The 144,179-nt window shown below is 40.1% G+C and overlaps 3 protein-coding genes and 1 long non-coding RNA gene across 4 annotated transcripts; 3 read left to right on the top strand and 1 right to left on the bottom strand.

The window, feature by feature from the left end:
* The first annotated feature begins 35,733 nt into the window (after positions 1 to 35,733).
* Positions 35,734 to 72,376, top strand: COP13 (Proteasome component (PCI) domain protein). Its single transcript, XM_077371650.1, has 11 exons — positions 35,734 to 35,990; positions 39,467 to 39,582; positions 39,736 to 39,982; positions 45,738 to 45,795; positions 45,878 to 45,967; positions 67,020 to 67,082; positions 67,188 to 67,277; positions 69,116 to 69,274; positions 69,344 to 69,465; positions 71,819 to 71,891; positions 71,974 to 72,376. Exons 1-11 carry the CDS (start codon positions 35,797 to 35,799, stop codon positions 72,040 to 72,042), a joined length of 1,281 nt encoding a protein of 426 aa, XP_077227765.1. The 5' UTR covers positions 35,734 to 35,796; the 3' UTR covers positions 72,043 to 72,376.
* Positions 72,377 to 74,090: 1,714 nt separating this feature from the next.
* Positions 74,091 to 112,674, bottom strand: LOC143860931 (Transducin/WD40 repeat-like superfamily protein). The gene is made up of 13 exons (XM_077371792.1): positions 112,498 to 112,674; positions 109,687 to 109,799; positions 109,500 to 109,612; positions 106,081 to 106,110; positions 105,848 to 105,990; positions 101,272 to 101,451; positions 100,671 to 100,734; positions 100,447 to 100,554; positions 100,074 to 100,227; positions 91,258 to 91,347; positions 79,775 to 79,830; positions 75,791 to 75,848; positions 74,091 to 74,778 (listed from the first exon to the last, which is right to left on the bottom strand). Exons 2-13 carry the CDS (start codon positions 109,766 to 109,768, stop codon positions 74,423 to 74,425), a joined length of 1,434 nt encoding a protein of 477 aa, XP_077227907.1. The 5' UTR covers positions 109,769 to 109,799; positions 112,498 to 112,674; the 3' UTR covers positions 74,091 to 74,422.
* Positions 112,675 to 123,867: 11,193 nt separating this feature from the next.
* LOC143861570 (uncharacterized) lies at positions 123,868 to 124,389 on the top strand. Its single transcript, XM_077372471.1, has one exon. It carries the CDS (start codon positions 123,868 to 123,870, stop codon positions 124,387 to 124,389), a length of 522 nt encoding a protein of 173 aa, XP_077228586.1.
* A 12,347-nt stretch (positions 124,390 to 136,736) lies between these two features.
* LOC143860149 (uncharacterized) lies at positions 136,737 to 137,390 on the top strand. Its single transcript, XR_013239612.1, has 3 exons — positions 136,737 to 136,925; positions 137,034 to 137,152; positions 137,261 to 137,390. It is a non-coding gene; the product is annotated as an uncharacterized LOC143860149 (long non-coding RNA).
* Positions 137,391 to 144,179: the final 6,789 nt, after the last annotated feature.

Genomic DNA, 144,179 nt, shown 5'->3' with positions numbered 1-144,179 from the left:
CGTTGGAAAACGGCAAAGACCACACAATCATGACAGGTGTCGCCCTCTCACCGTCGAGGCCTCATCATCACAAGTTATAGAAGGAAATATCCGGCCAAGCCACGCGCGCCGACGGAGCAGGGGGGCGGCCCAATCCTGCAAAGGAAGGTTTTCTCTCCATAATGATGAAAAGGCCCGCGCACCTCCCTTTAAAAGGGGGAGAAAGGAAGAAGAAAAGGGATCCACGTTTTGGAAAAGACTTCCCCCCAACAACAGAGGAGACTAGGAACTCAATCCTACTCTCCCTGCTAGTCCCCTCCGACCCACCCATTCACACACCCAGAAAAGAACCCGCGTTTTTGTCCTCGTAACCTTGATCAAACCTCTTCCTCTTCTCGCTGTCCTTTATATTGATTGGTTGAAGGATCTGACTTGGGTGTCGAAGTGGTCGTCCGGGACCCACCCCGGACCCCCTGACCCCCTGACCCCCTTTGTTTGTGATTGCAGACCCCGCGGAGGCCCTCTACCGACCGCGCGATCGCAGACCCGGATTCAGACGCCATCATATTGGCGCCATCCGTGGGACTCGTCGAGTACTGAATGCCTTATAGCAATGAGAAACTACACCCAACAGCAAGAAATAGGGGTGATGACCAGGAGCCAGGCTCAACGCGCACAAACCAACACCTCAAGCTCCCGGGAGCCCAACTCACCGCTCTCGGGCCGACACCAGCCCTCCTCCAGCGCACCGCAGATGGTCCCCACCATGGAGATGTTCAACGAACTCCGCCGAGAACTACTCCAACGATTGCCTCCACCGGACCCCCCGGCCCCGGGGAGGCCCCTGACAACGCAGGACCAGACGGAAGCCTATGACGAAGGCGACGAGGAACAGCCCGGGGAGCGTCATCCCCGGCGAAAGCGAGCACCGACTCACCGAACGTTGTCCCCATCGGCGAATAGCCCTTTGCCCCCCACCGCTATGGGACACCAGCGAGACAGTGGGAAGCAGGCTATGCTAAGTCGCGCTCCCCCTGTCCGGGCTGGTCGTTTCCAGGAACCGCCCCCGGCTCTGGCGAAAGACGTAGCAATCTCAGCGCAACCAGCCAGCATGGATCCGATAGCCGACCTACAAAGGCAAATCCGAGAGGTAAAACTGGAAATGAAAAAGCCCTACGCCCATGGCATCCTTGATGAATGGGAGAGGGAAACGGCATCTCCATTCACCTCGGAGGTCTTAAAAACCCCAGCAGAAGCAGGGATAGACCTCTCCCGTTTCGGTCTGTATGATGGAAGCACAGACCCCCTCGAGTTCCTCCAAACTTTCAAAAGGGTAATGACGCTCTGGGGCGCGTCGGACGGATTCATGTGCAGAGCCTTTGCCTCCCTGTTGAGAAAGACCGCTAACGACTGGTACATGAGATTGGAGCCCGACTCCATCGCATCCTTCCACGAATTCGGAAGGAAGTTCAGCGAAAGGTTCGCCAACAACTGCCTCCGTCATGATCCAGTGGATGCCCTCTTAGCCCTCCGACAGGGAAGAAACGAGACCCTAAGAGACTTCATGTTAAAATTCAACGCTGAATTGGCCCAACTTTCTAACATGGACGTCCAAATAGCGGTCGCAACACTAAAGGATGCCACCACCGATTCGAATCTCAAGCTGCATCTCACCCTCAAGCCACCACGGGACCTGCAGGAACTTGAATTCAAGGCTGACAAGTTCGTGCGAGCAGAAGAAGCCTGCGCCCGAGAGCAGAACCAGCCTGGCTCCGATGAAAGAAAAAACAACGACGGCCGAAGGATCATGAGGCCAAGGGCCGAGGAGAAACAGGCGAGCCGGAACCCCATCCCCGTCTTCGAAAGACTGGGAAGCGCCCCACTAAAGGTTCCCCTCTCGCATGTCCTACTAGCTATCAGAGATCAGGGTCTCCTGACCCCCCCAAGAGAATGGCCACGGACCCAAAGAAGCGGTCCGCCAAAAAGTTCTGCGAATTCCACAGGGACCACGGCCACGAAACTGACCATTGCTTCCACCTCCGTCTCCAGCTGGAAAAGCGGACCGAAGAAGGGCACCTGAATCAATATCTCAGGAGCCCTGGCAAAAATTCGCGCGAGGTCCAGCATCCACCCGATGAGCCCAGAGGCAGGCGTCAGTCACCCAATTGGCGCCGGTCCAGCGGCCGCCGCCGGTCCAGCAGCCGCCACCGATCCACAAGCCGACACCAATCCCCGAGCAGGCATCACTCCCGAAGTAGACGTTGATCCCGCAGCAGACACGACGCATGCCGCCACCAGCGCCCCCGGAAAGAAGAGCCCCCCGAACAACCGCAGGCCCGCGAACAGCCGCCTACCATCATAGGAAAAATCAATATCATCACAGCACTGCCGGCAGCGGGAGGGCCGACAACAGCTGGTCGGCGGGCATATGCAGAGCGGGTGTTCTCCATGGAAATGCCTTCCAAAAAGGCCCGAACAGATCCACCCCGTGAAGACCAGATCATCACTTTCTCTAACGAAGACCTCGACGGGCTACAAGTCCCGCACGACGACGCACTGGTTGTCAGGCTAGTCGTCGCCAACTTCGACATAGGAAAGATTCTGGTTGACACAGGAAGCTCCGTCAACGTATTACACATCGGAACCTTCGAAGAAATGAAACTTGGCAAAGAGAGGCTAGGACCCGCAGAGTATTCCATCTACGGATTCTCCGGGGCGTCGGTACGGGTCAATGGCAAAATCGACTTACCCATAACCTTTGGGACCTACCCCCTCCAAAAGACCATCCTGACCACCTTAATGGTTGTGGATATACCTTTCACTTACAGCGCCATCATTGGGCGCCCCGCTCTAAGAGATTTGGGGGCAGTAGTCTCCACCCCCCACCTCAAGATGAAATTCCCCACTCCAACCGGAGTAGGGGAGGTCCGGGGGCAGCAGATGATAGCACGCCAGTGCTACACAGCGAGCCTAAGAGGAACCAACGCCCCGGCCGAAAACTTCACGATCGGTAGTGAAGACCCCCGCCAACGGGCCCGCACAATCAGAGGAGAGCCCGCTGAGGAGCTAGACTCCATCCCCATAGCCCAAGATCAGCCGGAGAGACAAGTCCGGATCAGTTCCCTGCTGAGAGGCCCCCTGCGAGACCAGATGATCGACTTCCTCAGAACCAACAAAGACATGTTCGCATGGTCCGCTAAGGACATGCCCGGGATACCCAAGGAGTTGGCCGTTCACAAGTTAAACATGAACCCAGCCCTTAAACCCGTCCGGCAGAAAAAGAGGAACTTCGCGGTAGAACGTCAAACTCACATATAGGCCGAAGTGGAGAAGCTACTACAAGCCGGGTTCATCAGAGAAATCCGGTACCCCGAGTGGCTGTCTAACGTCGTCATGGTCAAGAAAGCTAGTGGAGGCTGGCGGGCCTGTATAGACTTCACAGACCTAAATCGGGCCTGCCCAAAGGACCCCTACCCCCTCCCGCGCATAGACCAACTCATCGACGCCACATCCGGGCACGAACTCCTCACCTTCTTGGATGCTTTCTCGGGCTACAATCAGGTCAAAATGCACGAACCAGACGTCCCGAAAACAGCGTTCATTACCGACCAGGGCGTCTACTGTTACACCGTCATGCCCTTCGAGTTAAAAAACGTAGGCGCTACCTACCAGCGGCTCGTAAACAAGCTCTTCCGGGCACAAATCGGAAGAAACGTGGAGGTATATGTCGATGACATGCTGGTGAAAAGCTTGGAAGCCTCCAAGCACATTTCCGACCTTCAAGAAACCTTTGACACACTGCGACGGGCCCGGATGAAACTGAACCCCGCGAAATGCGCCTTCGGGGTGACTTCTGGGAAGTTCTTAGGATTCATGGTTAGCCAGAGAGGCATCGAGGCCAACCCCGAAAAAATCCAGGCCATCCTGGACATGGAGCCCCCGCAAACAGCCGTAGAGGTACAGAGGCTCGCAGGGCGAATCACCGCCCTCGGTCGTTTCATGCCCAAATCGGCGGAGAAGTGTCAGCCGTTCTTCAAGCAGCTAAAAAACATACGGGAATTCGAATGGACCCCGGCCTGCCAAGAAGCCTTCGATGCCTTGAAGCAATACCTTCAGACATCACCCGTACTCGCCAAACCCGAGCCGGGGGAAGAACTATTTTTGTATCTGGCCATCAGCCCCACGGCAGTGAGTGCGGTATTGGCCAAGCAAAGCGACAAGAAGGAACACCCGGTGCACTACGTGAGCAAGACTCTCCACGGTGCGGAGGTCCGGTACCTAAACATAGAGAAATTCGCCCTCACAGTCGTCAGCGCCGCCCGGAAGCTCCGCCCTACTTCCAGGCCCACCCCATTGTGCTCCTGACTGACCAACCCCTGAGGAAAATTCTCCAAAAACCAGAGACCTCGGGCAGGATGGTAAGTTGGGCCGTCGAGTTGGGAGAGTTCGACATACAGGTCCGACCAAGGCCGGCTATTAAATCCCAAGCCCTCGCTGACTTTATAGTGGAATCTATGGCCCCGGCAGCGGAACCAGCAACAATGGAAAATGGCGAGGGCCCCACCGAACAGACGGCTCGCGAAGACATGGCGCCAGACTCAGCTGAACAGAGCGACGAGATTCACTGGACCCTGCACGTTGACGGCTCAGCAGGCAAAACAGGGCACGGGGCGGGAGTGGTCCTCCACGGTCCAGAAGGATTCACGCTGGAATACGCCCTCCGGCTAGATTTCAAAGCCTCCAACAACGAGGTTGAATATGAAGCCTTACTAGCAGGGCTAAGTCTAGCCACGGAGCTCGGTGCGGGAAAGTTAAAAGTCTATAGCGACTCCCAGCTCGTCGTCAACCAAGTGAACGGAATATATGAAGCCAAGGGCCCCGGGATGAAGCGATACCTCCTGAAGGTAAAAGAAAAGCTACAAAGAATGAGGGAAGTCAAGATCCCCCAGGTACCGCGAGACATGAACAACCGAGTAGATGCATTGTCAAAAATGGCCTCGGAAGAAACCCATGACTTCGGCACCGTGCTCACAGAGATACTGCCCCACCCCAGCATCGACGAGGTGCAAGTTTTGGAAATTCCACCAGGACCGAACTGGATGGACCCCATCATGCGATACCTGAAAGACGGGATACCTGAGCCGCCCACTACGTGGTCCACGGGCCCAGGCTCTACAAACGGTCATACACATGGCCGTATCTCCGATGCCTGGTGTCCTCCGAATCGGAGTACGCGCTACGTGAAGTACATGAAGGAATCTGCGGAGACCACGGAGGCGGCAGGACTCTAGCTCAGAAAATTGTGAGGCACGGCTACTTCTGGCCTACGATCCTCAGGGACGCCAAGGAGTTCGTCAAGAAATGCAGCCCGTGCTAAAGGTACGCAACCACCCCCCGTTAACCGGCCACACCATACACCGCGATGGCAGGGCCCCTACCTTTCGCCATGTGGGGCATGGATCTGCTCGGACCATTCCCAAAAGCCTCCGGGGGGGCATACAATGTTGTACGTCGCCATTAACTACTTCACCAAATGGATCGAAGTTAAAGCCGTGGCAAAGCCCAATTCGAAAGCAACGGAGAAGTTCTTTTATCACAACGTGGTCTGCCGTTTCGGCATTCCAAAGACACTTGTAACGGACAACGGTCCCCAGTTCGCAAGTGCTGAATTCGGCAGATTCTGCGATAACCTAAGCATCGAACACCGTTTCGCCTCCGTAGCACACCCACAGGCCAACGGGTAGGTGGAGGTAACTAACAGGATCTTGCTTCAGAGCCTCAAGAAGCGATTAGGAGAAGCTGGGAAAAACTGGGTAGAGGCGCTCCCTAGCATCCTCTGGGCCTATCGAACGATGCCTTTTAGTTTAACTTTCGGGGCAGAAGCAGTCATCCCGTTGGAAATCGGCCTCTCCAGCTTCCGCACAGAGAATTATGACGAACAGAGAAATTCTGAACTCCTCCGGAACACTCTCGATCTCATGCTCGAGAAAATAGAGCAGGCCCTCCTCCGAACCGCCTCCTATCAGCAAAGGGTGGCACGGTACTACAACGCCCGAGTAAAGAAGCGCTCGGTAAAGCCCGGAGACCTGGTACTACGACGGGCGGAGGTATCCAACCCCCGCAACACCGGAAAACTCGCGCCAAAATGGGAAGGACCCTACAGGGTCATTCGAGCACTCCGCCCCGGGGCCTATCAGCTAGAACGCCTCGACGGGACCCCAGTCCCTCGAAGTTGGAACATGGATAACCTCCGACAATTTTACCAGTAAAAAGGTAGGGTAAAGTTCGTGTCTTTCTTTTTAAAATATGACGTATGTTTTGTTTGCTCTCCTTCTATCATTTCCAGAAACAAAGACATGTATTCCCTGCGGCAAATCAATGAAATGGCATTTCTATCTGGGCCATATGTATATCTCTACTTTCCGGCCCACGATAAATAAAGGACCGGAAAAAGACAGGGAGTGAGACAGAGGTAGCATCTGGGCTGATCCCCCTGAACATACCCTAACACGCTCTCCATGAAAAAAAGACCTCCCCTTAAAGGGCAGGCGAGACCCATTAACCCCGAACTGATCACTCGAGGGGAAGATAGTCCTTCCACAAACAAGACGTCCCACGGGGTGCACTAGAAGTACTCTCGCCAACCAAGATTACAACTTAATGGCCCAAAGAGAAGTACCGAAAGCTCAAAGAGCCCACGACGCATCGTATAAAATAGAAAAAAAATATACATGCATAGTTCAAATGTTATTACAAACATAGCGCAGAACCACAAAAAAAAGGGGGGGAAAAGATAAAATCCAAAGGGCATCCGGGCATCACCGAGCCCCCTCAAAGGTCTCCGTGACTGCAAGAACCTCCAAGGCAACCACCTGATCCCCGACCGGCTCCGGTGTTTCCACTGGTGCCGACAAAAGACCCCCTGGGACGATTTCCTCGGCCTCATGCATCAACTTTTCGAGAGGGAAGGAAGGATCGACCTCGCGAACACGCCGCTGGCATTCAGCAAAGGCATCTATCTCAATATCCACGCTGAACGCGGTCGCGGCCTTGAGAAACTCCTCGGAGTCGCGCCATTCGTCCCGCTCCTTCGCCAGTTCCCTAGCATGCGTTTGTCGAGCCACCGCCAATTTATCCTCCACGCGGCTTCTCCCTTCTATGGTTGTCCAGAGGTCTGCCCGAAGTCGAGCAACAGTATCATCAAACGCCACTTTTTCTGCCCGGGCCTTGTCCGAGTCCTCACTCAGCTTCCGGACTCGCTCCTCAAAAGCACTTACCTCAGACTCGTCCTCAAGCAGGTACTGCACCATCTTCCTGGTATAACTTTGACACTGCAAAAAGCAACCCATCAGAAAATTTCCAACTTGCGACCTCAAAAACAACAAGCAGGGAAAAGCACAAGCAGAAAAACCGGCCACCCGGTACTTACGCAAGATGTCGACTGAAAGTACTAAGCCCCCATGGCCCTACGATCGAAGCCCTCTAACTCAGCCTCGTCGCCAGGAAGGGCAGTTGTCACTCCTAGCTCCACCCCAACCCGGGGATTCGCGAGAACGCTATCCTCGGCGCCAATCTTCCAGTCAGGATTAAACAGCTCTCCCCGCGCCTGGAAGCACTGCGAAGGAAGCTCCACCCGCTCCAGAAGAAGCTTGGTCATAACTGCTGTAACGCCCCGGTTTTTCTTGAAAATACAAACTCGGTGCGTATAAAAATATGACATCATCTTTCTCAAAAACTTTCATTATTCTCAAACACTTTCATTATTCCCAAGATCTTAAATACATTTAGAGGATTTACAGAAATTAGGTCTAACTTATTACATTGTAATTCAAAACATAGTTGATACACACTTAAAACATAAATGTCCGTTAGAACAGTTCTGCATTCAACTCTAGCATTCCTCATCTTCCATCTATACTTCACCTGGGGTTTGGAATCATAAAACAAGGGAAAGAAGGGGGTGAGCTCAAATAGCCCAGTAGGGTATAAACAACAAGTGATGTAGAATTGTCAAGCTCATAAGAACATGATATTTTGCAGATATGACATCTCATATGGAAAGAAAGAATAAGCACAACAGGCTTTCCAAACGTATAGAGAAAACTTTTAGAACTTGATATCAAGATATATAGACTTCATTAAGCATAGATGCTTTCATTCATAGCCATATCTCGGCTCATTCATAGCCATACCTCGGCTCATAATCCTCTAGATTTACACTCTCTAGAGTCGTCATTACCCACGTGCACATGGAGGACTATAACGCGTCCATCCGTCATCATATCATAACTCAGTCCATATTCAGAATTAGGGTATCACAAGATAAACCCTAAACATAAACATATCTCATTGAAACAAGTTTCGGGGAAGAAAAACCTTTATATCAGCAAAAGAGAATCAATAGATAGGCAACCCTTACCTCAAAAACATGAAAGGAACACTCCTTACTTCAAATATAGCAAAAGAGAATCAATAGATAGGCAATCCTTACATAAAAGAGAATCAATGGATAAGAAACCCTTGAAACCCTTACTTCAGCAAAAGAGAATCAATAGATAGGCAATCCTTACCTCAAAAACATAATCAAAGATAGGGGACCCTTACTTAAAAGAGAATCAATGATAGAAAACCCTTACGACCCTTACCAATAGTTTTCCGGTCACAGGTTTGTTTGAGCTTACACCTTGGAGTGAATAACCTGTAAATATTCTAATTTGTATCAAAGTCATGTTTTAAGATCATGTGGAACCCACATGCACTATTCATGTGGACCCCTCATGTTACTATTCATGTGGACCCCACATGTTACTATTTATGTGGACCCCATATTTTACATTCATGTGGACCCCACATGTAAATTCATGTGGACCCCACATGTTACTATTCATGTGGACCCCACATGTTACTATGCTCAGCAGGTTTACCATTCTTTGATTTCGTTTATTTCTTGGCTACTATGCTTAGCAGTTCGCCTATGCTTAGCAGTTTGCCTTTCTGTTATGAAAGTTTACTTACGGTTACTATGCTTGCATTTCACCGTTCAAATAAGAGGGTAAAACTTGCATAATCTATAGCGAGTTATCGCCTCTTATGCATGTTTTATCCTGATTTACATAGATGGATATTTACATAGGTGGTAGAACCAACCATTTACTTTACGGTTACTATGCTAGCATTTCACCGTTCAAATAAGAGGGTAAAACTTGCATAATCTATAGCGAGTTATCGCCTCTTATGCATGTTTTATCCTGATTTACATAGATGGATATTTACATAGGTGGTAGAACCAACCATTTACTTTACTTTACGGTTACTATGCTTGCATTTCACCGTTCAAATAAGACTTGCATATAAAAGAAATACTTTAACTATTGAAAGATTTACCTTCTCCTCTCTCAGATTTCCTTTTCCTTCTCTCTCAGATTTCCTTTTCCTTCTTCTCTCTGATTTCCTTTTCCTTCTTCTCTCTCAGATTTCCTTTTCCTTCTCCTCTCTCAGATTTCTTTTTTTTTTCCTTCTCCTCGTCTGCGAGCCTCTATTTATAGCCTTAACCTGAATTATTATATTATTATTTTATTTATTATTTTATTTGCATGAACAGTAACTTGAATTATTATATTATTAGTTTATTTGCTTGAATAGTAACTTGAATTATTGTGTGGGACCTACTTGTTGTGGGACCTACTGTTGGTAGGACCCGCTTGTGTGGGGCCCGCTGATGTGGGACCCGCTTGTGTGGGGCCCGCTGATGTGGGACCCGCTTATGTGGGACCCGCTTGTGAATAGTACTCGGTGGGTCCTACTGTGAATAGTAGTTTTACATAGTACATCTCAATAGTAAACTTGCATAGTATTTCTGCATAGTGACTGTTGTGAATAGTAATTACGCATAGTGACTATTGGTAAGTTTTAATATATGTAAATATCTAAGCCTTTTTAGTTGACATCTGGGGCGGTGGCTTAGTGGTAGGAAGCCGTTCAATCCTAGCTCAGGATTGGGTTCGAATCGCGTATGCCCCATTATGCCAGATGTCCTCATGCCCGATTAACTCGGGGAAAAATGAGTAATGGCCGATGATTACCCACCTATGAGGCCATTTTTTTTATATTTGTATGTAACATATATATATATATCTATATATATATTTTACCGGTTCTTACAACTGCCCCCTCCATCTGACTTGGCACTCCCTCCGTAAAGACAAGAGGACGCGCCGCACAACCAGCATCCCCCTGTCCAGCGCCAGAAGGGACAACCCTCTTGGCAGAAGGCTCCAACTCCCGGCGAGGAGACATGACCGCCCCCTTTTCTCCAATCAATCGACCAGAGGAGCTAGATGGCGCGGATGCAGGAAGCCTAGCCTGCGACCGGCCCAACCTGGCCGCGGCCATAAAATCGGAGGGGATCTTCCTACGGCTAACCAGACCCTTCGTGCTGCCGCGACCCCCTTCCCCATGCCAACATCACCGGAGGAAGACATACCTGCCGCCAAAAACAAGAGAACAACAACCACTCAAAAAAAAGAAAAAAAAGAAGAAGACTATACGCTCAAGGCGTCTATGGGCAAACCCAGGAAAGAAGGCTCACCGCGACAGCTGGCGGAACTCTCCCCCGTTCCCTCGCCCGTACGGCAGGCACTCCTCTCCATAGCTCCAAGCAAACAGAGCCTCTTCAGGCCCCTCTCCCACCTAAACTCAGAAACATCGATGGCCTCCCCAGAGGCGAGCTTCTCCAACTCAAACCTGATATAATCGGACTCGTCAGGAAGGGACTTCCTTCGCCACTCAACGGAGCGCCTCCAAGAACGAGGAAAGCCCCAACCAGCGTCCGACGGTGGAGTGATGAACACATACTCCTCCTTCCACTTCTTAATGGAAGAGGGCAAGTTCACCGCAATTTTCACCTGAGGACGCTGGGTCAGATACAACCAGCTGTCCTCCCCCTTATCCAACGGGCTAAGGGCAACACAACCCCGGAGCAGAGCGAGGGTAGGCTGAATCTGGAGAAGACCCGCCTTGGCCACAAAGGCCAAAAGAGTGCGCCAACTATTAGGCGACAGTTGGGAGGGGGCCACCCGGTAAAACTCGAGGGCCTCCACTATGATACCTAAGAGCGGAAACCTAATCCCCGCCCGGAAAGCCTCCACGTAGAAAGATACCTCCTCCATGGTACCCTCACACACCCCCTCCGCAAAGGATGGAACCCTAATCCCATAATCATCGGGAATGTGAAACTTCCTCCTAATCTTCTCCGCCGCCCCTTCTCCCAAAGTGTTCCTAAAGCACGTCACCCGACCGGAACGAATAACGGCACCAGACCGAATGTCCCTAATCTCCGCCTCACGAGCAGAAGAAACTCGAGCAGGAGATTCCGAAGGAGCGGCCCCCACCGATGATCCAGAAGCCCCGAAGCTATCTTTCAACTCTGTAGGCTGTTGTACATCTCGAGAGTCTCCGCCCCCTCCCTCTACGAACAATCGCCTGTGGACCCCGATCCGAGAGAGAGGTGGGGGACGAGCCCCCAGCGGCCTCTTGGATCATCCACGTGTGAAGGAGAGCTCTACCAAGGAACTCTCGAAACGGTTACCACCCTCATAGCATAGCACGAGTGGCGATATAAAAGAGATACCTTTCGATTCGGGAACAAGTCCGGATTCGAAACTTACCTAAACAAACTCAGAGTCGCCATCCACGGTATACGGCCATGGATCCTTTAAACAAAAAATATGCTCTGTATACCATGGATAACCATAAATATATATGGGTTCGTGCCTGATTACGAATGGAGAAGGTCTGAGAGCACCCCCAATTCGTCCGAGTGCAAGCACTTGGTCTCTTATGCCATTTATTATTAAATTTAAAGAGTTTAGGGAAAAAATCATATGAAATAGGAACAATTCTCATGAATCGTCTACCTAAGCATGCATTTCCTGAGGATAAAGAAATAAACATACACAAAATGAAATGAAAAAAAAAATGTGTCACCTAAGCAAAGCTAGGTTATAAGTGACATGCCTAATGGGGGTCTAAGTTCTGGTGGACATACACATGCAAGCTACAGCTAAAGGTATAGTATCAGTACAAGAAAGTAAGAAAACACATCAAAACATAAAACATAAATCAATCCTATATATGACAGGACAAAACAAATCCTAACTCTAATGCGACTTGACTCGGACCAAGATGGCCGTCCATCCCAGCTGCTCTACGTATCCCGGCCTCGGGAAGAATCGGAGTCAACGTAGTTCGATTGACCTATTCTAAACTACGATGCCTAACCATCTAGAACCGCTATCCTAGACTCGATCCACTAGACTCGACTGATTTTTAAAGCTTTTTACACAATTGTTTAAATTCATGTGAATTGTAATTTTTAGGACTCTCTATATGCCCTAACTAATGCAAGTTGATTAACATTAAGCTAATGCAGGTGGGCCCTATAATATCCTATGTGTAACTAGGCCGTGCGTGCATCTTAAGGAAAATAATAGGATGACTGTATGCTTCCTAGTCTAGCCATCGGTTCGACTAAATGTCTAACCGATCGACTCGAGGCCTCCTGACTCTAGGGACACTCACACGACAGGACACACCATATCAATACAAATCAAGACAAACCCCTAACTCTAAAACACATCAAACAGCTAGGACAGACTCCTAACTCTAAAGGAAGATCTTTTGAAAAAGGTTTTGAAGAACCTTTGTATTTTTGGAAGATTTGATATGTTTATTTTTAAAGGTTTGGCTGGACTTGGGATGTGGATCCCAAGCTGCACTACGTACCTCGTGAGAGAGGATCAAGCCAACGTAGTTCGAAACAAACTCTCATGACTATCACTAAAAGCAAACACTCCAAATGATTTAATAGTTTTTTAATGTTTTTCAAATGTTTTTTTATATTTTTAAAGTTTTCAAATGTTTTTGAGTTTCAAATTTCTACTGTTTTTGGATTTTAAAATATTCCAATGCTTTTGGATCTTTAGATATTTTCACTCTTAAAGGAAACACGCAAGTACACTCACAAACTAGGGCAAAGCCCTAAAGCTAAAGGGGAAACCCCGAACAAGCAACTAGCGTTTCAAAGAGACAAACCACAACACGTAAAGAAGTGTCCCAAGAACAGAGAAAACGAATCTAAGATCTCAAACGAGCAAAGCTCTAATAAGACTGAATTAGTCTCTAATCAAAATGAATGATAACAACTCTAAAGGAGAAACTCCTAACTAAAACACTAAAGGAAGGGTGCAAATGAGTCAATGACTCTCTAATAACGCTGCCAAAATGCAAGGGTAAATAAATCAAAGGCTCTTTCTAAAAGAAAGGAGGGGCTCTAACATGAGGCTAGATAAGCCTCCTAAAGAGGAGACTCTCTAAATGAGGCAAGGCTTGCCTCCTATACACAAAGGTGGGCTTCAAGTATCCCTATCATCGTCCTTGCAATGAATAAGGCTAAGGCAACTAACAGACAAAGTTGGTCTCTGACAAGTAGGGGGTACCAGTTGAGATATAACCTTAAAAAGATTCTATACATGAGGCAGGGCACGGCCCCTATGGGAAAACTCTCTATTAAAGTAGACTCCCTAAGGAATGTGCTCTAAACGACAAGACCTGCCTCCTAAAGAGAACTGCCTACTAAGGCAAAGGAGGTCTCCTAATGAGGGCTCTACCATCTAACGGTTGCGTCTAAAAGACTAAGCAAGTCAACTATACAAAGGAGGGGTACGCTACTTGGACTGAGCAAGTCCCCTAAGGATGATGGGCTTGGGCTAATGCCTTCATTGCCTTTAAATGATTTTCAATATTTTTTTCATAAGAATAAGGTTTATAAAAAAAAATAAAAAATAAATAAGGATTATATTTTTTCATCATATTAACGAGTCAATTCAATAATCATAAACACTACCCAACAATCCATAACAATCAAAATCTTCTGTTGCTAACTATCAAAGACATTTGTATTGAAGTGATCACCTTAACTTTATACTATGATGTTTTCAAGATATGACTATGCTAATGACAAAGAAAAATATCAATTGCAGGTCAATCTCTACACAAAGTGAAGTCCATTTAAAACTATGATCTTTTATTCAAAACTTTTAAAAATACATATATACATATATATTTATTTAGAATATTTAGAACATTGCTCATTTTGAATTTTATATCAAAATTTCAGAAGCAAACCAAGAAAATCTTTTGAATTTGCCAACCAAAATAACATTGGAAGAGTAGTAAATCTAGAGTAAAGTCATTTGCAAATCCTCAAGTGAAATAGTAACCAGTGTGGAAGTCATGAACCTGTTAAATCCTAGCTTAACTACCCAGAAAAAGTCATGAACCTGTTCAAAAGATTTCAGCCTGTTATCTACTTGTATCTTGGCAAAGGTTCTAACACAGGCTCTCTTGTCAGTTATATATAATTGCTCTTGCGTAGAAAAAAAAAAACTTGAGTACTGCATTACTACTGCATGTGTGTTCCCGGAATATAAATAATCAAGAAGTCAAAAGTAAACATGAAGTGATAGCCCCCAATGCCAGTGCCAAATGCACTAGTCATTAAGCTGAATTCAACTTTTGCAGCTGAGCCTTTGCCAAATCAACTTGTCCTGACCATTGCAAATGACAGAATGAGCAAAAAATAGAGAGACAAAAATGATTTTTCCATGATGGTTGGTATAAGCATTTGAAGAATGAGGACGATAAACCATAAACAAATGTTATCAAAACATGCCCAATTATTTCAATTTTACTGGTTGAGTTTTGATGAATAGATGAACCTGTGACATAAACAATTTCATCAGGATTTAACCCTATTTCTCATACTATAAAATACATTTTCATGCTCTGTTTAATAGGAGGAAACGACCACAATGTCTATCTTCATGTATAAACATGTCCAATGTCTGTTAACACATAAACCTATATTAACGAAAATCTCCTCATATCAACTCATTGCTTAAACAAAGAAATTAAAAGAAAAATAATTCAAGCAAGACAAGCAGGGTTTATGATCACTAGCAATAAACATTCTTTCAGCTTAATACGCGACCTATTTTGTCTTATACAAACATCATAAATTTCACCCAAAACAATATTAGAAACTGCTCTCAAATTGTAATATCTCTTCCCAACAATTTTCATGGTCTAAATAACTAATGAGGAAAAATCGACCAACCTACACAGTAGCATGATTAAAAAAATGAGGAAAATAATTATTGGGTTACAAAATGAAATAATAATTGTCAATAAGACACACATCAAGAATTCAATAAGTAAGCCAAATTAATCACTTGAATGAAGATGCACAATAACATATATGACCTGAAATTTAACATAAGAATGGACAACAATAAGAGTTTCAGGGAAGTTGGGACCTTTTGGTACATGATGAGATATAAAAAAAAATGATGGGGTTTATTATGAGATGGGAGAGCTGCTAATATCAAAAATGAAAATGGGCTGCCAATATATAAAAAAAACAGGGGCTGCCATATTAAAAGTAATGAGAACTGTGATTTGAAAATAAATGAAGTAGCTGCGACAATTGAAATTGATTTTTACCAAAAAAAAAATATGATTAATTACCAAGTCATTCTGAGCAAATTTTTATACTATAAGTATCAAGTCACTATGAAGCCTTTTGATTCTTTTACTTTAAGTTCAATTTCATTAGCATTAAATGAGTACACAAGTAATGGCTTCGACATTAAAAAAAACAAGATTTGCCGGATTTTACTAGCCCTTTCTCAAATAAAATAGCACACAATACTCAGATGTTTTGAATCAGAAATAAATTCTGTAATAATAGCAACAATAGATATTATACATGTCACCTTGAAGTAGCTTCCAATTAAAAATAAAATCCAAGGGTATTAATTTCATTTAAATGACTTTAACACAATGAAGGCTGCTATTATGGATTAGATTTTAATGCGAAACAGGGGCTGAATCTGTGGACAGATTTGTGGGGCAGATTCATGAGTGAAAACTGGGACAGATTTATGCACAGAAAATGAGCAGAATTTATGGGCTAAAATTGGGCAGAAAACTGGGTAGCAATGGGGTTAAATCTGTGCGGAAATTGTGTGGACACGGTGGGTTGAAATGTACAGAAATTGTGTGTGCACAGTGGGCTGAAATGTGGACAGATTTTGTGTAAAAACTGTGCTCAAATGTGGACAGATTCCGTGTAAAAAATGTGCTGAAATTATCAAGGTAATTCAACTATGAGAAGTAAATGGAGACGGCATAGATTGACCAATTGTATAATCATTTACTTTCATCAATGCCAAACCTAAAAACTTATACAAACATCTCTTTAGACAATAATATTTTAACATGTCTTCTACCATGTCTTTTTTTTTTTACTTGGCCTTATAGTAGCAGCCAGTGTTAATATTTGAAAACTCAAAATTCAAAGCTGAACATTTCAATGTTAATCTTAAATAATTCTAAATTAGATTCAAGCTATCCACATTAAATAGAAATGACACTCTGCTTCTCTTATTTCTAAACTCTAATCCATTAGAACATGTAGCTTGACCTCAACTTACCAGAGATTGAGTTTCAGAGGAACCTAAACAGGGAATTAGTGGTAGCATGCCAACATAAACATTGCTAAAAATTTCTTCTCTTGCTTGCTTTTAGTAACACATCAGAAATTTTGGGTCTAAATAATTACCCATAACTATGAGAGTCACATCAAATACATTTAAGCAAAACTTAAGCAATTCTATCCTTACCAGTTAACACCCAAAATACTAGAATCTATGACACAAAAATGCTGTCATATAATTTTAAAACAAAAATCATGAATATCAGCACTAATTAGTTTTGTTTAGCCACTCAAAAAGTAGGAGATAACCACATCAAAACATTCTACTTTTGATGAAATTGTAAATTCTAATGATTTAAAGAAATACAGCTATTATTCCCTAAATATTATAAAATCATAGACTTAAATAATAACTCACATAGCAGGGTTCCATATCATTATAAGCTAATATTCTTTTCAATTTCCAAACAGTTAGATCAAAATATTTCCATGTAATTTTCATGTAAGCAAACAGATCTTGAAACAGAAATATCAAAATACCTAATGAAAAAAGCAGCTTGAGCTCTTGATTTTGATCAAAATCTTAAAGACGCTGGTCTAATCTCCTTTGAGATTCTCTTGCAAATGTCTGAGCTTCGAGATATTGACGCAGAACTCTTTCAATAAAGGAACATATGCTCAAATTCTAATCTGAATTGATACTTACTCATTAATTTTCAGTCAAACCTACAGATCTCATAAACAAAACTCCAAATCTGAAGATCTAAGGCTAGAATCAACTATTTAAAAGTAAAGATCTAGAATAGAAAGATCATATCTGAATTTTGAAGCTCAAAGTTAGGGTTTCCACAAAATAGATCTTGAGGTTAAGTTTCTAGCAGAGTGAAATAAAAGAAAACAAGGCAAAAATGATATGAACAAGGACACTAAACTTTATTGCCGGATTCCGTCTGGTAACTTTTGGAAAAGATAACCGGAGAAAGAGGAGAGGCTAGAGATTTGAGGATTTAAAAGATTAAAAATCTAAAAATGGAAAAATCAAAAAAGGAAAAAAAAATCTATGACCAGAGGTTAGTCGGATTTCAGCCAGCATAATACCAGAGAATGACCGGAGACAAAAGGAAAATGATCGGAAAAAAGCGAGATCTAGTTTTTTCTAAGATCTACAATAAGAAACGATGTGGAGATCGATTCTAAGCACACATAAAAGATAGAATGGCCGGAGTAAGAAAGATCCAATCGGAGAAAAGAAAAAATAGGCTAGAGAAAAGAAAGAGATGAAGATGTTAGGGTTTTTGCAAAGAAAAGGAAGAACAACGAGAAATAAGGAAGAGAATAAGAAGAGTACAATGTTCAGAGCTTGATCGGAGCTCCCGCGAATTTGCCGATGAGGACGATCGGAAAAAATGAAGGATTTGGGGACGAGATCTACTTTCTCTGTCTAATATTCTCGCTCTCTCTCTCTCTCTAAAAGGGAAAACGAAATTCTCTTTTCTTTTCTTTTTAAAAAAAATACTAATGCCATATTTATAGAGAAACAAAAAGACACTGATATGGACACTACTAAAATGATGGGCGCACAAATTTGATGGGCGCGCGAATCAAGCGCGGCCCAGACGGGATTATGCACCCCCTGTTATATGAAAATGATATTTTTATCTCCTTTTTACCCATGGACAGCCCCTACCTTGATTAATTCAACCCCCCTCTTTCAAGTTTACACTACGGTCCTTTCCCGACTCGTTCGCTAGGCAAACATGCTCGGATTTCGACGAAATTTTGAGGGGACCTCGGTGAGACTCTAATCTAGCTTAGTGTGAAGTTTGGGACCCTACCTAGTTGATTTGATTGGGTTTCACACAAACATGAGAAGTTTAGGGTACGGTCAAAATGGGGTGTCTACACCGCCTCCTTTTTCTTGGCGGAGCCCTCTCCACTACTTCCACCGACCCAAAAGAGGGACTCTGAGAAACGGTTGCGATAGACATCGTAAAACTATCAAATGTCGGATGGAATAAAAAGCGCAGAACTCACCAGGGCAGACGAACGAAGAAAAACCAGAAGAAGGTCGGTGAAGAGCACTACGTAGAAAAATCGCCGCGGAAGAAAGCCCGTTTCACCCGAGGAAGACGAGGAAATAAGACAAAGAATGAAATCCCCAAAAAGGCTTTAAAAAGGGCTAGGGTTTCGACACGCGTCGATTGATCTCCCTTCCTTTCTAATCCGATGGGACGCGCACACGTGGCGCCGATTGGGAAATTCAAAGGAACCGCCAAAAGTCGAAGCGCCATACTAAAAAGACGTCGCTACCCCTACCGCTAAGTAACTTCCCCAGCAAGCCATCCCTAAACCCTCCCCACGTACGATGGCAAAAGGCTCGGGACCCATCATAAGGGCCCGGCATACAAATCCACAAGATAGAAAATGGCACGTACGATGGCAAAAGGCTCGGGACCCATCACAAGGGTCCGGCGTACAAATCTAGAAGATGGAAAATACCACGTACAACGGCAAAAGACTCGGGACCCATCACAAGGGCCCGGTATACGAATCCACAAGCAATACTGCGTACAGTCAAGAAAGGCTCGGGACCCATCACAAGGGCAAGGCGTACAAATCCACAAGATGGAAAATACCACGTACGACGGCAAAAGATTCGGACCCCGTCACAAGGGGCCGGTATACGAATCCACAAGATGGAAAATACCGCGTACAATCAAGAAAGGCTCAGGGCACGTCAAAAGGGTCCAACGCACAATACCACCAGACGAAAAAATACCAAGCACAGCAAAAAGGGCTCGGGTCACGCGGTAAAGCAAACATGCGAAGGGAAAGCAAACATAAGATACAAGTCATAAAAAGCTGAAAAGAGCCATCCATAACTATTTCCTTCTGGTCCATGGGCCTACAAAAAGAAGGGGAGATTGAAAACAAAAAGGCACGCAGGCCCGGGCCCCCAACAACAAAAAAAAAAGAGAGAGGGGGAGGGGAAAAAGCCTCCTCCGAAATCCTGCTCATCCCGCCGCCTCCTGCTCAGAGCGACTGGCGGCTGAAGGAGTTTTCCGCATCGAAAAGCTCCTTATGACTCTGCTCTCCTCCGAAGAGCTCCCCCAACGCCGATTCTCAGCAAAGCGAGTCTAGTCATTTAACCACCGCACCCGATTCCTCAACAAATCATTCTCCGTACGCAAGGCCGCAATCTCCCGATCCATGACGATCATCCGGCTACAAACCTCCATTTCCCTACGATGGACATAAGAGAAGAAGGAGCGGTGGCGATGAACAAAAGCTTCATGGGACTCCCTCTCGTAAAGGGGAGGAAGATGAGAGCGCGGGTAAAGCCCTTGAGGCGGGTTCCTCTCAGGAATCGTTTGCCAAGGCCCCAACCCGTCACGGTTGATCTCGGGGCTACTGGGAGGACTCCCCTCGATAGCAACTCTCCCCTCGCCACTTATAGAGAGACCCTGGAAAGACGACGACATCTCCGACGAGCCTGAAGAAAGGCCAAAAGAAAGCAAAGAAGGGGAAAGGAACGGAAGGGTAATCTGCATACAAAGCAGAAGAACTCGCTCCTTATAAACCCTATGGGAGACCCTTGGGTAGGAAATCGAAGCAACTCGCCTACGCGTGCCCGTCGCCCATTGGATGGCCAACCGGCACCGCATAATGACACCGCAGTTCCTCGGGAAGGAGCCGCTGGACGAGACGGCACGTCCTCTCGTACCCCAAGGCTCCCATAAATGCTTTCGTCATGATATTCCTTAAACCAGGTAAACAAGCCTGCTCCCTTGGACCAGTCAAGGGACCAAAGGTAGTATTATGATAGGACATAAAAAACGGCGCTGCTCTCAGCTTTCGCCACGTGTCACCCATACGCCCATACAGTCAAACCTTCGTAAAGAGAGCCGATGGGAAACGGCAAGACCGTATGAATTCGACACCTGTCACTTCCTCGCCGCCCAAACCTCACCATCGCAAACCACTTCCGACTCCTCCCCACCAAAGGAGAGGGAGGGGCCCGGAGGCAGGAAACCAAGCAGAGGGGCCCGACCTCAGTCCCACCAAAGAAAAATGCGTGCCTAGGCCCAGGGCCCCGGCGCGAGGCCATGGCACACAAACACAACTGGCGAAGGAAATTAAAAGCGCCGGGAAAAGGCTCGAAATCCCTCGCAGGTTCTGACAGAACGTCACAGGTCCTCACAACCAAGATAATTTATATCAAACAGATGGAAAAAGCAACACAAAGAGACACGGCACAAGTTCATAAAGATTGCCCATTCACATCATCCTGGCCCACAGGCCTACAAAAAAGAAAGGGAAATAAAGAACGGAGCAAAGGGCACACAGGCCCCAAAATCCCTTAGGAAAAGGGAAGAAAAAAAAGGGGGCACGCAGAAAAACAGGAAAGGCGAGAGACTAATCGGAAGAAGACTCATCTCCCGAAGGGTCCTCCTCCTCTTCCCAGGAGCTCTCCAGCAGGGGATCCACCTCATATTCAAACAGCTGCTTGTTGAGGAAGCGAACCTTTTTCTGCAAAGCCTCGTTCTCCCGCTTCAAGTCCTCGATTTTCTTACCCATCTTCAAGACACGGCCACACAGTTCCGTTCCCTGGTGATAGACTCGGGAGAAAAAGGACCACTCCCTGGCGACACGGGACCGAGACGACTTGTCTTCCCTAGGCAAGGAGGAAAGGCGAAGGGGGGGGGGAAGCCCGAAGAAGGGGCCGAGGGGGGCCGAGTCCCTCCTAGCCTTCTTCCAACTAGCCGCGGGGTCCTCCTCCTGATCAGAAGACAAGTCGGGGTCGCTCGACGATTCCTGGGGAAGGCAGGCCTTGCCCCTGACTCGCGAAGGAGAAGCAGACATTTTGTTGAAGAAAGCACGAAAGAACGCCTACTGCAAAAAAGGGGGGGGGGGGATGGAGAGCCACAACAAAGCGCCAGGGTAATTTCCCTTTTTAAACTCAAGAAAGGAATCCTGGTGCCTCGAAACAAGGCAACCCAGCTAACGACGCCACCGCTTCCAGGGGACGGCCGCCAGATAAAACGGCACGTCTCCTCGTACTCCGGGGCCCCCGTAAATGCCCTCATCATGACGTCGCTCGAACGAAATCTTACTCCCTTGGCCCATCCAAATGGACCAAAGGAGTAAGGGGGAGTTATGATGGGACACAAATACGGCGTCGCTCTCAGATATCGCCACGTGTCATCCAAGCACAAGTAGAGCCTAACCATCATGAAGAAAGGCGTTGGAAAACGGCAAAGACCACATAATCATGACACGTATCGCCCTCTCACCGTCGAGACCTCATCATCACAAGTTATGGAAGGAAATATCCGGCCAAGCCACGTGCGCCGGCCCAATCCTGCAAAGGAAGCTTTTCTCTCCATAATGATGAAAAGGCCCGCGCACCTCCCTTTAAAAGGGGGGAAAGGAAGAAGAAAAGGGATCCACGTTTTGGAAAAGACTTCCCCCATTCTCAGCTCCTCAAAACAACCGGAAAAAGAGGCGAGGCAACAACAGAGGAGACTAGGAACTCAATCCTACTCTCCCTGCTAGTCCCCTCCGACCCACCCATTCACACACCCAGAAAAGAACCCCGTTTTTGTCCTGGTAACCCTGATCAAACCTCGTCCTCTTCTCGTTGTCCTTTATATTGATTGGTCGAAGGATCTGACTTGGGTGTCGAAGTGGTCGTCCGGGACCCACCCCGGACCCCCTGACCCCCTTTGTTTGTGATTGCAGACCCCGCGGAGGCCCTCTACCGACCGCGCGATCGCAGACCCGAATTCAGACGCCATCAACACATATGGCCTCATCCCTTTAGTTATCTCGGTTCAGCGGTACGACCCTCTTTGATGCCAGTAAATATCGAAGCGTCGTTGGAGCTCTTCAATACCTCTCTCTCTCTCTCTCTCACTCGTCCAAACATCTCTTTCTCTGTGAATAAAGTATGCCAATTTCTTCACCCTCCTACCACTGACCATTGGGATGCAATCAAGAGTATTCTACAGTACCTCAAGTATACTATTCATATGGGGCTCCTTCTCCGACGATCTTGTTCCTTAGCTCTTAAAGCATTCTTGGATGCCGACTGGGCAGGATATCCAGATGATCGCAAGTCCACTGACGGCTATTGTGTATACCTTAGTTTTAGCATTATTTCTTGGAGTTCCCGCAAGCAACAAATGGTCGCCTGCTCTAGCTTAAAAGTAGATAATACAACTCTTGCAAATACCGCAGTCGAAATATCTCGGCTACAATCACTTTTTCATGAGCTCGGTGTCTCTTTACCTCGTCCTCCCATCGTATGGTGTGACAACATTGTCGCTACATATCTCTCCACCAATCCGGTCTTCCATGCTCAAACCAAACATGTTGAGATTGGTTTTCATTTTATATGCGATAAAGTTTGCAAGCAGGAGCTTGATGTCTGCTTTATGAGTTGATGTCGTGGATGCCGTGAAAGACCGTGGGAGGCAGTGGAGGTCGTAGGAGGCCCGTGGGTTGCCAGATATAGTAATGGGGTTGCTGGATCTAAAAGGACCGTTAGATCTGGAAGGTCGTTGAGATCGTGGAGATCGTGGGAGGTCCGTGGGTTGGCGGATCTGGAAATCGTAAATATTGTGGGAGGCTGTGGGTTACCGGATATAGCAATGGGGTCACCGGATCTAGTTATAGGAGGTCGTGGGTTTCTAATTCAAGATCGTTGAAGGTGGCTTGAGGTCAGGGGTTTGTGGCCAGCGCTAATGGAGATCGCCGGATTCGGTAGCATACGATAGAATAAACAGCTATCGTACACGGTTAGGGGTGCACGATAGCTCTGGGTCTTCGGGCGGGATTTTTGAAAATCGAAATTGCTGGCTGGAATGAGGTGGAGAAATCTGTGTGGCATGGCAGCGCATATCATGACTTGGTGGGGCCCTCAAATTTGGCATTTTTTGTTGGATTCGATATAATTTAGGCTATTGGGTGATGTAATGGGGAATGGGGATGGATAGCATATAATGGATATGTAAGCTAATCATATTGTATGTAGGGGGAGGTACTATTGTAGCCATTTAGGGGACAACTTGTCCCTTATTTGTCACTTTTTGGAATAATAAATGTTAATTTTAAAAAAAATGTCCGCTCTACAAGCTCTTATCACTTGCGGGAGCATGTTAAGGGAGAAATTGAAGTCAATTAAAATCAGAAAATGATTGACGCCAATCTGTCCCATATTTCTTGCTAAATTGGTGTATAGACAAAATCACTTTCTAGTATGGGACTCCTCCATACTTAGCACAATCCTTGTCTAGTTTGAACTTTCTAATATGGGATATCTCAATATTAGCTAAGATTCCTTTGTACACATTTCATTTTATATATATATATATATATATATAGAGAGAGAGAGAGAGAGAGGAAAACGGTTCCTACACATGTGTAGAGAGTTCTCTACACACTAGCTTAAAATACAGTGGAGGCCCACATTGTTTGGGTGATTCAAGCCATCCATTTTAAAGGCCCTCACATAGATAGGGTGTCTACAAAAAATTAGATCCATAGGATTATCCCAACCCTACGATTTGTGGAGGTAAAATGGATGTCTTTAAACCTTCACAAATTAGTCCATTTTTTGCCTCCACAGTTCGAATGGTTAGGATGATCCTATGGATCTGATTTTTTGTGGACACCCTATCTATGTGAGGGCCTTAAAAATGAACGGTTTGGATCACCCAAATAATGTGGCCCCCACTGTATTTTAAGCTAGCGTGTAGATAACTTATCTATATATATATATATATATATATATATATATATATATATATATATATAATTACTCTCCTCATGCAATAATGGGTAAGAGAAAGTTTCATTTAGCTACCCTCCTGTCCAAGAAAAATCATGTCGTCTCTCCTTCAATGGATTCACCATTACCGTCTTAGGTTTCCTAAACCTAAGTCCCCCCCCCCCACCCAAGAAACTGTTAGAGATTTTCAAATAGTATTGAAAATTAAAAGGATTTTCACAAGTTATACTTAAATTAGAAAAACAATTTTAAGACAGGGTCGGTCGACTGGGGGGGTTCCCGGGTGATCGTGGATTGGTTACTAAAAACATAAATATTTCCAGCAAAGTGTGGGCGGGCAACTGTAAGAACCGGTAAAATATATATATAGATATATATATATATATATATATGTTACATACAAATATAAAAAAAAAAAATGGCCTCATAGGTGGGTAATCATCGGCCATTACTCATTTTTTCCCGAGTTAATCGGGCATGAGGACATCTGGCATAATGGGGCATACGCGATTCGAACCCAATCCTGAGCTAGGATTGAACGGCTTCCTACCACTAAGCCACCGCCCCAGATGTCAACTAAAAAGGCTTAGATATTTACATATATTAAAACTTACCAATAGTCACTATGCGTAATTACTATTCACAACAGTCACTATGCAGAAATACTATGCAAGTTTACTATTGAGATGTACTATGTAAAACTACTATTCACAGTAGGACCCACCGAGTACTATTCACAAGCGGGTCCCACATCAGCGGGCCCCACACAAGCGGGTCCCACATCAGCGGGCCCCACACAAGCGGGTCCTACCAACAGTAGGTCCCACAACAAGTAGGTCCCACAAAATAATTCAAGTTACTATTCAAGCAAATAAACTAATAATATAATAATTCAAGTTACTGTTCATGCAAATAAAATAATAAATAAAATAATAATATAATAATTCAGGTTAAGGCTATAAATAGAGGCTCGCAGACGAGGAGAAGGAAAAAAAAAGAAATCTGAGAGAGGAGAAGGAAAAGGAAATCTGAGAGAGAAGAAGGAAAAGGAAATCAGAGAGAAGAAGGAAAAGGAAATCTGAGAGAGGAGAAGGAAAAGGAAATCTGAGAGAGGAGAAGGTAAATCTTTCAATAGTTAAAGTATTTCTTTTATATGCAAGTCTTATTTGAACGGTGAAATGCAAGCATAGTAACCGTAAAGTAAAGTAAATGGTTGGTTCTACCACCTATGTAAATATCCATCTATGTAAATCAGGATAAAACATGCATAAGAGGCGATAACTCGCTATAGATTATGCAAGTTTTACCCTCTTATTTGAACGGTGAAATGCTAGCATAGTAACCGTAAAGTAAAGTAAATGGTTGGTTCTACCACCTACGTAAATATCCATCTATGTAAATCAGGATAAAACATGCATAAGAGGCGATAACTCGCTATAGATTATGCAAGTTTTACCCTCTTATTTGAACGGTGAAATGCAAGCATAGTAACCGTAAGTAAACTTTCAGCACAGAAAGGCAAACTGTTAAGCATAGGCGAACTACTAAGCATAGTAGCCAAGAAATAAACGAAATCAAAGAATGGTAAACCTGCTGAGCATAGTAACATGTGGGGTCCACATGAATAGTAACATGTGGGGTCCACATGAATGTAAAATGTGGGGTCCACATGAATAGTAACATGAGGGGTCCACATGAATAGTGCATGTGGGGTCCACATGATCTTAAAACATGACTTTGATACAAATTAGAATATTTACAGGTTATTCACTCCAAGGTGTAAGCTCAAACAAACCTGTGACCGGAAAACTATTGGTAAGGGTCGTAAGGGTTTTCTATCATTGATTCTCTTTTAAGTAAGGGTCCCCTATCTTTGATTATGTTTTTGAGGTAAGGATTGCCTATCTATTGATTCTCTTTTGCTGAAGTAAGGGTTTCAAGGGTTTCTTATCCATTGATTCTCTTTTATGTAAGGATTGCCTATCTATTGATTCTCTTTTGCTATATTTGAAGTAAGGAGTGTTCCTTTCATGTTTTTGAGGTAAGGGTTGCCTATCTATTGATTCTCTTTTGCTGATATAAAGGTTTTTCTTCCCCGAAACTTGTTTCCCCGAAACTTGTTTCAATGAGATATGTTTATGTTTAGGGTTTATCTTGTGATACCCTAATTCTGAATATGGACTGAGTTATGATATGATGACGGATGGACGCGTTATAGTCCTCCATGTGCACGTGGGTAATGACGACTCTAGAGAGTGTAAATCTAGAGGATTATGAGCCGAGGTATGGCTATGAATGAGCCGAGATATGGCTATGAATGAAAGCATCTATGCTTAATGAAGTCTATATATCTTGATATCAAGTTCTAAAAGTTTTCTCTATACGTTTGGAAAGCCTGTTGTGCTTATTCTTTCTTTCCATATGAGATGTCATATCTGCAAAATATCATGTTCTTATGAGCTTGACAATTCTACATCACTTGTTGTTTATACCCTACTGGGCTATTTGAGCTCACCCCCTTCTTTTCCTTGTTTTATGGTTCCAAAACCCAGGTGAAGTATAGATGGAAGATGAGGAATGCTAGAGTTGAATGCAGAACTGTTCTAAAGAACAATTATGTTTTAAATGTGTATCAACTATGTCTTGAATTACGATGTAATAAGTTAGACCTAATTTCTGTAAATCCTCTAAACGTATTTGAGATCTTGGGAATAATGAAAGTGTTTGAGAATAATGAAAGTTTTTGAGAAAGATGATGTCATATTATTCTACGCACCGAGTTGGTATTTTCAAGAAAAACCGGGGCGTTACATTTGGTATCAAAGCGAAGTTTAGTCGATTTTGGAAATTAGGATTCAAAAAGATAGGATTTGATTTTACCCTATCTAAATGTTATGTTAAAAGATGTTAAGTATACCAATAGTCGTTGGTTAATATAGAACTTGTGCTAGTTATGATTTCTGTGATCTAAATGCTTTTAAGATGAGTTATAATTTAGATTACTAATGTGATCCTATGATATGAAGATGGCGGAAAATCAGGAACAGAATTTTGCAATTGAGGCTGAGGCAAGGAGGGGACGTGGCAGGCCACGCAGAGAAAGGCAAGCAAGAAACGAACAACCTACAGCCAACGCTAGAAATAACAACGCAGGAAATGATGCCATTGCCACTGCATTGGCACAGCTAGCCCAAGCAATGACAAACATGAACCAACAACGAGCCCCACCTGCTCCACTTCAAAACGAAGGAGCTATACTGGAACAGTTTATCAGGCAACATCCTGCTGCCTTCTTGGGAACTACAGATCCCTTAGAAGCTGAAAGATGGATTCACTCCATCGAAAAGATCTTTTCGGTGATTGCCTGCACCAGCCAACAACGTGTAAGATTGGCGACGTATAGATTGGACGGTGACGCGGATCAGTGGTGGAATTTATTCCGAAATACAAAAACTGAAGAAGAAATGAACGCAATGTGTTGGAATGAATTCAAAAGCATCTTCCTCGAAAAGTACTTCCCACAACCACTGAAAGCTCAGCTAGTAAGAGAATTTATCTCCTTAAAGCAAGAAGAGGGAGAGACAGTCTCTCAATATGAAGCAAAATTCACAAGACTGGCTCGATATGCAACCCACCTAGTGACGGACGTTCAAAGTAAGGTGGACAAATTCCAATACGGATTAAAGCCTAGTGTCAGGCGAGCATTAGCAGCTTTAGATTTTCAAAGCTACGAAGCCGTGGTGAGATGTGCTTTGAAAGTGGAAATTGAACATTTGGACTTTCAGCAGTCCAAAAACAAGTTGACAGGCGTAAAGAGAACGAATGAAAGCCAACCAGGAGGATCTGGAACAAAGAGACCGAATGTCAAGGAAGCAGGAAACCAGCAACATTGCTCCAAATGTGGAAAGAGACATAGAGGTGTTTGTTACGCGGGGACACAAAAATGCTTCCAATGCGGAATGGAAGGACATGTGGCAAAGGACTGCAAGATGGTCCCAAAACGGGAACAAAATCCAACTTTGACTCGGAACAGTCAGCCAACCCTCAAGCAGACTCTGAATGCTCACCCAGACATCAAGTGTTTCAATTGTAACGAAATGGGACACTATTCAAATCAATGCACCAAGCCCAGAGCAGTAGAAGGAGGTCGACATCAACAGCCAAGGGGACAGGCCCGTACTTTTGCTATCACAACTGCTGAAGTGGAGGCAACGAATGATGTGGTAACAGGTACTTTGTCTGTAAATTCGAAGAATGCACATATCTTATTTGATTCTGGCTCTACGCATTCTTTCGTTTCACCAAAGTTTGCCAAGTATTTAAGCATACCGCTTCAGAAGTTAGATCTTGAACTTTCTGTTAAAACACCTGGTGGAAATTCTCTAGTTACATCAGGAGTTTATCGAGCATGCTCTGTTGATATTTGTGGTAGACACTTATCAGTAGATCTTATCTCCTTACCTATTTTAGAATTCGATGTTATATTAGGAATGGATTGGTTGACTTTAAACCATGCCAACATAGACTGTTACCGGAAAGAAGTCAGGTTTACTATGCCTGATCAACCCCAACTTGTATATAAAAGCCTTGACATAAACAAAATTCCAGCACTAATATCATCGTTGCAGGCAAGACGATTATTAAAACAGGGTTGTGAAGGATATCTCGCTCAAGTTCAAGTTGTGGACACGAGTGAAAAGAAGATGAAATTGGAAGACGTGCCTATTATACAAAAGTACGTGGATGTATTCCCTGACGATCTACCAGGAACCCCACCGAATCGAGAACTGGAGTTCTCTATCGAGCTAGTACCGGGAGCAAATCCAATATCCAAAAGACCGTATCGAATGGCGCCGATAGAACTGGAGGAACTAAAGAAGCAACTGCAAGAACTATTAGACAAAGGATTCATCCGGCCCAGTGTATCACCCTGGGGAGCTCCCGTCCTGTTCGTAAAGAAGAAGGATGGATCAATGAGGTTGTGCATTGATTATCGAGAATTGAACAATGTCACAATAAAGAACAAGTACCCGTTGCCCAGAATCGACGACTTGTTCGACCAACTTCAAGGTGCCATGTACTTTTCCAAGATCGATCTCAGATCTGGTTACCACCAACTGAAAGTAAGGAAAGAAGACGTTCCAAAGACAGCGTTCCGCACACGCTACGGACATTATGAGTTCATTGTCATGCCATTCGGACTAACGAATGCCCCAGCTGTATTCATGGATCTAATGAACAGAGTATTTCACGAGTATCTTGATAAGTTTGTCGTGGTATTTATCGACGACATTCTTGTCTATTCTAAGAGTCGCGAAGAACATGCGGAACATCTGAAGATTGTTTTACAAACACTTCGACAGAAGAAGCTGTATGCCAAATTCAGTAAATGTGACTTCTGGTTGCAGCAAGTGGCGTTCTTGGGTCACATAGTCACCCGAGAAGGAATTTCTGTGGATCCAGCGAAGACTAAAGCCGTTGAAGAATGGCAAAGACCCACGACAGCAACAGAAATTCGGAGTTTCTTGGGACTTGCCGGCTATTATCGAAGGTTCGTGGAAAACTTCGCTCGATTAGCAAATCCCTTAACGAAATTAACTCGGAAAGGCGCGAAGATTATCTGGACCAAAGAATGTGAGGAAAGCTTCGAAACATTAAAGAAGAGACTCGTCAGCGCACCTGTGCTAGCATTACCAACACCAACCGGAGGATTTGTAATCTACAGTGACGCATCAAAGGAAGGGCTCGGCTGCGTATTAATGCAAAATGATAAAGTTATAGCTTATGCATCACGCCAACTAAAATACCACGAGCAAAACTACCCCACGCATGATATAGAATTGGCGGCAGTAATCTTTGCACTGAAGATCTGGCGACATTATCTCTACGGGGAAAAGTGTGAAATTTATACTGATCACAAGAGTCTTAAATACATATTTTCCCAGAAGGAGCTGAATATGAGACAAAGAAGGTGGCTAGAGTTACTCAAGGATTATGACTGCACCATTCATTATCATCCTGGAAAGGCGAATGTAGTGGCAGATGCATTAAGTAGAAAAACTTCCGGAACCTTGGCAAGAATGCTAACCACTCAAAAGCATTTACTCCAAGATCTGAGAAAACTTGATATGGAAATAGTAGAACCGCGAACTAAGGGCTACATAGCACAGATGGTTGCTCAACCATCACTATTGGAGAAAATCAAGGCCACTCAAGTCAACGATCCTGAATTACAAGGAAAGATCGAAGCAGTTCGGAAAGGCAAACTTTCCGAATTCAATGTTGATAAAGATGACATCTTAAGATTCAATACAAGACTATGTGTGCCCTCCGATCCAGAATTAAGAAGGAAGTTGCTAACTGAGGCACATAGTTCGGCATTCTCCATACACCCAGGGAGTACGAAGATGTATAGAGATCTTCGAACCCATTATTGGTGGAATAATATGAAGAGAGAGATTGCTGAGTTCGTGTCTACATGCTTGGTTTGCCAACAAGTTAAAGCAGAACGACAGCTACCAAAGGGAGCCTTACAACCACTTGAGGTGCCTATATGGAAGTGGGATATGATAGCAATGGATTTCGTTACAGGACTACCGAGGACTACGAAAGGAAATGACGCAATATGGGTCATCATTGATCGATTAACGAAGGTCGCTCATTTTATCCCAATACGAGAAACTTTTTCCTTAGATCAATTGGCGAAGCTCTACATCAAAGAAGTAGTCAGATTACACGGCATACCAGCATCCATTGTGTCCGATCGTGACCCGCGCTTCACATCTAATTTTTGGAAGAGTATACAAAAGCATTGGGGGACAAAGTTGAACTTCAGCACTGCCTTTCATCCTCAAACAGATGGTCAATCCGAACGGACAATTCAGACACTGGAGGATATGCTTAGAGCTTGCATAATAGACTTCCAAGGTAATTGGGACCAACACTTACCATTGGTTGAATTTTCTTATAATAACAGTTATCACTCTAGTATAGAGAGTGCACCCTATGAAGCTCTCTATGGTAAGAGGTGTAGAACACCGACGTGTTGGGATGAGGTCGGAGAAAGAAAACTTCTAGGCCCAGAGTTAGTACAAGAAACTACTGACAAAGTACGTATGATCCAACAACATATGAGGACGGCTCAAAGCAGACAGAAGAGCTACGCCGATCATCGACGTCGAGACCTGGAGTTTGCAGTGGGTGACCGTGTATTCTTAAAAGTATCACCTTGGAAGGGTGTGATAAGGTTCGGAAAGAAAGGGAAGCTCAGTCCCAGATATATTGGACCATACGAAATACTTGAACGAATTGGACCAGTAGCATACCGTGTAGCTTTACCACCAGCCTTGTCACATGTTCACAATGTGTTTCACGTCTCACTTTTAAGGAAATACTTGGCGGACCCATCACATGTACTACAAACAGAACCAATGCAGTTGGAACAAAATTTGTCTTATGAAGAACAACCAGTACAACTCCTTGATCGAAAGGAACAAATTCTTCGGACAAAAAGAATATCACTGGTGAAGATTCTGTGGAGGAGCCAAGCCACCGAGGAAGCAACATGGGAACCGGAGGAGGAGATGAAACAAAAGTATCCTCATCTATTTACTTCTTAAGGTACGTCAAATTTCGAGGACGAAATTTTTTTTTAAGGGAGGTAGAATGTAAGAACCGGTAAAATATATATATAGATATACATATATATATGTTACATACAAATATAAAAAAAAAAAATGGCCTCATAGGTGGGTAATCATCGGCCATTACTCATTTTTCCCCGAGTTAATCGGGCATGAGGACATCTGGCATAATGGGGCATACGCGATTCGAACCCAATCCTGAGCTAGGATTGAACGGCTTCCTACCACTAAGCCACCGCCCCAGATGTCAACTAAAAAGGCTTAGATATTTACATATATTAAAACTTACCAATAGTCACTATGCGTAATTACTATTCACAACAGTCACTATGTAGAAATACTATGCAAGTTTACTATTGAGATGTACTATGTAAAACTACTATTCACAGTAGGACCCACCGAGTACTATTCACAAGCGGGTCCCACATCAGCGGGCCCCACACAAGCGGGTCCTACCAACAGTAGGTCCCACAACAAGTAGGTCCCACAAAATAATTCAAGTTACTATTCAAGCAAATAAACTAATAATATAATAATTCAAGTTACTGTTCATGCAAATAAAATAATAAATAAAATAATAATATAATAATTCAGGTTAAGGCTATAAATAGAGGCTCGCAGACGAGGAGAAGGAAAAAAAAAAGAAATCTGAGAGAGGAGAAGGAAAAGAAAATCTGAGAGAGAAGAAGGAAAAGGAAATCAGAGAGAAGAAGGAAAAGGAAATCTGAGAGAGGAGAAGGAAAAGGAAATCTGAGAGAGGAGAAGGTAAATCTTTCAATAGTTAAAGTATTTCTTTTATATGCAAGTCTTATTTGAACGGTGAAATGCAAGCATAGTAACCGTAAAGTAAAGTAAATGGTTGGTTCTACCACCTATGTAAATATCCATCTATGTAAATCAGGATAAAACATGCATAAGAGGCGATAACTCGCTATAGATTATGCAAGTTTTACCCTCTTATTTGAACGGTGAAATGCTAGCATAGTAACCGTAAAGTAAAGTAAATGGTTGGTTCTACCACCTACGTAAATATCCATCTATGTAAATCAGGATAAAACATGCATAAGAGGCGATAACTCGCTATAGATTATGCAAGTTTTACCCTCTTATTTGAACGGTGAAATGCAAGCATAGTAACCGTAAGTAAACTTTCAGCACAGAAAGGCAAACTGTTAAGCATAGGCGAACTGCTAAGCATAGTAGCCAAGAAATAAACGAAATCAAAGAATGGTAAACCTGCTGAGCATAGTAACATGTGGGGTCCACATGAATAGTAACATGTGGGGTCCACATGAATATAAAATGTGGGGTCCACATGAATAGTAACATGTGGGGTCCACATGAATAGTAACATGAGGGGTCCACATGAATAGTGCATGTGGGGTCCACATGATCTTAAAACATGACTTTGATACAAATTAGAATATTTACAGGTTATTCACTCCAAGGTGTAAGCTCAAACAAACCTGTGACCGGAAAACTATTGGTAAGGGTCGTAAGGGTTTTCTATCATTGATTCTCTTTTAAGTAAGGGTCCCCTATCTTTGATTATGTTTTTGAGGTAAGGATTGCCTATCTATTGATTCTCTTTTGCTGAAGTAAGGGTTTCAAGGGTTTCTTATCCATTGATTCTCTTTTATGTAAGGATTGCCTATCTATTGATTCTCTTTTGCTATATTTGAAGTAAGGAGTGTTCCTTTCATGTTTTTGAGGTAAGGGTTGCCTATCTATTGATTCTCTTTTGCTGATATAAAGGTTTTTCTTCCCCGAAACTTGTTTCCCCGAAACTTGTTTCAATGAGATATGTTTATGTTTAGGGTTTATCTTGTGATACCCTAATTCTGAATATGGACTGAGTTATGATATGATGACGGATGGACGCGTTATAGTCCTCCATGTGCACGTGGGTAATGACGACTCTAGAGAGTGTAAATCTAGAGGATTATGAGCCGAGGTATGGCTATGAATGAGCCGAGATATGGCTATGAATGAAAGCATCTATGCTTAATGAAGTCTATATATCTTGATATCAAGTTCTAAAAGTTTTCTCTATACGTTTGGAAAGCCTGTTGTGCTTATTCTTTCTTTCCATATGAGATGTCATATCTGCAAAATATCATGTTCTTATGAGCTTGACAATTCTACATCACTTGTTGTTTATACCCTACTGGGCTATTTGAGCTCACCCCCTTCTTTTCCTTGTTTTATGGTTCCAAAACCCAGGTGAAGTATAGATGGAAGATGAGGAATGCTAGAGTTGAATGCAGAACTGTTCTAAAGAACAATTATGTTTTAAATGTGTATCAACTATGTCTTGAATTACGATGTAATAAGTTAGACCTAATTTCTGTAAATCCTCTAAACGTATTTGAGATCTTGGGAATAATGAAAGTGTTTGAGAATAATGAAAGTTTTTGAGAAAGATGATGTCATATTATTCTACGCACCGAGTTGGTATTTTCAAGAAAAACCGGGGCGTTACAGCAACCGCGGGTATCCCGGTCGACTGCGGCTGATAAAAAATCTATCCGTTGGGAGAAAATAAACATGGCTTTTCACTTCCGGTTTTCAACCTTTTGTCATGTCTTTTGCTTCCCAACAGTTACTGATGATTTTCGAACTCAAGGGACAACTTGTGGATGATCCAAAATACTTAAATCGCAAAGAGTTGCGATCGAATGGACATTATTCAAACCAATCCATGAGATGTTTTGAAGGGATGTTTTCCTTAATGAATAGACATCTAATGCTCTATAAAAAGAGCACTGTCTTTTAACAGTTAGTTATTGTCGTCCTTTCTCTTATGGAACTCCCCTACTTTCTTGTTTGTTCTCTTGTTTTTAAAGATTGAGATTTATACAAAATAGTGCACTAAATACTGTTTTACTGCAGAAACAGTTTTAGTGAATTTCTCTAAGGCTTGTAATTCTTAAAAGGCGTTTTGGGTTTAATTCCGCTTGTGCAAAGTGTCGTCAAACATTTGTAGGACATTCCTACAAGGCTTCATTGTATCTTGGAGGCAATTCGCGGATCCTTGTTGCACACTACTGGTGGGGGCGAATATTGTTTTAAGGAAAGCGATTACGCGCCTTGAAGCATAACTACTTAAGATATTAGATCTTCATCAGCCACAAATTCCACCAACAGAAACAATAAGATAAAGCCTGGGGCTTCACATGGTTCGTTCCAGTTCGGTTTTACGAGGTTTTTTGAACTTGACCAATCCCATCGGTCTGGAGAAAACCAAACCGTAACCGAACCGATTGGGGGGGGGGGGGGGGGGGGCTATAACCGAACCGATTTTGACTGGTTCGGCTTGGTCCGGTTCACGGTTTATCCCTTAAATGAGGCTTTTATGTTGCATTTATATCTAGGGTTGATACCCTCAGGGTGACTACAATGACAGAATTACCCCTAGACTACCCAAAATAGCAAAAATGCCCGCTAATAAGAAGACAAAAGAAACGAGGTGCAATTTTGAGTCGGGGGGAGGGGGCGAAAAATGGGCGTCTACTGTGGGTGGCCAAAATGGGGTGTCTACAGATTTCCATTGGTTCGGTTTATCGGTTTGGCATGTTTTTTATGCAGCCCTAATAAAGCCCCGCATAAAAAATAAAAAAAACCTACTTCGCAAACATTCAAAATTTTGGAAACAATAGTTAGTGCCATGAATACCCTAAACCAGAGGTGGTCTTTTGTAAAAACAAAGAAATTATAATAAAAACAAGGAGAATGCGGGTAAATAAAGCACATACCACGTTTCTTCGCTCGCCTTTTTCCTGTCTGGTCACCCCCGCTCGGTCTCTCTCTCTCTCTCTCTCTCTCTCATGTCTTCCATGGAATCGATCGAACCGTTGATCGCTCTCATCCAAGGGCTGTCAGGCAGTCTAGAAGAAATCAATCAGCTTCAGAGCCATTTGAACCAGGTAGATGAATCTCTCCAAACTGAGGGGACTCGATTATCTCCTTTTCTTGATCAGCTCGACCTTTCGAAGCATTCTCTAGGCTATCTCCATCTCTTGTAAGCTTCTACCTTCTTTATGGGGTTTAGGGTTTGGGGTTTTGATCCATTATTATTGCTGTGAACTATCTGCCCTTTTTGTTTTTGATTCTGGGTTGTTCTTCTCTGCTTGATTTCGCTGGTTTGTGTTTTTAGGTCATCTGGGTAGTGGGTTTTGGTTACTTCATATTATTTTCTATGTTTGACATGTTTTCAGTTTTGGTTAGTTTTGTATTGCTGATTTTTCATTTCCATGAATAAAATTTATGACCCTTTCCTTTTCTTTTTCTTTTTACTGGGTTATCATGAAATGGAGGAGGCAAACATTTGATTAGAATCTATGTTAGTGATAAGTAGTATTTGGTTGCCAACTTCGCAGAGTAGTGGGAGGGGGTGTCATTACCAATATAGAAAGAGAAGAGAGAGAGAGGGAAGAGAGAGAAAGGGAGAAAGAGAAAAAGCATCATTCTCCAAGCCAAATGCCACCTTTCCTTAGAGATTTGGCTTGGAAGGTATGCGGAGGGGACATGGATGCCACGTCACCAGACATGCAATAATTACGTATGGAACTTGTCTGGTAGTCTCCAGTGATTTCGATGCTACACTGGCAACCAAACAAGGGATTGTGGTGACGTGGCACACAATGCAAAGCAAAACCCCTAAACTATCCTGGCTTTTGTGCATCCAAACACACCCTAAGGGGCCATTTGGATACGTTGATTTTAGAATCCATGCTTTAAGTTTGAAAACAGTGTAAAAGAGGGTTCATGATCAAGTTGCTGTATGCTGTCCTAACAGAGTTTCTTGGATTTTAAGTGAGAAATTCAGGTTTTAAAAATCTCTCATGTATCCTGAGATTTCTAAAACCTGGAAATATGGATCTGCTGCTCTCTTGCTGACGGAAAGAAGGGGGAGAAGTAAAAAACGACGGCTGGTCCGCTTCTTCTCGTCACTTAGCTACAACTTTGAAGAAATCCCGGATTCTAAAATCCACGTATCCAAACGGCCCCTAAGTGTTTCATTATTAAATAATTGATATCTTTTTGGTCGAGGGAATGCGCCTTGAGCTGTGCATGATTTGATGCAATTGATGACTTTAGCGGTGTTGGATAGTCTGGCTGGTTATCTTCATATTTCATATGCTTAGGTATTCTCAATCCCAACATTTTTTTACAGTGCCTTCAAAGGTTGCTTTTTAGCTAAACCTAGTTACAATTGGGATTCTCTATTTTAATAAATGGGGATATCTTTTTTTCACAACATCTAACGAGCATATGATTGTCAAATGTTTTTTGGAGTCGCACACAAAATTTAATTATTTTTTGTTCTACAAACGACGACTTGTGGTTTACTTATCAACAAAAAAAACAGCACGCCAAGTTCTGTTCTAGATCAATGACCATATTACCTGGTTCATTCATTACTTGGAAATATCAAATATACTTAACTTAATACTCTCTCCTATATATTTTCATTTGAGGTGCCATGGGAAGGAGGAAGGGTAGCCTGAAATCTCTATTTAACTGGTACTTATGCTCAATAATGAGATTCAAAAGTATGCTAGTTGGTGGATTATACCTAATTGATATGGAAGTGAAAGTTGTATGGAGTCGAAGCATGACATTTCTTTCATAATGTTATACTTCTTAAAAGTCCGTGGGCCAGGGTGAAAGCTGCAACCGTTTTCAATTTTCTTTTATTTACTAGGATTCAATTTTCTTTTAAAACAGAATGGTTCCTAGGTGAAAATGATTTGAATTAATGGAGCTATTTAGAATTGAATTTATTCACTGTTTTTTATAAGAACTGGAATTTGTAGTGTCCAATTTTAAATATTTAGTTGTTTTACTGTTTTCTTTATTCATTCGTTGTTATAAAATATTGGTAACAAGTTAAATATATTCTTAAGATACAGATAATTTTTTTTAATGGCAACCAAGAATTTTATTAAAAACGAACCCGAGACAAGATGATCACAATACATGGGTAAAAAACACAAGGAATGATACAATAAAATAAAATAAAAAAAAACGTTTCCACCAAAGGGAGGCCAGAAGCTTTCAAGCCAATAGATGGTCAAAGTGGAAGGAAATAAAAAAGCTCTTGCCCCTCCTTGAGTACCCCTTCCCTGGCCAGCCAATTGGCTTCGTCATTAGCAGACCTCCTGACGCGTTGAAAGACTATGTTAGAATCTCTCACTCGGTCCTGAATCTCATCAAAGAACAGAGCAAATCTATATCCACCACTACTTGGGCCAAGCCAGCGTATTACGTTCAATGAGTCTCCTTCCACCACTACTTGGGCCAAGGCTTCTATATCCAGTAGTTTGATACCTTGATGATCTGCTCGCACCTTCGCCTCACTGGAATCGGAGACCCCTATGGGCCTCGAGAAAGCCCACCTTACCTACCCCGCCTCATCCTTGAGCACACCTCCGATCCCAGCTGGGCCGGGGTTTCCCATGCTAGACCCATCGAAGTCGAGCTTTAATAGGCCTGGGGCTGGAGGCTTCCATACCTGTTTGATTGGATCCCTCTGCTCCAAGCTGAAACACATATCTCTCCATCCATTCCATAGGTCGAAGGCGGACTCAAACCTGAAGCATAGGATGGTTTTCACCCATGAGATAGTAAGGGCGATCACTTTCAAGTATAGGAACGAGGAGCTCTTGACACATCCTTTAAAAACTCTGGCATTTATCTCTTTCCAGAGAACCCACATTATTGCTAGCAAAGATATATTCAATAGTATCTTTCCTTTCTTCTTTCAGAGTGCCAACTGCCAGCCTTCTAAGAGATCGATAATCTTTTCTGGGAACACCCAGTGACCCAGGATATAGAACCTTCCCAACAGTTTGGTCCGCACCTCCCTTGACAGTTTGCAATGTATAAACATATGGTTGACTATTTCCCCTGCCTCAGTACAAAGAGCGCAGTGGTCAATAATCAACATATGACGACTCCGCAAAAGATCCAACATCTCGTCCTACTATGCAAGGCTGTCCAGCCAAAGGCACAAACCCTGGAAGGAGCCTGGATAGTCCACAGACTACTACTCTAGAGGTCACATGGCTAGCACCAACTGATGATAGAATGATTTGACAGCGAACTCCCTTGAAGAATTCCAGATCCAAACCCTTTTATCTTCGCTTGACCTCTTGATGTTACACCCTTCTAACCTTTCCGAGAACCTCGCAGAACCTTGCCACTGAAGGAAGTTCTCTATCGAAGAAGGCCCTACAGAAATTTGGCAATCACAACACCTCCCCCTCTCATCTCAAAATAGTTTTTAACTAGAGCCTCTTTATTCATCTCTATCTTAAGTTACAGAAGAAGTGTACTTCATTTCTTAATGGGGGAGCCCATTTCTAGGTTCCCAGTACTCTCTCTCTCTCTCCAAATGCTATTCCTGGGTCATAGCTACAGTTTTTGTGATATCTATATTTTTTACCCTCTTGGATGCAGCTGACTGGTTCTTGTAATTTTTTGTCTGGACAGGGAGGCATGCACATCTGGTCCGATCTCGAAAGAGCAAGCTAATGAAATCATTCTGTTGATTGCCAAATTTATCAATAGTTGCTCAGAAGAACAGATACGTTTGGCACCTGAGAAATGTACTTAATTATATTTCTTGGTGAATGATCTTTAACTTGTATTTTACCCAACAAAATTGACATGGGTGGTTCCTATTCACATTTTTATGTTTTTTTTTCCAGTTTTTTCAGCTTTCTTTAATTTGTGATGTTAGCCTTTGTGTGTATTTGCAGTTGTATCTGTTTGTAAGAGGTTGAAGGACCAAGTTATGCTGTTTCAAGTGCCAATACAGGGGGTTGCTCCTTTGCGGACAGCTGTTCGGAAGCTTCAATCTTCCTCTCAGCAGTTGACTGCTCTGCACTCGGATTTTCTTCTTCTTTGTTTGCTGGCTAAGTGTTACAAAGCTGGTCTAAGCATTTTGGAGGAGGATATATTTGATGTTGATCAGCCGAAGGAGTTTTTCCTTTACTGTTATTATGGGTGAGTGTTGTAGTGATAATTTTTGAAACCATGGACTTCTTTTGCTTTTTCTTTTTTAATCATTTGAGCCATAATGTCTATAGACTACGGCAAAGATAGTCTTGTTTTCTAATTTTGGAGTATGCAAATATGAATTTGAGTGTGCTTTGGAAATCATACTCTTCTTACTTGGCTATTAGTGTTTAACAACTGCAATGGCCCTATAGTTGGTGTGAACTATACTAGCAGTTTTTTGTATGTTTTGACATGCCATTAATTGTTTGGAATGTCACCTTAATGTGTAAAGAACTCTATGGTTTTTACCAATTTAACTTTTAAAGGGTGATTTGAGGATACTGTTTAGTTCCATAGATACTAGAAACATATCAAGTCCAATCCCTTTTTTTAATGATGAACTGAAATTAGGATCTGTCTATGTTGTTATATAGAAAAGGATACTTTATTTTCCAAAAAAATTGTCTTGTCTGACTCTGACACATGGAATGGGATTCGGTATGGCACTAAAACAAGCGTCCATGTATAAGTTGCATGGCCATGATAGTTTGTCGTGGATATATCCGTTTAGAATTTTATCCAGAAAAAAACTGACACTGCTATATATGGATGCCAAATTGTGCAGCATTTTCAACCTGGCCAATCACGTGTGGAATAAAATTCTCTCTATACCATTAGATGAACTAAGAGTGGTCATGTCTCTTGTTAGATAGAAGATATATTTTGGAGTGCTTTAGATCCAGTGGATTGTTAATATTAGTGCTTTCAATGTTACTAGGGTAGGCACAAGTACGATTGGACATGGTGTCCACACTTGTGATGCAGGACTAAGGACTAAAGGGAATACGAAGATTTGATTTGTGATGTAATGGTATCTACTTAAATCAAATCGATATAGAGTTTCGAGGACAAGTATCCAACCCTTGATATAGTCGAAATCAAGAACCAAAATAATGAAGGATTTAGAAAGAATTAAAGAAAAGAAGAGAATAAGATATGTATAGATATATAGATATAAATATAAATACCTTTGATAGAGAAAGAGAAGGATATAATCAATCACCAAGGCATCACACCAAGGTCTACCTAGGGCATCACACCAGTAGGGTTCTCGAGGCATCACACCAAGACGTAGGGGATTTCACATCAAAGGTTGCACAAGCATAGGAGATCTCTTTCATTTATAACATGAGTTGATGGCCCTGAGGCCTACAATATATATATATATATATATATATATATATATATATATATATATATATATATATATATATATATATATATATGAGGAAAGTGAAGCTACACCGCCGGTGTCGCTAACTTAGCTACACCGCCGGTGTCGCTAACTTAGCTACATCGCCGGCTTAAAATACAATGGGCCCACATTGTTTTGGTGATCCAAAGAATTCATTTGATTGGCCCTCACATAGATAGGGTGTCCACCAAAAATCAGCTCCATAGGATCATCCCAACCCTACGATTTGTTGGGGCAAAAATGAACGTGTAAAAACCTTCACAAATTTGTCAATTTTTGCCTCCACAGTTTGAAGGGTTGGGATGATCCTATGGAGCTGATTTTTGGTGGACACCCTATCTATGTGAGGGCCAATCAAATGAATGGTTTGGATCACCAAAACAATGTGGGCCCATTGTATTTTAAGCCGGCGGTGTAGCTTCACTTTCCTCATATATATATATATATATATGAGTTAAGTGAAGCTACACAAACGTGTAGCTAACTTAGCTACACCAACGGCTTAAAATACAGTGGGCCCACATTGTTTGGGTGATCCAAACCATTCATTTGATAGGCCCTCACATTGATAGGGTGTGCCCAAAAAATCAGCTCCATAGGATCATCCCCACCCTTCAAACTGTGGAGGCAAAAATGGACAGATTTGTGAAGGTTTTTACACGTCCATTTTTGCCTCCACAAATCGTAGGGTTGGGATGATCCTATAGAGCTGATTTTTTGGGCACACCCTATCTATATGAGGGCCCATCAAATGAATGATTTGCATCACCCAAACAATGTGGGGCCCACTGTATTTTAAGCCGTTGGTGTAGCAAAGTTAGCTACACGTATGTGTAGCTACACTTTTCTCTCTCTCTCTCTCTCTCTCTCTATATATATATATATATATATATATATATATATATATATATATATATATATATATGAGGAAAGTGAAGCTACACACTCGTGTAGCTAACTTAGCTACACCGCCGGCTTAAAATACAGTGGGCCCACATTGTTTGGGTGATCCAAACCATTCATTTGATAGGCCCTCACATTGATAGGGTGTGCCTAAAAAATCAGCTCCATAGGATCATCCTAACCCTTCAAACTGTGGAGGCAAAAATGGACAGATTTGTGAAGGTTTTTACACGTCCATTTTTGCCTCCACAAATCGTAGGGTTGGGATGATCCTATGGAGCTGAATTTTTGGGCACACCCTATCTATGTGAGGACCCATCAAATGAATGGCTTGCATCATGCAAACAATGTGGGGCCCACTGTATTTTAAGCCGGCGGTGTAGCTAAGTTAGCTACACGAGTGTGTAGCTACACTTTTCTCTCTCTCTCTCTCTCTCTCTCTCTATATATATATATATATATATATATATAGAGAGAGAGAGAGAGAGAGAGAGAGAGAGTGTGTTTCTGAGCTAGAGCTCATATAAGCTTATATGAGCTAGAGCTCACAAACATAGGGGGGGCCACATTGTTTGGATGATCCAAAGCATTCATTTGATAGGCCCTCATATAGATAGGGTGTGCCCAAAAAATAAGCTTCATAGGATTATCCTAACCCTTCCATTTGTGGAGGTTAAAAATGGGCAGATTTATGGATGTTTATACCCGTCCATTTAACCTCCACAAATGGAAGGGCTAGGATGATCCTATGAAGCTGAATTTTTGGGCACACCCTATCTATATGAGGGCCTATCAAATGAATGCTTTGGATCATCCAAACAATGTGGGCCTCCCTATGTTTGTGAGCTCTAGCTCATATAAGCTTATATGACCTCTAGCTCACAAACACTTTTCCATATATATATATATATATATGGACTTCACTTTCATGAATTCTAGAGACTTCCTACAACTTAAAACTCAAACATGTGGTTCCGCTTGCCTAAAACCCTAACTTCTTGAAGGTTCCCACTTAAAAACCCATGAAGATAAAAACTCTTTCCTAAATTCTATGAAAACAAAGGTCTCCCACTAAAACAAGTTGCAGGTATGATGGGCCCCATCTTTATTACAAGCATCACTTAAGCGACTTAAATAAAAAAGAACCTAAAGTGACTTAATACCCCTCTTGACTTAAGTGACGCTATTATAACTCTATTCTCATTCGAAGTCCCAACTAGACCCTATATCATCTTCGAAATTACAAACAAAAGCTTGATTTTTTAATTTTTTTTTGGAAAAGAAACAAAAGCTTGAATTGGCTCTTTTGTTTTGTTGCATTTTGGAATTGACTCCTTTATTTTGTTGCATTTTGGAATTGACTATTTTCTTCCATTGCATCATGGAATTGACTAGTTTTCCCTTTCTTGTTCTTTCGACTGTATGCCTTGATTTGATCCCTCTCATCTCCCCTTGGATTGAAAGAACTCAACCATGTCGAATAAATAGAGTGATAGTGATCATAGAGATCTATATTTATCCATTGGAATTCTTCAGCGGTGATCGACGTCCAATCTGACAAGGGCCGGCCTTTCCAAAGAACAAGATATTTTTGGTAGCCTCTGCTTCTAGTAGACGCCGATCTGATCATTGAGCACATCTTCAATGTATTTGTTGATTCTCAAAATGAGTGGTAGGCAAAGAGCTTATTCGTCACTTACAGTAGCTCTGTATCGGTTCCATGTTAGCGGGTTTAGCCCTCTGCATTAAAAACATGACTAATACTCATGGAGGTAGTTCTAAGACATGCATTAACACTAATTTTTTTGCATAATCTTGTTAGGACCTGCACTTCTTGAGTGTAATTTCTTGAAAGTGTCTTTAGGAAACTGTTTTTTTTGGCTTCATGTGAGCCATCACCATATCTTCGCCATGGAATTTAGCAAATTTGAGGTGTAAGTCAACTCTTCCCTTGTAAGATCCATTGCTCAAAGCTATTTTTCTTCTAAATTCATCATGTAACTCTTTTTTATACTTGGAAAATCCTTCCGCTTCCGTGCCAGGTCTAGCTTCAGGTGGTACAAAGAACCACCTTGAACGGACTTCTGCCAGTATAACGGTTGATGAAACTATTGTATGCAAACTTAGCCATAGATAATACCTTTTTTTTTTTGATGGGTAACCATAAATAATACCTGATCCAACATCTAAGTAGACTTCGCAGACTATTATTCACCACTTTAGTTTTCTATCAGTCTGTTGGTGGGATACACTAGAGTATTGTAATTTAATGCCCAAAATTTTTCTTTAGTGTTTTCCAAAAGTAGTTCATGAACTGCACATCACAATCAGAAAATATCATTTTGGGGAGTCTTTGAAGACGTACCACCTCTTTGAATAACTATTTGGCAATGTAAACCACATTCAATGTTTTGCTACAGGGAAAGAAATGAGTCATCTTGGAAAATATCTTTACTACTATCCCATATTGTGCCTTCTTCCTATTCCACCACCTGCCTGTAACTTATTGTCTTGTACCTTTCACCCTAACATTAACCTTATTTTCTACGAGTCTTTGTCTCCCTCCTACAAAGCTTAGTAGCTTACTTATCCTCCATTGCTTCAATTTTGGTGCCTACCGAAATTTTAAATTCCTTAGCTCGTCCACAATGTAAAGAAGCAATAATTGAAGAGATGCTAGTGACACGAATCAAATCTAGTCTCTAATTGAGTTACTAAAAGGAAAACACGTGGTTGGATTTAAATGAGTGTACATTGTTAAACAAACACTAGAGGGTAGATCGATACAAGGTCCGCTTGGTATCAAAAGCATTCTCTCAAATTTTTGGGATTAATTGTCACGAGACCCATTCAATAGTTGCAAAACTCAACTCTGTCATAGTTCTTCTGTCATTGGCCGTCGATAGAGACGGCCCCCTTCATCAACTCAACATAAAAAATGATTGCGTTAATGTTGATCTTCAGGAAGAAGTTTACATGGATATTCCACCTGAGCCTAAGGTGGAGAGAGGCAAGGTGTGTAGGCTGAAGAAAGCAATTTATGAGCTGCGATGGTCACCTCGTGCATGTTTTGAGAAGTTCAACTAAGCTATGTTACACATAGGGTTCGAGACAAGTTGTGTAGATGAGTGGACCACTCTTATTTTATAACGACACTCCTCTTTCTTATACACCTTCCTAGTTATCTGTTAAAGGCTTTTGAAAAATCCCCAAAAAGATATCAACAACCAACCATGGAAATTTAAATAAATAAAGGATTGTCATTATCAAAAGAGGGGAGTACGGATATTATCTACCATAAATACTTGTATAGATAGAGACTTATATTTCTCTTTTGGTTTTGGTGATATTTTCTTCACCCCTTACATAGGGAAAAGATCAAATCTCACCTTGCTTACTAATGTCAGTTGAGGTGAAAACTAAAGAGGTTCAGTAGGATGAGGGTAAAAGATTACGTATGTGTATATTGAAAGAGAGCTTTGTTGTTTCTTCATAATTTTGCCTATGAATGTCTTCCTACATCCTAGTACCTTGGGCTTGGTTTGCTTGAGTACCCTGAGAAGAACGATGCTGACATTATTTTTCTATTTAATATAATAACAGGGGAATGATAAATATTGGACAGAAGCGTTACCGCAAAGCCTTGGAGTATCTGCACAACGTATGTAAAGAACATACAATTCTGTCGTCATCTTGTTGGATCATCTAATGATGATAATGGATGTAACTTTATTTTTTTACAGGCAATTACTGCACCAATGGCAGTTTTAAATGCTATAGCTATTGAAGCCTTCAAAAAATACATTTTGGTTTCCCTTATTTATAATGGGCAGGTTTGCTTGATTCTTCTCTCACGTCCTTCTACTTTGTTGATAAGTTTCAACTTTGATTAATGTTGTCATGTGTTTCTTGTTAAATTTTGGTTCATTTTATCATGAGGCAAGAAAACCAAACATGAATTTTGAAGGCATGCAGCTTATGTATTCTATCATGCATATATGTTTCAAATGAAGCATACAGTTTGGTTCATGTCTAATAGTGTTAACTTGTATCTTCCATCATATCTGGCAATGTTATAGAAAATAAAATTGAAGTATATAAGATTTTAATGGCCGCATCAAATCAAATTGTATCGGTGGGTTTTCAATTGTAAGTTTCTTATTAAATTTCAATTTTTTCTTAGAAATTTAAAATATAAATCCTTGTAAGTATGAAAAATAGGCCAAGTCAACTATGTCCTAACATTTTAAATCAAATGTAGACAATCTGTAACTTTCCATTGGATATCTATGTACTAGTCGACCTTACGGAGCATAAAAACTATTTGACACATAGTTTTTTTTTTTTTTTGAATGGTTATTAGACACAGAGCTTTAAAAAGAAAACTATTAGACACAGTAAATAAGTTGGTCTTGTATTATATTATACTTGCAATTTCACCTATATTCTATCCATAAGATACAAGGAAAATCACCAAAACCTACTTACTTTATACCATAATTGCCATTGTGAAGAATACCCCATTCACAACAAATGTGTCTTCTTTTAGAACTTTTTCTTGCCATCGTTAGAAGTTTAAGGCAGATTATTTGGCAAATTATGAAGTCATTTGCAGCAACGTTGTTTGTTGCCATTTAATGCTTGATATTTAATCTTTTTTGTAGTTTTCCTTATATTTTATGGCTTATGTCTTTTTTGGCCATTTTCTTTGTTCTGTATCTTTCTTCTTTCCTTCGTTGCCGTTTCGCTTTTGTTTTATGAATTTCCATTTTTTGAAAAATTGATACATTATCCATCATTTTAGATAATAAAAAAATTGAGTCAAGTATAGACGTCATTTACTAGCTAAAGTAGCTCAATTTAAAAAACAAAAGCATTAAGAACTTGATTGGTGGAGAGATTTGTGTGGGATGAGGAGGGTTCCCTTTTGAAGCTATTTGATGAGTGTGACAAGATCGAAATTTGGGAGGAATTCCCAATTCTTCTTTGCTGAGATTGAGGCAGTGGGGAGATTGATTGGAGCAGAATCATAGGTGATGGGGAGATTGGAATGGTTATGTTGTTTGGGGGTGTTGGCTACCAGGTGTCACTGGGTAAGAGTTGCTCCCACTTGATCTTATTTGAAGGATGTCTAAGACAAGCTTGGAGTTATAGAGCTTCTTAAAACATTGTAGAGAAGCCTAGAGAAGTAGTGACACTTAGAAGCCTTTAAGAGTCATGTATATTCTTCTGTATAATAAACTTGTAGAGATTCTATACATAGTTCATAGTTGTAGAATTGTATGGAAGAATGGAGAAGATATTAGAGTGTGTCAGATGTGCTAGAGATTTCTTAACTCCATTAGATTGGTAGCACATGAGACAATGTTTTACCTCATATGTACAGTCCAAAGACCTCTAAATAGGGGAGATTGCCACATTTGGAGATCGTCCTCAAGAGCTTGTAAGAATTTCATTCCATATAATATAAGCTTACTTTCTATTCATCTCTTAAGTGCTTCTTCCTCAGTGTGTGTGGGTTCAAGTTTCCTTGGGGGTGTTGTTGCACCTAGCCAAGCTTAATTGGGGAAGGTTGGCTCCGGGCGACGTTCGAATGTCACTCAATTACGAGGCTAGAGTTATGGAAACGTATGACGTAGGGTTTGAATTTGTTCGATCATTATTTTTTCTTTTTTTTTCTTGTTTCTTGTGACATTCTATTTTATCTTTATAAAATTTTGTAGGCTAAAGACTATTCAAAAAAAAAAAAATTTTTGTAGTCCAAAGGGGCAAGAGTACTTGAAATGATACCTAGCTGACAAACTGCCAAATGGAGTGGTTTTTGGCAGATGTTTTTGAAAGCAAGGAGCTTACTTTTGATTGGGTTGGGCAATTTATTTCCATATTAGGTTTGCACATATTTTGTGTTCCATTATTTGGTTCATCAAATAATTCACATGCCCTTTTGTCAAATGTTGATATCTTTGTCCAAGTATATATTTCTTTAGTTGATCTGGGAATTGTTTCCAGAGTAGATTCCTACATTACTTGGCGTGCTCTTCAAATTTGAATGCAAAATAGCATGAGAAACTTTTAATTAGGTTTGGCATTTCTTTTGTTTGGCTTGTAGCAGACCATCTTGGTCCTTTTCTTTTCTCCAAATAAAATTACTTCCATTAAAAAAAGAGCATGAGAACCTATGTTTTCCCAGCAATAAAGAAAGTGTAATGCCAAGAATAAGCATCCCTAGATTGCAGTAAACCCAGCCACTTTATTTGGGAGATTTATGCATTTACTGGTAATGTAGAGTGAGAGTATATCTAAGATATGTACCAGGGATGTTTTCTGGGCTAAATTCTTGTTGGTGGCTTAGGGCTACCTAGTTTTTATAGCAGATGTTCATATTTTTAATATGGGCCCCATAAACCTGAAATTTATTATGATTATTTAATCAAAGTAGCGACCAAAAATACATGCAAATAGGTTAAATTTAAAGGTCTGTCCTTGGCGTGTTGGATCTATTCAATCTTCAGTATTCTGGCAAGGAAAATGGGAAGGCTAGTTCTGGTTCTCCCTGCTACAAGTTCACTGAAAAGGTTGGACTCAACCTGACTTTATCTGGAAATTTTTGCTCTCTGTCCACGAGATTGTAATGCGATGATATCATATAAGCGTAGTGATTTTCAGGTAATCCTTTTGGTGATGAGACCCAATCTGCGTAACTCTCGTAACCCAACACCCTTAGTTACTTCGGTCCTTAGTCAGACAATTCCTCAAGCCCATGTTCTTTGAATGCAAAACCTGGGAAAGTAACATTCCAACCTTCTAATTGCCAAAGTGCGGTGGTTGACAAACGATAAAAGGATGCTGAGAAATTTGGAAATCGGTCGAGATCGGCCAATGGAGAAAATGAGCCTAAACATGGTATAACAGATTCTTGTTCATGATATGTCGATTGGTATCCATGGCGTAGCTCTGAAGCATGGTTTTAAATTTCTATTTCGGTTGGCACGAAGACAAAAACATTTCTGTTTCTATTAAAAATTTCGGTAGAAATCTTGTAAAACCACGGAAACGTATGGAAACATATGCAAATGATGAAATTTGAAGATGAAACTTTGGGAAGTGCTAGAACAAGCACAAATACATACTTAGACACCATCACATAAGCAAGAAAGCCATCCATAATGGCTTAATCACATTGAATACCAAGCGACATGTGTTGCCATACATGTCTGGAACAGTAAAGAAGTACAATGTAATGAAGTATAAGAAAGTACAATGACCAGTCTCTACCCTCCAAGGACCTCAACTCTATATTAATACTACATAGAGTTACGAAGTATTATTGGTCCCGTGACGATCTGACATCCCATGCATAAGGTACAATTACTTTGCTGTGCGGTTCAATGATGCCCCCTACCAACTATCATTCTCTACATTAATGAAGTGAAATGCAAAGTGAAGTGGCTTACAAAAAAAAAACATTTCTTCTTTCCATGCTTAGTCAGACACTTATTATTTGTATGTTGCATAGGTTTTGAAATTTGAAATTCCCGTGACTCTTCACATTGAAATGAAAAGTGGGCCCACCTTCGATTCAACTAGGATGGGCCAACAATGCATGTTGACAAAGATAAAAAATCTTAAATCTTTTTTTACCTTTGCAATTGGTATTAGCATCACTATTTGCACTAATTACATCCGAATGGATATTTATCTATAAATGCAACAAATCAAGTGTTGAAAAGCAGGATCTTGGTAAAAACTTGAAATGTTCCAAACGAAAAAACAAGGCCATAGTAAAAATAATCAAAGAAACACATTCTAAGAAAAAAATTCCAAACTTTTGTAGGATTTTCCAACATGGGGTTTTCTAGAAAAAATTCCATGGAATAGCAGAAAAACGTGTTTCTTTGATTGAGTTTTTATATGATGAAAGGCCTTAGAGTCCATTATTTTTCAAAAAATATCGTACGGCCCACTCTATAGGATGATCTAAACCGTCCATGAGATGGGCCACAACCTAAATAGGTTGTGCTCCAAAAATTATTTTTACATAGGTTGATCCTACCGCTCCGATCTATAGAGGGACTGCACATTAGAGGGTCGATCCTAACCCTCTATAGATCGGATGGTTAGGATCAGCCTATGGAAATGATTTTTTGGGCACAACCTATTTAGGTTGTGGCCCATCTCATGGACGGTTTGGATCATCCTATGGTGTGGGCCGTACGATACTTTTTTAAAAATAATGGACTATAAGGCCTTTCATCATATAAAAACTCGATTGATTTGCATTGTTTTTTTATTTACAATAGATTAGGGCAGATTTTTTTGGTTTTGAGAAAAAAATAGTTTTACACGCTATAAATCATAACATCTTTTCATTGTTTTGATGTTTCGACTATTTCTATCGATTTTCAGAATTTTGATGAAAATAATGAAGTGGAACGAAACCATTGAGATTTCGTTTTGGTGGGGATGCAAACAAAAACATTTTGGTCGTCTTGTGTCGGTTTCGTTGGAATTTAAAACTATGCTCTAAAGGCGATGGTTCTTTTGGTGGTTTCCGATCCAACTATTGATCAGGCAGCTCTCCAATGACCAGATTGTCAGGGTACATGAGCTTTTTTGCAAAAACAGAAAGCTTAAGATTCAGCATATTTGCTAACTTTTGGCGGGGAACTACTTAACATGGTAAGAAACATCAATGGATGGCTTGAGACAACCCTTGCAAGCCAATGATGAAGGTGGCCTTAATACGAAGTCTTTGAAGGACTTTTGTAGTGCTTTCAGAATCAAGAGCGTTCATAATCTGCACCAGAAATTGAACTTATGGTGTGCATTCATTAAATCCAGATACCTAAAGGCTGAGAGATTCTACTTGATAGTTAGCAAAGCATGTGACTCGAAACAATGTAGAGATATGTTGCAAATGAAGGAGTGGATTAATAACAAGAAATGGATTATTGGGAATGGAAAATTTTCATTTTGGACTGATAAATGGTTTGGTAACAGGCCTCTAATCGACCATCTTTCTAATGTTTATGGTCTAGAATTGAAGCTTTGTGTGAAAGACTTTGTCAATGAGGATGGTGTGGGATCTTTCTGCAGTGAAAAATAATCTTCCCGGTGAGGTTATAAATAACATCAAAGTTTTATCTTTAAAAGTATTCACTAATGTGGATAAGCTGGTTTGGATACCTACTTGGGTCAATTTTCTACTTCCTCTACTTGGAGTTTTGTGAAGAGCAAGATGCCACTGAAAATTTTGCCTATTTGGAAGGACTTCCTTTTGAAAGTTAGTTGCTTCCTTTTGAGAGTCTTTGAAAGAGCGATTCCTGTGGATAGCAGAATTAAGGATATGTTTACCCCTTCTTCTAAATGTAATTGTCGTGAAGAGGCCAAGGAAGCAGACCTTGATCACTTGTTTGTTGAGAGTGATTTGGCTAGAGCTTTATCGAGCTACTTTGCTTCTAAATTAGATGTGCCATTGTTGCATAACCAATCCATCATTTCTAAGCTTCTGCAATGGTTTGACTTCTCTTAGAGGAGAAAAGATTCGGCTTTTGGATTTTCATTTAAAGTTATTCCATCCTTCATCACTTGGGAGATTTGGAAGGGAGATGTAAGCGATGTATGGAAGGTATTTCCAAGCCTCGTAATATCATCACTAAGGCTCTTTTTTATGGAGCAAGCCATGTCTTTTATTCCATCTTGTGATTGTTCAGTATGGGAGTGTGGGGCACTTGGTGCCATTGGGCATTTCTCCTAAGAAGGCTATGAGGCCTAGAATCATAAAATTTACTTGGTTGAAACCTGGAAGTTTGGAACTAAAGTTGAACATGGATGGTGCTTTTAAAGATAATCCCGTTATATCTAGTGATGGAGATATCTTTAGAGATCACATGGGTTAGCTTATTTTTATGAGGTTGGTACCAACTTGCAGGTTGAAATGAGAGGCATCTTAGATGGTCTTGGATATTGTAAGGCCTTGGGTTTTGCTGAGGTTTTGATCGAAGCTTCTAGCAAGGTTTTGATAGATATGATTAATTCCAGTAAGGACCCTCCTTGGTTTATTTCTTATTATTGGCGGGACCTTACGGACCTTATCTTAGACATTAAACCTTGATTTTCACATCAGTATAGACAAGGTAATCAAGTAGCAGATTCCCTCGCCAATCTTGCTTGTGACATGATGTGCAATACATTTTTTGAAAGTGGAAGGGCTTCCCTAGATCTGCAAGGGGAGCTTTGAGATGTGATTTATTGGGTATTCCTAGTATACATTTTATTTGTTTATTTATTTTGTTTCTTGTTTTGAAGGCTAGGCGACATGTCCCCTCGTATTATTTTCTTATTATTAATAAAATTTAAGGTGCCGCCTAGGTTTCTAGATAAATTCCGCATTTAAAAAAAAAAACTCTAGTTGGGTTTAAAAATTAAATCTACATATTCCAGATGGCAGGTCTAAGGGGCAACATCTTATTATTAATAAAATTTAAGATGTTGCCCATGTTCCTAGATAAATTGCGGGTTAAAAAAAAAAAAAAAATAGTCAGAAAACAAGCCAACAGTCTGGAATCTTATAAAAAAAAGAAAGAAATAGTCTAAGTCGGGTTTTAAAATTAAATCTATGTGACATTAAAAAATAAATAAATAAAATCTATGTATTGCATGTGGTTGATCAAAGGGGCACCCCCCCCCAACACACACACACACACACACACACACACAACACACACAGACAGAAATAAAAAATAATAATAATACAAAACTTCAACTAAAGGGTATCTGCAACCATTTGGCCCACATTCTGCCGCCCACCTCCCAGAACTTGCCTACTAGGCCGGGCAAGTCCATTTTGTTCATCACATATTGATTTTGTCCCGTCATCGTACGATATTGGGCTTAAAGTTTCTCACAACGGTTCCATTGGGGCAACAAAAAGCTAAGTAATACTCTATATCTTCGAGGGGACACCTCAATTATGAACTGGGCCTACTTTATCTAATGGACAGCAGCCCAAATCCATAAGCGGGTCGTTTCATACCAGCTACTTCATGAATCTTGGTGCTTCAATGTATCTGGTTCTAAACTTGCCCTTCCTTCGGTTGACTACAACAGAGAAACTTTAAAGTCTCCAAGCGGATAGGAAATATCTTCATTTCAAGCGCTTACCCTATGGGAAGGTATTTTGTTGAAAATCCCATCATATCATTCATTTCTGAAACCCATTTACTCTCTCTCTCTCTCTCTCTCTCTCTCTCTCTCTCGGGGAGGAGGGGGGTTGGTACTGTCTCTCCTCTCTCCCACTTGAGATTAGGCTTGGGGTTGGTGCAGATTCTCTTACCAACCTGGGGAAAATGATAGCATAGGAAAGGGTATGATCACAACATCAATTAAGATATATGTAACAAAGACAAGGCTCTTCAGCTTCAGCTTACTCGAGACAAAGGCACGAGGTGTAACGACCCGATTTCCGTCACCGGGTCACTACGACCTAGAACCTGTTAAGCCACTCAATTTTTTTTTCTTTTTTAAAGCATGAACATTAAATAGCCATAGCTCTTATTCCAATATCAAGAACGTCTCCTTACAATAACTTTAATTTTAAAAAAATTACTCAACTAAATAAAGTCTCAAACTAGCCAATCTAAAATAAATTCGAAGTGTCGACGAAGGGTATCGTCTTCCTTATTTATTTGCTCCCATCATCCTACGTTCCTAGACATCTTCGTGCGCAAACGCACCCGTGTTAACATCCTCTAATCCTGGGGAGAAAAACTGGGTTAATAGCAGATCGATAGAATGGATGGCTTCTGATAGGTAGTGGAGTGTGATAGTCCCGGAGTCAAGTGATTGAACATAACAGTGCAATTATTTTCCTTATGTTTAAGTTTTAAAAAATACGTACAGGTACTACGTTGAGGCCCTATCTTATGTGAAACCCATGCACATAGACGTACCATTGCTGTCTTATCTTTGGACACGAAAGATACATACCTGGAGAAGACTCTTGCTGTCCTGTTTTTTGGGCGGGCAGCAAGAAGACACATAAAGGACACTATTGCTGCCCTGTTCTGGGGTGTAAAACTTATGCACAGAAAAGCCTACTGCTGCCCTGTTTGAGGGCATGAACTCACACACAGAAACACATCACTGCTGCCCTGTTTGAGGGCATAAAACTCACACACAGAAAAACATCATTGCTGCCCTGTTTGAGGGCATAAAATACGCACACAAAAACACATCACTGCTGCCCTGTTTTGAGGGCATAAAACTTGCACACAAACATAGAACACTGATGTGCCGTTTTTAGTATATAAAATACGCATATGAATGACGTAGAACCTGTCAAGTTTTAACACACGAAAATATGCATATATCTTACTCTAAATCTTTCCAATTTTGATACATAGAAACGCACATAACGGTCTTTAAATCTGTCCAATTTTAATATGTAATAAAAATGCATATAACTGACCTTAAATCTGTCTAGTTTTGATACGTAAAAACACCTATCAACCGTACACAAATCTTGTCCGTTTTGAGACCAAGGAAACACATGTCAACAAGGTACAAATCTGGACCGTTTTGGGACTTATAAAGCATACATTAACAGGGTATAAGTCTGGTCTGTTTTGGGATCTATAAAACATACATTACGAAGGTGTAAATCTGGTCCGTTTTTTGATCTATAAAACATACATTAACAATGCATAAATCTGGTCCGTTTCGGGACCTAGAAAACAAACCAAAACAGTGTTAAACCTGGTCCGTTTTGGGACCGAGAACAACATACAAAATAGCGCTTAATTTAATCCATTTTGGGACCAAGAAGAACACACAAAAGCAGTGTTAAATCTGGTCCGATTTGGGACCAAGGAAAACTATTCATTACATCGTTAAATTTGGTCCGTTTTGGGACCAAGAAAAACACATAAAAACAATGCTAAATCTGGTTTGTTTTGGGACCAAGAAAACACTATAAGACAAGGAAGGTAATAAGGGTACTTACTTGTTTGATGATGACAAAAGTTAGAGAATTTCAAGCCTCCCTTCCTTTAGCGTTCCACTCCTCCCCCCCCCTCTTTCTTTTCTCTTCCCTCACTCAATATCTCTCTCCCACGTTTTGCAATGAGGGAGAGAGAGACCTTTTTTTTTTTTTTCTCCTTCTCCCTCCCCCCCCCCCTTTTTTTTTTGTGTATGAATGATTTCCTAAAGGGAAAGGCCAAGCATATATAATTCGCTTAGGATTTTGATGTTTGACTTTCTTTAATTAAGGGATCTTAATGGTTAAGGAATAAACACTTTATGGAGGGTTGCCTTTTAGGTTTCCGTCCAAGAATCTGGTTGTTCGAAAATTAAATATTCTCTCCTAAATTAAAACTTGATTTATGTAATTGTTTTAACCAAACTTTCCATGAGGTTTTTCCCTCCTCTAATTCAAATTTTGTAAGTCAAATCTCTTGCCTAGTTAAAAGATATGCAAGCTAATTTTTCCTTAAATAAAAAATCAACCAATCTAAGAAATTTGCAAAATCTAATTCAAATCTCGTGAGTTGGCAAATTTTCCCACATGAGGAAAATTTGTCCCTCCCATGGGGGAATTGAATATTTTTCATGGAAAGAGGGTTTCATGGAAAATCTCTTGGTACATGTATTACTTTTAAATTTTAAGGAATTGAATGAAAGTAAAAAAGAAGAAGTTCTAAATCACAAATCCCGTATTTGACCCATACCTTAATGGTAAATTGGTCATAACTTCATCAAATCGCATCCAAATTGGGTGATCTTGGGCCCGTTGGATAGATATTCGAATATCCCATCTAACTGGGCATAACCCACATCGAACGAATAAGTTTTGACGTCCTAAAATTTAGCTATAATTAAAATGACGAAAATAATAATAAAATAATAAGATCAAGGAAAAAGTGACTAATTCTTACGATCGAGGGTTGATCAACGATGGATCGATGATCTCCACCCTCGAAAATATGATCTAATGATCCTATGGCCTAGATCTAAAGTTTTATGAACGAAAATTAAAGGCGGTCTTTACATTCTACCCCCCTTAAATGAATTTCGTCCCCGAAATTCTCTCTTCCATATCCTAGATAACGCAGTAAACTAACATCCATAATGAAATTAAAATAATAATGTATACCTACCTCTCAGTTACTACCGATGTCATAATCATCTTCCTCGTACATATCTAGTACGTTGCCAAACACAGATAACCTTCGACGCTTACTTGTAACTTCCTCTTCCGAGTATAGCGGCATTTGATTGCCGATCGAATCCGAGGATATATTGATGATTTCTTGTTCTTGATATGCAGATTCCTCCTCGGGATCTTCTTCCGGATCCTCTTCCGGTTCTTCCTCTTCTGATTCTTCTTCTTATGGTTCCTCCTCGGAATCGGATGAAATTTCTGTGGTTTCCGAATTGCTAATTTCTATGACCTCTCTCCTTGCGATCTCCCTTTGTTCTTGCTCTCTTTGTCTATCCCAAAGTCTTGGTTTGAGCATGCATATCCTCGTGGTCAACTTTGTACGTGCCATCCTAAATTTCACATTATGAATAACAGTTATAAGGGTTAGTAATGAAAAATCCAAAAATTGTTTTCTTATGATAATGCATCACCAAAGCATTAAGGTACACTTGAATCAGTAATCACATCAATAGTAATCACATCAATACGTATTTTCATCATTGACAGCATTTGTCTTCAGATCAAGAAACTTCGACATTACACATAAGAAAATACTCACAGATATCTATTTACTTACTCTTGAATTGAGTTTTTCAACTTTCAAGAGTAACAATTTGCTAATATTTTCCACATTATTCCCTTTCTATTTAGCTGATTTCTCCTTCATTACTCGCTGCTAAAATCATCTCTCAACTTCAATATTTATCTAAAGCCCCTAAACATACTAATCTCTGTTAACACTCACAGTTGAGGGAAATTTTTTTAAATCTTATCAAGACAACTCCTCCAAACATCTCCGACTTGACGCTTTAATATACCCAAGTCGGATCCATCCTTTTCCTATTATCACACCCCTTCTCCAAGCGCGGAATTCATTAGTGAGGCGATCCTAATAGGAAAATATAGTCTAACTTCCTTCTAAACGAAACTTCGAACAGTAGGAACGAAATACTCTCTATTAATTAAATCTAATGGCACTAATCTCCCTTTCCAAGATCAAGGCCAATCACTGCAATGTCAATGCTATACATAGTTTTAGATTGTAACAAGGATAAAATTTCAAGGAAAGGTATTAGTTGAATCCTGACCGTCTGCCGCCCCATCATGTACCTCGGTATTGTCGTTGACTAGAGCAAAGAAACGCCTCTCAGCTCCCAGCGGCGCATTCTTATCTTGGGCAGAGGGCGGTATTGATTTCCCTTCCCTTGGTTTTGCTGATTTGATTGAACTTGTTGCTGCTGCGGCGGAGGACGACGACGCTGAACATAGGGTGGCGCCTTAGGGCAATCCCTCCTCCTGTGATTAGGGTCTTCACAGTTGAAACACACCGCCATGGTTCTCCAACACTGTCCAACATGAATCTTCCCCCAGTGAGGGCACAAGGTCTTGGATTGTGAACCACTATCTGTTCTCGGCTTCTTGGGGGGGGGGGGGGGGTCCCTAATTCCTGCTAGCAATTGACTGGGATTTAGTTGCTTGTACTGATTTCTCGCAGTCCTCCGCTACTTCTGCCTTCTCACATGCCTCTGCCAAGGTTCAAGAACCAAGGTTAACAATACTCGCCTTAATGAAAGGGCGAAGACCGTTAACAAATTTCCGAACCCGATATGCCTCAGTAGCTGCATATCCAGGTGCAAAACGTGAAAGCTCCCTGAACGTGGCTCCATACTGAGCCACAAACAATGCCCCCTGCTTTAGATTTGCAAATTGTCCTGCCAACTGATCTTTGATACGCTCAGGAAAGAACTGCTCATTGAAGCGGGCTTTGAAGGGAGGTAGAATGTAAAGACAACCTTTAATTTTCGTTCATCAAACTTTAGATCTAGGCCATAGGATCATTAGATCATATTTTCGAGGATGGAGATCATCGACCCATCGTTGATCAACCCTCGATCGTAAGAATTAGTCACTTTTTCCTTGATCTTATTATTTTATTATTATTTTCGTCATTTTAATTATAGCTAAATTTTGGGGTGTCAAAACTTATCCGTTCGATGTGGGTTATGTCCCATTAGATGGGATATTCGAATGCCTATCCAACGGGCCCAAGATCACACAATTTGGATTCGATTTGATGAAGTTATAACCAATTTACCATTAAGGTATGGGTCAAATACGGGATTTGTTATTTAAAACTCTTTTTTATTTATTTTCATTCAGTTCCTTAAAATTTAAAAGTAATACATGTACCAAGAGATTTTCCATGAAACCCTCTTTCCATGAAAAATATTCATTTCCCCCATGGGAGGGAAAAATATTTATGGTTCGAAATTTTCGGTTGGCCCTAAAAGTGTGACACATCATATGTCTCATATTAGTTATCTAATCCTAATTAACGACTCAACTCACAAGCACCAAGTCTTACGTAGACCTGGGCTCTGATACCACAACTGTAACGACCCGATTTCCGTCACCGGGTCGCTACGAGCATGAACCTGTTAAACCACTCAATTTTTTTTTTAAAGCATGAAACATTAAATAGCTATAGCTCTTATTGCAATATCAATAATGTCTCCTTACAATAACTTTAACTTAAAACAAATTACTCAACTAAATAAAGTCTCAAACTAGCCAATCTAAAATAAATTCAAAGTGTCGACGAAGGGTATCGTCTTCCTTATTTATTTGCTCCCATCATCCTACGCTCATAGACATCTTCGTGCGCAAACGCACGTTAACATCCTCTAATCCTGGGGAGAAAAACTGGGTTAATAGCAGATTGATAGAAACTAAGCAAGTATAAAAGTTCAATTCAAACAGCAGATCAAGATCCATATAATGTAAATAGAACAGTTGAATTTCTGTAATAATGATTTACAAAAAATTTCTACAATAGAATAGAGAAACCATTTTAAAATAACAAAATGTACTTACAACTAAAATGAGAAGAGTCAACTACAATAAGAGTGAGTATAAATCCATTACATTCTTATCATTACAATTTCTTTTTAACCGAGGGCACTCCAGCTCCCAACTAGCCTGTTGCCTTTGCCGACACGGCCGATTCCGCGTGGACTTATTACGGTAGATCATATCGCCTAGGGACTCGTGGTCTCCATAGGATCCCGGCATCAACGAGGGGTTAGGCGGTTCTCCCAAGTTGTTTATTCTTAATTCCGGGGATAACTCAATGGTTTCCCATCACCGTTCCCTATTTATTCCTCTTTGATTAGTTTTTCCACACTATTATAAGCCTTTCAATTATTTCCACGTAATAAAAGAAACAGACAATTTCAAAAATATCCGTTAACAAAATTTGAATTTCATTCCAAATATATGATATAGGAACTATAATTCATTTAACATGAGCAGTTTAAAAAGTAAGACTAAATTTAGAATACTTCACCATCTCCATTGCAAAAATTGAAAATCCATACATGCAGAGTTAGCTATTACCTGCCTTAACTTACGAATGGGGAAGAATGGACGGCTTCTGATAGGTAGTGGAGTGTGATAGTCCTGGAGTCAAGTGATAGAACATAACATTGTCAATTTTTTTCCTTATGTTTAAGTTTTCAAAAATATGTACAGGTACTACGCTGAGGCCCTATCTTAGGTGAAACCCATGCACATAGACACGCCATTGCTTTCTTATCTTTGGACAGGAAGGATATATACCCGGAGAAGACTCTCGCTGCCCTGTTTTTTGGACGGCCAGCAAGAAGACACATGAAGGACACTATTGCTGCCCTGTTCTGGGGCGAAAACTTATGCACAGAAAAGCCTACTACTGCCCTGTTTGAGGGCATGAACTCACACACAGAAACACGACTGCTGCCCTGTTTGAGGGCATAAAACTCACACACAGAAAAACATAATTGCTGCCCTGTTTGAGGGCATAAAACATGCACACAAAAACACATGACTGCTGCCCTGTTTTGAGGGCATAAACTTGCACACAAACATAGAACACTGCTGTCCCGTTTTTAGAATATAAAATACGCATATGAATGACGTAGAACCTGTCCAGTTTTAACACACGAAAACATGCATATATCTGACTCTAAATCTTTCCAGTTTTGATACATAGAAACACACATATAACGGTCTTTAAATCTGTCCAATTTTAATATATAATAAAAATGCATATAACTGATCTTAAATCTGTCTAGTTTTGATACGTAAAATCACCTATCAACCGTACACAAATCTGGTCCGTTTTGGGACCAAGGAAACATGTCAACAGGGTACAAATCTGGTCCGTTTTGAGACCAAGGAAACACATGTCAACAGGATACAAATCTGGACCGTTTTGGGACCTATAGAACATACATTAACAGGGTATAAATCTGGTCCTTTTTGGACTTATAAAACATATATTAACAATGCATAAATCTAGTCCGTTTTGGGAGCTAGAAAACAAACCAAAACAGTGTTACACTTCGCCCGTTTTGGAACCGACAACAACACACAAAATAACGCTTAATTTGACCTATTTTGGGACCAAGAAGAACACACAAAAGCAGTGTTAAATCTGGTCCGATTTGGGACCAAAGAAAACTATTCATTACATCGTTAAATCTGGTCTGTTTTGGGACCAAGAAAACACTTTAAGACAAGGAAAGTAATAAGGGTACTTACTTGTTTGATGATGACAAAAGTTAGAGAATTTCAAGCCTCTCTTTAGCCTTCCACTCCTTTCCTTCTCTCTTTCTTTTCTCTTCCCTCACTCAATATCTCTCTCCCATGTTTTGCAATGAGGGAGAGGGAGACTTTTTTTTTTCCCTCCTTCCCCCTTTTTTTGTGTGTATGAATGATTTCCTAAAGGGAAAGTCCAAGCATATATAATTCTCTTAGGATTTTCATGTTTGACTTTCTTTAATTAAGGGATCTTAATGGTTAAGGAATAAACACTTTATGGGAGTTTGCCTTTTAGGTTTCCCTCCAAGAATTTGGTTGTTCAAAAATTAAATATTCTTTCCTAAATTAAAACTTGATTTATGTACTTGCAATAACCAAACTTTCCATTAGGTTTTTCCCTCTAATTCAAATTTTGTAAGTCAAATCTCTTGCCTAGTTAAAAGATATGCGAGCTAATTTTTCCTTAAATAAAAAGTCAACCAATCTAAGAAATTTGCAAAATCTAATTCAAATCTCGTGAGTTGGCAAATTTTCCCACATGAGGAAAATTTGTCCCTCCCATGGGGGAAATGAATATTTTTCATGGAAAGAGGGTTTCATGGAAAATCTCTTGGTACATGTATTACTTTTAAATTTTAAGGAATTGAATGAAAGTAAAAAAAAAAGAGTTTTAAATCACAAATCCTGTATTTGACCCATACCTTAATGGTAAATTGGTCATAACTTCATCAAATCGCATCCAAATTGGGTGATCTTGGGCCCGTTGGATAGGTATTTGAATATCCCATCTAACGGGGCATTACCCACATCGAACGGATAAGGTTGTGACGCCCCAAAATTTAGCTATAATTAAAATGATGAAAATAATAAGATCAAGGAAAAAGTGACTAATTCTTACGATCGAGGGTTGAGCAACAATGGATCGATGATCTTCACCCTCGAAAATATGATCTAATGATCCTATGGCCTAGATCTAAAGTTTTATGAACGAAAATTAAAGGCTGTCTATACACGAGGTCCTGCTCAAAATTTAGGTATGGTTGCCCATTGTTAAGAATATAACCCAATAGAAAATTAAGGGAAAGCATCTATAGCTGACATTACCTAGTCAATCATGTTTGACCTAAAGTTGGACAATCTTCTGCGGGATAGTCTTTTGTCTACCCCGGAATTTTCTCGGAAGATCAACAATGTATATCTAAACTATATGATAAAGAAATAACATCCCTCAATTCTGAGTTTGTTAAAGAATGGGCAAACAACCTAAGGATTGTTATTCCAAAAATGTCCCAGCAAACAATCTATTATTAAAGCTACCAAGAAATGTTTCAGACCTCTAAAAAGGGGCAAAAGAGAGTTTATCAACCTATCTTCTTCAATTGATTATGAGTCTAGTTTTAAGTCCAAGACCACAGTTTTAAATCTCGGCCGAAATATTTCGGTTTCGGTTTGAACCGAAACCGAAAGTACATTGGATCGGAATTTTACATGATTTCCCCGAGCTGAAATCTGAAATTTCATTTTTGGCCCTTATTTACAAAATTTCTACTGAAATTTAAAGGTTTCCACCAAAATTTTATGCATTTTAGTGGATTTTTTTTTTAAAAAGCCTAATTTTTTTTTGTAAAAATTTTAAATGATTTTGGCCTAAATTTCCATCGAAACCGATATATTTCAGTTTCGGTGGTGTCCGAAACCGACATTTAAAACCTTTCTAACACCACCCCCATTGAAGACTCTTGGGACTTTAGGTTTATCCTGCAAATTTTTTTCTAGAACATCAAGCATATAATGCCGATATAGAAAATCCAGTGTTAGGAGGCTCAGTAAGTAATAGGATGCAAGAGAATATAAGGAAGGAGGATTGGCAGTGCTTGCGGTGTCGCTACCAAAATTTTGGATGGCGGTGCAGTTGTAGAAGATGCCCGCAACCCAATTTGCTGCTCTCCTCATCCCGCACACCTTGTGGAAAGGAAAGGAAGCTGTTGGGGCAACCTAATCATGATCGAGACATTAGATCTGGTGCATGGTTCTGTTCTCCCTGTCAATATGTAAACTTTAAATGGCGGAATGATTGTCGATGGTGTCATAGGACCAGAATTCCCTCAAAATGGGTTTCTCGCGCTACGTCTAAAGAGGAATCCCTTGGTGGTGAGGTTGACCTATGGTCGGATTCGGGTAAAATCTCTCTTCACAATATTCCAGGGCTTCCACTTTTATCTATCTCGGGTAGGGAAGTGGATGTGCGAATGGATTCTCTTAGAGCTTGCTTGATAGGAAAAAAGCTAAACCAGCACGAGACCCTGCAGGAACTCTGGAAATGGGCTCAGGAATTCTGGGAAATCCCAACATTACATTGTTCTTCTGTGTTGGCGTAGAATGAAGTCATTTTTATGTTTGAATCAGAATCTCAAGCTTTATAAGTCCTCGCTAAAGGCTCTGTGGCCTTGGACAATCATTTGCTCTCCATCTTCCCTTGGACAGGGGATTTTACTCAAGGAGTGGAAGTTCTCTGGATTCACTTCCATGGCATTCCCCTGCACACCTGAGCTGTCTCTACGGTGGAGGCACTAGGGGGTCTCTTTGGCAAGGTAGTAGAAACCAAGATGGAAGGAAATCACCGGCATTGTATGAGTTTTGTCTCAGCTAAAATTCTAGCCCCTCGTTGGATCTACCCTAACTCTAGTGTTACTCGTAGAATTATAGACCAAACCTATACTATTGGGGATGAACTTGCGAAATAAATTTTTTCTTCGCCGGCGGAATGCCTTTCGGCGGGTCAGAACTCTACGCCCGGCGAGCCGTTGGATCCTGTATGGGATTCAAATTTCAAATTTAATAATTCAATCATTCCAGGTAGGTCGTCCAAGAGTATGCCATTAATCAGCTCTGACAAAGATGTGATGGGACCTAAAGATAGATTTGCAGACGCTTCTAAATTGCTGGTGGGCCCCAAGAACTTTAAATCTAAATCCCCTAGACAAAATACTGCTTCGTTGGCTGTACCTATTAATGACAATTCGTTTAGTCTTCGCTCTAGAGTCAGGAAACCTCGTGCTCCTGCCTTCAACCCTCTCATGGGGTTAAGATCCCAGGAAAGTCTCCTTATGAGTTTGTTTGGGAAATCCTTGGTCTTAAAGGCTGGAGCTAGAAGGCTAAACAGTAGTCTGTTGAAATTCTAAAAAATTCTCAAATCTGACAGGTTTGGTCCTCTCTAGCTATTTTGTAGGGGAGAATCCTGAGGTGAAGATGGATTATAACAATGATGGATTGCATGGTCTAGGGGGGTGTTTTCAGTTCTGGACGCTATTCTAGCTTGGGGCCATTCTAAGCGGGTTGAGGTCTAGTCACTGAGTTGGTTAGTGTTTTTTCTGCCTAGTCTCTTAGAATTGAAGGTAGTAAGGGTAAGGGTCTCACTGATAAAAAAAGAAAAAAGAAAAAGGGTAGGGATCTCTTTTGGGAAGGTGCAAAAAACTCTAAGATGGGACAGGTTGTTTAAAGCAAACTTTAAATTGTCTCTGCACTAGGCTTTTGGGATGGGACATCTTCGGGGACTCTTTCAGGCCTATTCATAAGGCAGTGGTATCTTATCTTATGAATTGACTGGATTTTGCAATGATTTATGTGTATCCATCATACTCTTGTAAGAAAAGATGGAAGATCAGGGTCCCGGGCAGCAGGAATCATCGTCATGCCAGGGGGGCGTAAGAGAACTATTCTTGGAACTCATGGTGCTGGAAAATATCCTTCATAAGATAAGAAGGATGTCCTATGATGAAAGATTAGCCTCCATTAACGGATTTCTAGAGAAAAGCAGAAATCGGAAGAGAACATGGGATTTCTCGAAGGAGATGGCTATTTCCTACATGGAGGATGAGATTGAAGCTCGAGGAAACCCGGGGTTTCTGGACAGGAATCCGGAAATGGCGACTTTACCGATTTCCTTTCTACAAAGTCTTCTTGATGAACTGGTAAATGCTCCTCTTAGTTGTTATATCTAAGAGGTTGCTTCTGTTGTGATCATCGTCTGATAGTCTTTGGATTAGACATTAGGCTGGGGATCAACTCGAGGAGGGAGCTAGAAAGGCCTCTAAAGGAATTGGGATTCCTTCGATAATCACGTATTTGTATCCCCGAATTTTACTAGTTTCAGGTGGAGGAAAGTGAGGGATGTAGGTTGAATTAATAATACTGCAAGGCTTTTGGCTTGAAATGGTCGGGGAAATTTCCTATTTTTTTGAGGTGTAAAGCTACACTGGTCTGACTCAGGGTATGCCCAGGTCAGTCCTTCTGATACTATGTAATGTTAAGAGGGACCTCTGGTCTCCTTTGTAATTATTACAGTATCAATAAAATATGTCATCTTTCAAAAAAAAAAAAAAAAAAAAAAAATCCAGTGTTGAGGATCTCGTTAGATTTGTCAATCCTGAAATAATGCTGTTGATGGAAACAAAATTGAGTCTGTCGTCCTAATAATTATTCATTTGGTTTGGGATAAAGCAAAGGCAATTATTATTCCATCCAAAGGCATGTCAGGGGCATCTGGGTTCTTTGGGATCCTCAATCTCTATCTTTTAGTCAGATATTTCATGGTTGATTCTCTATATCTGCACTGTTGACCATTAATTCTTTCTTTTGGCTTATGTCAGCTGTACACACCCCTTGTATTGATATCGAGACAAAATCTCCATCTAGAGACATTATGGAGATTTCTCTGTCAAATCCTTCTATGCTAGTAATTTGGGTTCCACACTGGTCCAAAATTCCCAAATGTATGGAACTCCCAAGCCTCACCAAGAGTCATTGCCTTTTTTTGGTGTGTTCTTCATAGTAAAATTCTTACTTGAGACCAAATTGTCACTAGTCGAATTTGTGAGGTTTGAGACTGTATATTGTGGTTTCTCACTTTAGACTCCATCTAATCTATTTATTCACTGCCTAGAGTGGTTCAAATTTGGACCTTTTTCTTCGGACTGTTTAATAGTGATGTGCCGAGCTTATCGTCAGTTGATTTTTTATGGAGCTGGTGGTGCAAGGCGAAAAAATCATAAAGATCACATTTTTATAAGAAAGGCAAAAATTTGGGTTGATTAATTAATTGGATATTGTAGACATTTCCGAGCGTGCAATTAAAAACCCTTTTTTTGACAACATTTATTTTCAAGATTTATTTAATGCTAGGGATCGTCGTAAGTGTTAATTATTGCCCCTGATGTGTGTTTCTTATATTTAGATTCCTTATGGTGTTGCTTGGCTTACACTTATGATGGCAGTAGGAAGGTTTCACGAACTGAAAATGGTAAAATCCCCGCTGCCAGCATTGCCTTTTCTCTGAGTTTAATGGTCAGATCACTCTTATTCAGGTCCAAGTGGCGAGAGTGATGCAACAGAGGCCGAAGTTAAATAGGGTGTGGAACAGGATTAAACCTTTATCTCTTTTAGACCCCTCGGAAATCTGGGTTGAGGGCGATTTGCTTAACATAATCAGATAGCTCAAGGAAGAGCCTTCCTTAGAGATTTGTATGTTTATTCGGTATGGAGTCTATCTTTACTCGTATCCACCTGAAGGAAATTTACGAGTTGACAGTGTAGCAATTTTTTACATTTCTTGTATGAAGTTGTTCTTGTGTCATGAGATGCCGAGCTTCTAGCTGTCCGCGGCCGATCCCCTGCTCTTTTCGTTCTTTTTTTTCTTGGATCCTGTTGTATCTTTCCTTAGTTTAATATAATACATTTTTGGAAAAAATGAATTTTAGGTCACACGACTTTCAGAAAACTTCAGTTCGCTGGCCCCCCTCCTCTCCTCCTCCCCTAAATGCTGTATTTTTTCATCCTTGTCTCGTGTCAAAATGGTTGTACTGCCAACTATCAACTTTTGGAATTCTGGAGATAGTCCTTTGCAGGTGTATCTAATTCCTGTGCGTATTATTTTCTTTTTCTCGATCATAGATTGGTTGAGTAATTGTTCTTATATTGGTTTAACTTTGCAGAGTCAGCTAATGCATTGTCAGCTAGTGCCGTTACTTTTTCCCAAGTTTTAGACAAAAATTTTTGAGCTTTCTTGTGGAAAAATTAGATTTTTTAGCTAGAACTTTCTCTTGTAGGTACCTCCTTTCCCGAAGTATACTTCTTCAATAGCTCAGAGGACTCTTAAAAACCATGTTCAGGTAACTTTGGAAACCAAAGTACTATTTTTTTATGCTAAAATAACATTTGTTTGTAAAATGAAGTTTGGGTTGAATGTTATCTTAAAATATTTTTACCATGTGCAGCCTTACTTGGACTTGTCAGTTTGCTATGCCACTGGAAAAATTTCAGAGCTAGAAGCTTGTATTGAGCTAAACATGGAGAAATTCAGAAGTGTGAGCTCTCTATCATACTCTTTCCCATTGCACATAATTAGAGCTTCTCTGTCTTGATTAAAAAGATGATATAATCCTGTTAAAGTTCACAGGTTGGATTTTGTATACCTTTGTTATTTGTGAAAGCATTATGGTTGTACCTTCAGTTCTTTTTATTTATTTTTCGAATATCTACAGGATTTGGGCTGTATATTGACCCCAACACGAGTATGTGTGGTGGATGAGGCCAGGCTTCTCACAATTAGATAATAAACCATACCAACTATTTAGCACCAAAATGACATCCGTACTTGGAGCTTAGACCTATGTGAACAACCAACTGCATTTGACAAATTCGCTATAAAAGGAGCCAAAAGGCACAATTTTACTAATGGATGTATCAGGGCTTGTGAAGTTGACGTTCCATGGAAGGGAATAGTAAATGGGTACGAAAAGGGGTACAAAATTAGGTTTTATGAGCGTTGGATAAAGGTTGTTACATAACAATCATCATGAGAATATCACTAATAGTAATAAGTAATAAATAAATAAATTTACACATCTACATGAGCTACATAAAATAAAAGCTGCTGAATAATACTATGGACAATGTTGTAAACTGTAATTAGTGTAACATATAGTATGATGTTTATTTATTTATTTTGAATGGTAGCAGTTTCATTCAGAAGGGAAAGGAAGACCGAGATGGTCAACCGAAAAGTATATAGAGAATACCAAGCTAAAAACAAACAAGATACAAAAAAGAGAAAATAAAGATCAAGGAGGAAGGAAATCAAACATCTCCAGCCCCTGTTTCCCCACACCATCCCTGGCCAATCTGTCTGCCACATTGTTCCCTGAACTGGTTCCCTATATGTTTCATTCCATTTCAATGAAAGCTCACTTTGGTCAATTGTTGAAGTCTATTAACCTTTGACTGTGAACAGATGTTCTAATTGATTCTACAACTTGTCATTCTCATGAAACAAACTTTTCTATATTTTCGATTCAACGCTATATCACATCTCCTGCGATGCCATTCCACAAATATTATTCTCGGGAATTTCTCAGCAAGGGAAAATATCGGGATATATATATATATATATATATATATATATATATATATGAGAAAACGGTTCCTACACATGTGTAGAGAGTTCTCTACACACTAGCTTAAAATACAGTGGGGGCCCACATTGTTTGGGTGATCCAAGCCATCCATTTTAAAGGCCCTCACATAGATAGGGTGTCTACAAAAAATCAGATCCATAGGATCATCCCAACCCTACGATTTGTGGAGGTAAAATGGATGTCTTTAAACCTTCACAAATTAGTCCATTTTTTGCCTCCACAGTTCGAATGGTTAGGATGATCCTATGGATCTGATTTTTTGTGGACACCCTATCTATGTGAGGGCCTTAAAAATGAATGGTTTGGATCACCCAAATAATGTGGCCCCCACTTTATTTTAAGCTAGTGTGTAGATAACTTATCTACACATATGTGTAGGAACCGTTTTCTCTCTCTCTCTCTCTCTCTCTCTCTCTCTCTCTCTCTCTCTCTCTCTTTATATATATATATATATATATATATATAGGGTTTATAGCAGGGAAAAAAGGTAAAAATAAAATTATTTAATAAATATATAAAATTTATGAAAAATATAAAATATCGGGGTAATTTCATGATATTATCGTGATATTTTATGATAAAATGAAAATATCACTATAAAATCTTGGGTTTATTTCGGGATTTTGTCGTTTTATCAAGATGTCGCGATAAAAATGTGATATTTTGAAAATATCGTAGATATTTGTGACATAGCTGTGATTTTTTATATGATCCATGTTTTGTTTCAGGACAACAATCTTGGATTAGTGAAGCAAGTTTCATCATCTCTATATAAGCGAAACATCCAGAGGTTGACACAAAGATACTTGACTCTGTCACTCCAAGATATAGCCAACACTGTGCAGCTGGAGAATGCTAAGCAAGCAGAGATCCATGTTCTTCAAATGGTTGTTAACTCTTCAAACATTAATATTCTGCTAGTTATTTTTTCTGAAACTTTTTCTTTTATGATTTAGATTCATGATGGTGACATATTTGCATCAATCAACCAAAAGGATGGAATGGTCAGTTTTCATGAGGATCCCGAGCAATACAAAAGCTGTGAGATGATTGAGCGTATGGACTCATCAATTCAGAGGTATGCAGAATGTTTCTCAGTAGATATCTTTTACTAACTAATGTATCACTCATACTGTGGGAAAAATGTTATGTTGTATTTATTTAGAGATTTGCTGACCTTATAGTTCTATTCTTTTACATCCCCTTTAAACTGAGATTGTGGACAATCATCTTATTGAAACTTTTTTCTGGTCAATGGAAATCATATTGGTGATAAAATGCCTGCTGCTGAAAAAATAGTGTTCAACGAGCAATATCTGCACTTCTTATCATTTAATTTAATCTTCTATATTTGGGTGCTCTTCCATTTTGTCTATAGTACGGAGATTGCTTTGAATATGACTTGGGCAAACGTATCCATTTACATTATGTCCAAGTTGATGATGGGTGAGTAAGTTTTTCCTTTCTCTTTTATGAATTCTTTTTTGTAGCAGAGTGAGAGAAAAATACATTTATTTTCCAAAGGTTTTTTTTTTCTCTTCCAGTAATAAAGGGACATGCGCACTCCATATGCCTATATTTATAATAATGAGTTGTGGATGCATAAGAATCAATAGTATTTTAGGTATTTCTATAGTACTCGATCCGTATAAATAGACAAGTCCCTCACATGCATATAGGTTTTCTCTCAAAGAATAAGAGGGATTTCCTTTCTTCCCGTCATGAATGGAGAGAAGAGAGCAATGATCGGCAACAGGTTGTTTTCATCATGTTGCCGGAAGGTCCCATCATGATCTTAATCGGAGCCCTTGGCACCATAGTTTTATAACTCCCCCGCTTCTGCGTTGACTCCCTTTTACCTTGGCCACATTTCACGTTGCGCCGCATCTGCGTTCCGCATTATGCCCTACAAAGTCAACAAAGATTCCTTTCACTCTCCCAAATTACGACCGCATCAATTTAGTACTCAGCCGCGTCAACCGAGTACTCGACCGTGTTGTGCTGAGTCGACTAGGATTTTCTTCAGCCGCGTTCTGCACCACATCCGCATTTTTAAACACTGCTTGGCGCAACCTTTTCCAGCATATGTCGACTTTAAGGGGCCGTGGGTGGTCGTAGCAAACGATCGATCGCTCAGACATGGAGTCTTTGGTCTAATCGGTAGGGATTGGAACTTGGAAGGAGATTAGATCTTTCAGGTCTCATGATAGCTCAACTGAGAAGGTTGAAGATGAAAGATGGATCACGATTTTGAAGTGAGAAGAGAGATATAGGATCACATTAGCTAGGGCAGAGGGTAAGTTGTGCAACTGTATGTACTCACGATGCCATTTCCGTAACTTCAGATCCAAGAGTTAGATGAAAATGTGTAGAAAGTGGCCGTAGGAGAGTGATCAAGGAGCTCTCCGATGGTTTTTTATTCTCCTCCCCCAGATTTTCTTAGGATGGTTTGAGTGATTCGCACGAGATGTCCTCTCCATTGATTGGTAAAAGACAAAAGGAGTCCTGTTTGCTGGGCCTTCCTTGGTGGTGTTGCCCAAAACAAGTGGTGGAAGAGAACAAATCTTTTCTAAGCTGGTGCTGTGTGGGATATGTCGGTGACTGATAGTCACCGATATATGTTCTGGAATTGTGGGTGGCAAGCGAATGGAAGCTTAAGGGCCATGTGTAGGTTTGCCCTGTTGGGACTTAAAGATCATCTTCTCCCGTTGGTGGTTGATGTGGAATCTGCGGTGAAAGAGAAAGGGAATGATTTGGTGGTCATTTTCAAAAAGTGATGAAGTGGAACCCCGCCCTTCCCTTTACTCTAAAATGGAGCTGGATGTCTGTTAGAGGAGTTTCCCTTCTGGCTTGGGACTCTGACACATTCGAGGTTATGACAATCTCTTTGGAGAAGTGCTGAAGTTTTATATCATTCTTGTAGGTTTAGTTCTGAGATCTACCTTTTGGATTTTGATATCTTGTTTTGGCCCGGAGGCTTGGTCGAGAGAGATCAAAGTGATTTTTCTGGGAGGATGAGTGGTCAAGGGTCAAGCTTTGTTTCGAAGGTCAGGGACAATTACATGGCTGTCCCTTGTTGGTCCTGTAGAATTTGCATATTGATCTTTGAGGCTTTTAATATTTTGCTTACTGATCATTCTCAAAGTGAGGTGTATGTTTCGGTTTTCAAAATTTTTTGGTGCTGTTCTTTGGAAAATCTTTCATGCACAGCTGCTGGTTTGTTTTCCTTGGAGGTGTAATGCTGTCTAATAATCACTTCCATTTATGAAACAGCGATACCTGATATGTGAGCGAAATTTATAATTTCATAATCATAACCCAACAATGATTTGACATTGGATCTCTTATAATATCATTCCCCAAATTTATATATTATACAACTGTCTATACCCTATACAATAACCAGCTCGTCCCTTTGGGATCTATTCTAGGATAATGGCCTTGACAAAGAAACTTCGAACAATTGATGAACAGATTTCTTGTGACCCATCATACCTGACAAAGGTGAGTCTCATATATTTCATGATTCTATTCTCCATCTTTTACTGTAAGCTGGATTGAATTTGAAACCCATTATGCTATTCAGGCTGGGAGAGAACGCCCAAGATTTGAATTCGATGATTTTGATTCAGTTCCTCAGAGATTCAACATGTGAAACATGGTAGTTGTATATACAATCAAGGTACCTTCTATATTTTGATTCAGTTTATAGTGAATCCATATGCAGTGATCATCAAATTTCAAAGTGGGGGACTTTGATGCCTCTTTTTCTGTTTGCCGCTGCTGTCAGCTGGAGTTTTGTTATCCCGGCAGCCATCCTAATACTATCATTGATTTGTCCATGGAATTATCTTGAATTGTCTTGGCACGAGTTAGATGTTATCTTACACAATGAAATTGAGACTCTTTAGAAGGCCAGCCACCTTTTAATTGTAGTCTTAAAACATATCAGTTTAATGCAATGCTATTGCTAACTGCGTTTAAATGTTTGATTTATTGCCATTATCAGTTGTTCGGTGGGAATGCCCATACCATTAGTTCAGGAATATCAGTCCTTTATCTATACTTTTCCGATTGAATGCCATTGCTATTGAGAACTTGTAACAGCCTCAAACAGTAGAGTAGAGAAGTGAAATCAAAGGAAGGATTGCAATTTATTAACAGGAGAGCAGTATGTCTTATATATTGGATTTGCTAGGCAAGTTTGCTCAAAGCCATTTCACTGCTAACTTTTGCAGGAGAGAACAGCCACACAGGCGCACTTTTTAGCTGATTTTGTCTGATTCATTTAATTTGTCTAAGGTGACTTCTCATACAAAAGTGAGTCGCGAGAAGGCTTTCTGTGAAATTGCCTAGAAAATCCCGTATATTTAGCAGTTTTTGTTTTATTCATTTAACTCATCTAAGGTGGCTTTTCTGCCAGGAGCAACTAGGCATTTAGCAAAACCGATTTCTCCCGTTTTTTAGGAGGTGCAAAATCGGTTCGAGTGTATTAAATGAAGCCAAATTTTATGGATGGTGGTTAAGCATATGCTGTAGGGAATTTAACTCACCCCTAAAAGCTAGCTTTTAAGGTGAGGGTGCCCATTCCCTTATAACCCATCACCATCCATTTCATTTATCCAATGTCGGACTATTTGCTTTTGCATGGAACCCCAAACGTCTCCCGTCCATGCGGAAGCAACATGGATAATTTTGCCGAACCGGGGTTACCAGGACGCAAACCGTGGTTACCTGTTTCTGATACCATTTGTAGGGATGTAACTGGGTAGAACACGCCCCTAAAAGATAGCCTTTAGGTGGAGGGTGCTCATTCCCTTATAACCCATCTCCATCCACTTCATTTATCCGGTGTGGGACTATTTGCTTTTCCGTGCGACTAGCCCTTGATATTTTATTAAACAGCAACCTCTTAACAAGTGAGCTGCTGCTGGATCAAATATCAAGGGCGTGAAGTCCAGGGCACCATATAAAATCTCTTAAATGAATTACATAAGTAGCATTTCTCTCCTGAAAGATAGGGGATGTAAAATCTGTTTTTGTTGGGGGAGGAACTAACAATTCTAAAAAATCCATTTTGTTTCCAAGTGGAGAATGCTTCATTAGGATGCCAACTAATTGTAGTACAATGGGGTGTGCCAACTAGGGTTTGATTACGGGTGCAACTTGGGTCAGGATGCCAACTAATTGTAGTACAATGGGGTGTGCCAACTAGGGTTTGATTACGGGTGCAACTTGGGTCGGGAAAAGTCAACCCGATTTAATTTTGGATTGGGTTAGGGCCTTGGCAACCCGACCCGAACCCAGCCTCCGTCCTCTAATTTTTTCATGATTTTCTTAGGATTATGTTTTTTTCTTGTATTTTACTGTTTGGCCCTAGATGAATCCGACTCAGCCCGAACCCGGCCCAACCCAATTTGGAGGCGGGTTTGGTTAGGGTTGACCATCCTCAACCCGAGGCTCGGGTTGGGTCAAATTAGGGTTGAGGGAATGCTATCTCGGGTTGGGTTAGGGTTGGCCTCAACCCTACGCAACCTGACCCGAGTTGCTCCCTTAGGTTTGATGGGTACCATCCTTGATTGATCCAAAATCATCCACTTGATAAGTCTTGCTTTGGATCTCTTTATGTCCCAAAATTTAATGCCAATCAACTAATACTAATATCTATGATGTGCATTTTCGGCCCGCCAAAAACTCCACATATGCCCAACATCAGTTCACATTCAACAGCAAACAATACACATAATTTAATGTCACTATCCCAAAATAATACAGCATCCAATAAAAAGTAACAACCTGTTTCACATCACAACCCAGCTAAAGGGTATATGTTAAATGGTCATTTAATGACCACGGATCTAAAAAAAAATAACTCTCCCTTGGGAATAAATATGCAGAAAACCCCTGATGGGAGATGCAACTATTCCCGTTAGATCACATTCACCAATCCGTCCGTTGCCATGAGATCGCATTGTTAGTCGCTTGTCCGATTCTTTGTCACCTACCTACTGAAAGGCAAGAAGTACTCTGTTGTATCATGGCGTGTCATCATTTTCATCATCTTGAATCCTCTTCTTGCTCAGTTTTGACTTGATTCTTATGATTTTCTTGTGCTCTTTGGATGCCTTTCTTCTTTTTAATGGCAGTGGCTCATCATCATCATCATTGTTGTCGTCAACTTCAGTATGGTCTACTACTTGGGCCTCTCTTGGTTGATCATTGTCGTCAACTTGAATCCTCTTCTTGCTCTTTTTGGATTTGGTCTTTTTGCTACGCTCTTGTTCTTTAGATGGCTTCCTTCTTTCCAAAAGCAGTGGTTCGTCATCATCTTCATCTGCGGTATGGTTTACTTTGGCCTCACTTGGTGGATCAGCTTTACAGCCAGCGATCTCTGTGGAGAAAGATATCGATAATATCCAAATAATTAACATCCAGATAAAATTCTATTACCTATAAATGATTCTCTTTACTTTGAAACTACAATGGTGAGATTCGCTGAGAGGCATTGTGTAAGACCATTAAAAAAAAAAGTGACATATGAGTGTAAGACCATTCGCTGAGAGGCATTGTGTAAAGACTTGCCATAAGTTCAGTGCACAAGACCATTCAAAAAAAAAGTAGTAGTTTAGTGCACAAGAAACAGATGGCAAACACAGTGCTTAGCCATGGTTTTTTGGGGCTCAGAACCCAAGTCGGGTTTGAAAGTTTAATAAACAGAGAGCAATAAAATCGGAGGCAGAAGATCTAGAGAAAGGTGGGAAGTCAATACAACTGTAGTCTGGCTCCCAGAAAACAAGATAGATGAAGCTATGGATGCCGAGTCCAAACGGAAAATAGACATTAAAAAAAAAATGTCCAAATGGGAATAGCCTTCACTTCAAAAAAGAATGGGAGGAGGTTTTAAATACCCAGTGCAATTTTTTTTTATTGGTTAAGTTGGTTTTAAACCTTTATCCTATAAAAAATGCAACATTGAGCACCTCCCAACTGAGTTGACTCAACTGCGAGACAATCTTGCAAATTTGGGTTTGCTTGTATAAACCTTGCGACTTAAAATTAAATGCACGAGCTGTAATCTTCTATTTATTGGGTCTGTTCTTGCAGTATTATGATTGTCAATAAATTTTCTTTCACTTGACAAAAGATAAGCGGAAAAATACACATGAGATGACCACCATAAGGATCAATAAGCTTTGCAATCAATTTTAAGCCACTGTTATGATGTTACCTACTATTTTATACTAAGTTTTAAGTTTACAGTGAAATGACAAGCAATCAGGATTCCCCTAGCAAGTACAGCTAGTACGGAATTTCATATGCATAGCATTGGACTCATTCGGATACCTGATCTAAACCCTTAAAAAGTTACCAAATATGCAACATAAGCACACCAGAAAACTGACCTCCATCCATGAAATTTGAGTCAAACACAACATTTGTTAGATGCTGCTTCAGGAAAACCTGTTCCAAACAGTATATTGAGTTTAAAATTAGAAAAATGAAACCAATATAACCAACTAGAAATAGAACAAGAAACGTATTGAACATATTTTATCAATGTTCAGCCCCAAAGATAAAGTGTCTATGGCTAATGCATAAGTATGTTTTCGACTGGTTTGAAGCCAGCTATAGTAACATGAAAAAAACACAATTAAAAACACAGATGTTTGCCAAATACAGACAAGAAATTCGATATTTTATAGATCAAGCCTGCTCCCACATGACTGCAAAGATCCAAGGAATCAAAATCAGAAGAGCAAATATCCCATCATTATTTTATGGGCCTAAACAGTGATCCCTCAAATAAATATAATGTATATAATTCTTTAATCATTTGGCCAGTTGTCGTTTAGACCAAGGTTACCAGAAACACACCAGGAACATGGGAAGCTGGCTTCCGGGGAATTGGGGTTTAGAAGAAAAAAAAGTGATGCTTCCCAAAAGCTGGGGAAGCACGTTTCCGATTTGTGGGAAGCACGCTTCTCAATCTGGTGAACGGAGTCTAGCGGACATTTTCAAGAGCTCTAGGTGTTTGTGGCAAGGAAATTATCCATCCCCTTTCTCTTTACCTATGCATGAGAGGCATTGTGTAAGCTGAGAGTAAATGAAGTAGATAGGACCGGATTAAATGGGTTTAATTTGGGGGCGGGTGGGAATTGGATATCACTCTGACATCTCAAATTTGTGGATGTAGCAATGATTGTCTTTGGTGATGACTTAGAGCAAGTGATGAACTGAAACATGTGTTCAGATGGTTTGAGACAATCGCTAGGCTGAGGATTTAATGTGGGAAAGAGTTTGATCGCAAGTCTTTACATTCCAATTGACAATGGACATTTTTAAATCCATGTGGAAAAGAGTTTCGGTAATCGTTTCAGTGAGGATGAAAACGTAAACATTTCGGTTGCTTCGTGTCGGTTTTAGTAGAAACTTAAAACCATGTCTGGGATTAGGAAAATTGGCTTTGGGGACTAATGCGCTATTGGGAAAGCGGTTACAGAAGTTCCGAGAGGACAAGGCCTTATGGAGAAAAGTAATATTAGGGAAATATGGAGAAAGGTATGGTGAGTGGGATAATATGAGGCGGCTAGGTAGAGGTCGAGGCTCGGGGGCTTAGAAGTCTCTATATCAAGTTTGGACTGAGTTTGCATCGAGGATTACGTATACGTTTTCGTAGGCTTTATGGTTAGGTAGTGTTTATGTGCTTTATAGGATTGCACGAGATAAGGGTAAGAATAAAAGGTTGCTATAAGATGTTAAGGAAAAGTGTGATTTGGGGTTGGGTTTGATATAGGCATTTAAAAGATGGTGAGATTCAGTTTATCATTTCTACTCTTCTATTGTTTAAAGATGCTTTTGTCTCATAGTGGCAGGAGGATAGGTGATTTAGGGCAAGTTTTGGAAGGTGCTGGTTCTACCTAAGGTTCAAACGTTTGCAGATGTGACAGTTTTGAACATGATCAACACAACGAATAGGCTGAAAACAAGAATTTTAGACTGGCTAAAAGATACCTGATGTGTAGAGAGGAAAATGAAGAGGAATCGGATTATCACATTTTCATTTATTGCAAGCTTGAAAAGAAAATCATGGATTTGGTTTTGAAGAGGCTTGGCATTGTATGCGTTTTTCCCAAGTTCTTAGCTGAGTTATTTGAAGATTGGATGCGTCAGCATTTGGGTTTCAAAGTGAAGATGGTAGAGGATACTTCAGAAATGATATGAATATTATACCGACATTGGTAGCAGATACTTCATGAGCATTTGTTGAATTAATTGTCATGCTTCAATATGGTACTCATATGTCACTAATACCAAATAAAGCATCATACTTTTTGTTTGTCAATGTTGTATTTGTTGAATTTAAATTTGAGTATGCAAGTCTTGTAGATCCCATAATGTAAAACAATTTATTTTCCCAAGTCAAATATAGTTAATGTTTCTAATATTTTATTTATGCTCATGTCTCTTATCTCATTGTGGAATACTCGTATACAAGGTTCTGAAAATCGGAATCGGATCATAAATCATAACAAGGTTCGAATCGTAAATCAGATCGTAAATCGTAAGATTTTTTCAGATTTATATTAAAATGAGGAAAATATAAAAAAATCAAAAATAAGAATAAAATGAGTAATTATCTATGATTTGTGGACATGGACACGAGTGTCGCGAGTCGACATGGACAAGGTATGTCGGACACGGCAAACCCCCAAACTTTAGAAACGGGGACACGGCTAAAATAGAAAGTATACGTAATCATGATTTGTGGATATGGATTTGTGTGTCCAGTTTCGACATGGAAACGAGTTGTCTAAATGAGGTAAACACAATATTCAATAAAAAAACAGAATGTCATGTGTGAAACGGTTCAAAACCATGTCCACACACCCACATTAAGTCTAACACTTCCAGCAATACAAGTAAAAGTGTCCAAAGGAGTGTCGACGCGTGTGGACACACGTGTCGTGTCGGACACGGCGAGACACGTGAGTCGGCAATAAATTCGAAGTGTCAGCCAAATCATAGGTAATTATCTATTTTTTCATTCAAAATTATTAAATTAAACATAAACATAAAATTCGATGATTAGTAATACAAACTTGAGGATGGTATTGGTATAAGTAGGAAGGAGGAGGAGGAGAAGAAGGAAAGAATGAGGAGAAGGGGGAGAATATAGAATTAGAGTTTTCTTTACTTGTTTTAAGGTTATAAGGGTTTTCTTTACTCGTAAAGGGCCCACCACAAAAAAATAAGCGAACAAAAAAGAATCGTAAAAAATCGTAAAGATCGCACGATTCAAAGTCGAATCGTACTTCAATCGCACGATTTTTACGAAAACGATTCTTCCGTCTGATTTGAATCGTTCAACCCTCAATTTGATTTGAATTCTAGATTCAAATTGAGAATCGTATGATTTTAACAGCATGGCTCGTATATCTATGCTAAAAAATGGTGTCACAGCTCCATCTTGTATTCATTGTTCCATTGTTCATATTTGTTTCCATTCATATGTATCATAGGTCATAATCAGTTGTAGCAAGGTATTAGATATCTTTCAGAGCTGATGTTCATCCAAGCATTCCCCAATATCTGGAAGATAGATTTTATTGTTGATAAAATGGCTAACAGCAATCTCCTATGTTTTCTAATTTCTGAGGTCCTCATTAGATATCCTATTTCCTGCATGAATTCATTACACTGTTGCTAGCAGACATTATCAACGCCATTATGCGATGATTAATTTCCTAGATAACTATTTTCTTGTTAATGATTAGCTAATTGAAGTATGTTGTCTCATCTTAGTCATTTGGTAATGATCTCCCAAGTTTTATCATATGTGAAGTCTTTGCTAGCACTAGCAGTTACCATTAAAAAAAGGCTTCGCCAGCAGTCCTGCTCTCCGCCTGTGTTTTTCACAGCCTGTCCCGAGCTAGGATAAGGGAGGAGGATTGGCGTCAGGTTGGCAGCCGGCCGTAAACTTTGCCACTTTTCTATGAAATGAATCCTATAGAAAATCTCTAAAGGATTCATTAGCCGACCCCGGCTAGTTTGGGACAAAGGCTTAGTTGAGTTGAGTTGAGTTGAGCTAGCAGTCCTGCTCCCTGTATGGATCATTGTTATGTTGTTTTTTTTCTGATAAATGATTATTGTACTGTTGTAAGAAAAGAATAATCTACTGATTTAACAATATTGCCATGTCCCACGAGAAAAGCAGACAGGTGGCTGATGGAAATATGAGAGAACATAAAGGAATAAAAGTTACAGGAAATTTGCAGAAGGTAAAATAAGCAGAAAATGCTAATAAGAGTAACTGGGGCTTAGGTTCTTTAAGGGTAAACAAATTGAGGATACCATCCAAAAATAAGTTAAAAAGTCTGACAAAATACCGCAGAAAGAGGTTGCCGTGTCTTTACATCCCAGAAACGCAAATAGCCATCCAGACCTGGAGGATAAGTCCAAACATTTCAGTTTAAATGCCATGAGAAAACAAAAACTCTAACCCTGAACTGTAACTTAATAAAAATATAAATCCATAAGACCAAACTTGAAAAAAGCAAAGGATTTAAGCAAGGCAACTTGAGCAGAAATCTGCCAGGGCTTAAGAAATAGCAGCAATAACACACTTGACAATGGAGGCTTGGATATTGATAAATGCACTATATAGATGGTGATAAGAAAAAACCATGAAGACTTGCAAACAGCTCTACATGTTCTTGGCAACTCAACTCAACAAAGCCTTTTTCCCAAACTAGTTGTGGTCGGCTAAATGAATCATTTAGAAAAATTTCATGAAGAAGGTGAAAGGAATCTACCTGGCTCTAATCCTGGCTCTAGTTAGGTTCTTCTATGTGGATCATTTTCTTCCATTCCATCCTATCCAAGGTCATGTTCTTGGCATATGAGAAAAATTTCAACATTGTGGCGTGGCTACAGAGAGAATATAATGGGCACAAAACAAATTCGAGCATGTCTAAGTTCAGTGATATATTATTTTGTTGTACAGATTGGTTGAGTTACTTTTTCAAGAAACTGCTTTACATGTACCAAGAACCGAAATAGTGTTTTAAACTGTGTGAAACCTGAAATGGTTTTTCTTTCGTCAAATGACGGTGGACAATCTCTCTCTCTCTCTCTCTCTCTCTCTCTCTCTCTCTCTCTCTCTCTCTCTCTCTCTCTCACACACACACACACACACACACACACACACACACACATATTGAGATCAAATATCCTTCTCCCTCTTTAAAAAATGTTTTACTAATTTGGTGGAAGGTATCTGCCACTCATTACCTTCTTTGAACAGAAGAAAAGCAACTTAATATCCATCAAGAGATTCCCGATAAATTATAATGGTTTTGTGAATCTACCAGTAGCTCCAAAAGCTTAAGCTGATGGAGATGGCGTTATTTAATCTTTCATACTTTAACACTCCCCCACATGTGTGGCCCCCTCTTTCTAGGGTTGGCCTACACATGGTCCCTCTTTTGGCTTTGGCCAATGCATGTGGATTTTTGCTATTCGGGAGGTTTGAACTCGGGACCTTTCCTCTGATACCATGTGAAACTACCAGTTACTCCAAAAGCTGAAGCTGATGGAGATGGCGTTATTTAATATTTTATACTTTAACAGATTTAAGTAAAATATAGACTCCAATCCCTAGTTAGAAGAAACCTATATAAGTATATACATATAAGTACAGATACAAACACATATAGGGAAACCTATACATATAGAGAAACCTATATATATATAGAGCGATGATATTTTCAACCCCACCCCCAACAGCACGCATCCGCCCCCCTTTTAACGTGATTTGACGTCAAAAAGCGTTAAAGTTGCCCAGTGTTCATGTTATAAGGGGGCCGAGCGCGTACTGCAGAGGGACCATGTGGCCAAACACTGTCTGTCCATTTTGGCCTCCACAAATGGATGGGTTAGGATGATCCTATGGAGTTGATTTTTGGTATGCACCCTATCTATGATGGGGCCTTGCAAATGAATAGTTTAGATGCTCACCAAAAATGTGGGACCCATGTGATTTGGCACTCTACCGTACCTAACTTTAGGTACGATCGAGCGTACAATCTTATTCCTCATATATATATATATATATATATATATATATATATATATATATATATATATATATATAGAGAGAGAGAGAGAGAGAGAGAGAGAGAGAGAGGAAAGTGTTCCTAAGCTATAGTTTATCTAAGCTTATCTAAGCTATAGCTCAAAAACACATGAGGCCCCACATTTGTTGGGGGATTCAAAGCATTCATTTGGAAGGCCCTTCCATGGACAGGGTGTGTACCAAAAATCAACCCTATAGGATCATCCTAACCCAATCAAAGGTGGAGTGGAAAATGGACAGACACTGTGTGTCCATGTTTCTACCTATTTTTTCCCTCAACAAGATGGCAGGGTTAGGATGATCCTATAGGGCTGATTTTTGGTTCACACCCTATCCATGGAAGGGCCTTCCAAATGAATGCTTTGGATCCCCAAAAAATGTGGGGCCACATGTGTTTTTGAGCTATAGCTTAGAAACACTTTCCTCATATATATATATATATATATATATATATATATATATATATATATATATATATATATATATATATATAGAGAGAGAGAGAGAGAGAGAACGGTTCCTACACATATGTGTAGAGAGTTCTCTACACACTAGCATAAAATACAGTGGGGGCCCACATTGTTTGGGTGATCCAAGCCATCCATTTTAAAGGCCCTCACATAGATAGGGTGTCTACAAAAAATCAGATCTATAGGATCAGCCCAACCCTACGGTATGTGGATGTAAAATGGATGTCTTTAAACCTTCACAAATTAGTCCATCTTTTGCCTCCACAGTTCGAATGGTTAGGATGATCCTATGGATCTGATTTTTTGTGGACACCTTATCTATGTGAGGGCCTTAAAAATGAATGGTTTGGATCACCCAAACAATGTGGGCCCCCACTGTATTTTAAGCTAGTGTGTAGATAACTTATCTACACATGTGTGTAGGAACCGTTTTCTCATATATATATATATATATATATATATATATATATATATATATATATAGAGAGAGAGAGAGAGAGAGAGAGAGAGAGAGGTGTTCCTGCACAGCTACTCAGATAGCTTATCTGAGCAGCTACTTCAAAAACTCATGTGGCCCCACATTTTTGGGGTGATCCAAAGCATTCATTTGGAAGGCCCTTCCATGAATAGGGTGTGTACCAAAAATGAGCCCTTTACGATCATCCTAACCCTGCCATTTGTGGAGGGAAAAAATGGTCAGAAACAGTGTTTGCCCATTTTCCCCTCCACCCTTGATTGGGTTAGGATGATCCTATAGGGCTGATTTTTGGTAGACACCCTATCCATGGAAGGGCCTTTCAAATGAATGCCAAAGATCACCCCAAAAACTTGTGCCACATGAGTTTTTGAAGCAGCTGCTCAGATAAGCTATCTGAGCAGCTGCGCAGGAACGCTATTCTCACATATATATATATATATATATATATATATATATATATATATATATATAGGAAAGTGAAGCTACACCGCCAGCTTAAAATACAATGGGCCCACATTGTTTTGGTGATCCAAACCATTCATTTGATTGGCCCTCACATAGATAGGGTGTCCACCAAAAATCAGCTCCATAGGATCATCCTAACCCTTCAAACTGTGGAGGCAAAAATGGACAAATTTGTGAAGGTTTTTACACGTTCATTTTTGCCTCCACAAATCGTAGGGTTGGGATGATCCTATGGAGCTGATTTTTGGTGGACACCCTATCTATGTGAGGGCCAATCAAATGAATTCTTTGGATCACCAAAACAATGTGGGCCCATTGTATTTTAAGCTGGCGGTGTAGCTAAGTTAGCTACACCGGCGGTGTAGCTTCACTTTCCTCATATATATATATATATATATATATATATATATATATAGAGAGAGAGAGAGAGAGAGAGAGAGAGAGAGGTGTCCCTAAGCTATAGCTTATCTAAGCTATAGCTCAAAAACACATGTGGCCCCACATTTTTTGGGGGATCCAAAGCATTCATTTGGAAGGCCCTTCCATGGATAGGGTGTGTACCAAAAATCAGCCCTATAGGATCATCATCCTAACTCCCCGCCCCCCAACCCAATGTGGCCCCACCCCCCTTTCCAGAACTCGAGCACAGGAACCCTTTTCTCATATATATATATATATATATGGGAAAACTGTTTCTGCGCTGCCCCATTAAAAAATCATTGGGCCCGCATTTTTTGGATGATCCAAAGCATTCATTTGGATGGTCCAAAGATAGATAGGGTGTGTAAGCTCCATAGGATTATCCTAACCCTTCCATTTGTGGAGGTTAAAATGGACAGATATAAACCTCCACATATCTGCCCAATTTTACAATCCACAAATGGAAGGGTTAAGATGATCCTATGGAGCTGATTTTTGGTACACACCCTATCTATGTAAGAGCAATGCTTTGGATCATTCAAATCATGTGGGCCCACATGATTTTTAGGGCAGTGCACATAGATATGTACATATACATTTTTTTTAAATGGAATATGTGTGTGTGTGTATATATATATGTGGAAATGTTATCAGCACTATTGTTTTTTGATGAGGGCACTCCTCACTTTATTAAAAGTACGGTATGGCCCGCACCATAGGATGATCCAAACTGTCCATTAGATGGGCCACAGCCTAAATAGGTTGTGCCCCAAAAATTATTTCCATAGGTTGATCCTAACCTATATAGGGTTAGGATCAACCCTCTAACATTCAGATCAGAGGTTTAGGATCAACCTATGGAAATGATTTTTGGGGCACAACCTATTTAGGCTGTGGCCCATCTAATGGACGGTTTGGATCATCCTATGGAACAGGCCATAGCGTACTTTTAATAAAGTGAGGAGTGCCCTCATCAAAATACAATAGTGCTAATAACATTTCCCTATATATATATATATATATATATATATATATATATATATATATATGAGGAAACTGTTAAGCTCACCAAACTTATGGTGAGCTAGCTTGCCCAATCACATGGGTCCCACATTTTGGGGAGTGATCCAAACCATTCATTTGCAAGGCCTTATCATAGATAGGGTGTGTACCAAAAATCAGCTCCATAGGATCATCCTAACCCCTCCATTTGTGGAGGACAAAAATGGACAGACTAGCTGATTTTTGGTACACCCCCCATCTATGTAAGGGACTTTCAAATGAATGGTTTGGATCATCCTAACAAAGTGGGCCCCCATGTGATTGGGCAAGCTAGCTCACCATAAGTTTGGTGAGCTTAACAGTTTTCTCTCTATATATATATATAGAGAGAGAGAGAGAGAGAGGTGTTGGTGCGCTTAAGCGCACCATTTTTTTGGTGCACTTAAGTGTTTATAACGCCTCCCATTCGTTTAAATGTTTGGGTCCCACATACAAGAACCAATGGGAGGCGTTATAACCACTTAAGCACACCAACGTTTTTCTATATCTAGAGAGAGAGAGAGAGAGAAGGGTTCCTGAGGTGGCGCTCACAAAACATAGGGGGCCCACTTTGTTTGGATGATCCAAAGCATTCATTTGATAGGGATCTCACATAGATAGGGTGTGCCCAAAAAATAAACTTCATAGGATCATCCTAACCCTTCCATTTGTGGAGGTTAAAATGGATGGGAATAAACCTCCATAAATCTAAACCTCTACTTAGGATGATCCTATGGACCTGATTTTTTGTGGGCACCCTACTTATGTGAGGGCCTATCAAATGAATGCTTTGGATCTTCCAAATAAAGTGGGCCCCTTATGTTTTGTGAGCGCCGAGCCACCGCTAGAGCCACCTTAGGAACTGCTTACTATATATATATATATATATATATATATATATATATATATATATATATATATATATATATATATATATATATATGGGGTTGATGTTTCTAGTCGGCCGACTAGAAAAGTTTTCTAGTCCGTCCGCCAAAAAATCAGTGCGGGCCCACAGTTTTTGTGTGATCCGAAGCATTCATTTAATAGGCCCTGACATGGATAGGGTGTGCCCAAAAAATCAGCTCCATAGGATCATCCCAATCCTACGATTTGTGGAGGTTAAAATGGATGGGTATAAAACTTCACTAATTTGCTCAATTTTTAGCTCCACAAATCGAAGGGTTAAGATGGTCCTATGGAACTGATTTTTTGGGCACACCCTATCTATGTCAGGGCCTATCAAATGAATGCTTTGGATCATCCAAACATTGTGGGCCCACTGTGTTTTGGGTCGGCGGACTAGAGAAGGTTCTCTAGTCGGCCGACTAGAGACACTTCTCTCTCTCTCTCTCTCTCTCTCTCTCTCTATATATATATATATATATATATATATATATATATAGAGAGAGAGAGAGAGAGAGGAAAGTGAAGCTACACCGCCGGCTTAAAATACAATGGGCCCACATTGTTTTGGTGATCCAAACCATTCATTTGATTGGCCCTCACATAGATAGGGTGTCCACCAAAAATCAGCTCCATAGGATCATCTCAACCCTTCAAACTGTGGAGGCAAAAATGGACAAATTTGCGAAGGTTTTTACACGTTCATTTTTGCCTCCACAAATCATAGGGTTGGGATGATCCTATGGAGCTGATTTTTGGTGGACACCCTATCTATGTGAGGGCCAATCAAATGAATGGTTTGGATCACCAAAACAATGTGGGCCCATTGTATTTTAAGTCGGCGGTGTAGCTAAGTTAGCTACACCAGCGGTGTAGCTGCACTTTCCTCATATATATATATATATATATATATATATATATATATATTATATATATATATATGAGAAAACGGTTCCTACACATATGTGTAGATAAGTTATCTACTCACTAGCTTAAAATATAGTGGGGGCCACAGTATTTGGGTGATCCAAACCATTCATTTTTAAGGCCCTCACATAGATAGGGTGTCCACAAAAAATCAGATCCATAGGATCATCCTAACCATTCGAACTGTGGAGGCAAAAAATGGACTAATTTGTGAAGGTTTAAAGACATCCATTTTACATCCACATATCGTAGGGTTGGGATGATCCTATGGATCTGATTTTTTGTAGACACCCTATCTATGTGAGGGCCTTTAAAATGGATGGCTTGGATCACCCAAACAATGTGGGCCCCCACTGTATTTTAAGCTAGTGTGTAGAGAACTCTCTACACATATGTGTAGGAACCGTTTTCTCTCTCTCTCTCTCTCTCTATATATATATATATACTACAATAAGCTCGGATGAAAAGAAGAGAGTTTTTTTTATTTTTTTGAAAATTACATGAGATTTACACATCACATTTTTTGACTTTTTTGAACAAATGCACCCATTCAACTCATATAATTTCAATCCTACGCCCTCTTTTATGCTTTTAACAAGGCACCCATTAAATCATATAATTTCAATCCTACCCCCTCCTTTATGCTTTTAACAAAGGCACCTATTAAAGCCATATAATTTCAATCTTACCTCCCTCCTTTATGGTTTTTTAATAAAAATCTATAGGGTGATCTTAACCATCCGATTTATAATATCAATCTTATCCCCCTCCTTTATGGTTTTTTAATAAAAATCTATAGGGTGATGTTAACCATCCGATTTCAGAGGAATTATGGAAACATCTATAGATTGGAGGGCTAGGATCAACCTATAGAAATGATTTTTGGGGCACAACCTATTTATGTTGTGTTCCATCACATTTCAATCTTACCCCCCTCCTTTATGGTTTTTTAATAAAAAATCTATAGGGTGATCTTAACCATCCGATTTAAGAGGAATTATGGAAACATCTATAGATTGGAGGGCTAGGATCAGCCTATGGAAATGATTTTTGGGGCACAACCTTTTTATGTTGTGTTCCATCACATGGACGGTTTGGATCAACCTATGACGTGGTCCGTATAGTTCTTTGTCGGCCCGTGCATCGCACGGGTTTTTTACTAGTATATATATATATATAGTAGAAGAGAAAATAAGAGAATTTTTTGTAGAATTACACATCACTATTTTTGACTTTTTTTAACAAAGGCACCCATTCAACACATATATTTTCAATCTTACCCCCTCCTTTATGCTTTTTAACAAAGGCACCCATTAAAGCCAAATAATTTCAATCCTACCCCCCTCCTTTATGCTTTTTTAATAAAAAATCTATAGGGTGATCTTAACCATCCGATTTAAGAGGAACAACATATTGTGGAAACCTCTATAGATTGGAGGGCTAGGATCAGCCTATGGAAATGATTTTTGGGGCACAACCTACCCGTGATGTGGTTCGTACAGTTCTTTGTCGGCCCGTGCATCGCACGGGGTTTTTTACTTGTATATATATATATATATATATATATATATATATATATATATATATATATATATAAGGAAAATGATTGTGAGCTTGAAGCTCATATAGCTTATATGAGCTTGAGGGCCCAAACACATGTGGGCCCACATTGTTAGGATGATCCAAATCATTCATTTGAAAGGCCCTTACATAGATAGGGTGTGTACAAAAATCAGCTCCATACGATCATCCTAACCCATCCAAAAGTGGAGGGCAAAATGGACAGACACCGTTTGCCACAAATCTGCCCATTTTTGCCCTCCGCTTTTGGAGGGGTTAGGCTGATTTTTGGTACACACCCTATCTATGATGGGGCCTTGCAAATGAATGGTTTGGATCACCGCAAAAAATGTGGGACCAATGTGTTTGGGCCCTCAAGCTCACAATCATTTTCCTCTCTCTCTCTCTCTCTCTCTCTCTCTCTCTCTCTCTCTCTCTCTCTATATATATATATATATATATATATATATATATATATATATATATATATATATATATATATATATATATATATATATGGGCCACATGGGTTTGAGAGCTCAAGCGCACCATTGATTGGAACGCTCAAGCTCACAATCCTTTTCCTCATATATATATTCCTTCAATATTGTGAAAAATGTCTTGGATGAGAAAACCATTGACCCACATAATTTGTGTAGTTGTATCTTTGAAAAGTGTCTCATGGGAGAGGTCATATTTGATCCATAGAGTCTCGACTGTAGGAATTATCTATGAAGCATAGGTTTTGAACCAACAAATCAAAATGGGAGAGAACACTTCTGACCCATAAAATAACACCATAGAACCTTGAGAAGTGCTTTCTGGAAGAAACTACATTTCAATAAATGGGGTTTTCCACTGTAAAATCATAGTGAATGTTCTCGCAAAAGAAAAAACCTTCGATTCATACATTTAGCATTGGATCTTGAAGTATCTCTTGAAAGAGATCATCTTTTAGCTATAAGGTTTTTCATCATTTGATTGTCTGAGCTAGTTTGACTTTGGAGAACCAAACGTACAAAGGATCAGATTACCCACTCAATGGGCAACACCTAAAAGATAAGAATTAGAAATGGCCATGGAATCTGTAGGAGAACCCTCACGAGAAAGTGCATCAGTGATCTCATTAGCCACTTAGAAGACACGCTAGATGAACACCTCAAACTTGCTTCTGTGGTCCAATGGTGACCCGATGACCTCGGAGAATCTCCACGGATATACCTACTCAGTCTGCATCCACCCAGCGAATCTCCACATATGGTACAATTTGAATCATTAACGTGATGATCACCAAAACAAACCTATCATCCCAGAAACTTCTAAAAGATTGAGATACACAAAACGTGAAATGCAATGATTCCAAAGGACAAACTATGTGAAGGAATCAATCCCACTCGTATTTATTGAAAATCTAAAGATCTAGCTATACTATAGTACTATCGAATTAACATAACCGCAAGTATGCCTATCAAATAAATTGATATCTCATAAGCTGGGAATATACCAATGGTATCAAATGTCGACCGAAACATGTTGGTTTCGACCAACATGTTTCCATTTCCGTGGCCAACGAAACAATATTGATTGGAAGTTGGATCATTACAAACTTTCAACCAAAATGTACGTCATGTCAGCGGTGTTTTGGTGTTGTTTTGGTCATGTCAATTGAAACTTACGAATCGCTCGGCGTGTCAATATCCATTGAAGTTCATAAAAAAAAAGCCTTTTTTTTAATGGCAAAGAGATCTATTGATAAAAGGAGAGGGCAAAAACCCAATTGACCGAGGCGGTCAATACAAGAAGAGTAAAAAACAAACAAAATAGACTGTTAACTTACCAACTTCTCCAAAAGCTTAAGCTGTTAGAGAAAGGTGTTGTTTATCTTTTATACTTTACTTTAACACTCCCCCACACGTGTAGCACATTTGGCAAACACGTGGCACATGTGGTCCCATTTTGGGCCGACCATCGCATGTGGGTTTTTGCTAACTGGGAGGTTTGAACTCGAGACCTTTGGCTCTGATACCATGTTAACTTACCAACTTCTCCAAAAGCTTAAGCTGTTGGAGAAAGGTGTTATTTATCTTTTATACTTTACTTTAACATAGACTATACATACAAATTCTACATATACAAGGAAAATAAGGAGGAAGAAGGTCAAAACGCTCCAAACGAGTACTGACATCTCCAAATCCATTAATTTAAATAAAAACCATTATGATTAGTTATTCAATATCATAATACGAATTGTTTACTAATAAAGTTGTCACATACTAATCATTTATTTCTCATCCAAACCTATGCTGATAATCTTAAAAATAATAAAAGACACAAGATCGTATCAGGTCTCAAAAGTCTCAAAGATCAAATGACAAATTTCAATTACAAAAAACGGGCAAGTCATCGGTGTTGTCCTCGTTTCTCATCCAAACCTATGCGCATGCACTATGCTTGACTTTTTCGATTTGTTCGAACCAAGGTTTTAAATTTCGACCGAAATCCGAAATTTCGGGTTTCGGTCAATACAGAAATCAAAATTGCATAAAACCCGAAACATTGTTTTATTTCGGTCGAAATTTTGTTTTCCTGAAATTTCGGTTCCAGGAAGATCACATTAAAATATTTGTTATTTAATATTTCCCTGAAATTTCGGGTGAAATTACAAAAATTTCGGTAATTTCGCCCGAAATTTCAGGCGGGATAAATATTACTTTTTATGATTTCGTTAGATTTCGAACGAAATTGTGAGGACCGAAACGCATTCTGAAACCAAAATATAAAACCTTGGTTCGAGCTTCTCATCCTCCTTTATCTTCTTCTCATGAGAGGGTTTTCGAGGCTTCTAATGTAGAAGAGAAGGTGGGTCTTTCGAAAGAAAGTCATATTTCTTTCTGTACAAAACTTAATTAGGATAAATCACATGAAACATACGATTTACGATTCAATCGTAAATAGTAAGATTTTCAAAATAATGTTTTTTAATGGCATGTTAAGTTTAGAATGAACCTTACTCCTGCGACATGCGCAACAATATATGTTGCTAGGTGTTTGATGTTAAACCATTATAGATTGGTGTCTTGCTGTGGTGGTTTCTAAATGTAAATTTGTGCTTATTCTAGCATTTCCTGAAGTTCTGTCTTAAATTTCCATCATTTGCATGTATTTTGATAAATTTCCATGATTTTACAGGATTTTCAACAAAATCTATAATCGAAACAGACATGTTTCCATTTCCATAGTGACTGATAGGCATACTGAACCTAGCATTTAAATCTTGAATATATACCCACACAATGAACCCTTTGAATATTTAGTCCTATCATGACAAACCAACATCAAATTCAACATGGCTTAGTCTATCAACTCTAGTACACATTAACAAAACATGGACTGCATCACAAATAAGTCACAAGGAAACATATATATTGATATAAATGAAGTGATCTAATAAAAAAGATTATAACTCACCACATGAAGCAATCAGAGGGAGCTCTGGATGCCTTGCTATGGATCTAATGCTTCCACAACACTTACCTATAAAGCACCCCAACAACTTTCCTGCCATACGAAAAGAAAGATTTTTGACAACTTAGTCGTTCAACTCATCAATAGCAAAACAACATAGACATAGGAGTTAAATCAACAAAAAGGAAAAGTTAGCATTACTTTCAAAGAAATCTGTAGGAACATTTTTGAAAGAAAAAACAAATCTGTGAGGGGAACTGAGTGTTATAAACAAAGTTTTCAGGGCATCTCTTTCAAGCATTTTTCTATAAGAAATGCAAAGAGAATAAACAAACTCCTTAGAAACAGATCACTTTGTACTTGAAAATTTTCCATGGAGCTAGTCGAAGAATCTCTTTCGAGTTTCGACAGCCATTTCATGATCCATGCATCCAATAATTGAATTTATATAAACCAAGGCTTAAAACCTCATAACTTTAACACTAACTCAATGAATGCCTACTTCAAATATATTAAAGACCTATATATGTGTGTGTAAAAGCGCAACACAAATCAACAAATTACAACTTCACACTTACGAGCTAATCAATTAAAACTTTGAATGCAAAAGGTTGAATTTTCAAGGACCACAATCACAATTCACAATTTTCATGCCACAATGTGTATGCCATAAACTAGAGCTAAGAGAAGCAAAACCAAAGTAGCAGGATTCGTTCCTGAGGGTGGGGATTCGCGATTCCCAGAATCGCGAATTGGAATCGTAATTCGATTCGATTCCCCAGAATCGGGGAATCCCGAATCGATTGCATCGGAAACGCGAATCCACATTGGGGAATTGCGATTTTGTTTCCACCGGAATCACGATTCTTAATTTTATAAATATGTGTTTTATTATAATAAAATTCGCGGTTTTAGCTAATTAAGATTCGAGAATCACATTATTTGAAACCACTATTCCCATTACGCAGAATCCGTTCTTTAAGTGATGGGAATCGTGATTCCCATATTTTTGACGTGAAATTACTGTTATGACCAGCTTTCAAAGAATAAGGGTTATTTTGGGTGGGGGCTTTGTCGTAATTTGATATAAAACCTTAAAAATTCGTATAAAAGAGGGTTTTGAATCAAACCCTAAAAACCCTTCTCTTTATCTCTTATCCTCTTTCACCGCCCCTCTCATTCCCCCTTCTCTGAAAACCCCTCGCCGTCCGACGACCTTTCTCCGGAAAGAAGAATACGAAGAAAGAAGAAAGAGGAGAAGAAGAACTTTGCAAGTATTTTTTATTTTATTTTTTAAAAGAAAGAAAATGAAAACCCCTCCCTCTCTTAACGGTTTCTGTGGATGGTTTCTCACAGAAACCATTCTCACACAGAATGGTTCATTTTGTGTGAAAATGACCAACCCCCCCCCCCCCCCCCCCCTCAAACGGTTTCTGTTTGGCAGTGATAATAGGGAAGAGTTCTCTCTACCCCTTTCTCCAAACTCTAATCTCATCTCCAGTAAACATGTTAGCACTACCATGTTTTAATTATTGCACAACTGACCTTGTCTTTTTTCTCATTTAATTGTCTTTTCATGTCGTTAAATAATAAAAGCCAAGATGAGTTAGTGCAATTATCAAAACATGGTAGCTCCAATCCAACGTCAGTAGCTTTTGGCTTTTGAGAATTATTAATTTTCTGGAATTTTTATATCAAGTCCAGCATTTTCCAAAAGTACAGTGCAGCCCACTTCATAGGATGATGATGATCCAAACCATTCATTTGTCGGGCCATAACGTGTTGTACCCCATGGATCATCTCTCGATAGGATGACCTAACCCTCTGATCTGTAAACTTTTTTATAATATGCCGTCGTGTCCTTCGGATCATCATGTGAATGAACAATGGGGTACAACTTATTTACATTGTAGCCCAACAAATGAATGGTTTGGATCATCCTAAGAAGTTAGCCCCACTGTCCTTTTTGAAAAAAAACTATACTACACACACACTACATGAGATGTCAATTTTGATTCCAAAAGTGTTTACTGATTCAAAATTGCATTTAGGCCCAATGAATTTTAGAATTTGAGAGTTGAGTTTGAGTTCAAAATTGAATATTATTAGATTGAATGTGCTGATTGTGGCATTGTGCAAATATATTTTTATCAAATATTGTTTATGATTGAATGTGCTAATTTTTTTATCAAAAATAATATTTTTATGATTGTGATTGTGCAAATAAACAGTAGATGGGTTTGATATATTTCTGGGAATGATTAGTATTTGTTTAATTTTTTTTATATTCAAGCTATCCTAGCTTGTCTTTTTAGTATTTAATGGGTTGTGACTGAAAAGGTTCCAACTTCCAACAACCTCTCACAAGCCCGTTGTAAGAAGACAAGAGCATCAGAGTATCAGACTATCAGAGCACAAACTCAATTTGTCAGACTTAATGAGATAAAAAAAGATGGCAGTGATAATATCATTTCCCTAGATATGTGTTGGAAATTATTAAAGGGAAATGATTTTAGCCCAGCCATATTTTGATATTCAATGCTATCCTAGCTTGTCTTTTGAGCTAATAAGATATTGTTTATCATTTGTCATTCGATAATAGTACAAGACTACCTACGAGCCTACTTGGGGCCTTTACGAGTGATGGCGAACGGAATGGCTGAAGTCTCCAACAATAGTTTACTGGCATGGATCAATGGGTTGCATCAAGTGGAAGGTGTTAATCTTGGCATGGTGGGCCTATGCAGCTTATGCAATATTGCCACTGTCCGTGTTGATTGGGGTTGATTCGTGCCGCAATCAGTTGTTGGGATCCAGATTTGCATATGTTTCATTTTGGAATGCAAGAGCTTTGTCTGACTCATGAAGATATTTACATGATGCTCCGCATTTCTCCTGATGGTCCCTTGTTCAAGCCTTCCTTTAAGGATGGCTATGATAAGGTACTGAGCCATCTGATTGGCGTGCCAAAGAAGTCCCTAGCTCACTACCGTCATGCGAGTAGTATCTTCTTGCACAAGCTAGTACAAGTCTTTTCACCAAGTAGAGGACTGGATCAAGAGTATCGTCGTTGCCATGAAAATGCCTTAGCACTATATGCTTATACAATGTTTCTATTTCCGGGCCGATCGGAGTCATCGGAGTTGATCCCGTTATATTTTGTAGACTTGGTTGATCAAATTCGACAAGGTGCAAATCCAGCTCCTACTGTCTTAGCCGAACTTTTTGATAGCCTAGATAGTGCTCGCCGATCTTCTAGATTTGACTTCGCGGGAAGTTCCATCATTCTTTATGTAAGTATTAGATGGTTTATTAAAAATGCTTGAATGATGTGCTTGGTTGTGGATAATTATTATTCCTGACTTTCTTTCTTTTTATTTAGGTTTGGTTAGTGGAGAGATTACGAATTTTGGCTCCACCACCTTTGCCAATACGAGCCTGGACGAGGAGTTTTAATACTCAGGAGGTGTTGGTTTCATTCGATGATACCGCCAGTTGGGCTATATGGCTTGAGGGTCGCGAAAGTAAGGATATTGAGTGGACTCTCCCATGGTTGCCCATTCACTCTGCAGTCCTCGAGACTTCTGGTCAGAAGTGCGTTCGAATATTGGGTTTCTAGAGCACTTCCTTTTACTTGCCTCTGTGGATTTTCCGACAGTACTATGGAGCCCAACATCACATAACGATGATGGATGTTTCGGTACCGGACTCCTTTCGCTCTCAACCCCTGAAGATGAGGACAGTGAATGCGATTGATAGAGACTGGAATCGACAAACCATCATTGCCCTTCAGAACACCCTCACCCGTGGAGAGGTGAACGACTATTTTTGGGAATGGTATGGGACTTGGTGAGGCAAGTGGTGCTCCTGAGACAAGTGGTGCTTCTGGGAGCGGTGCAAGGGGGTGATTTAGTTGTATTTTGATGATGTATTTTGTTGGAGAAACGTCTCGGGTCTATGTAATAGTTAATTACTTAATTATGCTTATGTATTTATGTAATTCTCAAATAGTGATTATGTAATTGGTAGTTAACTTAATTGTTCAATTATTGGTTCTTATCTTTGTAATGTTTCATGTAGTTTTATATTTTGATGAAAGATAAATAGCAAAATGTGCTACGTCTAATTGTTAATAACCCCCGGGAATTCCCATGTAAGACGGTTTGTTGGATAAATCCAATGGATTCAACACTGCGCCATGGGAAACCCAACCCTGACCCTACGCCCTACCCTTGCAAAATAATGAATACCCTCGGGAATTCCCATGTAAGACGGTCTGTTGGATAAATCCAATGGAATCGACACTGCGCCACGGGAAACCCAACCCTGATGACCCTACCCCTACACCTGCAAAATAGTGAATACCCCCGGGAATTCCCACGTAAGACGGTCTGTTGGATAAATCCAATGGAATCGACACTGCGCCACGGGAAACCCAACCCTGATGACCCTACCCCTACACCTGCAAAATAGTGAATACCCCCGGGAATTCCCACGTAAGACGGTCTGTTGGATAAATCCAATGGATTCGACACTACGCCACGGGAAACCCAACCCTGAGCCTACCCCTGCATACCCTTGCATGCATGCATGTAAGACGGTCACAGTAGAAAATATCTATCATACTTAGCCAAATATTTTACAATTTGATTTTGTCAGGGGCAATTGAGAGAAGATGGACGAGACTGTCGACTAAGAATTTCAAGGCCAAGGAGGTATTGGTGATGATGACGTTGTTTTGGAAGGGGACCTAGAATACCACTATGATGAAGAATATGTGGAAGAAGATTATGATGAGGACATTGTGTTGAGTCTGAACCCAAGGTCAGGGACAGTTTTATGGTCACACGTAGCCAAAGGAAGGGAAGCTGGCGAAGGACATGGGGGAACCAAAAAATGAAAATGTAAGCACTGTAAAAAGGTTTACATTAGGACTTATACAAGGGTGAACACACACCTTGTGAAAGCACCAAGAGGTCAAGGTCAAGGAATAGCATATTGCAGTGTAGTTGCAAAAGACAAAGAATTACAAGAGCATATCAGAAGCCAAGTCCAACGAGCAGAGAATTTACCTGGGAGACTGCCACTGAAGAAATCACGGTTAGACGTACTTGGCAAGTCTTCCAGCTCTGGTGGGACTTCTTCAAGGTTGCTGAATCACCAATTGGCAAGTCTTTTAGAGCAAAGGATAGAGACGATGTTGATCATAAAGTGCTGCGATTTTTTGCCACCAATGGGATTCCCTTTAACGTCATCCGATCTCCATATTTTCAAGAGATGATAACTGCTACCAATTCTATGCCTGGATACAAGTTGTCTTCTTATGAGAAAGCAAGAACAACTTTATTGGACCATGAGAAAGAGAACGTAATAAGAGATCTAGGTATTCTAAGAGAAAAATGGCCTGAACATGGGCTTTCTATTGTCTCTGATGGATGGACAAGCGTGAAGAACAAAGCCCTAATTAATGTACTGGAATCGAATATGTTCGGTTCGATGTTTCTCTATGCGCATGACTTCTCTGCCGTGGAGAAATGAGGGAAAAACAATGCAAAGTTTTTGTTGGATGTCATTCAAGAAGTAGGGCATTTTAATGCTGTGCAAGTGGTGACAGATAATGCAGCCAACTGCAAGCTTGCTGGGACAGAGGTTAATAAAGTTTATCCCCATATATTTTGGTCTCCTTGTGTGGTTCACACATTAAATCTGATATTCAAAGACTTGGCCAAGCATAAACACCTTGGTTGGATTGGAGAGGATGTCGTCAAATATATTACCAATCATTCGCAGGCTCTTGCTGTATTCAGAAGCAATTCGAAGTTTTAGTTGCTGAAAGTTGAGAAAACTAGATTTGCAACTCATTATACTACACTTAAGAGACTTCTTGATGTATGGGAGGCGTTGCAGATGACAGTATTGACAGATGATTGGAAATATTGGCTGAATGCTTGCACCGACAAAGTGATGATAGAGAGGGGCGAGATGACAACTACTTGTATAGTCTCTGATGAATTTTGGACGAACATAAGATTGGCATTATTAATTACGAAGCCCATCTATAAAATGATTAAGTTCACTGACCAGGAAGGCTGTCTAATATCAGAAGTGTACGAAGGCATGGACAATATGTTAGGGCAAATAAAAGATAACTTGAAAGATGTGCCTGACATGTACAATCATATTCATGGTATTGTGGTGGAACGATGGGGGAAAATGAATGTTCGAATACATGCCTTGGCTCATGTACTCACTCCAAAATATTATGACCCTGCATATCTCAATATATTCTAGCATCAGGTAAACGAGTCACCCCAGGTACGCAATTATTTCTCGTATTGTGAATTTTCATAATGTAATTGTATTTATCTTCATTCATGTTGCCAACTGATCAATTATTCAATTTTATTTTCAGATAAAGACCCTGAAATCATTGATGATGTTTATGAAGCCATTAAGGATCTCCCCCCTGATGATGAGATGAGTGGTACGATTAGACGTCAATTATATGATTTCATAGGAAGGGTTGGAAGGTTTTCCAGTAAATTTGCCAGGGAGGATGCGAAAGATCCCAAGGCGTCTGTCACCAAATGGTGGAACTTTCATGGAAGTCATGTACCGGAGTTACAGTCAGTGGCCATCAAAATTCTCTCACAGACTATCAGCACATCTTCTGCAGAGAGAGTATGGAGCACGTATAGCTTCATTCACAACGTAAAGCGTAATCGCTTAAATTCATATCGTACTGATACCCTTGTGTACATCCACTCAAATCTTCGACTCCTTCTTTGTTTAGTTTTTTCATGTAATAATTATTTTTCATTACTTATGTGAGATTATTTATTTAATTTGGAATCTATTATTTAAATATAATGCGGCTGCATACAAAGAAGGACCAAATAGGAAATGGGACATCAACCCAGAGCTCCCAGTTATAATGACTCCTCTATCAGAATGGAGGATATGCGATGGCAGGTTCTCGATGATGATTTTCTTACACCTACATTTCGTGCGTCATCTTAGGCATTACCTTCAAGTCCTTCACTTACTATTCGTGACTTAGACGACAATGACGAAGCTGCATGATCTGGGACTCCAAGAGTGGTCAGCAACTCTGAACCTGAAATTGGACGACCATCCAACACTCAAGGTCGTATTACTAGTTTCCTGGTGCGTGGAGAACGTACAGGGGAAGGTGCAATTTCACACTTGAAGAGACATTTAAAATCTTTAACACTTTCAATTTCCCAGTGAAGATATCAGTCTTATAAATATTAATTCATTTATGTAAACTTTTCCTTTACAGAAAATGTAGAAGGAAGAAGAGAAGGAAGAGGACGAACTGATCTTATTTATTCGAAGGGAAAGAGAAAAGCCTAATTTTATTTCTTTTTATTTGAAAATACTAAAGAAATTATGTAATAATTTTGATATTTGGCTTTCGGGAAACTGAATTTTTTGTTAATGGTGGAGTCCGGGGCCTCCTGGCTCCTGAATGAAAAACTGTTATAATTTCGGTATTTGGAAAATCATGTTTATATTTAATGATGTACAGCTGAATGCTTAGATTTTGATTTTCAGGTATTTTTCCTTAAATTTTATCATTTATTAATTTTTTATCGCTCTCCGGCAACTCCCCGGCGAATCCCCGGCGAAAAATCAAATCCCGCTCCCAACCATCCCCGGAGCCCTCGAATCCCACTTTCGAATCCCGAATCGAATCCCGTTTTCGAATCCCGCCCTGGCAACCTTGAGCAAAACTAATAAACTATGAGAATATTAATTACTAATATTAAATTAATATCCAATTACGTTATAGGCCCAATAAACCTCCACATAAAAGGGTAACGACGAGATCCAAGAGGATAAGGAAGAAGAATTTGTTACTTTGCCAAACTCCGAGGATGATGATAAGGGCATTACTTACACTGAAAGGGGAGACGACAATAATGAAAACAACAATGCTAATTTACAACTTTATGGATGATTGATATTTATCATTTGATGTTTTTTAATGACATTTATCATTTGATGTTTGAGTCTATGAGCTTGTATTTTTTATTGTTTTTTAGGCTATTATCCAATATGCATGGGAAATAGATAATTTTCTTGTGACAACTTTGTTAACAAATGATTCATGATTATGATAATGAATAATCAATCATGGTAGAGTTTCGGTTTAAATTAATGGATTTGGATGGGAAATGGATAATTAGTCATTTTACTATTGTTTCTTTCGTTTATAATTTTTTTCTGTTTTGCATGTAAATCTGAAAAACTTTTACGATTTACAATCTGATACGATTTGACCCCTATGGCAATTTATGATCCAGGTCATATACATTTTTAATGATCCGGGTCATATACATTTAGAACTTTGCTCATATACACTTTGGTTGATTATAATGTAATTTATTTACAATTAGATACGATTTAACCCCTATTGCGATTTATGATTCAGTTCTAATTTTTAGAACTTTGCTCATATACACTTTTAGGTGATTATATTGGAATTTATTTTTAAAATTTTATTTTCTCAACTCAATTTGGAATATCAAAGTATGAGGAAAGCACATGAGATGCCTTGTGTTTGTGTTCGAAATTGCAAGCATGCCAGTATCCAATTTATAGGACATGGAACGACCAATGCACTTTTGTCAGGCATGTCATTGCAGACATAATATGCAGTGAGTAATTTTAAAGGAAGCTACGGAACATTATATAACAGAAAAATACAAGCAGTAATATACCGCAATAAATTGAAGATACAGAATAGGTAGCCTAAATGCTTACTATTTAGATTTTATCATAAATGCACTTACCTGTACGCATGTCAAAAGAAGCAAGGTCACCAGATCCAGTTCCTAAATAGATTGTATGGCCGTCCAGATCCTCAGTGACTACCTTAATTGGGGATGTTCGGAAATCAAATGAAAGGCAAGGCCTTCTTTGTGCAGAAATATCATAAAGACGAACCTGTTACAGTAGTACAACTATAAAAGCACCATCCCACAAAGAAAAAGCTTTAAAGAGGTCAACACTTATAAAGGTCTAAGCCGGATAAACTTCATTGTACGAGATCAAAAGATCATACAAACAAATACACACCAATATATCAAAACTTGTATTTATTTATTTATTTTTAATAGAGAACCAAATACAGGCTCTAATAAGAAACTTTATTTAAAAAATTACCTGATGATTGTTGGTGCCAGCCACTATCTTACGATGATCTTCTTTATTAAGGAATGTTGCAGCAGTAAACCAAGTAGGAGTAAATATATCAAGGCTGTTGCGTGGAGGCTTCACAGAGGCCATGTACAACAGATTAAATATAGCATCAATTTATTTGAAGAGAATAATAATACGAATATTATTAATTAAAATTTAAATGAGTACGTAGAGATTAAAAGTCTCACAGGTTTTGCAGCCCAGATCTTACTACACTTGTCAACATCCCAGACATTAACTTCGACACCCTTCCTGAGAAAAGTAAGGGAAAAAGTCACCACATACAGTGGGCAAGCTACCAGAACATCATTTTATCATATTCAAAACTTTAGGCCAGGTTGTTTTTTTTTTTTTTAAATGGTAAACTGTAGGCCTGTTTGGCAACCATGAAATTATTTTTCATGGAATATTAGCTTACCATGTGTTGAGAGAGGGCTAGAGAGAGTGGGAGAAGGAGAGAATTGAGAGGGCATGCATGGGGAGATGTTGTCAAGGGGCTGGAGAACAAGGAAAGCACAAACTCTATTTTGAGTAGAGTTTTGATTTTCACTGTTTTTCAGCTACTTCTCACCCTCTCCTCACTCATGCCGTCTCAATTTTCTCCCTCTCTCACCCTCCTTGTCCCTCTCCCACCACTTGAAAAACTAATATTCATTGGAAAAACTTTCATGGCAGCCAAACATGGCTATATTGAGAAAAAAAATCCCTCAAGCTAGTAGTAGTAAAAACCCATAAGAGAGATTATAGATCAAAACATTACTATCATTGGATTGCCTACTAAGAACTCACCCTCCAAATAAGGCATAGTTCTCACTCCTGTCTACTGACGAACATAAAATTTTACCAGCAACACATACACTCCATGTGGTTGGAGAATCAGAAAATGCAGAATCTACAGATACATCGCCAATTTCAATGGACCTCAAGCTTGCATTTCCTTTCATTGTACATGAAAGAAATGTACTTGACCTGGTAAAAAATAATTTCAATCAGTGGCAAGAAGCTTCTCGAGGGAAAACAAGAAAAAAGATAATTATGGAAGAAAATATTATACCAAGAAAGTACCATGAAAAAACAACAACAACAATGTTAAGGTCGTGCAACCCTTATCACAATTATGGCTTTGAACAACAAATTTCCACGTGCCAATTAGGGAGAAAAAAGAAAAACTAAAAAGAAAGGAAGAATGGTAGCGAAACTCGACCATAGGGAATGAGTTTTTGATTTGTCAACGATACAAGTGGATGGGCATACGTCAGATTAATTATAGGTTGCTCTTGGTTCTCCAATAGATGCCTTTTGATCAAAACAAGTTTGACTCGCTAGGGGTCTTCCCTCATCTCCAGAAACCCAAAACCCAATCAGATGTGGTCTCAAGACTACCCTAGCCGCAACCTTTTCCTTTCAGAAAAAACTTATTCAAAGCTAAATCGCCTAAATTTCTACCAAACATCACCCACTATCTCCAATTGAATGCTTTAATACAAAACAATTTAACTCATTTAATATTTTCTTCTCTTTATCCAGCAACCAAAAAACCCACAGAGATGAGGCCTGCAAGAAAGCTTCTTCAAAGCTAAATCACCTACATTTCAAGCAAACCCTAGTTGTATATGAATTTAATTTATTTTCGGATTGTCCAACAGCAGGGAGGAGTTGTTTCCTTGCTCCTCAATCTTCGAGAGAAATTATGGCTGGCAAGAAATCGAGCATCCAAAAAGCAGAGGAAATAGCTCATAGTAAGTTAAGTTCCTGTCAGATAATTTTTTTTACTATTTATGGAAAAGTTGCAATCTAAGAAGCACGGGTACGTAATGGGGTGCGGGTACGACACGACACACGGCTACGTGGGTCGTGATTTTCCAAAAAAACCGGGTGCGGGTACGCCGAATATAATATACTTTCCAAAAAAGTGTTTCTGAGCTAGAGATCAGATAAGCTATCTGAGCTCGAGGGTCAAAAACTCATGTGGGCCCATATTTTTTATCCAAAGCATTCATTTGAAAGGCCCTTATATGGATAGGGTGTGTACCAAAAATCAGGTCCATAGGATCATCCTAACCCATCCAAAAGTGGAGGGAAAAATGGACAGATACTGTTTCTCCACAGATCTGCCCTTTTTTTCCCTCCACAAATCAGGTCCATAGGCCCATATTTTAGTTGTTTTAACCCCCCCCCCCCCCAAATATTTTAAAAATCCACCCCCTATTTTTGGTTTTTTTCCCCCTTAAAAAAATGGTTTAAAACGTGTCAGGTGCGCCGCCCGAGGTGCACCCGACACGGGTGCGGGGGGCTCGGGAGAGTACCCGTGCTTCCTAGGTTGCAGTGAAACCATACTTTAGAGATGACTATCTATTTGTTAACCGAAGCAAGAACTTTTTATCATACCAAAAAAATTGCAGAGATCGGCTAAAACAAGGATTTTAGACCTCTTGAAGGGTTGGAGTTTGATGCGCTTTATGAGGCAAGTTGTGACAGCTTGGGAGGTCCAATTATGCATCAAGTGGAGTGATTATTTGATATGAAGGAGGATAGGACCCCGAGCACAGATGGATTACATCTTACAATCTTCTGCATGTGTTAGGAGGTCATTAGAGAAGATATCATGAGAAAATTTGATGCTGAGCAGATAAGGTTTCCTGGATACACCATCAATAAGAAAACTGATTTCTTCCACAACCACAGCATTGTGAACACTAGATGGGAATCTAATGGAATTCACAGCTTGGTGGTAGTTGGAGATTGGATAGAGGATCTTGAATGTATTCCCCATGATCTGGAGTTTTACATGGCTCTCTACACAACTTCCCCACATCTCGATGTGGGTTAAAGTCTTTTTCTATAATATCGTTGTGTAAAAGTGGTCGGTCAGTGTTGCTTCTGACTGAGGACACGTTTTGACCAGGAGTCTTGCACCACATGTCGGCGCCTTTAGCTTGAAAATGTTTGGGTTCCCCCTTCCAAAACCTAACTTCAAAACTTGTACGCATAGTTTCAAAACTCCGTGTCATCGTGCTCCCCCGAGTCGAATCTCTTTTACCTCATCCTCGTCCTTGTCCGAGTCTGTGTTTTGTCCTACAAAGTCAATCGAAACTCCTTTGATTCTCCCGGATTATGACCGTGTCAACTGACTACTCGCCGCATCGACCGAGTACTCGACCGTCAATTCGACTACGATTTGATTTGGCCGCGTTTTGAAACACTGCTTGTACCCGACGTTCTAGCCATAGGATTGAGGGATATTCTACAATTATGATCAGACTGTGCATCCTTTGCATTGGAAACCATAGAGGGCCTTAGATCACTAGCGATGATGGCCGTTGGATTACTGTCCATGCTCGACGGAGTCATATCTGCCATACGTTCAAAACTTGAACCTATGCAAAACCTACATGTCATCATCAGCTTCCTCCAGATTGCCCTGGAACATCAAGCTTGAAGCACCATCGAAACAAGATAAATCGTCTACCATTCCTGCCCGAAGATACAGCCACGCAAAAGGATCTTTGACCGGATGGATCTATATCCACTGTTGGAGCGGATTCTTCTTCGCTTCTGACCATCGCCACTGGTCTCCAACACAAATCCTCACATCATAGTGTAAAATTTGCTATTCTCACTTCAAGGTTTTCACTTATGACATGTCCATTCTACAAACTTTAATGAATTCCATATCGATTTCAACCACTTGTCCGAAAATGGACACAATGGCTAAAGCAGTCACTACGAATGAGGCAGGCAAAGGAATCCAAAGGATAAACACCCATATCAACTTGGCGCCAGATGAGCAAGCTGGTACCAAGGATTTCAATGTCGGTTTTCGTTGTTGGCCACAACCGAAGCCGAAATTTTCCAGTTTCGGCCGAATCATGTAAAATTCGGTAAAAAATCTTGTAATTGTTTTAAATTTCGGTGGAAATCTTAAATTTTCGGAAGAAATTTTACAATTGGTGGAAATCTTGTAAACAACCTGAAATATCGGAATTTCAGCAAAAAGAATCCTGTAAAAAAAACACGATTCAATGTACTTTCGGTGTCGATTTGGACCAAAACAGAAATATTTCAGCCGAAATTTAAAACTATGGTTGGTACAATGGGTAAAGTCTATCCATTACTCCTCCCCTTGCTGCTCGTCCCATTCAAAGTATGAGCACTGCCTCTTTCTCTTCTAGTAGCCTAGTCCGAGAAGTTTGGGGTGATCTCGTAGTTCCTACGGGGTGGATACGATGGGGTCGGTTCATTGATTTTCCTTCATTCTGCCACATTTAGCTAAAAGGATCGAAAGGAGAAAGTACCGAGAAGTTTGGGGTGATGTTGTAGCTCCTACAGGGTGGATATGAATATACGATGGGGTCGGTTCATTGATTTTCCTTCATTTTGCCACATTTAGCTAAAAGGGTCGAAAGGAGAAAGTACTTCAAGTTGTTCACAAGGGCCAACTTGATCCTCTTCATCAAGGATTCCAGATGACAGAACCCCCAAGGATTGGGATATTCGCCCATCAAAGAGGTATGTGAGCTGGATTCAGAATGCCATTCCATTAGACAGTTCAATCCATATATGGTGTGGATGTTGGAGCATTGAGATGACTTTTCCTTACGATTCAACCAGATATATCTTTTTCATTCCATCAAAATCGACTTTACGCTATAGATGCTTATGACCACCCCTTCGGTGCCCTGAGGCAATGCCTCTGGCAATACAGCCTTTACCATAATGATGCCCACAGTTATCCAAAATTTCATTACCCAGCTTATATCCTTGCAATTCTCCGATCAGGTAAAGCATCAAAAGTTTACATTTCGTCTGCAACATTTTTTGATTTATTATGATTACCGGTTCTTCCTTTGTCATTAAGACAGTCGCAATGCTTCTTCTACCTTCTCTGTTCATCTTGTCAGCTCTCTATGGGTGTTTTTACTCAGTTCCTTTCTTACCGCACTCGGGTTTTTCTCTTCCACTCCACGCTCAAAAGTTTGCATTGTTTCTTTGCTGCCTGTTGAACTACAAGACATGTTCCACGCCTTCATTTCTTCATCTTTTCTAGACCAAATTTCTAAGCAAATTTTGCATTTGCTTCAGAAGTAGTAATTTGGGGATCTACATCTTGAGCAGAACCATCTTGCTCTCTGACCATTCAAAAAAAAAAACATCATGCTCTCTCTTCATCAATTCTGAATTTCTTACACCTTTCATCTCTTTTGATTTTTCATTTTTACCCTCAACATGTTATGATTTAAACATAAAGAAAGAAAAAATTAGAGTTCCTAATGAATCTAAAACCAAAGATCAGCTATTTGCATGTAATAGTCACTTTGCTAGAAAGAAAAGCCTAACAAATTCAAGCAAAACACAAGTAAATTACCTGGACTTTACCTCCGTCCTTTCTGTTTTGAAAAGATGCAAGCCAACAATAAGGTCATCTTCTGGAATATGACCAGCATTACCAGCTTCACTAACTTTGGTTGCAACAAGAACATCTCCATTCAAAGGATTAAGCACCTCAACCTGTGATTCGTACCCCAATACCAAATATCATCCAGAGAAGGGCTTCCCCAAGCTGAAAGGTATAATAACCAGAGCCAAGGAGAAACTTACCAAACCATTTTTCCTCGCAACAGCCAACAACTGCAAAATTGATTCCAAACTTTTATGGTTAAAAAATTGGAGATGGCCATTATTTTCATATAAAGATTGAGCAGCTATGGAAACAAAAGCAGATAAAATTCTTTAGAGTATATATCAATCTCAAGGCGTAATGTTGTTAGATAGCTCGTTAATTGCTAAGATACAAAAATCAATAAAGAAAATATTTTGGTGAGTTCAGATAGGAAAAAATTAATAGAAAAAAGCAAGATTTACATACAAAGAGGAAATGCATGGCCCCAAGGATGGGCCCAATAAGACAAGCCGGCGCATGTCATGCCAAGGAACTACTTCCCTACGATTTAAACTAAAATTGGCAGACAAGCAAAGTTTCCTTATTCGTGAATATGACAAAAAAAGAAAGTCTTCATAATTGCTTAACAATGAGTTCATTTCTCTACAATAATGTGAGAATTTACAACAAAGACAGGAGATCTTCCTAAGCCAATTTCTTTTCAAAGATTAGTTTCTTAAGCCAATCAATGAATTAACTTTGAATCTCATTCAAACTGCTCATAAACCAATTTCTTTTCAAAGATTACTTTCTTAAGCCAATCAATCACTTAACTTTGAATCTCATTCAATCCGGACTTGCTTGAACTTTAAACCCCCAAAGAGTTTGACTCCTTTCCAAGCAGCTCCAATTTCCACATCTATAGGCTGACTTTCACCAGCAAAACTAGCATATGCCAAAAATAACTTAGGCAAAAGACACAGGAACCACTCCGCCATAACCAAAGCACTTCAACTTTCTGGAATTAGAGAGAGGTCTTTCAGGAAGGGCATGGGGATAAAAGGAAAATCAACCAAGGGGTGGAAATCCCTGAAAGAACTATAGGAATTCATACAACTATTAGCAAAATCGGGATTGTCAGAACTTCCATTGCATTATCATTCCATTCCTAGTGCTCCAAAAAGTTCTTATTTTAGCAAAGACAGCCATATGTTATTGTACACAGGCTTTAAATTGAATTGGTAATGTAGTACCTAATTTGCACTTCTAGGGAGGGGGAGGGGGGGGTTACTACATTGATAGAGATCCCAACTTCCAATTGCTCAGGAACAACTGTTACATTCTACTTTATTAGAATAGCTCTACTTATCCACCTGAACCTCCCTTTCAAGGGGTGTGCTTCGTGACCTTGAACTAGCACAATCCATTTGGAATACAGTGCAAAATTCATCTTTTTAGGCCCAGTATTTTGAATTGATATGTTAGATACATATGGATCATCTTTCGTAACTTATCTCTCTTTTGTCATTTGTCAATCAATCTTTCCTTTTATCTTTATGCTTTCTTTTGCTCCTTGATGACCAAACAATTGGATCTCTCATAACCATCCAATTTCTCTCTCCTTTTGCCACTCCTTTCGGATTTCATCATCAAAATTCTTCAAAAATATCCCTTCAATTACTCCTGGGCTGTGAGTATCCACTCTATCATTTTGAAATAATTGATTGATAAAAGGGAAATTTTGTCCCAAAATTTAAATAATATTCATTACTTCAAGTGTTTGCATTCACTGAAAGGTCCATGGTCTATCCTATGACAATAAAACAATCTTTGCAGATCATACAATTCTCAAGGCTCTGGGATAGGAATTTCGATAAGACCCCATAGCTCATTTTCAAGATTGATAGCAAGAGAATATCATTATCGTTGTTGGATGCTCCAAAGAGTTCACATTTAAGTAAAAGAATCTGAACAGCATAACTGCAAAGCCGAAAGAACACATCAATTTCTTCTATTGTCAAGATTATGAAACACATCCAATGATGCCCTAGCTCGAGAAAGTTTAATATTTTCTAACTGAGCAATGTAATAGAATAAAAAAACAAATGATACTTATTACGCACATAATAAGTTCATCTCTTCATAATACAATGTACAATTTTTGGAACGGTATACCAAAATTCTACAAGATTCTTGCATTGTAGTTGAGCCCTTGGTTATTTTCAGATAGTTGGCAAGTAAAAGTATAACAAACCAAGGCAAAATGCCTTACAGAAAGAACAATAGCAATTCATGCACCTCCTGGCAAAATCAAGACTGGCATTGCACTGTTGTTGAGCAATGCCAGATATTTGAGTATGGATGTCAAAGTGTTTCATCAGAGAAGAAGAAGAAGAACACACTCTTACCATTGTAATTCTTTGGACCATAAAACACAAAAAATGATGACTTTCTACCATTGTATTTCTTTGGATCATAAAACACAAAAAATGATGCTTTATCTTGAAAATGGTTTAATATTTTAAAGTTGAACACTAACAGAACAGATTTTAGCCCTATCACTTGTGGTTACTCCCGATCCTAAGCACTCTTTTTCCATTCATAGAGAGATCCAATCATCAAGATCAATAACATTAAGACATACAATAAGCTCGTCTCTTCTAAATATGGTGTAAAATCATTTGGTAGAAATAGTACTGTTTTTGTATGGCTCCTGACTTTGGGGTGGAGCCCATTGCTTATTTTCTAGATAGGTAGTGAGGTCTATACCAAAAACCAATAACAGCAACTCCATATTGTCATTGAATGTTTCCTAGAATTTACGTGTAAGCATGGAAAACTGATAGTTTATAATAAAGGCGTGAAAGAATGCCCTAGATTCTATAATTATGCATGAAAGAATGCCCTAGATTCTATAAAAAAAAAAAATTTGAATGACGTAGATTATAAAATTGTTATTCTAAAGATTATGAAAAACAATTGATGATGCTTTAGCTTAAGACAAGTTTCAAATTTCCAAACTAACCGATGAACAGAAGAAATGCATGACGCTTAAAAGGAATTGAATAATCTCAACTTTTCTTAATACAATGCACATCCTTTACTGTTTTAAGCAGATGCAGTATTTCCTTGCCGGGCTCTTCAACTGGAGTGGACCCCTTGCTTATTCTCAGATAGCGAGCAAGGGTAGTTCATACACCTAATGGAAAATCAAAAAATCTATTTCGTTGTCATTGTTGGAAGCTCCAAAAAATTCATATTGGGGCAGGGGTGATTAGATTTAAACAAGAAGACTCAGAAGAATGCCACATTCTTGAGATTTTCCAAGATTAGAGTGGAAACTCGTGCTTATTTTACAAAAAAGGGGAGTGTCTCCAGATATGGAAAATACTGTGTTAGGGCTCTCCCATCAGTATGAACTAGTTCCACAACCTATAGCAATTTAACAGGCAATTTTTGGCTAATCTGAATTGTTATCAGTTAAAATAGCACCACTGACATAAACATTTGAAGTAATCATAGCAAAATGCACCTGTCCATGTACTTAAAATAGTTCAATAATTTCCCACAAAGTACAACCACCAATTTCACATACTTCAAATAGACAAATGAAGTTCACACTACAGAGATGACATACCGGATTAGTCTTGCGGTCAACAATGGAAGCTGCAAGCACGCATTGGGATGAATCAGGAGCACCCCATCTCTCAACCACCGTGGGTGTCCCTTGCTTGCCACGAACTTCGACAACTGCCTCCAAAGCACAACACTTAATAGTTGAACTGAAGGAAAAATGTTGAAGAATAACAATAATAATCTGTTACCTTTAACAAGACCAAGAACATCAAAAGTCAAGGCTCTGAGGGGAGGGCAACCAGGAGACTCAACTACACTGGTACGTGGCATCTTATTATTCCACCTTCTCCCTCCTCACCACCTGAAGATACACATTGAAGATTATTAACTTCTGACACAATGGAAAAAAAATTCTTCTTAATGTGAATATAACAAGGAAGACAATATATATATATATATATATATAGAGAATACGGTTCCTGCGGGTGCCCTCAGGAAAGTTACCTGCGGTGATGAATTAAATAATAGCGGTGATGAATTAAATAATAGCGGTGGCGTGAGCTCATGTGCGCAAATGAATTAAATAATGTGAGAGTGCGTTCTATGAAAACAGTAGTGTTGATATTTTAATCTTTCTTATTTTATAATAATGTGCTACCAAGCTTCTCCTCTTGGCAAGTGGCAATGGTGGTGCAAAGATGCGCCAGATGGCAAATGGTGCTAGCAAAAAACGTAAAAACGTAATCATTAAAATTATGAAAAAAATACGAATAAAATATATAAGGTTATGACAATTACCGTAATAAAATACATAAGTTTATGACAATTACTGAAAGAAACACATATTTAGAATAATTGTGACAAGAGTGCTTCGTACCCACTAAGAAATAGTGGGTCCCAAATTCGATTGACTCGCATGGTTGCAATCCAAACCGTCAATCGAATTTGGGACCCACTATTTCTTAGTGGGTACGAAGCACTCTTGTCTGAACTATCTGCCGCATGGTTGCAATCCAAACCGTTTATTTAGCTCTTAACCCAAAATCAGAATGATTTGAGGATCTGACAGTCTAAAAGATGCATTTTTAGCCATTGGATGTAAAACATTGGTCAATTTGTTTCACTCCCTGTGAGTTCAATATGAGATTTGGGTTGTTTTCAATACAATTATATGAGATTTGGGCTGTTTTCAATACAATTAGGCCACATGATGAGCGATGGGGATCACATACACGTCATCCATGTGTGCGTAAGATGTCTTGTGTCTTGCTAATATTAGCAGTTCAATTATAGGGGATGTTTGTATGCATGGAAAACTTGTAATAATTATTCTAAGTAAGTGTTTCTTTTATTAATTGTCATAAACTTATGTATTTTATTACGGTAATTGTCATAACCTTATATATTTTATTGGTATTTTTTTCATAATTTTACAATTTTATAACTATTTCTAGGTAATGTTTCATTTAAAACTTTATACTTTACCTATTTTACTTCTCTGTGTAATGATTACGTTTACGTTTTTTTGCTAGCATCATTTGCCATCTGCGCGCATCTTTGCACCACCATTGCCACTTGCCAAGAGGAGAAGCTTGGTAGCACATTATTATAAAATAAGAAAGATTAAAATATCAACACTACTGTTTTCATAGAACGCACTCTCACATTATTTAATTCATTTGCGAACATGAGCTCACGCCACCGCTATTATTTAATTCATCACCGCAGGTAACTTTCCTGAGGGCACCCGCAGGAACCGTATTCTCATATGTATATATATATATATATATATATATATATATATATATATATATATATATAGTGTGTGTGTGTGTGTGTGAGAAAACATAAAATTTAAATTGGGTCGTGATATTGGCACTGCCATGTTTTACTATTCGCACAAAGTCAGTTGTCTTCTCTTTTTTAATGGGCTTGTGATCAATGTTCTGAAAATCGGAATCGTATCGTAAATCGTAAGAGGGGTCGAATCGTATCGAATCGTAAATCGTAAGATTTTTTCAGATTTATATATAAAAATCAGTAAAAATTAATAAAAAATAGGAAAAATTACTAATAAGAATAAAAAGAGCAATTATCAATTTTCCATTCAAAACCATTAAAATAAATAACATGAAATGCTTGATAAGCACTTAACTGATTGTCATAACTCATAAGTAAAATTAATTAACCATTCATAACTCAGTTCAAACAAACATAATAGAGCACACGGCACGGCACACCCTTGTTTGTTTTAGATTAAAATCGGAACTTCTATTATTGATTAAAAGCTCTGTTTGTTTTGGATTTTGAGAACAGATTGTGAGTACATAACATTAACAGATTATTTGACCCCAAATTAAACGTAAATTTGGGTCTAATAATCAGTTTTGCACATGAAATCAGTTCTCAAAATCCAAAAAAAACAGAGCCTTTTAATCAGTTTTGGACTATAAATCAGTTCTCAAAATCGTGAACAAACAGAGCCTAAAAGGGGTCAGTACTATTTGTTTTGGATTTTAAGAACTGATTAGAGTCCAATCGGTTCTCAAAAGCCAAAACAAACAGAGCCTAATCAGTTTCAGACTCAATCGGTTCTCAAAAGCCAACACAAACAGAGCCTAATCAGTTTCAGACTCAATCGGTTCTCAAAGCCAACACAAACAAAGCCTAATCAGTTTTGTACTCTAAATCAGTACTCAAAATCTAAAACAAACAGAGCAAAGGGTCAGCCCTATCTGTTTTCGATTTTAAGAACTGATTTGAGTCGAATCAGTTCTCAGAATCCAAAGCAAACAGAGCTGATCAGTTTTGGACTCCAAATCAGTTCTCAAAATGGAAAACAAACAGAGCAAAGGGTCAGCCCTATCTGCTTTGGATTTTAAGAATTGATCGGAGACGAGTCAGTTCTCAAAATCCAAAACAAACATAGCCTAATAATCAGTTTTAGACTAAATTAGTTCTCAAAATCGAAAACAAACAGAGCCGGAGAGATGGAGAAGGTAGGAGGAGAAAAAAAACAGAAAACAAAAACCAAAAAAGATGAAATATAGAGAGCTTACGTAAAACCGAAGTGGGTTTGGTAGCTTTCTTCTTTTCCTTTTCTTCCTTGTCTCGTATTCCACTCTTTCTTCTTCTTCTTGCTTTGAACGAATGAAGGAGATTGGAACCCTAAGATCGAAGTGGGTTTGGGCTTTTTTTGTGCTTTTGTAACCCTAAAGGCGTCGTAAACAAGAGAAGTCGAGAGAATGAAAAGATTAAGTCGTAAAAACCCTTTTACGTAAAGTAGTGGGGCCCACTTTATTTAAAAAAACAGATTCTGGATTGAATCAGACAATTCACTTGCATCATACGATTCACGATCGAATCGTACGATTCCAACTTGAATCGTACGATTCAATCCAAAAACAATTCAAGCTAACGATTTAAATCGCGAGGTGATTTGAATCATACGATTCGAATCGAGAATCGTACGATTTTGACAACGTTGCTTGTGATAGCTTTTTAGGAACTGTAATAACCTTTGAGAGCTGTTTAATTTTTTATTTTTAATTTTAATTTTCAAGACAGCTGTTTAAATAATAAAAGACATGATGAGTAAGTGCAGTTATAAAAATATGAGAGTGCTAATATCAGTAGCATTTAAATTTGATCTCCAGGTTAGCATTTCTCTTCACATTTTCTACTATCTTCTCTTTAAAACAGTACGCAGCCATGAAAGAAACACAGACAGAGCCTGAAATCATTCATCATTTAAATAATAAAAGACAAGATGAGTTAGATCAATTATAAAAATATGGCAGCGCCAATATCAATAGCCTTTAAACTTGATCGTCAGGTTGGTATTTCTCTTCACATTTTCTTCTATCTTCTCTCTACAACAGTGAGCATCCATGAAATAAACATAAACAGAGCCCGAAATCATTCATCGTTTAAATAATAAAAGATAAGATGAGTTAGTGCAATTATCAAAATATGGCAGCGCCAGTATCAATAGCCTTTAACATTTTCTTAGATCATCTCTTTAAAACAGTACGCATCTATGAAAGAAACACAAACAAAACCCGAAATCATTCATCCTTAAATCTGCCCAATTTTTTGCAATCCAATGCCACCATAAATTTTCATAAGCCTCTAACAACAAGCACAAACATTTGAAATTCAAGAATTTAACAGTTTCACAAACTAAAATGAGCGTATTATTTGCATTACAAAAGCGTTGTTAGATTCCATTAATCTCAAACTGTCAAAGCATGTATTGCTGCAAAATTATATAAATTTAATAGCTATGCATTGAAACTCGATCAAACAACAATTGCAGAAATTGGAAACAAATAACCAACTTTGAGAGAAACTAATATTTTGAAAATTAAGAAGTATCATTGATTTGCAGAGTAGAGAAAAACCTCGCAGCCGCTAAGGAAGAAGAGAGAATAAAGAAGCCCTAAAAGCAAACAGGAGAAAGACCGAGAAGAAAGAACTTTGTCAAAAAAGGTTATGGTTTTGGTGCCGCTCGAGACAGATTTCAAGTTAGGGTTTATCGCAGAGAGAGAGCGATAGAGACTTTCGCGTGTTTTTTTGTCGCAGCTATTCGCATTATACGGTGCTTATGGGTCTCACTCCCACGCTATTCTCCATTAAAAATCGCCCCCTCCCATCATAAAAAACACCCCCCCAGCCCCCCCCCCCCCGGCCCGTAGTACAACAGATAAGCCACAGCAGGTGCAAAACGAATATGGGAAGTTTGAACAGGGTTGGGCAAGGGTTTTGAAAAACCCGACCCTCTTGCAGCCCTAGGTCAGCATATATTCTGAAAACTACAATTAAGCCCACCTTGTTCAAAGATCCAGGCCATTCAATTGGTGGACCCCAATGGTATTAGATCATGCCCCAAAAAATATCTCCATTGGATGATCCTACCCCTCTGTAGAATTTTCTATAGATCAATGAGTTAGGATCACCAACCACGAAATGATTTAGATGAGTTAGGATCAATGAGATGAATTTCGTGGTACGGCGTATTTACATTGCAACCTAACAACCAGTGCTCTGTTTGGTTGCCGGGTTTTTTTTGTTCCCGGGAGTTATGTGGGAGAAAAAAATACCCTGGTAGATAGGTGGGAAAAAAAAAGTCCTGGAAGTATCCTGGTAAAATAAAAATCCCATGTTTGGTTATGTGGGAGAAAAAAATACCCTGGGAGATATGGTGGGAGAAAAAAAAACCTTTGTTTGGTTGCTTGAACTGTTGGGTAGAAAAAAATTCTTCTCAAGCTTATTTTTGGTTCTTGAGTTTATTTTTGTTCCTGGGGTTATCTTGGGATGGGATGAAAAGGCAATCATTACAAAAGTGGGATTAAAAAATTCACCCCACAAGTAATCATTACAAGAGTGGGGTTAAAATAAACCTAGTGCTAAAAGGCAACCAAACATGGGATGGGACCAAAATTTAACTTACTCTCCCACAAAACTCCCAGGCACAAAAAAAACCCGGCAACCAAACAGAGCAAATGAATTAGATCTTTGAATAAGTTGGGGTATGCTCTATTTTAAAACAAAAAAAATACCGACGTACAAACACCGTATAACACATTTATTAGCAATGAACAAAAAACACATATTTATTAGAAAATTCATTGCAAACCACGTTATTCTAATTTCCAAACCATTCGGGCCCAATGTGAATAGGCCTTTCCCAAAAACCATCTCCATATGATGACACGAACTCTTATATCTATAGAGGCTGGTCGGAGGGTTTGGATCATCCGATAGAGATAATTTATGGGCAAGGCCTATTTACGATGGGCCCAACAAATGAATGGTTTGGATCTTCGAACCAAGTGGGCTCAAGTGAATATTTTTCTTAAAAAAAGATGGATTTTAACCAATTAGTCCATGCTTTTCAAATTACTGCTTGAACAACCTTAGAAATTTAAAACTAAAAAAGTTATACTTTAGAAAATAATTGCCACAACAACCCTAATTCTTTTAAAATTTCTAAAATGAAAAAATTACCCCCCCCCCCCCCCCCCCCCCGAACTCTCTCTCTCTCTCTCTCCCTCTCTACACACAATCCCACAAGCAATGCACACAGTCTCTTCCCTTTAAGGCCTTAATTGTTTAGGAGAAGTGGTTTATTCATCCCCTTTTCTTCTAGGGGCCACCATTCTCTAGTGTATTTATGACCACTCTTTTTACAATAAAAGGGGCGGCTATATTGTATTTGAGGACAAACATGTGAATGGTTTAGATCTTCTGACAAGGTAGGCTATATTGTATTTTCAAAAGAAGTAACCTCGGACGCCATAATATATCTCTTGTTCTGTACTATGTGAAAGGTGGTCTCTACTGTTTAGTCATCCGCACGTAGTTGTGCATTTTTTTTAACTACACTAGGGCCCACCTTGTTCGAAGGTCCAAATCATTCGGTGGGGCCTCAATTAGACCTAAGGATATGGATCCCACAGACATGGTTCAAATCCAATTGCTATGTATGCCAAAATCCTGTCCATTACAAGTCCTTTTGATCTAGACGACCATTTGGGTCCATTGACACCCTAATTTTTATATAGTGCCTAATCAAAACAAAAATATACATCCACCCTCACTTTATTTCAATGAAAAGTGCTTTAAACAACAAGAAAATAAATGTAATTATAAAGAATAAATGTAATAAAAAGTGGTTTAATTTAGGGAATAATGAATCATAAATATAATTTTTTTAAGAATAAACTAAAATATTTTTCTCATGAAATTTTTCTAAACGATTCATTAGCCGACCCCAACTTGTTTGGGACAAAGGCTTAGTTGAGTTGAGTTGAGTAAGAAACTAAAATATTTTTCTACAAAATTATAAAAAAACAAAATTGGCGAGCCAATTCTTATAATTAAACATGTAAATTAGAATTGGTACTAGTAGGGTTGAAACTAACAAATTGCTTTATATTATATGTTTTTAGTGTTTGTTTAGTTTATAATGTTGGAACAAGATTAGATTTGTTTGTGCAGCAAAATGTGAAAGGTATGTTGTTTTTATTCTTTCGAGATTCAAGAGGCAAGTTATTGATTTCGAAGTTATTTTTCGGGAAATGATATTTACGCCCCTTATATCACCAGGGACACCCATTTGCCAGTGTACTTTGCAATAAAAACCACTGGATTTTTCTGACATAAAGTACACTAGCCCCTTTTTGCCATTGATACACTGAGGCTGGGTGTCCCTGGTGATCAAAAAGGGCGTAAATTTCACTTCCCTATTTTTCTCTTTACCTCTCCCATTTAGCTCATCTTTAACCTTGTTTAAGCCATTACTAGTGACAACATTCAGAAGGGGCGTAAAGTCCATTTTAAAAAAAGAAAGAAAGAAGTAGAGTGGGCCCACTTAATCGGATGATCCAAAACATTCATTTATTGGGCCACAACGTAAATAGGTTGTACCCCGGAAACCATATCGTCGCTCTATAAGTTCATCCTATGGAGATGGTTTTTGGGGTACAACCTATTTACATTGTGGCCTAACAAATGAACGTCCAATGAAGTGGGCCCTATTGTACTTTCTAGAAAAATACTGGGTTTCATGCCCACACACAGTATGGAATCTCACATTTTAGATATGTTTTTTCCCTATATTTTGGATTAGTTTATCTGTGGCTAGCGGGCCACCTTTTGTCGGTTAGACTTCCCTCCAACTTCTTATTTTTCGGTCGATTGCCAGAGGTTTGCTAGGTATGGTTTTGGAAATTGACCATTAAAATAAGGGTGTTTTGATTATTTCAATATAAGCCAGGTTTTGGCTTCTCTTTTATTTTGGTAGGTGATGATACCGAAATCCGCTTAACACAATCTAGCGGTGATAGAGTTGGTCATGTAAGCAACTTGTACTCACAGAAAGAATGTTAGTAAACTCGGAATTATGGTTCCGGGTGGTATTTCTATATTTAAGCTAGAAATCGGTATCACAGGAACAATTGAAAGGAAGGAGATGAAGTTCAGAGTTTTACCAACAGAGGTAAATGGGAGAAGATATGACTGAACCTGGTCTTCTCAAGTTGCCTACGTACCTCTTTGTTGAGGATCAAGTCAGACATAGTTCCATTATGAGTGTAAGGGTCCCTTTTCATAGAGAAGAAAGAGTCCACAATGATTAGAATCTTACTGTTTTTAGGAGTCTTGCCCAATTGGTCGACTTCCTTGGGAGATAAGTCTATCTATTTTTAATAGATATCATATTTCCCAAAACAAGCAGGTTACTAAATAATAACACTCATTTAGGTGGAAAGTTACTGCCTTTTGAGCAATGCCTCTTTGAGGGGCGGTTTCCCAACTAAGGATGTTGCTATTTATAAGGAGAGGATAATACTTCGTTATCTTTCTTCCTAAAACCAGTGAGTCGGTTTCTAATTATTCGGAAGTGCCACGTGTCAACCATCAACGGTTAGTGCCGATTTTACCCCCAACATATTGCCCCCCACTTCCTTGAGCTATTTTTGGGTCTAGGAAGTAGTTAGAGGATTTTCTATTTTGTTCGTGATTTATTCGGTACCGATGATTCTATGAGTCAATCTTTGTGGTAACCAATCCAACCTTTCTAGTACTTGGTCGGTTTTATAAAACGAAACCGAACCTCCGGAGTTGGTCTCATGAAATGAGGCCGAGTTTCCTTAATGCGGGCCCATTTAATTCCCTCATTCCTCTCTGCACATTATGGGGAGCTGTCAAATCATCTTCGATAGTTGAAACGACGGCCTCTAATCATAATGACGCGATGGGAAGGGACTTCCTCATAATAGGCGTCACTTTTGGGGCAAATGGAATTTTGCCACGTGTCAAGGAGGCGGAAATAAGCCCAAAGAGCGCTTAATTGTCTTTTCACCTCCATTCAAAGTTTATTTATAAAGAGTTCCCTCTCTTATTTTTATTCACCAAATCTTTTCGACAGTGGTTCGTTTCTCTTTCTCTTCTTTCTTTCTACTTTCTTTCCTTATCTTATTCCCCTCCACTACCATGGCCCAAGACCTAGATCTCTCCATCCCTGGGTTATTCGAGGTCCGGATAGTAGACGTTGATGCCATGCCAGAAGCAGAGGTTGTCCTGACGCCTCCACTAGAACCGCCAGTGGAACCGCTGGCGAAAAGAACCAGGAGGGCCTCCTTGGGGAAAGAGGTGGCAGAGGAAGAAATGAAAGAGGACACTGATGCGCCTCTCTCTCCCCCCTGCCAGTACCTAAGAAGAGGCCGTCGAGGGTTGCTCCTCCCTCCCCCGCTCCGTCAGACGACGCCTGCGGGATGTATGACTTGAAGGGGCTTCGATAGTTTGCTAGCAACTATCGACGTTCGGCGAGGCGTGCCAAGGATCGGAGCCTGGAGTTCGCCGCCTAGTTTGTCAAACTAGCAGAGGAGCTATGCGACTTGGAGATGAAGGCGGCGCCCAGTTTCACACATAGTTATGTCATATAGTGTGAAAAATATAACTTTGCATTGAATTTCGGACCTTTCAAACATCAAAACCATCAAAAACCCTACTGATCAAAATTATATATCTCAGCATGAGTGACATTCTCTCAGTTAATCACTTCGCATGGTTCTGACCAGAAAATGGCCGTTTCCAATCCATCGCCATTAAAAGACATTAGTATTTCAGCTGAAAGTTCGCGCTCAGTTTTGACACTTAAAACATTGTTTCTAAAATTTTTCTCAAGGACAAAGTTTTAAGAAATTATTCAAGGAACAACTTTGTCTTCTACAGCTCCGGCCAGAAGCGTCCTAAAAATAGCCGACAATCTGCTGTTACAGCAAACACATTTTGCCAGAAAACTGAAATTTTGAAAGTGATTTTTGACACACCAGATATTGTTTCTGAAAAAATGCACAAATTGACAAAGCTTTAGGGAATTTCATAACGAACAACTTTGTCTTCTACGGATCCAGCTGAATCCGGCCGAAAGCGGCCCAGAAGTTACTCGACGCGATAAATTTCCAAAAAACTATGAAAAATTAACACATTGAATAGTTGAAACTTAAAAAGAGCATAACTCTCCTTTCTTTTGGCCAAATTTGGGCCGCCATATGTCGAACTAACCGAATCGATGAGGTCTACAAGGTTGATATGTTTGTTTTTTAAAATTTTGAGCATTTGAGGTCGAAAAAAGGAAAAAATTCAAAACTGGACAGCATGCATGTAACAAATTTTTTTTTATTTTTAACAATGTTCCAAATCTAATAATCACACAGATTTCTAAGCAAAATTTCACAATATGCAGGTAATAAACATCGAAACCTCAAAACTAAAAAAAAATTCATAGCATTTCATTTCATCGATGACGAACTAGGGTAAGCATGAATCAAGCATCAAAAGCATGCATTTGCATTCTACATGGAAGCTGAAAGTTTGTATTGAAAATCACTCTATCCAAATGGCAAAACTAGCAAAAAGTGACAAACATCAAAGTTGTAGGGGACAAATCAGTAAATATTTGATTAGTTATGCACTTCGGCTGGTTCTCTCTGGAAGTGGCTGAAAAATGACCATCTACGGGCAAATTTGATATTTCAATTCTGCAGTTTTGCTTTTCAAAAGTTCTGATTTAGTTTTGCAAAACAGAGGATCAAAAATATATTTTCAAGAAAAGTGTTCAGCTACAAAGTTTTAGAAAATTAATCAAATAAACTTTTCTCCGTTGACAATTTCTACTGGATCTTGCCGGAAGTGGCCGGCAAACGACCATTTCCGATCAAGTCCAAATCTGCAAATGTAGTGTTTTTATCTAACATCTTAAAATCATCATAACTTTCTCATTTTAAATTGTTACGGGGCCCTTAAGAGGTCAAATCAAAGATCTTGGAAAGATCTACAACTTCCGCATGTATCACTTTTGCTAGATCTAACCGAATTTTAGTAAAACATTAAAAATAGAATCTGGACAACATATAATTCAACACAATTTCATGACATTTCACATCAAAACTTCATTCAAACACAAGATCTATTGGAATTTGACATAAATATATGATAATATATGTTGATTAGGCTTAGATCCATGTTAGTTTCAGTTTTGAAGGTCTTTAAGGAATTCTTCGCAAAAAATGCATAGATTCACCATTTTTCAAACTTTTTCATAAAATTTCACATTAAAAGGCATCCACACATTAGATCTATGGGAATTTCATTCAAATTTAAGATGAAACATGTTATTTAAACCTATATCTACCAATTTTAACATCAGATTTCAAATCTTACACAGATTTTCACAAAACACACATATATTCACCATTTTGCACCGAATTTTGAGCTGAAATATGAAAACGGCCATAACTTCTTTATTTCTTGGCTGATTTTGGGCTATAATATGCCAAATCGAAGATCTCAACGAGCTCTACACCTCTAAGTGAGAAAGTTTTATAAATTTCAACCAAAAATTGATGAAAATGGTAAAAGGAGGCTGCACAACACCTAGTTTTTGCTATTTTCACATCAAAATTCAACTAGAACTCAAAATCTAAGGTGAATTACTTTAGATCTTTATATGAGATATTTTAAACATATTTTGATAGATTTTAGCCCTGGGTTGCTAGATCTAATCATTTTTAGGCATTTTCCACTTAGGTTTCCCATTTTAGGCTAGATTTTCAAGGAAAACTTAAAATAAACTCAAAATTCACTAGCCTTGTGTGAGAAACATCAAATTCTAGCATCTCTTGGACTCTTCTCTTGTATCTTTCCTTGAAATCTTCTTCTTCTCCTTCTTTCTCTCTCAAGATCTCATTATTTCTCTCTCTCTCTATAACTCTTTCTCACTCTAGAATTCTCTCTTTCTCACTCTAGAAAGCTCTCTCTAGAAAGCTCTCTCTTAAGCACAAACCCTAGATTTAGAAGAAAGAGCTCCAAATTAGAGCCTTTGATCTCTATTTATAGAGATTTGAGAAAATTTATCACCCCCTTTTATGTATATTTTGTGTTTTAACTAAAAAAATGGGAAATTTCAAGTAAAACTTGTCATGGGCGACATTACAGGGATCATGCACCCCCTTTCTGCTTTAGTGCAAAAACTGGTTGGCTTACAGGATATTTCACTCCCCTGTTGCACTATCTAACTCGGCTTATCTTATTAGGCAATTCTTGACAGATTTTGACAAAATTTTACAGGGACCTAATTGGGATCCTAACCTACCCTAGGGTACAATTTTGGACTCTAAATCATTCATTTATTAGGTTTTTATTCAAAACAAGATGTAAAGGGGTTAGATCAAAATGGGGTGTCTACAACTGCCAAAGGCTATTACAATTCCCAACAAGCCCTTAGCAGCTAACTTAAATGTAAAGGACAAGGTGAGTTTGTGTCGTTATGGGTTTGAGCCTCTAGCTCAGCTGGTAAAGACCATGTTCGTCGGGGTTCGATCCCAGCTTACCTGCCAACAAAAGAGTTTGTGTTGTGATGGGGTATGGAAAATGTAACCCAATCGTCACACGACACGTGGCACTAAGGCATATCCACAAAGCCCTTACCCCCCAAAGGGTATCACGGTCATTACACCTTGCAAAGGGGAGGATCACGTACTAACCTCACCCAAGGGCCTACACCTGTCTAGGGGTATGAAAACAAAGGTAAAACTTAACCCACTAACAGGTCGACACCTGTCCTAAAAGGGTAAATGAGTAAACTAACACTCAAATCTCCACTATAAATAGCCATCATAAAGACAAGGTAAGTGACCCGAATCCCTAAAAAACACTGTTCATAGCTTTGTTCTGCCTATTCGGACTCATTACTGACTTGAGTGTCGAAGGACCCGTCCGGAGCAACGACTCCGGGTTGGTCTTCTGACCTCGTGTTTCCTTGTGCAGGACTTTGCCTCCCAATAGTTCAGCTACTTGGACTCGCCACGTCAGCTCTTACATCACTGCCTTATCTGTTACCGATTTTTGGTGTAACAGATTGGCGCCATCCGTGGGACTCGAACTAAAGGCTGTTTTAAGTCCCAAGAAAAATGGTAGGATAGAAGAGTACTCGAGCACCTCCAGCTCGGGCCGCCCAAAAGGCACCAAGTCAAGTGTCTCGAGGAGAATGGCTCGCCTCGCAGGTTGTCATTCCTCCACCTGCTACGGAACTGGGCCCTGCTCATTCAGGGCCTCCAGCTCCCGCCTCGGCTCCTACGCCCGAGCAGATTCAGACTCTTTTCCAACAAATGACGATACTAGTCGGTCAATACAGAGATTTGATACCACCGGTCCCTCAAGGACTTCCCTCTGAGGTCCTTCAACCTCCAGAAGAAAGGGCGAACCCGCCAGTACTAGAGCCCGTGCCACTCCGTCGCGATCAGACTCAGCACTCCCATTCGAGACTAGACCACCACTCTAGAACCAGGCATGCCCGAACGGAACCGCATCAACATCGTCGATCTAGATCCCGATCGGCACAGCACTACCGACCCAAAGTTGGCCACACAGAACAGGAAAGATCTTGCTGCCGCAGGAGGAGCCCCGAGAGCTGCTCGGATTCGGCGACAAGTCCCACTGTAGAAAGGAGGAACATACCGTCTAACTAGGGGTGCAACTTGGGTCGGGTTGAACCCGATTTTTGGGCGGGTTGGGTTGACCAAATTCGGGTTGGGTTCGGGTCCGGGTTGGGATTTGGTAACCCGACCAAAATTCGGGTTGGGTTGGGTTGGGTATCAGGCAACCCGACCCGACCCGTAACCCGACAAAGAGTAATACACGTTTTTTACTTTTTGTACTTTATAGTTTTTGACATTTTGTTGTTTCTTTCTATCCTTTGCAAATATAATAATAGATACTTATCAAAAATAAAAAGTAAAGGGCTAAAGTCACTACAGTAAAAACGCTAACCTAGAAGGGATCTCAACTGCAAGATTGAAGCATGCAAAAATTGATTTATTGGATGATCTCAACCTTCTTTTTTCTGGACTAAACACTGGCATATCCTTGTGATTGTGATTGTCATGTTTTCCTCGCATCATTTGTAGTTATTTAATATGTGCATGTGTTCTAGTAGTGTTTTAATGTTTTTTTCCTTTGGTTTTGAACTTAGGAGCCATTTCCCTAACGAAATATCTCATCTGAAATGTCTAAACCCGACCCAACTTGGGAATTCAGGTTGGGTTGGGTTTTGTTCGGGTTAGGGAAAAACCAATTTGGGTTGGGTTGGGTTAGCCATCCCAGGTTGAAAGTCGGGTTGGGTTGGGTTAGGGTTGGAGGTTGAGCTCCTTGGGTTGGGTTGGCCTCAACCCGACCCTAATTGCACCCCTACGTCTAACAGGACGAATAAAAGGACTGACCCAATGTTATAGAGGATTGAAGAAATCGACCACTGGATCGAAGAACTGGTAAAGGACCACTAGCAATCCTCCTTAAGGCCGTTCTCCGGCAGGCCTCCCTTCACTGATAGAGTATTGTGTGCGCCAATACCAAGAGGGTTCAAAATGCCTCATGTCCCACAATATGATGGGACCACTGATCTAGTAGACCACCTGGAGACGTTCAGAACCATGATACTCCTTCACGGCGCCTCAGATGGATTCCTCTGTAGAGCCTTCCCAACAACCCTAATGGGGGTGGGGAGAGATTGGTACTCACGCCTCAAGCCTAATTCAATTGACAACTTCGAGGAGTTCGGAGAGGACCTAGTCCGGTATTTCATGAGCAGTCGGAGGCCACAGAAAACAGCCGCATCGTTAATGGCTTTAAGGCAAGAGGATGGCGAATCTTTGAAAGCATTCGTGATCCGATTCAACAGGGAAGCTCTTCAAGTCCCGAACTTGGATCCATCTGCCGCCACAAACACCCTCCTTCCTGGGGCCAAATCTAACGAGTTACGGCGAGCGCTTGCTTTACGGAATCCACACTCGTTGGACGACCTCATGGCTGGGGCGGAGGAATACATCTCCGTGGAGGAGACCCTCGTTGCTCTTGATACGAATAGGAAGAGAACCTTTGAAGAATAAAGGAACCCTGCAAAACAATGTAGGGATGATAAACTTCCGAGAAGAGAAGGGAGCCCACAAAGGAGAGAGCAAAACTACACGCCCCTTAATACATCTAGGACTCGCATATTGGCTGCGATAAAGGAAGAAGATTCTGTCAGATGGCCAGCCAAGATGTTGACTAAAGGAAACAAGAGGGACAAGTCAAAATACTGTCGATTTCACAAAGACCATGGACATGACACCAAAGAGTGCAGACATCTCAAAGAAGAGATCAAATTACTGATCCAGAGGGGATATCTCAGGAAATATGTCGACTGCGGCGGCGATAAAAGTGAACACAGAGAGAGAAGCCCTCAAAGCAGGAAGAGTCCATAGCGACCGCGATCACTGCTAGCTTATCGAGAATCTCCTGTCCCTATCAGCCCATGGTATGAAGTGCAACGATCACAACCCACCGGAGTTATAAATACCATTATGGGTGGCCCGACGGCAGGAGGAACCTCGACGGCTGCTCACAAAGCCTATGCCCGACAGGTAAACGCCGTTCATACCTGCAACAAGAAGATGAAAGTGGAAAACGAGATCTCATTCTCGGATGCAGATCTGGACAACTTGATACTCCCCCACAATGACGCCATGGTCATAACCATGCTCGTCGCTAATTGGGAACTAAAGAAGATCTTGGTGGATAATGGGAGTTCGACAGACATCCTCTATTACCACGCCTTCAAGCAAATGATGATCGGGGACGAACGCTTAAAGCCAACAAACACAGATTTGTTCGGATTCTCAGGGGAGGTAGTCAAGGTCGAGGGGCAGATCGAACTCCCTGTCTTGGTCGGGGAACTGCCCCACCAGGCCTTTGCGATGGTTAATTTCTTGGTGGTGAGGGCCACTTCGGCCTACAACCTATCCTATGAAGGCCTGGACAGAACCTACTCCGCGCCGTTGCCTCAGCCTACCATCAGAAAATGAAATTCATAACACCCAACGGTGTAGGTGAAGTGAAAGGGGACCAACCACAGTTGAGGGAATGTGACGCAACCACGCTAAAAGGAAAAAATGCATCAGAAACATTACCGATCGAACTGCAGGATCTAAGAGATGAAGCTCGGGTTACGATAAACCAACCGGCTGAAGATTTGGTCTCGATTCTATTGTATGAAGATGATCAAGAAAAACTGGTCAGAATCGGTTCAACGTTGAACGACGATTCCCGTGAAGAACTAGTCTGGTTCCTGCGAAAAAAAGTTTACGTATTTGCTTGGACGCCCGCTGATATGCCCAGGATAGATCCCGAGGTTATTATGCACAAGCTCAGCATTGACCCCACTTGCAGGCCTGTAAAGCAGAAAAGAAGGCATTTCGTCCCAGAGAGATAACAAGCAATTAGAGAAGAAGTGGAAAAACTCCTAAGGGCTGATTTCATACAAGAGATCAAATACCCCGACTGGCTGGCGAATGTTGTCATGGTGAAGAAAGCCAATGGAAAATGGAGAATTTGCATAGATTTCACCGATCTGAACAAAGCATGTCCCAAGGACAGTTATCTGCTACCCAAGATTGACCAACTGATAGATGCCACCGCGGGGTACGAGCTCTTAAGTTTTATGGACGCATTTTCTGGATACAACCAGATTCGTATGTACGAAGCAGATATCCCCAAGACCTTGTTTGTAACCGACCAGGGGATATGCTGCTACCACGTAATGCCCTTCGGCCTAAAGAATGCCGGAGCAACATATCAGAGACTGGTGAACAAGATTTTCAGAGAACAAATCGGACGCAACATGGAGGTGTACGTAGACGATATGCTAGTAGAGAGCATGGAATCTTCCAGCCACATATCCGATTTGGAAGAAACATTTCAGGTTTTGAGGAAACACAACATGAAGCTCAATCCTTCTATATGCACTTTCGGCGTTGCCGCAAGAAAATTTCTTGGATTCATGGTCAGTCAGAGGGGGGTAGAGGCGAATCCGAAGAAAATTCAGGCAGTGGTGGATCTGAATCCACCAACTACTATAAGGGAAATCCAAAAGCTTACCGGGATGGTAGCTGCGCTGGGACGCTTCATCTCTGAATCAGCGGAAAGGTGCATACCATTCTTCAACGCAATCAAGGGGATCAAGACGACCCCTTGGACCCCGGAATGTCAAACGGCGTTTGAAGAACTGAAGCTGTACCTGGCCGCACCACACCTACTCAGCAAACTTGAACTCGAGGAAAAGCTGATGTTGTACCTATCAGCGAGTCCAATAGCTCTGGCGGCCGTACTGATTAGAGAAGACCAAAACCAACAAAAGCCAATTTACTACGTCAGCAAAGTTCTACATGAGGCCGAGACCAGGTATCAAAAGCCGGAGAAGTTGGTTTACGCTCTCATAATGGCTGCCAGAAAGCTCAGACCGTATTTCCAGGCGCACACCATCAAAGTTATGACTGACCAACCACTGAGGCAAATTCTCCATCGAATGGACACCTCAGGGCGACTCGTGAAGTGGGCAGTAGAACTCGGTGAATTTGATATCCGGTATCTGCCCCGACCAGCGATAAAGGCCCAAGTGTTGGCTGACTTCATTGTTGAATGCACTGTGCCTGCTCCTGAAGCCGACAGGAATCAACCTTCGGGTGAAAAAATCGACAGAACACCCGGGGGGCAAAGCGATGCGACCACCAATCAACCTCTGGGTGAAGAAGCTCATACACCCGGGGGGCAGAACCTCGGAGGAACCGTACAGTCCTCGGATGCGAATGCCACACCCCAACCCCGAGGGACCAATGGGATGGGAAGAGCCAAGGAAAAAGACCCATTGGCGGAAGAGCCGCTCTGGGAATTACACGTGGACGGATCCTCGAACTCCATAGGATGCGGAGCAGGACTAATCCTCACAGGGCCCGAGAACTTCATCATGGACTACGCCGTAAGGTTTGGGTTTCAGGCGTCAAACAATGAGGCGGAGTACGAGGCTCTCCTGACAGGAATGAAATTGGCAATCCAAACTCGGGCCCGAAGATTGAAAGTATATAGCGACTCTCAATTGGTCGTTAACTAGATACAGGGGACATACGAGGCGCACGACGACCGCATGCGCAAATACATGGCGCGAGTTCGCCAGCTCGCCGACAAATTTACAAGCTTTGAGTTAGCGCACGTCCCAAGAACAGAGAACGGAAAAGCAGAGGTCCTCTCCAAACTCGCGGCCTCCGGGTACATAGCCTTGGGAAATATATATATATATATATATATATATATATATATATATATATATATATATATATATGGAATTCTTGAAAAAATCCAGCATTGAAAGCGAAGTCGTCGAGGTAATGCAAATCGATCATGAACTGTGCCGGATGGATGATATCATCAATTACCTGCGCAGTGGCAAACTCCCTGATAAGAGAAAGAAATCGCGACAAGTGATTCAGAGATCGGCCAAGTTTTCTCTCGACGGGGAAAACCTCTACAAAAGGTCATACACTCTCCTGTACCTAAAATGTCTCCGACCAGACGATGTTGAGTACACTCTGCGGGAGACACATGAGGGGGTCTGCGGAGAGCACTTAGGAGGCAAGGCTCTGGCCATCAAGGTATTGCTTAGGGGTCTATATTGGCCGACCCTGAGGCAAGACGCTCTGAATCTGGTAAAAAAATGCGAGAGGTGCCAGAAATTCTCGTCTGCCAGTCACCAACCAGCCGTTCCAATGGCCCCGATAATCAGCCCACTCCCTTTTGTTGTATGGGGAGTGGACATCTTAGGGCGCTTCCCACCACCTCCAGAAGGGCGAGAATTTGTGGCAGTCACCATAGACTACTTCACGAAGTGGGTGGAGGCAGAACCCCTGGCCAAGATCACAGAACAAAACATCCAAGCATTTTTCTGGAAATCCGTGGTCTGTCGATTTGGAATCCCCCGAGTTCTGATAACGGACAATGGTAAACAGTACAACAACAGAAATTTTTGAAAATTCTGTGCAGACCTCAAGATTGAGCAGCGGTTCACCTCAGTGGCCCACCCTCAGACTAATGGACAGACAGAAGTCACGAACATAATCCTCCTCCAAGGTATCAAGAAGAGGTTGGATGAAAAGGTGGGGCGATGGGCCGACGAGTTGTACCATGTCTTATGGGCCTACCGCACTACTCCACGCACGGCGACGGGAGAATCCTCCTTTAACCTAACTTTCAGAACTGTGGCCATAATCCCGATCGACATCGGCATCCCCTCTCCGCGGGTATCCTGCTTTAACAAGCAACTGAACGAGGGAGGGCTCCGTGCCAATTTGGACATACTCGAAGAAGTTCGCGAGGAGTCCCATATTCGAGCCACGACGTATAAACAGAGGGTGTCTTGTTACCATGACACCAAAATTCATCCCAGAGAACATCGTGTGGGCAATCCAGTCTTAAGAAAAGCGGCCGTATCCCAACCCAGAAAAGTCGGCAAACTCTCCCCCACCTGGGAGGGGCCATACAACGTGGTAGAGGTGATCTGACCTGGCAGTTACAAGCTGGAAACCCTCGACGAACAGCAACTCCCCCACGCATGGAACTCCAAAAATCTGAGAAGATACAATTAGTAACTCGTTTAGCACCCACGAATAAGGAAGAAAAATATTTGTGTAAATTTATTTTTTTTGATGTAATCCCTTTGAGTTATTACTATTAATGAAAAGCGCCACCACGTTCGTTCCCTACCATTCTTCAAATCGTTCCTTTCAACACAATTTGGTTCACTTCGGTTGTTCCCAATGAGACCGGAAATCAATTTCTGGCCGAAAACTACCGAAGTAGAAAACCTATTACTATAAAAGAGCCCAAGTCATTCAGCTCGGGCAATTTGGTTCACTTCGGTTGTTCCCAATGAGACCAAAAATCAATTTCTGGCAGGAAACTCCAGAAGTAGAAAACCTATTACTTTGAAAGAGCCCAAGTCATTCAGCTCGGGCAATTGGGTTCACTTCGGTTGTTCCCAATGAGACCGGAAGTCAATTTCTGGCCGGAAACTGCCGAAGTAGAAAACCTATTACTTTAAAAGAGCCCAAGTCATTTAGCTCGGGCAATTTGGTTCACTTCGGTTGTTCCCAATGAGACCGGAAATCAATTTCTGGTTGGAAACAGCCGAAGTAGAAAACCTATTACTTTAAGAGGGCCCAAGTCATTCAGCTCGGGCAATTTGATTCACTTTGGTTGTTTCCAATAAGACCGCAAATCAATTCCTGGCCAGAAACAGCCGAAGAAGAAAATCCAACTATTCAATAAAGACACAAGTCATCCAGATAAGGAAAACATGGTTCACTCCGGTTGTCCCTTTTTGGGATCGGTACTGTCTGACCAAGAACCGGAGCGGGTAACTAAACAAAGATAAGCAGGATGAATACAAACACAAGAGCATGAACTCAAGCACTTGGAAAAAATCTCAAAATGTATTCCATTCAACAAGAATCTCAAAATATAAGAAGGCATCCAGACCATACAGAAAGTTACAAGAGAATGCAAGAAACAGAATTCAAGGGGCAACATTAGTGATCCCCTGGCCTTCAGCTGGGTCGGGAAGATTCTGGGCGGGGAGATCAACGTCTAGAACAGGCGGAGTAGGAGATCGGACTGCCACCTCCTCCTCGTCATCATCGACCGATGCTGGCAGGGAGATATCATCGAGTTCAAGGTCCTCGTACTTCGCCTTGACCCGGGTCTTACACTCATCAAAACCATCCCTGAATGACACTGCGGCCAGTTCGATGAGCTCATCTTCTTTGTGCTTTGCCGCCTCTTCCACCTTGGACTTGAGCTTCCCCTGCTGCTTCTCGAAGAGAGCTGTTGCCTCTCCAGTAAGCTCCTTTTGCGCTTTGAGCTCCTCGTCTAAGCACTTAATGGTGGCCTCCCCCTCGGCCACGGCGGTTTCGAGGTCAGCCTTATCTTTCTCCAGACGACCAACCTTCTCTTCAGACGAAGTCAGAGTTTTGGAGAAATGGTCACACTTGTTTGTCAGATCGGTCCAATAGCACCCAAGCTAAAAACCATACCAGCAGAAGTGAGGTCATTAGTCACAGTCCAAGAGAGATCAACGAACCAAGCACGACAAAAAGGAGAATACCTGATAAAGAGCACTGAAACCAGCCGCTTCGGCCGTCTCGTAATTCTCATGTACGATGCGGAGCCTATCATTGGGTAAACGACTCCTTGCATTAACCTCGCGAGCGATCCAAGCATTATCCAGGCCGCTGTCATCTTTCTTCACACGGGCGGAAGGTCGTATCAGCCCCATGCCGGGCAGTCGGCGCGGCCTCCAAACCAGTAACAACCGCGTCATCTCCTACAGAACGGCCTGTCTGGCCGGCCGAAGATTTCTCTACCACCTTGGCGGACTTACCGGTCTTGCCGCCCTTGTCACTCGGTACGGGCTTTCCTTTGCTTTGAGCGGTTAGAGCAGCTGGCTCCGGCGCCTTCCTCTTCGAGGCGTTACCTTTCCCAAGGACGGACTGGCATACCCGCTCTAAAGTTGATTGCTTGTGCATTTCTGCACAACAAAGGTGAAGGAAAGAAAGAAAAACCGTAAGTACACGAGATCAGACTCAAGATAAAAAGGCAGACAGACATAAACATAAAAATTGAGAACGGCCTAGGACACCTACGCATTCGAGCGGTAGTGCTAATCCCTATCTCAACCAAGACTTCCTCTCGGGAGAATTCCGAACAATGGACGAGGCCATTCTTGTGAATCTCGTCATGAATTAATCCTAACGTCACCTCGTCCTCATCATCTAAGACCGGTTTTCGACTCATGCTCTTCGTGTTCACATAAGACCAGTTGCTTGAGACCGGCCTCCTTCCTCAGAGTAGGCATAAAATAACTTATTCTTCCAAGTATGTATGGAAGAAGGGATGCCGGTAATCATCCTTGCATCAGGTCATTGGCTAATGTAGATCCAACCGCCTAATCTATGGCTTTTCATATGAGCACACCTTCTGAAAAGGGTTACTGACAAGTTCCGCTGAAGACGGAACCGCACTAGATAGACGAAGCCGGCCAAAGTCCTCCATGAGTTCGGCGCCACTTGAGCCGGGTCCTGCCCATAATATCTCAACACTGCGGCCGAAAAAGAATAGATGGGTAACCTAAAATCGGCCTTCATGGCCTCCTCGTATGTACACAAATCTACATTATCGTTGCAAGCCCTATCCCCTACTATGGCCGCTCTCAAAATGAACTGACTCGGGATACAATATCGGTCTCGAATATAAGGGAGCCGATCTTCCGGAAGATTGTTTTCCTCTCGGCAGCACAGTGTCTTCCCTAGGACCGCTCTCCTTTCTCGCAGCAGCCAAAACCTCAGTCGCCCGGTTCCCAGCACGAGAAAAGGACGTCCTTCTATCGGTATCATCTTCCTCCTCCTCTTTGTCTTCGTCTTCATTAGAAGGGTAATCCGGATTCTCAACCCTGACAGGACCCAAAATTGAAGTCCAAAATGACCTCGTCAGAACCTATGCCCACCTCCTCATCATGGACATAATTGACGGCCACAATATCCTGACTAGCAGCCATAGCCCTCCTCTCAAATTCGAGTCAGATCTCGTCCTTTCAGACGAACTCGAAATAGATTCACCCGAAGAGGAAACTTCACCCGGGGATGAACTAGAACTAGACTCCGACCCCGAACTAGATTCCGATCCAGAACTATTACACATGGGGAAAGAAGGAAAGCAAAGCATACTACACAAGAAAAGAATTTACCTATGACCCCGAGCTCAAGCGATTACTGAATGACAAGCCGAACTGGAGAACTCAAAGTCGCACTAGCAGAGCAAAAAGAGAAACAAAGCCAAAGATGGGAAGAATGAAGCCTCACAACCCCTTTTATAAATGAACCTGTCAGGCGGCCATTCACATCTACGGTCCATCAAACGCCAGGTGGCACAACATTAATGAAGGCGCGAAAAACGAAGAGTCGAAGGGAAAGCAGAAATTCTGAAAGGGAATGAAAATGGAGGAGAAGGAAGATCCGGAAAGGGAAAGGGAATGTTAAAAAAAAAAAACCAACTGTGACAGGTCAAACGACAAATATTCAGATCGTGTGTAGCCGGGGTGGATATAACAATCCACCAAAGGATGAATATTCAGATCGTTTGTAGCCATGGTGGATGTAAAGCAGTCCACTAAACGACAAATATTCAGATCGTCTGTAGCCATTGTGGGGATAACGCAATCCACTAAACGACAAAAATTAGATTGTCTGTAGCCGTGGTAGATATAACGTAGTCCACTAAACGACAAATATTCAGATCGTCTGTAGCCGTGGTGGATATAACGCACTCCACTAAACGACAAAAAATCAAATCGTCTGTAGCCGTGGTGGATATAATGCAGTCCACTAAACGACAAAAAATCAGATCGTCTGTAGCGGGGGGTGGTTATAACAATCCACCAAACAACAAATATTCAGATCGTTTGTAGCCGGGGTGGATATAACAATCCACCAAAGGATGAATATTCAGATCGTTTGTAGCCATGGTGGATATAACGCAGTCCACTAAACGATAAATATTCAGATTGTTTTTTGCCGTGGTATAACACAATCCACTAAACGACAAAAATTCGGATCGTCTGTAGCCAAGGTGGATGTAACGCAGTCCACTAAACGACAAATATTCAGATCGTCTGTAGCCAGGGTGGATATAACAATCCACCAAAGGATGAATATTCATATCGTCTGTAGCCGTGGTGGATGTAAACAGTCCACTAAACGACAAATATTAAGATCGTCTGTAGCCGTGGTGGATATAACGCAATCCACTAAACGACAAAAAATCAGATCGTCTGTAGTCGTGGTGGATATAACGCAATCCACTAAACGACAAAAAATTTGGATCGTCTGTAGCCGAGGTGGATATAACGCAACTCAAAAAGCAGCAATATCCATATCGTCTCTAGCCGATCTGAAAGCCTTCAGCCGAACTGAAAGGCAAAGACCGAAACTAAAACATTCAGTCCGGTATGAATCGAACTGAATATTTGAAGATCGTCTTCAGCCGATCTGATCATTTTTGTCCGGATTGAGAGAGGGAGTCACAAAATACTCTATCCAGCCCGTCTGAAGCCAATTGGGTTAATCCATTTCATTTGCTAACAAGCTGGAATCAGACCACCTCTCGCGTCACACGACACGTGGCGCTAAGGCATATCCACAAAGCCCTTACCCTCCAAAGGGTATCACGGTCATTACACCTTGCAAAGGGGAGGATCACGTACTAACCTCACCCAACCCTGGGCCTACACCTGTTTAGGGGTATGAAAACAAAGGTAAAACTTAACCCAATAACAGGTCGACACCTGTCCTAAAAGGGTAAATGAGTAAACTAACACTCAAAGCTCCACTATAAATAGCCCTCAAAAAGACAAGGTAAAGGACCCGAATCCCGAAAAAAACATTGTTCATAGCTTTGTTCTGCCTATTCGGACTCATTACTGACTTGAGTGTCGAAGGGCCCATCCGGAGCAACGACTCCATGTTGGTCTTCTGACCTCGTGTTTCCCTGTGCAGAACTTTGCCTCCCAATCAGTTCAGCTACTTGGGATCGCCACGTCAGCTCTTATGTCACTGCCTTATCTGTTACCGATTTTTGGCGTAACATGTCGTTAACAAAACATGGTAGTCAATAAAATACTAAAATAGAAAGAATTGGTCGTTTTACTTTATTTGGAGGAGGAAACTAGACAATGAAAAGTCTAGAGGCATTAGGCGACATTGTAAGTTCGACCGGCACCACAGTAATTCGGGCAGTGATATCCTCCCCCCCTTTTGACAGATATCGTTAGGATACACAAAGGGGTGGAGGAGCCACTGTTAACTCCAAAAGGCTTAAAAGTTAACGAATTCTGTTGAAGAGGGGGGGGGGATATCACTGCCCTAGTTATTCCATCAACTTTCGCTTAAATCCTGTTTGGATTGCAGGAAAAACGTTTATCTTGGAAATATTTTCTCATGAAGAATTTCTCATCTCCACAATTTTGAGGAAAATGATATGGTCACGGCTTATATAGCTGTATATTGTAATAAATTTATAAATCGATGGCCCCTAACTTGATTGCCTGCTGTTCAATTTACAATTGGAAAATGATATGGAGACCTAGAGACAGAGTAGGACTTAAAACGGGACTTGCAATGAGAAAATGCCATGTGTTAAAGAAAAATTTACTTTTTGATGATTTCCCTAAACTTAAGGAATTGCGTCACTAGTGATATTGTGGCGTGAAAGAATTTGTTCGGTCCCCTTTTAGGCCCTACTCTCGGTTTCCGTAGCATTACTCTTTACATCTCATGTCGAGAGGATTGAGGGTTGGGAGAGACTCACCTGCTGACCAAATTAGAAATCAAAATCTTCTGCCAGTGTCATCGTCCAAGTGACATACACAAATACTATAACAATAAAGACACAGATGCAAGAGGTAAGGTCACGAAAGCCCATTCGTTGGACTGTAATTTCACCTAACAAATTCAATGGAAGGATGTATGGAAGGATGTCACTGTGAAGACGATACATTTTAACAACATGATCTCTGCAAACCCACACCAATAATTGAATAAAAATATTAAGAACCCTCAAAGGATGACACCCAACTTCAACTGAAAACTGAGCTTCAATTCCAACAACCAAAGACAAAGATGGCTAGACAGAACCGGATCAATCTTATGTAAAAAGAGAGAAGTAATATGCTCATTTCAAGTGAAACATATCTCTTTTGTTTGTCTAATACACCCAGAAAACTAAAAGAACTCGCATGTATTGCTAGATTTCTAACTGGGGATGGGTTTGTTTTTGGATGTACGAACAATTGCCATTTGGGGGCACAACGACATACATTACAAAGCATAGAAAAGGGAACCATAGTTCCATTTACATCTGAAAAATTTCAACACCAAAGTTCAAAGAAATAAAATGAGAAAGAACAAAGGAAGAAGGAAATGAAATCATTTTTCCCATAAACCATTTACCATCCAAACCCTAGAATAAAAAAATACACCCATATGATGCCATAATTAGAAACCCTATCAAACACGACCTAAAGGCAATTTTGAGTCAATAATCAGTTTTACACTCAATCAGCCTAAAGACAATTTTGAGTCCATAATAAGTTTGACACTCAGATCAATTCATAAATGTGAAACTACCAATCACTCCAAGAGCTAAATGTGATGCTTATCATTTGATGTTTATTCAATTGATGTTTGTTTTACCTCACTTGCATCTAAGTCTTTCTAAGCCTTCTTCTGATCTCTGTGGGCAAAGTCTCTAATTCATAATTCTATTGTTCTTCACATTTCTATTTACATTTTTGTCTCTAATTCATTGTTTTTTCACATTTCTGTTTACATTTCAACCACCGTAAGTACTAACATCAATATAGATTTTGAAACTTGGTACAGTAGACAGCAAAAACTCACTCTTTGACTATTCAGATCCCGATTATTTTTCATTTTATTTATCCGCATAGATTTTTCATTATTTTGAAACAGAAAAAAGGCATTAGAGTGAAAATTGTTCAAGTTTTCAAGTTTAAGAGATCCCTTTTCTCTATCAGCATTGCTTCTTCATTATTTTTTAATAAATCTCTCACTCCGTTTAAAAAAATATACTTTACAGAAACCGGTATCTACTAAAAGAAATTGTTGGATTCAAATATGAAGTGTCTGGCCCATTTTAAAAAATGGTGCAATCATTTTTAAAGGTATCCTTTGATTCTTTATCCAAAAACATGATTTTAGAAACCAGTATCTACTAAAAGAAATTGTTGGATTCAAATAGAAGTGTCTCACCCACTTTCAAAAATGGGTGCAATCATTTTTAAAGGTAACGTTTGATTCTTTATCCACAAACATGGTTTTAGACGCCCCTGCTTATGGTCATTGGTCAAATTGTTGCAATGTTACAGCTCCTGAAGATGACCCAACTATCATTAAAAAGGTCATAATCTCAGCTCACAAACAGTCTATCTAATTGCTTCCAAACCCTGAATTAAATACGCTAGCTTTTAGTTTTCTATTAAAAATTCAAGTATTTGAAGGAATTGTCCTACGAATTTTCTTAACAATCCTTTATGTCCTTTGGTGATCAGTTTCATCGCCATCTAATCATGGTCAGATGGGGATGGGGATTGGCAACCTGCAGTGGCATGTTGTTTGATTTTTTAAGCAGTAATGGTAAGCAGGCCCAATGATGATTAGGTTTTGATCCAATGTTGGTGTTTCTTACCACCCTCCCTTTCAATGTAAATCCAGCAGTGTTTACTTGAGTAGCATTTCTCTTTTTGTTATCGAAGAAAAAAGTTGAATAAAGTGATTATGTCTTTATGCAGCTTTAGATCTACTTATTTATTTGAATGTTCAAGGACCTTAGTGGAATGCTATTCTTGCTTTGGGGTAGAGCAGTGGGTGCAGTCCAACGAAGCAATATTGGAAGGGGAAAAGGGATTCAGAGTTCTACAGATAGGTCTTTCATCCCTTGCAAGAATCCCCTGCGCTTTATTGAGTTCCTTGAAAACATTTCCATGGTATGCTTTTTATTTAATGTTTTAGGTGATTAGTTCTTATGAATTGTTTTAAACCCTCCTAGAATATCTTATTTGTGAGTTTTCTACCTTATTTTATGAGTAGTGCAGGTTGTATATGCAATAATTCACCAAAAGGTCTTTAAAGCCTTATGTAGTGCAGGTTGTATATGCAATAATTCACCGAAAGAAGGTCTCGCTTTAATGAGCTCCTTGAAAACATTTAGATGGTATGCTTTTATGTTTTAGGTGATCAGTTCCCTTGAATTATTTTAAACCCTCCAAGATTATCTTATCCATGAGAACGGAGCAGATTTGAACAATTATCTTATTTGGAGGTTTTGAATTTCTTCAAAAACCGGATGGACGCACAACGAATGGATGGTGAATGGTTGGTGAAGAAAGTCCTCCAAATCATAATCATTTATTGTCGATCTTGGCATGTGAAGGGATGAAGGTGGAATGGAATTGATCATTTTTAATCCTAAAAAAATGAGTCTTCTTTTTATAACTTAAAAGTTCATTTAATTCAATTAACTACATGAAAATCAATCACTTACGTTTAGGATTTGAACAAATGTTTACCCAGTTACAATTCACACACCGAGAAGAACATGACACGATCTACCACTGCGTTTGCTCCTTTCCGGCCGTCGCTTTCCTACTGTAACATTGATTCCTCTCTAGCCGTCGCCTTCCTGACGATCTATCTACCATGCATTGCATTTTGCCAGCCATTCCATTCATACAGGCAACATTCGTCGAGATAGCGAAATCGACAACCGCCGACCACTTAAACAGTAAGTCGCACCATTCATTTTCCTAAATCTTTGGAGAAATGAACTGAATCAATGATAAATTTAAAATCTGGTCGAAGTGGTTGATCCGATGTAAAAATTAATGGTGAAATTTGGGTTTGACTCCGTTAAAGTTGGGGTCAACTCGGTGAAAGTTGGGGTTGTGTCAAAAAATTTCGAGTCGTGTTGGAAAATGCCGGATGGTATCAGGAAAGAGTCGACTCAACCCAATTTTTCCTGGACATGACCCGAAGTTAATTTGGGGTATTTTAATTATACATCTATGATTCACAGTTTTTTCCAATTACTTGCCAATTATGGAAGGAAAAGTTTTCATAGACCATATACAATTTTAATTGCTGAATTTATCCTCTAATTTATTAAAAAATCATGATTTTTCACTACAAAATTCAATCTTAATGTCTCATATTAAAAATAATCATTATGTCATGTCCCTTTCAATTGATTTCATTTGTGAGATTGCCTTATAAATACCTTGAAAGTCAACTACAAAACTTGGGACCGTTTGGTTTTGTAGTGATGAAAGGAGACTAGCCTGAGAAAAGTGGGTTTTGTTTTTTGAAATGTTATACAGATGCAGCTTGTGTTCCAATATTTGAAAACAAGAAATGTCTGTTCATGAACTTCAGAAAAAAGAAAGATGGAAAACCCACGAGATCACCTTGGCTGTAGTTTTGTTGGGGACTTTTCTGAATTTCTCTTAGTGAGTGATCTGCATAGTGATATTAGTCTGAAATACATATTATGTAAGTCCGTTGAGAATTGGAGAATCGGATGAATAAGGGTTTTTCAAAACTAGGAAGTTAATTATGGAATGTATTGACAAAACTGGAAAGCTATACTGTACATGACAAACAAGTGGGAGATCTTTGTGGATCATCTTGACAATGAGTGAGTGGGCTTGACTGTAGTTTCTAAAATGTTTCTCCCTGCAACAACTTATGTTAGTATCATTATCCATTATTTGATTGGATGATATTGCTTAAGCTCTTGGTTATTTGCTTTAGGGTGCTCCTATGGAGATCATGCTGCAATATCTTCATATAGTTTTCATGTTTTAGTAATTCGTTAGTTTTTAACACTATGTTGTTTTAATGATCTTGTCTGCTTCCTGCATTGATGGCAAATTCTATGATTCCCTATTTTTAGTAGTGTTGTACGTGGTAGCGAATGTGGTTTAAGAAAAATTTTCTACTCACATTGCCTGTCTGCTATTCTGAACTAGATGTGTGTACATGCAAAGTTTATGGGGATTCCTCTATTAGGTGATGAAGTGTATGGCGGAACAAAGAACATGGCTTTGTCACTGTTATTGGCCAAGACTCCATCGAGTTATCACAGCCACCTCTCACTCTTGGTCTCAAAATTACAAAGGCCTTGCCTCCATGCCTTGTCTTAAAGTCTTGTTCCCTTTAAATTTCTCTTAAGCTTTGTTTCTTTTAACGTAAAATGAGCGTAAAACAAATTAATTTTACACCCATTCTTTCACTTTGATTTATAGATGATCAACACAACATGGGCTGATCTTACATTTGCCAATGGAGATACAATCTTGGAAAATGAGTTTTACAGTATTAAAATTTTAGAGTAAAATTTTAGATCCACAAACATACACCATGTAACTCTCTCGCCTTGCTGAACTACCTATTTTTTCAAAAGATACACTTATGGGGAGAAATTTCACCGAAAAGTCCTGCTTTGGTTGACATAAACAGGTCCAAAGCTACTTCAACTTCATTTTAAAGATAGAAACGAGAAATTTCGCAGCTGTACTTAACCATGTTATAAATTATCTTGGTCGCACGTGCAAATGCACGTGCATCTTTTACTAGTAAATTTATAAATCAATGGCCCCTAACTTGAGTGCCTGCTGTTCAATTTACAATTGGAAAATGATATGGAGACCCAGAGACAGAGTAGGACTTAAAATGGGACCTGCAATGAGAAAATGGCATGTGTTAAAGAAAATTTAACTTTTTGATGATTTCCCTAAACTTAAGGGATTGCGTCACTAGTGATATTGTGGCGTGAAACAATTTGTTCGGTCCCCTTTTAGGTCCTACCCTCGGTTTCCCTAGCATTACTCTTTACAATTTCATTCGTAATCAAATATTGGAAAAGTAAGAACTTTTGGAAAAAGTTTTTCTTTGCCGAACTTTTCCCCAAAATCCTTGCAATCCAAACAGGCCAGAGTTTCCGCTTTTCCATTGTTTGATTACACATGAAAAATAGTAACTTGAACCACCACAGTTAAGGTTTCATCTACAGGGACCGTTAATTTATCATTTAGCACTAGCGGGTTGCTAGGAAAACGGGAATCCATGGTGTAAAAAAAGATGATAGATCATGACGTCACGTGCGGAAGACAACAAAGGAAAAAGCTCGAATCCTAGAAATGCCGGTTCAAATACATACTCATTAGTTGAACATTAAAGCACCTTTTTTTCTTGAGAAAATGACTAAAAAAAGGGCTTTGATATGACAATGACCTGTCAAGGGGGGAGACTTGGAAATAACTAATCTAAAGTGATGGTGACTGGTTTGCGTGGGTTTAAGACAAAAATACCCTCATTTTTAAAATGCCTCTCTCTCTCTCTCTCATGGGATGATCCCACCCATCAATTAGTGGGCCACAATGCCTCTCTCTCTCTCTCTTATTCACGAGATGATCCCAACAGTCCATTTGAGGGCCACAATGCCCCCTCTCTCTCTCGTGGGATGATCCCAACCGTCCATTAGAGGGCCCTAATGCCCCTCTCTCTCTCATGGGATGATCCCAACCGTCCATTAAAGGGCCACAATGCCCCCCTCTCTCATGGGATGATCCCAACCATCCATTAGAGTGCCACAATGCCCCTCTCTCTCATGGGATGATCCCAACCGTCCATTAGAGGGCCCCAATGCCCTCCTCTCTCTCTCTTTCTCATGGGATGATCCCAACCGTCCATTAAAGGGCCATAATGCCCCCTCTCTCTCATGGGATGATCCCAACCGTCCATTAGATGGCCACAATGCCCCTCTCTCTCTCTCATGGGATGATCCCAACCATCCATTAGAGGGCCACCATGCCCTCTTTCTCTCATGGGATGATCACAACCGTCCATTAGAGGGCCACAATGCCCCGCAGGTCCGTGCACCTCTCTCCGGTAGCCTCTGATTCTGAGCGAACCTCCTCTCACAGGTTGGTAGTCTCTCCCTCTCAGTTGTTTAAACCCCTAATTTTTTTAGAAATATATGGTTTAAAGCCCTAAAGTTTGGTTTAAACCCCTAATTTTCCCCTAATTTTTCACAGATTATTGGTTTAAACCTCCAAGTTTGGTTTAAAAATTTAGTTTAGAAAATCCTATATTTTTCCAAATCAGTTGAGAAAACCCTATATTTTGGAAAATCAGTTTAGAAAACCCTATATTTTTCCAAATTAGTTGAGAAAACCGTATATTTTGGAAAATCAGTTTAGAAAACCCTATAATTTTTCCAAATCAGTTTAGACTCAAACCAATAAGTTAGGATTGGTACTCTCTCTCTTTCAGTTTGGAAAATCAGCAACTAAAACCCTAATTTTTTTTAGAAATCTATGGTTTAAAGCTCTAAAGTTTGGTTTAAAACCCAATGTTTTTTAGAAATATGTGGTTTAAAGCCCTAAAGTTTTGTTTGAACCCCTAATTTCTTAGAAATGTATGATTTAGAACCCTAAAGTTTGGTTTAAACCCCTAATTGCTTCCATTTTTTTCACAAATTATGTGTTTAAACCCCCAAAGTTTGGTTTAAACCAATAATTTGTTAGAAATCATTAGTTTAAAATTGAGAAAATGAGTTTAGGAAACCCTATATTTTCCCAAATCAGTTGAGAAAACCCTATATTTTCGAAATCAGCTCCTAAGTTTTGAAAAACAATGGTTTCAACCAATATTTGATAGAAATATTTTGTTAAAACCCCTATTCAGTTTAGAGAACCCCTAATTTTTTGAGAACTGTATTGTTTAAACCAATAATTCTCACACATTATTGGTTTAAACCCTTAAATGTTGAATAATAAATGGTTTAACCCAATAATATTTGAAAAATCATTAGTTTGAATCCCTTCTATTTCGAAAAACAGCTTGAATCCCTTCTATTTGGAAAACAACCCTTAAGTTTTGAAAAATGATGGTTTAAACCAATATTTCTTATAAATAATTGGTTAAAACCTCTATTTTTTAGAAAATCAGTTGAGAAAACCCGTAATGTTTTGAAAATATATGGTTTAAACCAATAATTTCTCACACCTTATTGGTTTAAACCCCTAAATCTTGAATAATAAATGGTTTAAATCAATAATTTATGACAAATCATTTGTTTAAACCCCTTCTATTTTGAAAATCAGCTCATAAGTTTTGAAAAACAATGGTTTAAACCAATATTTGATATAAATCATTGGTTTAAACCCCTAAATCTTGAAAAATCAATGGTTTAAACCAATAATTTATGAGAAATCATTGGTTTAAACCCCTAATATTTGAGAAATCAGTTGTTAACATTTTTTCATCACATTCTGTCTGAACAGGTCCAAATCTGATTTATTGGATTTGATTCCATCTTTTCCACCTGGTGATAATCTCATCAAACCATGGTAATGCCTCCGTTATTCTTTTAAGCCTTGTATTTTTTAAAATATTGTATATATCTGATAATGGTTTGTTTTGCAGGTGTCTTATGCTACGTCGAGATGCTGCCCCTCTAAGTTTCACGACTTCTTCAGGTCCCTTGAGTTGAGGAAAGCACATACTGATATGTTAGAGAGCAGCACATTTGAGGCCTTGCTTAATCTAGAAGGTCAGAAATTGCACAAGGCAATAGTGACCGTCCTCGTGCGATCTTGGATACCGAAGTCGAGGACATTTAAAATAGGTGGCATATTAGTCCCCTTTGAGGTCAGGAATTTAGCATTGGCATTGAGCCTAAGCCTTATAGGGGATAGAATACGGGTAGATTGGCATTCCACATAGGAGGTCGAAGGTTGGAGGTTTTCCGGTGCTTGGGCGAGATTTGGTGAGATTACAGATGTTATCAGGGCAGAGTCCAGATCGGATGAGATTGCATCGGTCCAGGCAACAATGAGACATGTGTTGCTGCTCTTGTGCTACTCTGTGCTTTTTGCCCGGGCTGACCCTGTGGATCATAGGACGAAATCCTGCATCTTCCCCTACTTAAGAGTAGAGACCGTGTGGAGAATTGCTTGGGCATATCCCATCTACGACTTCCTGGTAGAGTCATTGGATTCATATTCCAAAAATGGGAAGACGGGATATATCACCGGATGCGCTATTGTGCTACAGGTAAAGAGTACATATATTATATACATAATTACTCTTTTGTTAGTTTGGTTTTTTGTTCTCTAAAGACTGACTGTCTGTCTTCATTCCAGGTGTGGCTCTTCGAGCATATTACCTTGTGGGCACCTTCAGCTCCAGATGCACATCCATGCCTATTAAAGTGGATCACAGGGATCGAAACACGGAGGAGTAACCAAGCAGCCCTTATCAGACAGATCTGTGATGGGTGGGCACCTTTAGCCATTTGTTGGTTTGGACAGTATTATGATTTTCTTTTTGGATGGTTGTTGGATCTTTTTGGGTTGTATTAGCTTTATATTTCTAAAGTTGCTATATGATGGTTGGATCCCTTTGATGTATTAGGCTTATCGCTTGTGATTTGACCCTAGATTATTCTTGAGAGACTTTAGGCTTTTCATCTGTATATCTTTTTCTTGTGAGAGTGAGGGTGCTTCATTCATGGAGAGAAATATAGAGAGAGTAAATAATTTTCTTAGGCGCAAATTCAAGCCTGTAGATTATAGGTTATAAAACAGTAAAATTTCTCAAAAAGCATAGCTAGACATAATGCTAGGTGTAGACACCCCATTTTGACCGTGCCCTTAACTTTCCAATTTTGTGCAAAACCCCATCAAATGAATGAACTAGGTTCCCAAATTTCACCCCAAGCTAGCTTAGGATCCCACCAAGATCCCCGCAAAATTTCCTCAGAATCCGAGCGCGTTTGCCTAGCGATCGAACCAAAGCAAGGTCGTAGCGTAAACCGGAAAGGGGGGGGGGGGAATCATCCTGAATAGGGTCGAGCTTGGGCTATATGAGATGAAAGAAACCACACGTTCATCAAAAATTTCTGCGCGCAAATCAATTTTTCGCGCGCTTTATCAAAATGGGGTGTCGATATCAAATTTTGAAAATTACTATAAATATCATTTAATCCTCGTTAAAAAAAGAAGAAGAAATCGGTAGAGAGCGAGAGAATAAGACAACCTTTTTTTCTTTTCCTTTTCTCCAAACCCCAGCCGATCATCTTCTCCGGTAAATCATTGCCGGAATCCGGTCATTCCTCTGGCCAGCCGTAGCTTTTCTTCTATTTCTAATTTGTTCATCATCATCGTCCATTTTGACCT

The sequence above is a fragment of the Tasmannia lanceolata genome, unplaced genomic scaffold, assembly GCF_043159265.1.
Source record: "Tasmannia lanceolata isolate RefF3 unplaced genomic scaffold, GAP_Taslan_0.1 ptg000037l, whole genome shotgun sequence".
Classification (NCBI taxonomy): domain Eukaryota; kingdom Viridiplantae; phylum Streptophyta; class Magnoliopsida; order Canellales; family Winteraceae; genus Tasmannia; species Tasmannia lanceolata.
Note: the sequence above shows the minus strand (reverse complement) of the source record. Positions and strands in the feature narration are given on the sequence as shown.

Bases quoted from the DNA above. Each gene is read 5' to 3' on its own strand.
- COP13 (XM_077371650.1), top strand. From the start codon at position 35,797: ATGTCTTCCATGGAATCGATCGAACCGTTGATCGCTCTCATCCAAGGG. The intron at 67,083-67,187 runs GTAACTTTGGAA...TACCATGTGCAG, and splicing joins CTCTTAAAAACCATGTTCAG to CCTTACTTGGACTTGTCAGT. The intron at 67,278-69,115 runs GTGAGCTCTCTA...GTTTTGTTTCAG, and splicing joins ACATGGAGAAATTCAGAAGT to GACAACAATCTTGGATTAGT.
- LOC143860931 (XM_077371792.1), bottom strand. From the start codon at position 109,768: ATGCCACGTACCAGTGTAGTTGAGTCTCCTGGTTGCCCTCCCCTCAGA. The intron at 109,613-109,686 runs GTAACAGATTAT...CTTTGGAGGCAG, and splicing joins TGTTCTTGGTCTTGTTAAAG to TTGTCGAAGTTCGTGGCAAG. The intron at 74,779-75,790 runs GTCAGTTTTCTG...CTTTCTCCACAG, and splicing joins CTCAAATTTCATGGATGGAG to AGATCGCTGGCTGTAAAGCT.
- LOC143861570 (XM_077372471.1), top strand. From the start codon at position 123,868: ATGCCTCATGTCCCACAATATGATGGGACCACTGATCTAGTAGACCAC.